The 144179-nt window shown below is 39.0% G+C and overlaps 2 protein-coding genes across 3 annotated transcripts; one reads left to right on the top strand and one right to left on the bottom strand.

Annotated features, from left to right (window-relative positions):
- Nucleotides 1-1696: 1696 nt before the first annotated feature.
- LOC132824970 (dynamin-1-like protein) lies at nt 1697-58155 on the top strand. Its single transcript, XM_060839899.1, has 19 exons — nt 1697-1910; nt 16371-16518; nt 25146-25192; nt 29463-29534; nt 30154-30240; nt 32660-32822; nt 33277-33397; nt 34574-34705; nt 35086-35292; nt 36328-36448; nt 36776-36931; nt 37957-38046; nt 39210-39302; nt 42611-42667; nt 45100-45177; nt 47048-47227; nt 48151-48260; nt 49433-49592; nt 55727-58155. Exons 1-19 carry the CDS (start codon nt 1809-1811, stop codon nt 55781-55783), a joined length of 2181 nt encoding a protein of 726 aa, XP_060695882.1. The 5' UTR covers nt 1697-1808; the 3' UTR covers nt 55784-58155.
- A 15459-nt stretch (nt 58156-73614) lies between these two features.
- On the bottom strand, nt 73615-143937 carry pparab (peroxisome proliferator-activated receptor alpha b). Of its 2 annotated transcripts, none has more exons than XM_060839897.1 (7): nt 143828-143937; nt 116107-116320; nt 99901-100061; nt 94517-94655; nt 90721-90920; nt 87001-87448; nt 73615-74141 (listed from the first exon to the last, which is right to left on the bottom strand). In XM_060839897.1, exons 2-7 carry the CDS (start codon nt 116285-116287, stop codon nt 73894-73896), a joined length of 1377 nt encoding a protein of 458 aa, XP_060695880.1. In that variant the 5' UTR covers nt 116288-116320; nt 143828-143937; the 3' UTR covers nt 73615-73893. The 2 variants fall into 2 exon arrangements, with proteins under 2 accessions (XP_060695880.1, XP_060695881.1); XM_060839898.1 differs by having other exon boundaries at nt 87328-87448.
- Nucleotides 143938-144179: the final 242 nt, after the last annotated feature.

The raw sequence follows: 144179 nt of genomic DNA, 5'->3' as shown, positions 1-144179 counted from the left end.
ACAGTGACCTTGCCTTTCTGACATGCCCTATCTATTTCCTGATTCTGGATTAGTGGTGCTGGAAGAGCACAGCAGTTCAGGCAGCATCTGAGGAGCAGTAAAATCGACGTTTTGGGCAAAAGCCCTTCATCAGGAATAAAGGCAGAGAGCCTGAAGCATGGAGAGATAAGCTAGAGGAGGGTGGGGGTGGGGAGAAATTTCCTGGTACATCTTACACCCCTGATCCTGATTACTACTGGGAGGTCTGTACATAACTCCCATTTTTTTTTGCCTTTGTGGTTCCTCAAATCCAACCACACAGACTCTACATCATCTGACCCGATGTCACTCAGTGCCATAGATTAATTTCATTCTTAACTAACAAGGCAACCCTGCCCCATCTGCCCACCTCCCTGTCTTTTCGGTAAGTTGTAAATGCATTGGATATTTAACTGCCAGTCCTGAATCCCCTGCAACCATGTCTCTGTAATGCCTACCACATCATAATCATACTGGTGAGATTAAGTAGTGATAGCATGGGATAGAAGCTTGTCTGTATCAAATACGTTGTAAATACTTCACTTGTCTGGTTCAGTCTTAGATGTTTGCTAAAATGAAGTCAAATTGCTAGCTGTGGAAAGGTGTTTGTGGATGGAAGTGAAGACTATATAACTGGAGGAAATTTCTGCTCATCCAGTACTCAATGTCAAACGTGTCAAGAGAACTGGTAGTGAAGCAGAGCTCTGCCTCACTAAGTTTATATGTGGAACCTGACATTGTTTTCAGATTATGTCACTTAGTGTCAGCATATGAAAGGGCACAGAGTAGACCATTGGATCGTTGATACCTAGGTATCAGTTTGAAAGTAAGAGAAGCCACTTCATATTAATTTATTGCTTTGGCTGGGTAGATAAGCTTGGAAATAGCCCAGTGTTGTTCCACCCAGCTCGATGACAGAGACATTAGTATAGTTAAAATGGTAAAAGCTACAAACAAGGATGAAGAAGGTAAGTTTACCATTGTCATTTCTTCTTGTCATTGTTCTATCTCTTTATCTCACAGTGGTTAACTGTTCCTCAATCTACATTCCCTAGCATTAACTTTTGCAATCATTTGTTCTCATTGTCATTTCATTGTCTATTTGGAGATCCTCCTGTCTCTTGAGGAGGAGTTATTTTCTCTCCCTTCTACCTCCCCCATAATAAAAGCAAAACAGCATTGAATCTTTACATTAGTTAGAAACAAAACCAAAATTTTGCAAACTAATTTCCTATGACACTTTAAATACCATATAATTTTCAAAGTTTGAGATTCAAATTTCATGAGCATAAAGCTCATTTTTGGTATGAAAGAATCTTCATTTTAAGTAGATTTTTCTTTAGAACCATTGACATATTACAGGAACACTTATAAATCAAGGTTTTGATTTTATTATATATGCAGTACGACACAGGTAAAAGGTGTTAATTGAAAGTGGCTTGACTTGGAATAAAATTCACAGATTGTTTACAAATTCAAGTGCCACACATGCAAAATAGCCTACCCCTCAGCAAGATTGAAGAGTTGCTGAAGGAGAGGATGGGAGTTGTAGTTTAAAGCTTTACCGCTTGGCGGATGTCGATGAACCAGGACATGAACTACAGTTCCCAGACAGCAGTGCGCGATCCCGCTCGGCGGCCCTGTGCGGCGGGGTTTTGCGCGTGCGCAGTGACTGGCGTTGGCGGCGAGCCCAGGAGGCGGCCGGTTCCTTCCCCTCCCGTGGCCGGCAATGGTGACAGTTTGAAGTGGGGCAACGGTCAGTCAGTGCGCTCTTCAATCACTCGGCTGCGATGGAGGCGCTGATTCCCGTCATTAACAAGCTGCAGGAGGTGTTTAACACGGTCGGGGCCGATATTATCCAGCTGCCTCAGATTGTGGTGGTGGGGACACAGGTATGGAGGCCGAGGATCGAAAGTTGGGGCCGTGGCTGTTGGTGGTTTGGGGACACACTGAGGGTATGAGAGACCAACAACTGTCACTCATTCACATAACCTACTCCATTGGGGAGTTAAAATCACAGGGGATTTATCTACATTCTCCATTTGGACTAGTTCACGTATTCCCCAACCATGGTTTTCTTTCAGTTTCAGATTTTGTTTTGTCTTCTATTTGAAATTGTTTGACGGTGTCTTTAATGCCTGAAGATGTTTTATGCACAGCAGGATTTGTGTGCAAAACATCCCAAGGCCTCCTGCAGAGGAAGTGAACAAACTGGAGGAACGGATACTGAAACCATGTTGCAGAGTTCAGGAGAGGTCATTGAAGGTTGTTTGAATTTTGAGGGGCTTTCTGAGCTAGGGGGTAAAAAGAGAGCATCAGAGGATGAAACTTCTGCAGTAGGAAAGTGGGTGAGATCAGGTCATAAGGTTGAATTGTACTGCAGACGTACAGAAGGGGAAATAAAATTAATGGAGGTATCTCTTTGGGGACTAGGAAGCCAGAATATGTAGTGAAGACAGGATGATTGATGGAGCAGTGTGGGTCAGAAAACTGGCAGCTGGGATTTCAACCAGTTGGAGTTTGTGGAATGCCAGTGGGTGATAGGAGAAAGGGCACTAGAACAATCATGTTTGGTGATAACAAAAATATGGATAAGGGAGTAAGTGGAGGAGGGCTGAAGTAATGCTTGAAATGGCCAGCATATGTAAGTGTGATGACTTTTAAACTTATGAAGTATGGTTGAAAATCAAATGGATAGCCCAACAAGGTTTCTGTCAGAGGGTTGTCACTCTGTAGAATTCTCTTGCCAGAAAGTAGTGAGCGCTGTCTTGTTGAAATTGGTGGAGAAAGAATTAGAATTTTGATAAGGGAGTCAAGGATTATGAACAGCAGACATGCAAGTGAGATTAGTCACGATGGTTTGAATCGTGGAACAGGCTCAGAGGTCCAAATGGCCTACTTCTGCATCTATGGCTCGTGTTCCCATATTCTGCTGGAGTGATGATCAAAGATGGGATTGGAATCAATGGGGAGGATGATGTTTATGACCGGAGCCAATTTGTTTTTTTTCTTCACTTGAATGATTTGATTCATTCAAGACTAGATTTCTATGAAAAGAGACGTAGCAGAGGTTATTGGCTCCATACACAAGTTGGACTATCAGATCATAACATCTGTAAGAGAGATGAGAGCTTGAAGGATAAGTCTTTTGGGAACTTGAAACGAGAGGAGAAACAATGTTTTTCTTACTTATTCCCTGGATATGAGTGATGCTGTCAAACACAGCATTTATTATCAATCCCTATTTGTATTACTACTTGTGTCTTAGGAGAAAGTGAGGACTGCAGATGCTGAAGATCAGAGTCGAAGAGTGTGGTGCTGGAAAAACACAACCAGTCAGGCAGCATCTGAGGAGCAGGAGAGTCGATGTTTCGGGTGTAAGCCCTTCATCCGGACCTTTCATCAAGTCCTGTTCACCCATTACCCCTACGCTTGCTGACTGACATTGCTGCCTATTAAATTATGACTTGATTTTAAAATTCTCATCCTTGCTTTCAAATCCTTCCTCCCTCTGCCTAAAACTCTACACGATCTGTGTTTCCTTAATTCTGGTCTGTTTCTCATCCATGATTTTAATTGATCCTATTTAAGCAGTTGGTACTAGGACATTTTAGAAAACCTAATTCACTCAGACAGAGACAATGTGCTTTTGACAAACTTATTAGAGTACATGGGCGATGTAACAAGCATGGTGCATAGAGAAAAACTGCGAGTCAGGATGAGTGGGTCACTTTCAGGTTGGCAAACTATTTGGATGAAGAAACCAAGTGTTGAAATCAGATTTGCTGATTTATATAAAGAAGGAAAGCAAGTCATGAGGAAGAGTCAAATAGTTGCAAAGGGATATATATAGATAGATAGATTAAAGACTATCAAAAAGTGGCAGATGGTGTATTCCATGAGAAAGTACAAGGTGAGGGGCATGGATAGGGTAAATAGGCAAAGTCTTTTCCCTGGGGTCGGGGAGTCCAGAACTAGAGGGCATAGGTTTGGGGTGAGAGGGCAGGATATAAAAGAGACCTACAGGGCAACGTTTTCACACAGAGGGTGGTACGTGTATGGAATGAGCTGCCAGAGGAAGTGGTGGAGGCTGGTACAATTGAAACATTTAAAAGGTATTTGGATGGGTATATGAATAGGAAGGATTTGGAGGGATGTGGGCTGGGTGCTGGTAGGTGGGACTAGATTGGCATGGACGAGTTGGACCGAACGGTCTGTTTCTATGCTGTGCATCTCTATGACTCTATGTTCACTTTGGCAGGAAGAATGGAAAAGCAGAATATTATTATAAATGGAGAGATTATAGAATGTTGCAGTACTGAGGGTTCTGGGTGCTCTTGTACATGAATAATAAAACATTAACATGCAGGGACAGCAGGAAATTAGGAAAGTAATTAGAATGTTGGCCTTTTGCAGGGCAAGTCTTCCTACAGTTGTACAGAGCATTATCAGATCATATCTGGAGTATTGTACAGTAAACAGTTTTGGTCTCCTTCTATCAGGATGGATAACCTTGCATTTGAAGTTGAGAGAAAATGTTCACAAGGATGATTCTGGGAATTAAGGATTTGTCTTCAAGACTGAAAATGTTGAGACAGTGAGCCTATACTCATTAGAGTTTAGAGGAATGATAATTGTATTAAAGCGTGTAAGATTCTGATGACTTAATCGGGTAGATTCTGGGTGGACATTTTCTCACCTGGAGCAACACTGATTTGGGGGTACAACTCAAAAATAAGGAGTTTCTTACTTAAGACTGAGGTTAGGGAGATTTTCTTCTCACGGCATTTGGTCTTTGGAATTCTCTTCCCTAGAGAGCAGTGAATGCTGGGTCATTGGATGAATTCAGAGCTTAGTTTTGGTTGACAAAGGCACCAAGGGACACACAGGGCAGGGAAGAAAGTGGGGTTAAGATGTAATCAGATCGGCCATGATTTTATTGAATGGCAGAACAGGCTTGATGGACCAAATGATCTGCACCTATTACTTATTATAAAGCTTTGTTTGATAACACTTAACTACATCAATAATGTTACATGAACATTATTCATGTTTACTTGCAATGTTAGTAATTGGTTTTCTACTTGAATTACTGCAGTCATTAAGATGATAGAGGTTTCAGGACAGGGCTGATTGTGGGAATCCTGGGATATTGACTGAGGCATAATAAATGCATTGAAGGAATGCAACTGTTAAGAGTGGAAATGTAAGATAACAATGTTCCTGCAGAAATTCTGACTGATAGAATTTAAGGGAGGATTGAACGGTGGGTGGCACAGTGGTTAGCACTGCTGCCTCACAGCGCCTGAGACCCGGGTTCAATTCCCGCCTCAGGCGACTGACTGTGTGGAGTTTGCACGTTCTCCCCGTGCCTGCGTGGGTTTCCTCCGGGTGCTCAGGTTTCCTCCCACAGTCCAAAGATGTGCGAGTTAGGTGAATTGGCCATGCTAAATAGCCCGTAGTGTTAGGTAAGGGGTGAATGTAGGGGTATGGGTGGGTTGCGCTTCGGCGGGTCGGTGTGGACTTGTTGGGCCGAAGGGCCTGTTTCCACACTGTAAGTAATCTAATCTAATCTATCGTTGAAGTAATCTTGCTCAATTGCTACAGCACTTCCTGTAGATAATATAAACAGTAGGCAAAATGTTTCTAGTGCAGTAATAGGATACCAATCAAGTAAAGTAACTAGTCCTGGTGATTGGCTTTGAGTTCCTCAAGTATGAATGTGGTTGGATGCTCCAGGCAAATGTTAGACATTGAATCATAATTGTGGTTTGAGCCTTGTACAAAATAGAAAGCCTATGTGGATTCAAGAATTGAGATACTTGTCACACTACACCTGTCTCTGCCTGGCTCGTGAGCAATAATGTTGACATAGGTGACCATTAGACTTCTGTTTGATAGTGACGTGGATGGTGAGGGACTTGCCAGTGGTGCTATTTAAGGTCATGGAGTTGGATGGACTTTCAATATAAAATCAAAAAATACTGGAGCATTTAACAAATCAAGGAGAATCTGTTAGTGCTTCAGAAGGTTTCAGTCATTGACTGGAGATGTTCCTATTACTCTGCACAGGCGCTGAGTGTTTCCAGTATTTTTTTCCTTTTTCATTTCAGGTTTCCATCATCTGTAATAATTTGTTTTTGGTTGGGACATTTTTTGTTTTCTGATATGTTGTTGCAAATGTTCCCTAACATTTGATGACCCAGATTTAGATATTGTTAATGTTTTGTTGTAGATCAGTTTGATTCCATTCATTCAAAAGTATTGGCTGTCATTAACAACAAAAACAGAAATTGTTAGGAAAACACAGCAGGTCTGGCAGCATCTATGGAGAGAAAGCAGAGTTAACATTTCAGATCCAGTGACCTTCTTCAGAACAGTTCTTTGTTTTTGTTTGACCCTCATTGGCTTTATCTGGCCCTGTGGTTCATTCAGTGCCATTCACCTTGCGAGAATCCAAGCTTTTGAAAGACCTTCTGAAACTGAAACAGAGCACGTTATGAAACCAAAGTATAATTAACATTGCCTTCCAACATTTTACTGATAGTTAGGGAGAGGCTGATGGGGATAGAAGTTAACTGAATTAAATTTACTGTTTTGTTTGATAACACGGTTGAGGGAAATCTTTCTTCTTATGAGACAGATGTCAGAGACACTGAAACAGTTTGATTGTAAATGTGGCTGGATCGGGTACTTAAGTCTTCCGTACCATAGCTGGAACATTTTCTGGGTGTGATTCATTAAGCAATTGTGCACACTTCACACATGTTCCTTGCTTTTATGATTGGGGACAAGATTATTCTTGGAAGTGCACTGGCTTCATCCAAATAGATAGAAATGAAAGCATCTAATGGTTGTCCCATTTTGCTGGATGATGAAGGACAGATGGATGAAAACAATTAGCTCATTGTTCAGATTAGCTGTAGAAAAACTTAGGGGGCAAGAAAAATATGGGCCACAATCAGATGTCCATTGTCTATGGAAAGAGAGTGGAGCATAATGGAAGGTATTCTTGAGTACAAGGCTGTAGCTATTTGCTCTTAAGCTGATCTACTTTGCAAAGTGAATCAACCTTTGCAAGCAATAAATAAACCCGTCAGTGCTCCACAGTTTTGTCTGCGATGCTAAGAATAACATCTGGACTAATCTTGCTCCAAGATTCATAGGGGTCACATTGTAATGACTTTCTTTGACTATCTTTTGGGGAAACAAGTGGGAATTTCTGCCTTGCTGCTACCTCTGGTGATTTGAGTTGGGGAAATCCCGTTGTTGTTACAGGGTCTGAGTTTAAGGATCACCCTTTCCTGGAAAACCCAATGTGCTCGAAGGACATTTAAGAAAAATACCTAAAATAATGGAGAAATTGTTGTTACTAATGACAGTGTCTCTCGTAATGCCTTTCAAGTTCATTAATAGTCACTCCATGAGGTAATTTTAGCCTTTTGAGAGGAACTTTCTGCAAGATGCCACGTTGGTAATTTGCATACAAATAGGAGAAACTGTAACTCTCGATGAAGATTTTTTTTAGCACTGTTGAATTTTAAAAACTGAGATAGGCTGTTGTCATAATAGGGCATGGAGCAAAGGACACTGTATGTAACTGGGGTACAGATGAGTTGTGATCCAAATGAATAATGAAACAGTCTGATGGGCTGACTGGTCTAATCTTATTGTTAAGTGGTCAGAAGTACTCCAATCCAAGTTGTCTCAGACCCTCATTCTCTGATCTCTTGTCAGTGTGACTGAATTGCCTTCACTCTTAGAATGTGTGAAATGAACACTACTGCACTGTTTCTAAAGCAATGATATCTTCTTTCAAATAATTAGACCAAAACTGAATGTAGTGGTCTCATCAATGCGTTGTGCAGCTACAGTGAAACTTCCCTACTTTTATTCCTCTTGCACTAAATACCAACATTACATTTACCTTCTTAATCACTAGGTGTAGCTGCATATTAACCAGGACATATACGTTCAGGGCACTTGGACTTCTTTGTACACCAAGTTCTATAGTCTCTCTCCATTAAATAGCTAACTGCTTTTTTATTATTCCTGCCAAAATGGACAAGTTTACATTTACCCACATTATACTCCATTTGTCAAATTTTATCCCACTAATTTAATGTATCCAGACTCTACTTAACATGCAAACTCTACCTTGCCTTGGCAACTTACTTTCCTACCTATTTTGGTGTCATTGGCAATTTTAACTACAATAGATTTGATCCACTCATCCCAATAACATAATGTAGATTTCATAGTTAATTTATAGTTTATAAATAGTTGAGGCCTCAGCATTGATTACTGTGGCACTCCATTAATAAAGCTTCCCAACTGAAAAAGATCCATTTATCCCTACTCTCTTTCCTATTAGCTGATTAGTCCTGTTATCTTTGCTAATGTGTTATCCCTAAATGTGCTGTTATTTTTTTCTGGCAGAATTTGAAGTGGAACCTTATCATATGGCTTTTGGAAATCCAACATCATCTAGTTCTTCTCAATCCATTGAGTATTGCTTAATTAGAAAACCTTAATAGATCAACTAAGCACAGTGTTCATTTCACAATGCCATGTAGTTTCTGCGTAGTCACGTTGTCATTTCTAAATATCCTGCCATAACTTTCTTAATGAGTCCAGCAGCTTATAACAGGTGTTAGATTAATTTGCCTTTAGTTTTCAGCTCTGCCTCTTTCAATTGCTATTTTCTACTCCTCTGGGACACTTTGACAAGCTGAGAAAGATTATAATCATTGCATATACTGTCTCTGTCCTCACCTCTTTAATACTCCAAGATGCTGGTGATACGGTTTTGTGAACTTAACTGCCTTAATATTATGCAAGCTCAAATTTCTAAATTTATGTTCTGATCTGGCTAGAGATCAATACATTTTTTGGAGCAGAGAAAATGTGAGGTTCCAGGTGCTTATTTTAATGGTAAAGATTCCACAGTTTCAAACAAACAGCAATAAAAATTACTATACACAGTTAAACAGTAATAAAATCTACAGTTTCTGTACAAGTTGGCTGTTTCTTTAAAAACAATGCAATTTGGCATTGCTTTTTCTCTTGCAATCATCAATACAATTCCCAAGAACACCAATTTGAAGGGAAACTAACTTTTATATTTTATTTTAAGAAAGGTGCTAATTGGTTGATATGTGGACTATGAACAGGACAAGAGCTAGCATAGAGAATACACCAGTCAATGATGATTGTCAGTTGACAAACTTTTTTTTCACCAAATTATATTTTGAAAAACAAAACATTATGTTCTAACATCCAGAATTAATATGAGGTAAATATGGATAACAAGCCAATTGTAGTTCAGCACCCAGTGGAGGACATTAAGTAGGAAATGTGGTCATGACAGACGCCATAGATTTCTCAGCAACTTTCTCTGACATTATTGGCTCTGAGCAACTTAGATTAAAACTTTACAAGCGATTCTAATTATCATATATACTTGTGTATAGGTTGACCTCAGGTATAAAGCGATCCCTTATTTTTGGCCAAAATGTTTTGTATTTTCCATATACCCCACGTATAAGTCAACCCTAGTCCTTCACAATTACAGGTCAACATTTAGGAGTCAGTGTGCCTGCCCATTGTGCTCCCCTCTGGATTTCCAGTCAGCTGATCATACTGCTCCATTACAGGTCTTCCTGTCCGTCAGTCATCATGATTCACTGCAGGTTTTCAGAATTACTGTAATCTGCGGAGTCAGTTTCTGCAGTTTCAGTTATCCACAGAGTACCGCCGTAAACATATTACAGGGAAGGTTCACAGACCAGGCCTAGAAGGTAAATTTCCCACTTTAAATGTAGTATTTAAAAACATATTACTACTCGAAGATGAAATGCAAATGAAAATCAGGACTTGAGTGCAAACTTCTTTCTTCCATCTGTCCTATATTCAACAAAGTCGATACTACCTATAAAGAATGAAAGTATTATAATTGTTTTCGCACTTTGTACAAGCTGGGTCCATTTTACTTTGTTTAACTTTGCTAATATTCAAGATATTATTATTTATTATTTTATATAGAGATCTGGCTCGAAAACAATATTTCATGTATAAGTCGATCCCCCTAATTTCAGCTCAAAAAAGGTCTTCAAAACATGACCTATACGCTAGTATATATGGTATTCATTCTAAAACTCCCTTTAAAAGTGCAATTTCATGGACTGTCTCAATTGTTGTTCATGTCCTGGTAGTTCATTTGCCTTCCCTGTATCTACTCTTTCCTGGATTCTGGAAGCTGCACTCATCTGCTCTCAGTCATATCTTTGGAGTTTTCACAGACACTTAAGGACTTGTAAAAACTCTTGCTATCTATTTTATATTGTTAGCTGTATTTCTCTCATATTCTGTTTTTTCTCCTTTTTTTTAGACATTCTTTGCTGGTTCTAAATTCTGTCTTCACCAAGCATTTTCCACCCCACTTTCTGCACTGAAATATTAATAACTTCTGAGTCATCGAGGGCTTTCCCTAAGCCCTAGCTGCAATACTTCATGAGGCTTCCAGTGCTTCCTTCAGTTTCTAATAGCTCTTGGGACTTTACCCTGAGCTTCAACTGAACTTGGTATTCAGTCACCTTCACACCATCAATAACTTGTTCATTAGGGTGTGCCTGATATTCGCCAGCGCTCGCTGGATGCAATCAGAGTTCAGTTAGCAGCACAGATAACAGCATGAAGCTTATTTCTTTACTCCACTGTCTCTGTGTATGTCTCTCTCTTTCTCTATCATACTTCACATATTCAAACCTACTTCATCCCTTTAACTGCTCTTTTGAGTGACCTATTAAAACCCTTTCAATAAGTCCTACCATAGTTGTCAGAGAAAAAGTGAATGTAACTAAGGTTGGAGCACCAAGTACTTTGAGGGCAACAATTTCATTTGCTTGTTGACTTGCACAGTATAAATGGACACATCAGTGTACTATCAATTGTTTTCCAAACACCTTTCCATGATTTTGTTTTTGCATCCCTCCCTGTCACCTCTTAATTTTTAATTATCTTTGAGATGTTTTCTAAATCTTCTACCCGTTCAACACCTCTGCCATTTCTTTGTTTTTCAATAACAATTCCCTAGACACTGCCTCTTTCTCTTGCCCTCTGGAGGATCAGCATTAGCTATAGTTACTCTTTTCCTGTTCAAATATTCGCTGATGCTTTCTGCATCTTTAATATCTTTTTAGCTATCTTTTACAGCTTCTAAAAATCTGTCCAGTCCTTTGATCTATCCATATCTTTGTAGATTTGTGATTTGGAGATGCTGGTGTTGGACTGGGGTGTACAAAGTTAAAAATCACACAACACCAGGTTATAGTCCAACAGGTTTAATTGGAAGCACACTAGCTTTCGGAGCGACGCTCCTTCATCAGGTTTGTAGATTTGCACGGTGTTTCTTTCAATATAATGCTACCCTTAACTTCCTTATTTAGCCAGTGATGATGTAATCTTCTTAAAGAGCCTTTCTTTCTCACTAGAATAAACTACTGCTGAGAGTTATTAAATATCTCTTTAACAGTCTGCCACTGCAACTTTACTGTTCTACTCTTGAATCAACTTCATGGTTCACTTCTGCCTTAAGACTCTCATAGTTACCTTTATTTAGGTTCAAGTCGCTAATCGTGGATCTGCACTTCTTCCTTGTTTTGACCACTGTCACCTGGGCATTCTTACCTGAGATTGTTGATTAATTCTGTTTTGTTACACATTACCAGGTCTAGTATAGTTTTACCTGTGTCATTGGAAATTTACATGGTCTATCACCAATGGATCCTGCCCATTTTCAGCCCAGAGCAAATGTTCTGAATCTTGGCAGTGAACAATCATCACAATCTTCTGGACTCTTTCACCTACCTTCTGATTCTAATCCTGCTCCTTGCTTCTTGCTACATTTCTGTATTTCTTTTCAAGTTTTCTTTTGTGCAAGCCTCTTGGTAATTAGGGATGAGCAATAGGTGCAGGCCTAGCCAGACATGCCCATATCCCATTAGTGAAAAAAAAGCTTATCACGTTTGAGTACTGTTAGGAGTGCGAGGTTGAATATTCCGTCGTAACTAGAGAAACTAATAACAAAGGCTACTGCCTTTGCTCACATACTAAGAATCACAGAATATGACAGTTGTGAGAAAAGAGGCTACAGACATAGCGCTCTGTTTTTTGCTCCGTTCCCTCATTGTTATAAAGTTTAAAAGGAATGTATTATCATTTCCTTTTTAAGAGATGTTGTGGATTTTTCTCCAAGAAGTATTTCTAATATGGCATTGAAATCATCTGTCTAAAAACATCTATTAATTTATCCTTCTCTTCTTGAATGCATTTTTGTTCCCTAGTTAGAAGTTCAATAACCAATTTTAAATTTTTTTTTCCTATTTAACTCTTTGTAAAATTTCCATCAGAACACTTTTGTTTTACATTATTTGTTCTATTAAAAAAAGCTGTTGTTTCTTCTGACTTGATTTGAGTTACTGTGTGGCCTGGTGGATAGCATCCTTGTTTCTGGATCTTGAATAAAGTCTTACTCCAGGATATGAGCAAGGCTGACAGTCAATCTAGTATTAACGGTTTGCTGCACCATCTGAGATGTTTTCTTTTGGGCTAGATATTAAAGCAACCTTTGGGGTTCATTGGTACATAGGTACTCATACCCTGGGTTATACGGTGTGACAGGGTCAGTGGGGAAAAAATTAAAGCTTGCTCAGGTAGGTATGTAAAATCTCATGGCACTGTTTCACTGAAGGATAGGGAAGTTAGAACTGGTTTTGGAGCCAGTATTAGTTTCACAAAAAACATTATCTGATCGTTCAAATGCTGTTTGTTGTTACTCTGTTTTTATTTCCCTTGCTTTCATCTTGGCTCCCTCCGCACCTTTGGGATTCAGTAGGTTTTGCTCATAGCACTTTTTTCACCTCCATTATGTTATTGTCACTAAACACATCTTCGTTTTCCCTTTTAATATTCTGAAGGAACCATTTCCTTGGCAACATGTCACCCCCCTCACAGTCATCCTTGCAAAATGCTGTCCTTTCACTGCTTTAAAAGCACTTACTTTTCTATCTTTCTTCATTTCTGATCAAATTCATTGACCTGAAACCACAGATGCTACCTAACATGAATATTTGTAGTGTTCTAATGTTTTTATTTTAGATTTCCTGCAGATGTAGTATCTTGCTTTTTTTCTAAGGTACTTAATTGGCTGTAAAGCACTTTTAAAAATCAGGTGATCTTGAAAAAAAGAATCTCTTTTAAGAACAGAAACCATGCTTGAAACAGAAATTTCAATGCTTTTAAATGTTATCTTACTCAAATGTAACATAATAAAATCTTACTATGTTAAAGGTAATATGTATGCAACATGAACTATAGTGTTTCACTGGAGTGAGATTAGACAAAACGTTCATCAGAAAGCATATTAGTACAAGGAAACAGAACTTAGCCAATGAGTAGTTTTTTGTGAAGAAGCTTAAGGAGCAGAGAAGCATAGAGAGCTTAGGAATTTCCGAACATGGCACTTAAACAACAGCTCTTTTTATCAGTTGGCTTTGAATCATTGAAAATCTGGCATGTGTATGAGTGCAGAATTGGGGCGGTACAGAGGTTTCAGAGAGTTGGGAAGCTAAAGGAAGTTATCAAGTTGGGGAAAGGTACAAGGACATGGATTTGAATGCAAGGATAAGATATTTACAATTGAGCATTGAAGATTAAGTATGGATGCCATATATCAGATGAGCTGATGAAGTATGAGCTACAAGCAATAGATCATATGATATAGGAACAGCCATTGTGACTACTTTGCAATTCAATGAGATTGTCACTCAGCTGATAATCTTCAACTCCACTGTCCTGCCTTTTCCCCATACCACTTGATTCCCTTATTGATTAAAAATCTGTTTATCTTGGTCTTGAATATTCTTAATGATCAATCCTCAGAAGCTTTCTACAGTAAAGAGTTCCCACAGATTCATTACATTCTGAGAGAAATTCCACCTCTTATATCTTAAATGGGTGACCCCTTCCTCTGAATTTATAAGACCATAAGAAATAGGAGTAGAAGTAAGGCCATTTGGTCCATCAAGTCCACTCCACCATTCAATCATGACTGATGGGCATTTCAATGCCACTTACTGCACTTTCCCTGTATTCATTAATTCCTTGTGAGATTAAGAATTTATTAATCTTTGCCTTGAAGACATTTAACGTCCCTGCCTCCACTGCGCTCTGTGGCAGTGAATTCCACAGGCCCACCACTCTCTAGCTGAAGAAATATACCCTCTGGTCCAAGCCTATCCCACAAGGTGAAAGAGCTTCTCTATATCTACCCTTTCAGGCTCTCTAAAAGTCTTGTTTGTTTCAGTAAGCTTGGATCTCATTTTTCTAAATTCCACTGAGTACAATTCCAACTTACACTGCCTCTCCTCAAAAGAAAATCCCTCCATACCTGGGATCAACCTAGTGAACCTTCCCTGGACTGCCTCCATTGCCCTTAGATAAAGGGGCTAAAATTGTTCGCAGTATTCGAGGTATAGTCTGACTAGTTCTTTGTATAGTTTTACAAAGACTTCCCTATTTTTAATACTTCATTTCTTCTGAAATGAGGATGGGCAATAAATAGTGGCCCGGCCCAACCCAACTACATCCACATCCCATGAATGAATGATGGTAATAATCTTGAAGAATTCCCCGGCCAGCTCAGAGAAGGAATTCCCTTCCACTTTGCAACTATCTGAGACATTTCCATGACTGTGGCCTCATTACATGCCTGCTTCCACATCAGCTTATCTCTCTTGCTCAAAAACGTGACCCGAGTTTTATTGTTCTTTAGGCTTCTATGAACATGTCACTAAGGTTGATTTATATGTCTATTGCATATTCAAACTGACAAGATAATTTCTTTAATGCAAGAGTATAATCCACATCAGTTTCATTTGTCACCTGCATCCATTCATGGATTTCAAGGCTCAGTGCAGTCATATTCTCAGTCATGTTTTAATATGATTGCAGAATCTCATTAATTTTAACACATTCCATGGAACATGGACAACACTGGTGAAATGCCATCTGAATTTTGACTCATGAGGAAAATATTTATTCATCGTCATCTTGCATTTTATTGAGGTTGAACCAAATAACCTCAAGAGGCATTGGATGATTACTTGGATAAAATAATGTGTAGGTGTATAGGGAAAAAGGAGGAGATTGGCGCTCATTTAATCAGCTGGTGCAGATCTGAGGGGAGGAATGGCTTCCTCCTGCACTGTTACACCTCTGCATTTCTGTGATAAAGACCAACATTCCATTTACCTTTCTATTACCTATAAAACTTGTATTCTAGTTTTCTGTGATTCATAAATGTGGAACCCAAATCCCTTTATGCTGCACTTTTCTGCAGTCATACTCAATTTAAATAATATTCAGCTCCTCTATTTTCCTGCCAACATACCTAACCTCAAGTTTTCCCACATTAAACTCCATCAAACAAGATTTTGTCCACTCGCTCACCCCACCTATATACTGTGGATTCTTTGTACCATCTTCGAACTTGGTTTCCCACTTAGTTTTGTGTCATCCCGAAAGTTGTCTTCCCAACTGTGTTTTGGGTCATTTGAAAACTTGGCATTAGTACATACACTTCCCTCATCATAGTCATTCCTATATATTTTAAATAATTGCAATCCTTGTGCTCTCTGCTTGTTACAGGTTGCTGTCCTGAGAAAGCTGTCTTTATCCAGATGCTATGCTTTTTATTAGTTAGCCAGTCCTCTATCTAAGATAACATGCTACTATCAACACCATTGGCTTTATTCTTATTAAGTAGCCTATGTGCAATAACTCATTAAATGTTTTTTGGAAATTCAAATAGATTACAACTAGTGATTTCTCTTCACCTATCCTGCTTGTTACCTTAAAGAATTCTAAAAATGGTTATGCATGGTCAGGTAAGTTCAGTTCCCAAAAAAAAATCCCGATTACTGATGGCGAGAGATCAGATGACCATATGCTTCACTGAAAACTTCAATTTTAAATGCTCGTTTAAAAACAATTTTCAAGTTGTTTTTACGCTTCTGTATTTATTTTCCTCAGTTTGTCACCTTACAACTCTGCTGAGAGCCAAAGTCATGATTTTACTGGCTTAAGTAAATAATTGAAAAATATGTCAGTTCTGTCACTGGAACTGGCCTCAAATTAGCAGAAATATTAGACGATGGTGGAATATGCCCTGCTACTCCAATATATGTTTTTTTGCAAAGGCCAGTAATGGGAATTGGAGCAAACTCTGTATATCACAACCTTATATGTTATCATTTTTTAACAGACTGTTTCTATTTTGTGATTCATGACAGAGCAGCGGAAAAAGCTCAGTACTGGAGAGTCTGGTAGGTAAGGACTTGCTCCCCAGAGGCACTGGTATTGTCACTCGAAGGCCGTTAATACTGCAGCTAGTGAATGTTTCCCCTGAGGACCAGCGGAAAGGAGCAGGCGATGATGATGGTATGTCTTTTAAAATTTACATTGTGATAATTTACATAAAGTTTGTTCAGTACCCTTGGACAGAAATTTGAGAATAATGATGCTGATTTCATCTGATTGTATTCTGTTGAGCTTCAAACTCTTAACAGTTCAAATCCTCATCTGATAGTTTGACTCCAATTTTCTCTCTATGACTGAGTTTGGAAACTAAACAGCTTAGTAGTTCAAAACGTATTCTAACATTGATACCCTACTATACTTGTACACCATAAACATCATGTCTCTTCCAATGTTAGTAATATCATTGAAAATTTGCAGGTTAATCCAAATTCTGTCAGTGGCCACATTTGTTTGAAACAGAATCCAATTCATTTAAGTTATTTATATTTTTAGAAGTTGCTAATTACAACTAAACTGTTTGGGCACATTATCAGTCACAAAACAAATCACTTTGAGAAATTCTGTGGTGAGCAGAACAGTCATACTAATGATTACTCTGGCTTCTGCACCTTCCTTCTATTGTGTTCAGAATGATATTGATTATCAAGCAGCCACACAAGAAACCCTGTTGTAGCTGCAATTACTTCATTGAGCAGAGACTGGAAGTTGAACTTGAGACAATTCAAAGATTGTCCGTTTGATGTAACCTTCATGCCTCACAAGTACCAAACAGCGATTATCTCCTGTAAAAGCCATTGCCCCGTTGATGTTCAATGAAATTATAATTGCTAAATTCTTCAGTATAAACACCTAAGGAAGAAGTTTTCATTGTCTATAAACTGAACTGAACCAGTCAAATAAATGTTGTAGCTACAAGCACAAATCAGAGGCTAGGAATTCTGGGATAAGTAAACTTACCACCTGTTTCCCCAGTGTTTGTCCATTACCTGCAAGATAGAAGTCATGGATATGATGGAATATTTTCCACTTGCCTGCATGGGTTGACGAAATACTCAAGAAGCTCATCACCTTAAACATTGACTTCCTTGCCATTGTTGAACAGTGGCAATGGTGTATGCCATCTATAAGATGCATTGCAGTAACATACCAAAGCTCCTTCAAATCTAATATAGGGAAGGACAATGGTAGCAGATGCATGGGAGCACCACGATCTGCAAATTCTCCTCCATGTCACACCCCTTCCCGACTGGACCCATTTCCTTCACTATTGCAGTATCAAAATCCAACCAGTCTCCCTAACAGCACTGTGGGTGCTATTATATCCCACAAACTGAAGTGGTTCAAAGGAAACTGCTTATCACCACATTCTCCAGGGCAATGGGATAGGCAATAAACACCATCCTAGTCAGCAATTCCCACATCCCATAAATGAATAAAAATAATCTAGGAATATGATCCAGACTTAACACAAAGAAATTAGGTAAATTAGAAAATAGTATGACAATTCTGTTTGCCATAGAATTTCTGAAGTGATTTATTTCTTGACTGATAATGTGAACTTTTGTAGATTTACATTATCTTTTGTTTTTCATTTTGTTTTTGCTGTGAAAGCCAAGAATTTGAGAAGCAGCATGCTATTTGCTTCAAAGGAGTGATAAATCAGGAAGGATTACTGTTGAGGTTTCAACCTATAAGTTATTGACAAGCTGTAGGATTTAGAAGATATCCTAATTTCACAAAATATAACATCTTAAATTTCTTTTACATTGTGAGTTGAACACATGATTTTATGGGATAGATTTTTGTTTTCATGACTTTAGTTCAAACACATAATTTATTATATTGAAAGCCTTATTAGATTCTCTACAGTGTGGAAACAGGCCCTTCGGCCCAACCAGTCCACATTGACCCTCTGAAGAGTAACCCACCCAGACCCATTTCCCTCTGACTAATGCACCTAACGCTATGGGCAATTTAGCTTGGCAATTCCCCTGGCCTGCATATCTTTGGAATGTGGGAGGAAACCAAAGCAACCGGAGGAAACCCACGTAGACACTGGGAGAATGTGCAAACTTCACACAGACAGTCGCCTGAGGCTGGAATCAAACCTGGGACCCTGGTGCTGTGAGGCAGCAATGCTAACCACTGGGCCACCATGCTTCTTTAACTCCCCTTTCTTATTCCCCTTACTTTCAACGATGATCATTGTTACTCCCTACCTATGACATCTCTCCTTTTATCCCACCCACCCCATGATTTAAAATTTCAGTTGTTGTGTAGTCCGCTGCTGATGCATAGAAATGAATTATTTATTTGGCAAACATAAATCCCTGGAGCCAAACATTGCTCCCTCATTTGATGCCTTTAAGGTAATTAGTCCATCACTTAGTCTGTAAAGGGGACACTCCTCAGTAATGTACAACAATGTTTGTGTCTCTCCACATGTGTCCAAGGAGCTCTATATAGAGACCCCAGTTATGGAAGTTGGCTGCAGAAAACCTCTGGCTTGTCTTGAACCTGCTTAATTTTCGCTGTGGTAATTTAAAGCCTGTAATCCGTTGTGACATGGGGTAAATCCTCCTGCTCAATTTAATCCAGAAACACAGAAAAGACTTATTCCTGTGCAGTAATCTATGAAAATTCTATAGGCCAAGAACGAGTTAAAGTAAAAATTAACAACTTTATTTCTTAGAAGTATAACAGAGTAATTAACAAACAACTATTTACACCTCCTTCCTGTAACCTATCTTTTCATTTCCTCTTCTACAATATTAGTCCCCTTAAAACTCCCAATTAAGATTTACAAAACAAAATTTCTTATCTCAAAACCAGGCATCTTTCGGTTCTTCTCTGTATTCCAGTCTTATTTTAATTCTTAGGGATTTTGCTTTACAGGTTACTGATCGATAAAGGTACCTTTTTAAGAGAGTTATTTTTCTGGGCAGTTTGCAGATGTCATTGGCTTTGGCGCTTCTCCTCCCAACTGTTCAATTTTCCCCAGTCTTCTATCCCCAAGGCATCAGATTGTGTCATTGGCTTTTATGATTGTCAATATCCTAAATTCAAACTTGATTGGAATTTGGTATTTTCAGGGTATAATTTAAACTGATTTGCCGAATTCAAATTTGATTTTGTCTCATAGCAACTCAGCCAGTGCTATCTAATCTGAACCGAATGTTACATTGTTTCTTATTAGAATACTTGGTGCTGTCACTGCTGGCTTTTAATCCTCTTAAAGATACAGTACACCAACATCTTCATAACATATTTGACAAATGGGGTTTGTCATAAGGAACATAAGGAAATGTACTTGGAGAGGGCTAACAGCACAAGGGATTTCACTTTGATTGGTAGAAGCCTGACAATCACAGGTTCTTTATAAATACAAGTTGTCATCATCAATTAGTGGATCCCATTTGGGTAGGATGCTCTTTAGAGGGTTGGTGCAGACTTGATAGTTCAAGTGGCCTGCTCCCACACTGTAGGAATTTTATGATTCTCTAAATATCCTTGACAAATAATGAATAAAAATGTCAGGTGGAACTTGGGCTATTTAATTCTTGATTTTCTCTTACAGGTAATGTATAAATAATATTTATTGTATCTCTTTTTCATTTTGCATGAGGGAGAAAGTATTTAATTTAAATCAGCATCTTGTAAGCAGACACCCATTTAACACTTATGCTGTTTCTCTAACTACAGACACAGCCATGTGGAAAAATTATGGCCAGCTTCACAAAGGTTTCCGCTTCCTTTGTTTACCTGTTTCTGTGCATCGTGTCTGTTCTTTTGCATGGCTTTGGATCATTTTTAGTTTTACACTTCTAGAGGATAACCATTTTGAATTTGAATTACATAAAACTCTGTGTTTTATTATGTTGATATTAAAAGTTTGAAGTGAGGCTTTTTCTAGATAAAATAGGATGCAGAAGAGTTTTGAAGCACAGGTCTTAGGCTGTAGTTTCCACATGAGAATTTATCCAACACTTTCTCCCACAACAGAGGTCTCCAGTGATCACTCGAAACTTTATCATAGAATGAGTAATTGGTGCAACTCGTAACAAAGCAGTTTTTGAGGAAGCCTGGAAATAAACTATGCTACATCTGTATAGGTATAAATCAAGTGATATTAAATAATTGATTAAACATTTTGTGCTTTTGAGCAGAGGAATGCCTTTTTTTAGGACTTTGAATATGTTAGTGACAGCCCTGGCCGGCTGTAACATTTACAGTAACAATGTTTTTCAGAAGTACTCAGAATTGTATAATAAAGAATTGTATATTGCAAGGATGATATGAGAACTACAAGAGAACAGCTGTTAGGAAAGGCAGAGCAGACTGGTCCCTTGAAAAGAGAACCCAAATAGGTGACAGGAGTGATAGTGAAGGGATTTGCAAGAAAAGATATTTCCATTTGTATAGAAATTCTAAACACAGGATTGTAAAGGTAATTGCTAATAATGCAGGAAAGATTTCTGTGTGGTTCAAGGTGGCAATTCTTATCACAGTGGCTGAGGTGAAAAACAGCAGTACATTTAAAGGAACGTTAAGTTAGCATACAAGTGAATAAGGAATGGAAGGATATGTTAATAAAGTGAGATGCATTAAGATGGGAGGAGAAATATGAAGTTCAGTGTAATTCAATGTGCTTGATTTCATTTGAATTATCTTAAAGTGATGGTTATGATCAATTTCCTGATGAAGGGCTTATGCTCGAAACGTCGAATTCTCTATTCCTGAGATGCTGCCTAACCTGCTGTGCTTTGACCAGCAACACATTTGCAGCTGTGATCTCCAGCATCTGCAGACCTCATTTTTTACTCTCATCAGTACAGTCAAGGATTCAGTCAGCACTTCACAATCAACCAATGGTGCTTAATGAACAGGAGATGCTATTCACTTAAATCCTTCATAAAGAGCATCACTGAAGATACTTTGGGTTTCTTAATCAGGAAATATCAAGACTGATTTAGTGAGAATGACCAGGACAAATAAATCACAATGCTGAGCTCCAGCATGAATCCCATGACTGAAGGAACAGATGGTGGATGGAACAAAATCCTTGCCAGCTATGACGTACGTGAAGTCTTTAGCACAGTCAAGACCACCAATGGCCCAAACATCGAAGGACCTACCCCTATTGTGAACTAACAACATGGTGACACTCAAGGGCAGAGAAACAGCCCTCAGTGGAAGGGATAATTTGAGGATTTCTTCAACGAAGACTCTGTCCTCAATATGAGTGCCCTTAACCAAATCCTACAGCAAGCCAGCTATCACCATCTCAGCACAACCTCAGCCTGATATGAAATTGGAATGGCCATCTGTCAACTAATAACAGTGCCAGCTGCAGGCTCAGTGGGCTGTGGAGCCTGCTGCTGCTCTTTTACAAACAAAATTCCTGCAGAAATGCTAAGATGTAGCAGAGAGGCACTCTTGGCAAGAATATATGGATTGATTGCATTTTGGCTGAAGAACTCCTATCTGAGCACACCACATTCTGTCCATCAACAGATACAAGTGGACATGATTTTCTGAGCAAGACAAGTCCAAGGAAAATGCAGAAAGCACCAATGACGTCTATATATGGCCTTCCTTGACCTCACCAGGATCTTCAACTTTCTAACCAGTCTCCTGTTGACGATCAAGGCTCAAAACAGTGGAGACATTATGAAAGATGAAGAAAGGAATGCTCACAGTTAATGTGGAAAAACAATGTCAGACATCACACAACACAAGGTTATAGTTCAACAGGTTTAATTGAAATCAAAATCTTTCAGATCATTGCTCCTTCATTAGGTAAAGTGAGGAGAAACACGCAGGCACAAAATTTATATGCATAGAGATCAAAAGATCATACAAATGGTGTGATTGGAGTGTTGACAGGCTGAATAACAAGTCTCCACAGGTGATCAAAAATGATCATATGCTTTTAATTTTTTGTAATTATCTCTCTGGCTCAATTACTTGGACCATGGATCAGCCCTTCACTTGCTATTCAGCTGTTGACACTTTACTCACACCGTCTGACATTTTTGATTGCCTGCAGAGACTTGTTATTTGGCCTGTCGATACTCCGCTCGCACCTTTTGTACGATCTTTTGATCTCTCTGCTTGTAAATTCTGTGCCTTTGTGCTTCTCTGCACTTCATCTGGCGATGGAGCATTGCTCCGAAAGCTTGCAATTTCAATTGCTGGGTTATAACCTGGTGTTATGTGATTTCTGACCTTATCCACCCCAGTTTAATACTGGCACCTCCACATTATGGAAAAACAATGATCTAAAGTTGTGTCTGCATGATCGTTGAAATGCAACTGAGGGTTGGTCTAGGAATGGTTATAGGCTTTTTGATTTGGAGATGCTGGTGTTGGACTGGGGTGTACAAAGTTAAAAATCACACAACACCAGGTTATAGTCCAACAGGTTTAATTGGAAGCACAGTAGCTTTCGGAGCGCCTCTCCTTCATTGGGTGGTTGTCCTTCAACCACCTGATGAAGGCATGGTACTCCGAAAGCTAGTGTGCTTCCAGTTAAACCTGTTGGACTATAACCTGGTGTTGTGTGATTTTTAACTTTTATAGGCTTTTTGTTACAGCTAGGTGCAATCCTCAGGAAGAGGTCATTTATCCTGGAGTGTAATTGATGTGGATTTGAGTGAATGATAAAATTCTTCTCCATGGAGTGTAGGGTCCACACGTTATTGGCCTGTCTCAAGACATCACATTGTCTTTGAGTTGTTTATTCCAGGTGCGTCATGTCTTGAGAGCCCATCCCTTTAAGGGGTCATGTATTACAGGTCTCATCATCACTGCCTGTCTTATATGTAAAAAAATATAAGGAATGCTGATGTGGAGCATTATTTTGAATGGAGAGGCTGTCCTCTCCAGAGATTCATGACGAAAAAGTGAAGGGCGATTTATTTTTCTTTAGTGTAGGTGGCTCCTGTTCTGGGCTAAGTATGAGGTTAGTATAATTTGTCAACCTAGTCTTTAAAGTTTAATTTTCTTTGAGGAGATGAAGCTTTTAAAGGACTGTTTCCATACTGCCTGTTGGTGTGCCAGATTTGTTTCCTGTTTAGTTGAATGATTGAATTCAAAGTAACATTATTTTGGGGAAAAAAAGAGATTATAACATGCTGAATTATTTTGCTGAGTAAATGTTGAACTTCAAATGTTCTTCAAATGAAGTGTTGAACTTATTTTCTGAAGACCATTTCTAACTTTTAGATGTTGGTTTTATGAAGGTCACTAATTGAAGTTTTTAGCTATAAATACATGAGTTATTGACAAAACTGAGACCAAGTTTCCATTAGTTTTCAGAACGTTCTGAAATTTATTTGCAGAGTTGGGTCTCAGAACAATATTGCTTTTGCCACATTATTATATCAGCAAAGAGGAGGAGAATTTGGTGAAGCACAGAGAAATTGAAACTGGCCCTTTCGTAGAACTTTTGGGCGTGACTTAAGCAAGTATGGCTGATCCCTACTGACATTGCTTCACTTCACTGAATTATAGCTGATGACTCTTTGATCTCTTGAACATCCATCAAGGCTTCAATCTGACCATTATCTTAGTGAGAATGATGAGAATTTTGAAGGTGTTGCATTGCTCCTGATTCCACTCTAGTATCTTATCTCAAGATGTTTTCTTCCATTAAGTAGCATGCTACATGACTTATCCTGTGATAACTCATTTGACTGAACAGTGATAGGTATCCTAGCTTGAAAAATCACTCAGGTGATCCAATTTTGAAGATGTTAACTATTCAGAATAACAGGTTTGTTGAAAAGCAACTAGTCTTGAAATTAGTACAGAATATTGGACTTATTACATGTTTTGCTTTATCTGTTTAGCTAAATGTGTTCAAAATAGTTTGGGATTGATTGCAAAGTTTTAGAAGGTTTGTTAGCAGTATGCACCATATTACAGTTTGGTTCTGCTAATACAGTTGCTAATTTTTGCATACAGGGCGGCTATATTCTATAACATTGATTTCTTGAATAAATTGCTAATCTTTATAAATGCATCAGAATCCAAGTTTTCAACTTTACTATGAGACTTGTATTGCCTTAGTCTACCATGATGTGAAGATACCAGTGTTGGACTGAGGGGGACAAAGCCAGAAGTCACATGACATCAGGTTATAGTACAACAGACATCACCTGATGAAGGAGTAGCACTCTGAAAGCTTGTGCTTTTAGGTAAATCTGTTGAACTAAAACCTGGTGCTGGGTGACATCTGACTTAGTTTAGAAGTAAGACAGAAAGAGACTGAATTAAGTTTGCGCAATGCTAGAAGATAATGTAGTTGCTACATATTACAACAATGGTTCAGTTAATACTGTTTAACTCATCGGTTGATTCTGTATGGTAGTGAAGGACTTGTAGGAATGAATTGGGAGAAAATATCGATACAAGTGGCAACTTAATCTCTCAACTTGTAATGGATGGAATAGAATCTAGCTCATTGGTAGCTCTAATAATAGTTCTGTTAGAGTATGTCTGTACCTCCTTTGATAATAGGGCTAATTTGTTAATTTGTGGAAAATGAGCTCTATCTCCCAGCTTTAAAACTTGTTTAGATTTCTTTTGGATCTATTTTGTCATTTTTAAAAAATAATTGTAGTTGCATTTTACCATTATAATTTGCTCACCTTTATTTCAATTTAATAATTTTTGTTAACTTAAAAAAGCATGTCTAGTTAATGTTTTTTTTATATTTTAACTTCTTTTAACTTTGTTTAAAGGAATTGATGCAGAAGAATGGGGAAAATTTCTTCATACAAAACACAAGGTATGCTCATTGTTTGCTGTTAGGTTATTTCATATCGGGAACGTTTTAAGGCATATGAGTATAAAAGGTAGACCCAAAATCTGAAACTAAGTAATATATGAATTAAGAATTGTAATCTTCCACTCTACCAATACCATCAAGCCAATGAATGAACGTTGGCTCAAAGAAGAGTGCAGGAGGGCATGGCATAAGCAGCACCAGGCATACGTAAAAATTAGGTGTTAACCTGGTGGAGCTACACCACAGATCTACTTGTATGCCAAACAGTATTAGCAGCAAATGATACACGGAGCTAAGCAAATTCACAACCAGCCAATCAGAGCTGCCACATCCAATTGTGAATAATAGTGGACAGTTCACCAACTCACCAGAGCAGGACCCTCCACAAATATCTCAATCTTCACTGATGAGGAAACCCAGAATATCAGTGCAAAAAATAAGACTGAAGCATTCTGTCTTCAGTTAGAAGTGCTGAGTAATGATCCGTCTTAACCTCCTCCAGAGGTCCTCAGCATCACAGATGCCAACCTTCAACCATTGAATTCATTCCATAAGATATCAAGAAGTTGAAGGCATTGGAAAATGCAACGGCTATGGGCCCTGCCAACGTTCCAGCAATATTACTGTTCTTGTGCTCCAGAATTTGTGGCACCCCTAATCAAACTCTTCCAGTTATACTACAACAATGGCATCTCCCCAACAGTGTGGACAATTAGCCAGATATGACTTGCACACAAAGAACAGGGCAAATCCAATCTAACCAATTACCCTCTCATCCGTCTGCTCTTGATTACGTACAAAGTGATGGAAGGTGTCACAACCAGTGCTGTCATTCTGCTTCTGACCTCACTACAGTTTTGGTTCAAACATGGACAGAAGAGCTGAATTCCATATGTGGGAGTGATAGGCCTTAACATAAGAAATTATTTGTCTAAATGTAGCATTAAGGGACCCTAACCAAACTGGACTCAGTGGGAATTGGGAAAATTCTCTGTTGCTTGGAATTATATGTCAGGCCTGAAGGAAGATTGTTGTAATTGTTGGGTATCAGATATGTCATCTCTCGGATATCTCTGCAGCGGTTCCTCTGGGTAGTGTCCTATGCCCAACCATCTTCAGCAGTTTCATCAATGACCTTCTCACGATCATTAGGTTAAAAAGTGGGAATTTTACTAATGATTGCTCAGTGTTCAGCACCAGTTGTGATGTAATCCATGTCCAAATGCAACAAGTTCTGACAAGTGGCAAGTAACATTCATCCTGTATCAAAGCAAGGATTATCTTCAAAAAGCCAGGGAACTATAGACCAGTGAGCCTTACGTCGGTGGTGGGCAAGTTGTTGGAGAGAATCCTGAGGGATAGGATGTACATGTATTTGGAAAGGCAAGGACTGATTCAGGATAGTCAACATGGCTTTGTGCATGGGAAATCCTGTCTCACAAACTTGATTGAGTGTTTTGAAGAAGTAACAAAGAAGATTTGATGAGGGCAGAGCAGTAGATGTGATCTATATGGACAACAGTAAGGCATTCGTCAAGGTTCCCCATAGGAGACTGATGAGTAAGGTTAGATCTCATGGAATACAGGGAGAACTAGCCATTTGGATACAGAACTGGCTCAAAAGTAGAAGACAGAGGGTGGTGGTGCAGGGTTGTTTTTCAGACTGGAGGCCTGTGACCAGTGGAGTGCCACAAGGATCGGTGCTGGGCCCTCTACTTTTTGTCATTTACATAAATGATTTGGATGCGAGCATAAGAGGTACAGTTAGTAAGTTTGCAGATGACACCAAAATTGGAGGTGTAGTAGCTCAGAGGGTTACCTCAGATTACAACAGGATCTGGACCAGATGGACCAATGGGCTGAGAAGTGGCAGATGGAGTTTAATTCAGATCAATGCGAGTTGCTGCATTTTGGGAAAGCAATCTTAGCAGGACTTATATACTTAATAGGAAGGTCCTAGGGAGTGTTGCTGAACAAAGAGACCTTGGAGTGCAGTTTCATAGCTCCTTGAAAGTGGAGTTGCAGGTGGATAGGATAGTGAAGAAGGCATTTGGTATGCTTTCCTTTATTGGTCAGAGTATTGAGTACAGGAGTTGGAAGGTCATGTTGCGGCTGTACAGGACATTGCTTAGGCCGCTGTTGGAATATTGCGTGCAATTCTGGTCTCCTTCCTATAGGAAAGATGTTGTGAAACTTGAAAGGGTTCAGAAAGGATTTACAAGGATGTTGCCAGGGTTGGAAGATCTAAGCTACAGGGAAAGGCTGAACTGGAGAGTCGGAGGCTGAGGGCTGACCTTATAGAGGTTTATAAAATTATGAGGGGCATGGATAGGGTAAGTAGACAAAGTCTTTTCCCTGGGGTGGGGGAGTCCAGAACCAGAGGGCATAGGTTTAGGGTGAGAGGGGAAAGATATAAAATAGACCTAAGGGGCAACTTTTTCACGCAGAGGGTGGTACTGTATGGAATGAGCTGCCAGAGAATGTGGTGGAGGCTGGTACAACTGCAACGTTTAAGAGGCATTTGGATGGGTATATGAATAGGAAGGGTTTGGAGGGATATGGGGCGGGTGCTGACAGGTGGGACTGGATTGGGTTGAGATATCTGGTCGGCATGGACGGATTGGACCGAAGGGTCTGTTTCCATGCTGTACATCTCTATGACTCTAAGAGAGAATCTAACTGTCATCTCTATTCAATGGCATTTCTTTCATCATCATCATCATCATCATTCACGTCCTGGAGGTTACTATTGAACAGAAACTGAACTGAGCTGACCATATAAATACAGTGGCTACAAGAGCAGGACAGAGGCTAGGAATTACTCAGTGAGTAACTTATTTCCTGACTCAAAGCCCTGTTCACCAACTTCAAAACAAGTTAGCAGTGTGATAGAATGCTCCCCACTTGACTAAATAAGTGTAGTTCAACAGCACTCAAGAGATTTGACACCATCCAGGACAAAGCAGCCCACTGGCACCATATCCACAAACATCCACTCTCTCCACCACTGATGCTCAGCGACAACAGTGTATACATCTACAAAATGCACTGCAGAAATTCACTAAGTCTCCATATACAGCAAGCCTTCCAAACCTGCAAACACTACCATCTGAAAGGACCAGGGCGGCAGATACATGGGAGCACCATAACCTGCAGGTTTGCCTCCAATACTCACGCTATCCTGACTTGAAAATCTCTTGCCATTCCTTTCGCAATTGGTGGGTTAAACTCCTGAAATTCTTTCCCAGTGGCATTGTGGGTCTACTTAAATTGTGTGAACTGCAGTAGTTGATAGAAGCTCAGCACCATCTCCTTAAGGCTTACTAGAAATGAAATTTAAATGCCATCCCAACTAGTGACACCTGCATCCCATGAGTGAATCAAAAACAAAACTGCACTTAGTGAAACTCTGGAGTGCACCACTATTAACTGCAGCAGAACCCAGATGAATCATGTGGTTGAATTATTTTGACTATCCTTGTTGACGATTTCCCTACTTTTCCTTTTCTCAGTTTACTGAAGGCTTGACTTGCCCAGTCTCCCTTCATCTATGATATAATTAATAAAATACTGCAAGGTATTCAGTGCATTGGCTAGGAAAAACAAAAGAAGGGAAACATTGCCCCTGAGCCAGCCCCATGTTCTCGTGGTGTTTACACATAACTTATTTTCACTAGGATGACTGAATAGTAGTCTCAAACAATAATTGCAGCTGATTCGTTTCTCCACTCTTATTGATACAAAAGTAGCATACACCAGATGCTGAAAATCAAAAATAAACTGAAAATGCTGGAAATACTCCCCACACTCCGCATATTTGTGGAGAGAAAATCAGTGTTATTATTTCAAATACATCAGTTATGCTGAAAGGTAAAATCTGAAATGTTTACTGTTTTCATCTCTCTGCAGTTACTGTCAGACTTGCTCACTACCTCCTGCATTTTCTGTTTTTGTTCTGATGCCTGTAAATCCACATTCTCAGTTGAGGGCACTGCATAATGATTTAAAGAAAGACCTAGGTTCTCTGACAGCGTAGGTTAGATAACATACTGATCTAATATGTCTCAGTATTTTTTAATATGAAAGACAGTAACTTTGATCATTTCTGTCCCCCCCCCCCCTCCCCCCAATTAACAAACTGAGGAAGCCTTGTTTAATGCAATATTTTTTTTATGGTGGATGATTTCTTGCTGCTTTGAATGGGGTGAGGAACAAACCAATCCATTACAATGTCAATGCCTTAACTATTTCATTATTTATCCCTTTACAGATCTACACTGACTTTGATGAAATAAGGCAAGAAATAGAAAATGAGACAGAAAGAGTTTCTGGTGGCAATAAGGTAAAGATTCAAATCAATTGGGACGAGGCATAAACTCCATAAACTAAATGCAAAAACCTGTACAGTTGGTTCTGTTTCCATGTAGCAGGAGTAGACTAGTGAGCCCATCAAGTCTGTTCTGCCATCCAGTGTGAACACAATTGATTGGATAATTCTCAATTCCACATTCCTGCTTTATTTACATTACTTTTGGTTCCCCTAATGATTAGAAATCTGTCTGTCTCGTCCATGAATTTATTTAACAATCCTTGACGGCCATCTGTGGCAAAGAATTCCACAGAATCACCACCCTCTGAGAGGAAATGAAATCCTCCTCATCTCTGTGTTGAATGGGTGCTTTCTTTCTCTGATGTTATATTATCTCATTGATGTTCAAAATGAATTTTGAACACAATTGTTTCAAGAGAAAATATATTTAATGTAGGCAGTCATTAAAACTGGGAATGCATAGCAGACTAAACACTTTGATCTAGAAAAGCATAATGAAATTAAAACACTGTGAAAGTGGCAAATATATCCTCCAAAACTGCTCTTAAAACTTGAATGAAGTCATGGTTTCCAAAGCCTATATTTAATAATGTGCATTCCTATTTCATTTATACCATTATTTCTGTTGCAGGGTATTAGTATTGAACCAATTCACCTCAGGATCTTCTCACCGCATGTGGTTAATTTAACACTTGTCGATCTTCCTGGAATGACAAAGGTATGACATGTTTCAACAGTCACAGTCATCCAGAGCTATTGGAATTTGCTGGTTATAGTTAATTAAGGTTCATCAAGGTACCATGCACAACTAATCCAATAATTACTGTGAAAGGTAACATGAATTGCATCCAATCTTTCATTAGCTATTTCTGTCTTATTTCATTTAACTTGCTTTTTCTACATATTTTGACAGCTTTCTTCTTTCCTGCCCTAAAATACTAAACACACAAGGTTATAATTCTAGGGATGAGGGGATAATATCCCTACTTCTGAGCCAGTGGGCTGGATTCAAGCTTTACCTTCTCCAGAGGTGTATTGGCACAGGTTGATTTAAAAAATTGTTTCCTTGGAAGTGCCCAAGTGACCATTTTTCTTAGAAGAGGTTGACATTGACAAGCTGTTCAACTGAGGCAGTTGTTTCACAGAATCCAATTTCTCACTTGCTTGACAGTAAAGAAGTTTACCTAAAATTACAAAGGGATCTTGATCTATTGGGCCAACGGCCTGAGGCGTGGCAGAAGGTAGTGTTGTCGAACAGAAACCTAGGGGTTCAGGTACATAGTTCTTTGAAAGTTGCGTCACAGGTAGACAGGGTGGTTAAGGTGTTTATCATGCTTGTTTTCATTGCTCAGACTATTGAGTATAGGAGTTGGGAAGTCATGTTGAGGTTGTACAGGATGTTGCTAAGGCCACTTTTTGGTGTACTGTGTACAGTTCTGGTTACTTTGCTATAGGAAGGATATTATTAAATTTGAAGAGAGTTCAGAAGAGATTTACAAGGATGTTGCCAGGACTGCAGGGTTTGACTTCTAATGGGAGACTGGATGCACTGGGACTTCGTTCACTGGAGCATCGTAGGTTGAGAAGTGACCTTGTGGAGGTTTTTAAAATCCTGAGGGGTATAGATAAGGTGAATAGCAGATGTCCTTTTTCCAAGGATAGGAGAGTTCAAACCTAGGAGGCATATTTTTAAGGTGAGAGCAAAAAGACTTAAAAAGGACCTGAGGGATAACATTTTCATACAGGGTGGTTTGTATGTGGAATGAACTGCCAGAGGAAATAGTAATTCAGGTACAGTTACAATATTTAAAAGATATTTGAATAGGAAAGGTTTAGAGGGATTTGGGCCAAACGGCAAGTGGGACTAGTTTAGTTTGGGAAATTTGGTTGCTATTACAAGTTAGATCAACAGGCATGTTTTCGTGCTGTATGACTCTATATATGTTCTGGAAAAGATATCAGGAATAGTAGACGGGGTGACTCCCTCTTGCTCTCTCCCTATCCAAAATATAAAAGCAAATTAAAACCACCTCTGGCACTACCTTTTTTGAGGTCAGTTAACTGAACATAAATCAGGAATTTTCCCTGATTATTCTGCTCAATCTAGTTCACTGTCACACTGTTGCATTTATAAACTACACAAAATGGAGAAAAAGCCAATTGATAAAAACTTGCCATCGGTATCAAAACAATTCATTGCTGAAATGTTCCAGAAAAGAAATGTGTAGTAACCAACTTATTTTCAGCACAACAAATCTTGCCTTGTTGTCATGCTTATTACGTTAATGCAAACAACAGTTATTTCAGTATTGTGCTTATAACTCTATGTAAGATGATCACAAAAAAAATCAGACTTTAGGAAAAAATCTGGAACTCAAAGGTAGTTTAATTGTGACCATTGCCAAGTGTCACAAAAACAAAATCTGTTCCCTCATGTCCATTTCAGGGAAAGAAATCTGTCATCCTTATACGATCTACATACGCGACCGACTGCAATGTGGTTGACTCTTAACTGTGCTTTTAAATAGCCCCAGTGTGTCACTAAGATCATAGAACAATTAGGCACAGTCAATAATACTGGCCCAGCCAGCGATGCCCACATTCAATAAATAAACCGAAAAAAGTTTGAAATTTGATGTTAATTTGAATTTATTTAATATCTCTAAAGGGAATATATATTACAATTAAACTTCATATATTTGATTATAATATTAGTTTAATCATTTTCTTCATCTGGCTATGGGTAGCCACCAATATATTTATTTGTTTGGCAATACTTTTCCTGGTTCTGACCTTGTGTTTGTAGATTAAAGTTCCAAGTCTAGAATTTAGATTACTTGGAACCAATGTATATTACAGTTGTCAGAGTTTCCAGGACAAGTGTTTTTGAAACTTTAAAACAGCATTTTAAAAAATAATTTCTATTCTGAATCCCATATTTTATGCATCACTTCTCTTGTTGAGGGTACAAAGAGGTGATTTGTTTCTGAACCATGTCAATGTTGATCATGTCCCAGCAGTGAAAAGTTATAATCTGGGGTTCTGAACGACATAATTTGTTTTTTTTTTGAGAAGATACAGATCCATATTCTGGTACTTCTTAAAAATTAATATTCAACATAACACTATCTCTTCAGGTACCTGTGGGTGATCAACCCCGAGACATAGAAGTGCAGATAAAAGACCTGATACTACGCTACATCAGCAATCCAAACTCAATCATCTTATCTGTCACTGCTGCCAATACTGACATGGCAACCTCTGAGTCACTTAAAATTGCCAGGGAAGCAGATCCAGAAGGTAAGATGGTAGAGGAGATTGTTGAAAAACAACATCTCTAGAGCACAGACCTCTAGTGACAGCTTCAGCGTTTAAACCTACAGACCTATTTTCGGATCACTCGTGGGCTTCCCATAACAGCATTATAATGAAAACCTCTAAACTTGAGCAATACGCTCAAAGGCATCAAAATGGATTAGCTTCCCCACTGATTGAGAGACTATTTTCACCAGTCCCAGATAGGCTTCTTGGCAAAGGAGATTGCCATCCACTGTACATTCTCTGTTAACATGTTTCTTCAGAAATATCCTGGAAATATAATGCATGCTTTACTAATGCTGTTATGAGATGTGAGAAAGAGAAACTGTGAGGGATGAGTGCAGGAGAAGGAGAATATGAATTTTTAATTAGTGTGTGTTTTACACTGCATTGAAACGCTTCATCAATTGCATTGCCTCAATCCATCTGAATACAGGACGGCGAACGCTTGCTGTTATCACGAAACTGGATCTTATGGATGCTGGCACTGATGCTATGGACGTGCTTATGGGAAGAGTTATTCCAGTCAAATTGGGTATCATTGGAATTGTCAGCAGGTATATAACAATTTCCAGTTATTATTGAATTTTAACTTCTACACTTCATGTTGAAGCATTACTAGCTGGCTAAAGAGCCACTTTTGGTCAAATGGCTACATCTTACAATATAAATTAAAATAACATTCCACTTGAAGAGTACCAAAAATCTGCACTTAGGATAGTGACAAAATAACTGCCCACATAATCAATTGCCACTTTTACAGGTGTGTACTTTGTCATTGATTGAAGTGTTCCCAGATCCAGACCAACCAATCATATTTTGCTTGTCTATAGACAACAATTTATCTCAGTATCTATTTGCTCAAGGAACACGATAAACTTCTGAGTAATGAAGGTATATAATTTGAAATCTCTTATTTGGAAGTTCATGGTATAATAATTGAACAGTAAAAGCTGAGGTAGGTGCAAAGGAAGATGAACAAATATTTTTAATATGAGAAATTTTAAGGGAGCAGGCCCACGCAGACAATAATTTCCTTCTCTGAAATCAAAGGAAAAGTCTAAGACTGGTCACGCCAGATAATAGTCAAAATTTTCAGCAGTGTTCATGGAGGTTATGAAGTAGGTCATTTGTCTGATCTCTCAATCATAAAAGGCCTCTATGTATTCGGTTAGGAACAAATTATGTTTAATTGAGGGTGGGAAGACGTGCCCTATTTATGTGTAGCAGTTTCTGATTCTGATTCTGAAGCAGATTCTGCTTCAGTCTTGAAAAGCTTCTGTGCTGAATTTCTCATGTTAGTTACATTCCTACATCTCTAAAGGTACGGAGCAACAAGAGAATCCTCCTGGGTCGTCTACTTTATAGTAATCATCTCATTTGGAAAGGCTTGGGCTGAGGCTGTCTTATCCTTTTCTAATCTGGAAAGGTTAATTCCTGTTCCACTGCTTCGCCGACAACATTGCTGTCACTGCAGTTAGAAAAGAAAGCATAATGTTTTACCCCCATGTCCTTGCAAACTTGTTGAGACCAAGATCTCAAACGTGTTGGAGCTGGAGAAAAGTTACAATGCATGCTTACTGTTGTTTTGAAATAAGCGAAACTGCATAGATGTGTTGCCTTTTCACTAGAATGTGTTGACATTAACGAAAATGCACCATTTTGCTTACTCCAGTTTCTTCAGGGATTGATTGCGTATTCCAATTTCAAACATATTTGTGTATATCCTTCAGGAGTCAGCTAGACATCAACAATAAGAAAACTGTAGCAGATGCTTTAAAGGATGAGCATGCTTTTTTACAGAAGAAATACCCTTCTCTTGCTAACAGAAATGGAACCAAGTACTTGGCCAAAACATTGAATAGGTAATATTTTGCTAAACTGATATATCTTTCTAAAGGAACCAAAGTGCAAAGTTTGTTTCTGTGAATGTCGTATTCCAGTGGTTGCTCCTTTGTCTAGTCACTGTAGCCCTCAGTGGCTTCTGTTAAATTCTGTGGCAGTGTCTCTGCCATCATAATTGCTATATTTCCTTCTTGTTTCCAACAGTTACCATTACTTAACATGGTTTAGCTGGTTTTCTTAAAAATGTTGATGGTCTTTACATTAAGATTTCATCAAGGAATAGGAGTTACCTGTACCATCTGTAAAACAGCGGGAATTGAGTGTTTAAATGTAATTTCATTTTCCCGAAAGCATTAGTCCTGGGAGAATTTTATTAAGATGTTTAATGTTATTTTTGCAGATTGCTAATGCACCACATCCGAGATTGCTTACCAGAACTTAAGACCAGAATAAATGTCCTTGCTGCTCAGTATCAGTCTTTACTGAACAGCTATGGTGAACCAGTGGGGGACAAGAGTGCAACATTGCTGCAGCTCATCACCAAGTTTGCAGCCGAGTATTGCCACACAATTGAGGGAACAGCAAAATATATTGAAACTTCAGAACTGTAAGCATGCTGATACTTTATTAACCTATTTATTTCAACTTATAAAGCTATCACTTATTAAGATTTAACTTTGCTAAGTATTTTTCTACAAAATGTTGCAAATATGGATTAAAACAAATATATGAACTCCATGGTTCATTTTGTTTTAGGATGACAAAACTATGATGCCTGATGATCTCATTGGTGGGCCAGAACATTGTAATGAGTCCCTTCCTGTTAATACGTGTGGTCTATGAGATAATTAAAAACTTTCCCGAGTGTTTAACTTATGACAGCTCTGTCTGTTAAGTGTTAAATAAGGCATGTAGCAACTCCTTAAACGGCTGCAACTGTCAACATTAATTTATAGAAATACAAAAAAGTGAACCAATCACTTACAATGTTTAGAGATATAAAGCCCGGCTACTGGATGGAAAGGTGCTCTCATTTAGCCATCCTTAGTAAAATATCAGTTGCATTAGGCATTGATTAAACCAAATCAGCACTGACATCCAAATGTTTGATTTCCAAATGCAAGAGAAATAAGTTAACTCCTGGCTGGAGGAGATTTAGTTGTGATATTCTCCTTTATACTACATAGTTTTGACACAATATAACCTACACTGTCATGGCAGGTGTTGTTGAAAGTATTGTATGCAGCTACCTCCCTTTTATTTGTGCCTGTTGGACTCAAATTAGATGTATTCAGTATATTATACATATAGGTGACATACATTATTTTCAGAAACCTAGCATAATGGAGAATCCAAGAAAACATTTTTTAAATTATTGATTGCTATTTTTCATTTCTGTCATTGTTTTAATTAGCAAATTTTATCTAGTTCTGTTGTTTTTTGCATTTTATTTTAGTGAATGTATAATTTCAACTAATTAAATGCCAATATGGCGTAAATGTGATACATGAGGAATCTGGATATGGGTACTGGTAATTGCACATAAAGTAAATGGAAAACAATTTCTGTGTAATGTGGTTTCACTAAAGGATTTCAGTGATTGTAGAACTGCCTTGCATTCTCAGTTTCATTTTCTTTCTAGTTGTGGTGGAGCACGAATATGCTACATTTTTCATGAAACTTTCGGACGTACTTTAGAATCAGTAGATGCGTTAGGTGGTCTCAACACTATTGACATTCTCACTGCAATTAGAAATGCCACTGTGAGTATTCAACATAACTGGGAAAATGTTGTCTTTCCATTGCAATTGCCTTTTGCTGGCCCAGTTTTGCAATGTGTACTTTATTTTCCTTCATCCTTACACATGCTTGATTTGCTTGCCTGCTTTCATCATGATGGCATTTTCTCTATTCATTATTACAAAATGCATAACATCCTCATTGATAATTGTACAAAATCCCCTATGGTTTTAATTGTACATCCTTTCCACATTGTGTGTCTTTACTGATCTGTCCAGCTCTTTTCTTTAAAAACAATGTTTTTTTTAATCTCTGGAAGAATGAATTGTTACCAGTTCTGTTTTGTTTAGGGTCCACGTCCAGCACTTTTTGTCCCTGAAATCTCTTTTGAGTTGTTAGTGAAACGACAGATCAAACGCTTGGAGGAGCCCAGTTTAAGATGTGTTGAATTGGTCCATGAGGAAATGCAGAGGATTATACAGCACTGCAGCACATACAGTACGCAGGTACATGGACCACTCAGTTGGTCTTTGGGGCTGTATCAATCATTTAAAATAGTGGTTGCCGAAGATATTCTTGTGGGGGGAATTGACTTGTGTTCTGGACCAGGTTAGACCCCTTCAAAACATTTTAAGAAAGTTGTCTGGATCCTAACTTTGCTAGTTGTTTTAAGCAGGTGTAACCCAGATATTCCAGGAGGGATGCAGTTGCCCCAACCACTTACTTTTAAGCAAAACAGAATTTATTTCCGGAATACCAAACGAATTGCAAACAAAAGAGAACAGAATACAGAATAACCTCACTTATCCAAAAATCCAACAGACTATCCTAACTTAATGATGCTGTTCCAAATTCCTGCAACAATCCCTATAAACACCTCTTGGCAAAAAATGAAAAATCAAACACTGTCTTACAGAAGAGAGATGGCAGAGAGATTCAACGTGGAACACCTTCCATGGAGATGTTTCTTTGACCAGCAGCCTCAAAAAAACTGACTACTTGCTAAAACCAAATCAAGCCAGATAAAAGCTGAGCTGAGAGAACTAACCACTCCCCTTTCATTGTACAAGTGTTTTTCTTAAAAACTTGAAACCTTTTCAAGTAGATAAATGCAGACATGTTGACAACTCTGCCTCATATAATGCTTTTGGGAAAAAAAACAGGGACAACACAACCTTGTTAAAGGAGCAGCATTGTCACACTTGAGTGACTCATTGCTACCTAGCTCAGGGCGTTTTGTGAGAAATAGTACCTATTATTAAAAAAATGGCAGAATCACTGTGAACATTTGAGCAGATACATTTATTGTCAATCTGGCAGTTTGTATTTACCTCAAACAAAGAACTCAAAATTTGTTAACTATGAGCAGTTTGAGTATTTGTACTGTCCTAGACCTGGTTTAAATGAAATTGTTCTGTTCAGCAGCACTGAAGTTATATTATTCTTTTACTTGCAGTAATAAAGTGTGTTTTATTTGAACTGAATTTTGAAATGGTGATGTTGTATCGTGTATTTTGTGTTCCCTATTTAGGAATTGCTCCGATTTCCAAAACTCCATGATGCCATAGTCGAGGTTGTGACATCGTTGTTGCGCAGGAGATTACCTGTTACTAATGATATGGTAAGTTTCTACAATAAACATGGTAATATTCTATCTGCATATTTTTATAGGAAGCACACCCGATATAAATTAAATCTCTGTTTTTGCTCCTTCATGACTGTGATCAATGTTTCATTAGTCTCATAGTTAGGATCGTTTTTTTTCTTCATTTTCACTTAATATCGCATTGATTATAATTTATTTGAAAATCTTTTAGTTTACAATAAAGCTTTGATCTCCAAGGGAAATTCCTCACAGATATGAGTCATCTATAGAAATTAACCAGTCACTAGTTAGAGGGTGGAGTTCAGTATGCTGTATCAGTACCATGGAATGCAAACAGGTAAATTCTCCCAGAAGGTTAATTATTAGTTGTAATCATTCCATTATAGGGAAATACTAACTGAATTTCAGACATTACCTGACAGCAAAGGAGGGAAAAATTAGAGAAAATCAGCATAGAATACTTGTCAAGGCCAGCATTTTCGGCTTGTACTGAATTGCTCTTAAATTGAATGGCTTGTCGTGCTATTGTCAAGTCAACCTCATTGCTGTGGGTATGGAGTCACATTTAGGCCAGACCAATTAAGGATAGCAGATTCCCTTTCTTAAAGGACATTAAATAAACCAGCTGGGTTATTTTTTACAATAATCAATAATAGTCTCATGATACTATTACTGATACCAGCTTTCACCTCCAGATTTATTAGATGATTTTAAATTCCACCAGTTGCCATTTCAGCACGTATCCTCAAAGCATTGCTTGATCCACTAGTGGCTCACCACTGTGTCACTTTCTCCCTATGCTTTTAGTGATCTAGGTTTGTCTCCCAGACAAGATTTACTATGTTGTCGCAACAATGAAGGACAAAAGTAAAGCTTTTCAAAGAGTTTTTTTTTGTTTAGTTTATTAGTTTGTATCCTGTGCTTGTCTATATATTTACATTGGTTACAGAGTGTTGCTGGCATGTAGTGTTGATGCAAATATGCTATCCCACTATGTATCAGGTAATTTGTGAAACTATATAAAATTGTAAAGCTCTTGTGGATTTGCTATACTTTTGTTATTTTTGTTTTTAAAGGTCGTTTAGCTCTAAAGATACAAAGAAATAGATCAGCTTAATCTATGGGTGGTTTATTAATCTGCACCTTTAAACATAGATTTTTTTTTTAATCACTTCTAGGTCCACAATCTAGTAGCCATTGAACTTGCGTACATCAATACAAAACACCCTGACTTTGCAGATGCCTGTGGTGTTTTGAACAGTAACATAGAGGTAAGATTCATGCATCAAGTTTGTAAAATTCTTCTTACTTAGTATGCATTCTTACTTTCTAATTCTGACAAAAATATTATATGGCCTTTATTCTGCAAATATCTCACATTTTTATTTAACATTCTGTTCAAATCCAAGGGATAACAGTAAGCACTGACAATAATTCTTCGTAATTTGTTATTGTCCAAGCATTTCAGTAATGATGATAAGGTTTAGGGTATTCATTAATATTGCACTGAAAGAAAGGTAACTTTTAAGCTTTCTGTGTATAAGAATACTTTGAAAATGTCACTCATTGCTGTGAATCTTTACATTTGTTTGAAAGTGCCTTCCATTTTCACTCTGTGAACAAATTTGAAGAAGAAGACTGATAGAGAAAATTTATGTCATGAAATCAAGAAATTCAGTGGAGTGGTCACTTGAACAACACCTTTAACATAATTTTTAAAATTAGAAATATAATCTTTTGGCATTAATTATTTTTCCCTCCGAGTAAGCTTTCTCTATTTTGCCGAATGATACGTACAGTTTTAATATTGGCATTAAATTAACATTCTCTGACACTGAGGACATGGATGTAATTGTCTGGTTTATAATGAGGTGCCTTTCTTAGACTTAATTATTTTTCAAGTAATGCTAATGGGCTGAATTTTCTTTGGTTTTTGACCTTGGAGTGCCTGATATTGGCAATTGGTGCCAATATGAAAGTACTGATTTCTGAACTTTTCACTACCAAATATTGGATTGCAAAAATGTTTTGTAATTCTATTAATGTTATCCATATACTTTGGCAATTACAGAAAATTGCAAAGTTGACTCATATGTAAGGCAACCTTTATTAAAGATGATGCTTTGCAACTAAAAAATATGTTACACCATAGAGTAGAATATGTCATGGTTGGGAACAATGATGAAAGAGACTTCAAGTATGAGGGTTATTTTGAACAAAAATATAAGGAGTTAGATTTTTAAAAAATATTGACTGAAAGCAAAAGACTCTCCTCTGATTTGGAGCTTTATAATAAGATGTCATCAAATTAATTTAAGAATGAAAAAAAAATTACTCTTAGAGCTGTTGAAGCATAAACTGCTTTGTCAAACTAAACTGTCAGATGTTTTGGGGAAAGCTGGCTAAGTATTTGAAGTATAACAAAATGCAGGGCAGTAGGACTAATTTTGTATTGATCTAGAAAAGAACTGGTGTTGACTTGTTGGATAGTGAAGAGCTATCTTTTTGTTATCAAATGATCTAGGGTTGTACAATTAACCTGCATCAATTTCAAAGTTTTCAGTTGCTTTCTGGTAGAAATTCCCATTGTAATACAAAACCCACCTATGGTGTCCCAGTGTCCTGTTATTTCTGAATGTTGATCAGCATGCTCACGTTTGACTCATGGTCTCTTCCATTCTCACCTTAAGCAGTCTTCCAATGCCCCTCTGCTTCCTTTGAGTTCTGTCGTCTTGCTTGTAGCGTTGCAACCAGACTTGCTAATGAGTATGAAAATCTTATTCAGTGCTCTCTATAGGGTTTTCAGTAGTTCAGCAAGGCTCCCCAGAGGAAAAAATTTCAAACAGACTTTCCACATATTGCTGCCACTTTTTGCTGATCCAATCATATAAAGAAAGATTAGGAGACAGGGATAATAATCAAAGGCTAAGATCCTCCAACTGGTGAGTCTAGAATGGACTGGAGTTCAGAGAACCATAACATTGCTATAGCTCAGAAGGAGGCTGTTCAGGTCACTGTGGCCTCCTTTGTGTAGGCACATCACGGGCAGAAAAGTCAACTAATGTACTGTTCATGGGTTCATTCTCACAGTTGCTGTCACTATATAAGTTTGTTAGATTTTCAATAATTTTTGAGCAATTTGGGTGTGTGTGTGGTTTTAGATAAATGCATTGGTATATAATGTTAATATAACAATGTAGCCTAATTTATTTACAGACTTCGCAATAATTAAGCTCAATCACTCATTAGACTGTGGATTTCTGATATGCTAAGAATTCTCACATTCAGAGCAAGAATGCTTCTTCATACTTTTCCAAATCCTGCAATACCCTCATCTCATAACTCATTATCTTACCATCTTAAAAAGAATTGTTTTCAAGGCATTATAATCTCCACCATCTCCATTTTACACACTTAATATTATTTGTTATATTCATCTGGAATGTGTCATTTTCTGGAAGTCCCTTATCACCGTAACTTGTTACCAAGCAAAATGTACCCTGTGTAAGCTTGAATAGAGGTGATAAACCAATGCTTCACAGGATACTTTAACTTGCTGTACCAAGGCACAGTGTGATGATAATGTTCTAACAAAGCCCATTTACTTCAATAACAAAAATATGATACCACTCTTTTCCCTTCCCCCCCCCCCAATCCAAAAACAGTGAAATTAATCTCAACCTTTTCTCTAACAATCATTTTAAAAAGTCACAGTCAAATAATTTGAATGAAAGTATGAATAGGATGAAAGAAACCAACTTAGGATTGTCATTCATGCTTGCAGTGCTGCAGACTTGTGTCTACTGGAGTTTACATATAGTCATGCACAGGGCTGTGTTCTTTGCAGACAGAAAGAACCTGAACCTGAACATGTACTGTGCTAGTTTCAACTCAACAAAATGGGTGACAGCCCTTTGCTGGTTAGTCATCTGGAGTGGTTCTAATTTTTAAAAAGCCTGGCTGTTAACTGTTCAGCAGTATGAATGGGGGCATTCTCCATGGAACACCCCTATCAATCAGTGTCTACTTGTCAACCACTCAGCATTCTCCTCTTTGTGCAGTATAAATGTTAGTTTTTCCCTTTATCGGTAATGGTTCTGATGAGTGAAATATGAAAAGCTTTGACTTAAAAAAGTCTTTTTTTTCCCAGCAATTTATTTGATATGTTGAATGGACAGTGTCTCCCTCTGAGATATAATTGTACCTGCCTGCTGATAACCTCATCTGGATTCCATTACAATTCTAGCTGCAGTAGTGTATTGAGCATCATTTCAGTGCAACAGAGTTCCTGATTTCAGGATAGGGGAGACACTGAAAGGGGCTCCCAATTGTTTATGCAATGGATAAGGGGACCTGGAGAGGTGCCAATTCTAAGCCACTATTATGCAATGGCTGGAAGTTGTTCCATCATAGCTCTGAAAGACATCTGGAAGAATATTGTTCACTAGTTTTTAAAGTTGGTGGGTTTTTCTTGTAAAAATTTAATAACTTCACCCATAAATGAAAAACACATCTGATTTTAATTTTTAAAAAATCTGACTTCTATGTTTACTGAATTTGACAGTTTCATTTTTTTCAGGAGCAAAGGCGTAACCGCTTAGCAAGGGAGCTAGGCTCTGGTCTGCCTCGAGACAAGGTGAGATTTGAGGGAAGGTAAAGTCAGTGGCATATTGTGTTGATATATAATGTCATACATTACGAGTTAATAAACCACAGGTTTAAATTCTACTGTACATGACAAATTGTTCATTTATGGTTGACAATTGGCAAATCGAATTGGAAAACTAAATGCTATTCATTCCCCCATTCTTGGCATCTGCTTAAATAATTGTTAGCAGTGACATAGTATCAATCTTAGCAAACAATTACATAGGCACCCAAAGCAACTGAAAAGGATATGACATTCAAAGTTTGGGAGAAGATTTGTAGCTCAGGTGCTCGTTGTTGTGGTTCCGTTCCCAGCTCGGCGAACAGAACCACAACAGGATATGGCGTTACTTAAAGAATAGCGTGGGAAGTGAGGGGAACTGTTTTCTTTTTTTATTATTATAGCTAACCCAAACCATGATTTTTACAAGGGGAGGTGGTGGTATACTGGTAAGGTCGCTGGAGTAGTGATGATGATGGTTTTGTCAAACAAAAACTACCAAACTTAAAAGACCCAGTACAACCCATGGACAAAACCAACGTCATCTACAAAATTCCATGGAAGGACTGTCACAAACACTACGTAGGACAAACAGGAAGAAAGTTAGCCACCAGGATACACGAACACCAGCTAGCCACAAAAAGACACGACCTTCTGTCCCTCGTAGCCCTACACACAGATGAAAAAAAGCCACCATTTCGACTGGGACAACACATCTATCCTGGGACAGGCTAAGCAAAAACATGCCAGAGAATTCCTAGAGGCCTGGCACTCCAACCATAACGTCATAAACAAACACACAGATCTAGATGCCATCTATCAACCCTTCAGAAAACGAACAGGAAATGACATCACCACAAACCCCAGGAACCCCATCCAGGAGAAAGATATAAATAGAAAGCAGGAGACAACAGCTCCGCTTCACTTGGAGGTCGCCACTGACGATGTTACCTAGCCAGGTAATGAAACGTCTGGATATCAAACCTACAGCTCAGCGAGCAAACCTCAACCTGAGCCACAAACCTTGCACATACAAACTGATATTCATGAGCTGGTAAATTGGGCAGAGCAATGACAGATGGAATTAATCCTGATAACTGTCAGGTGTTGCGTTTTGGAGATGTTTAAGGGAATGATATACACAATGGATAGTGGGTCGTGGGGATACTGAAAAACAAAAGAACCTTGGTGTACAAGTCCATAGATCCCTGAAGGTATTAGCACAGGTAGACAGGATGGTGAAGCAGGCACATCGGATGCTTGCCTGTATTGGTCAGGGTCTGGAATATAAGAGCAAGGAAGTCCTATTGCGAATTTATAAAATATTGGTTAGGCCACAGATGGGATACCTAATGCAGTCTGGTGGCCAGACTATCAGAAGGGCATGCTGACACTGGAAAGAGTGCAGAAGAGATTCATCAGGATGCCTCAGTTATGAGGAGAGGCTGGATAGCCTGGGTTTGCTTTTCCTGGAGGTGGGGTTGGGTGTGGGGGAAGATGCGGGAGGGATCTGATTGAGATATACAAAATTGAGAGGAATAAACAGGGTAGATCATGAGAATCTTATTCCCAAGATAGATGTGTCTAAGACTAGAGGCCATAGGTTTAAGGTGAGGAGGGAGAGTTTGAGAAGGTATCCGAGGAAACTTTTTTTTTCTCATCCAGAGAGGGTGGTAGAAATTCGGAACGTGCAGCTTGAGAGAGTAGTGCTTCTCTCAACATTTAAAAAACATCTGGGCAAGCACTTAAAATGCCAAGGCTTAGTCAGATATGGACCAAGTGCAGGTAAATGGGTTAATATAATTTGGTGTTTGTTAGATGTGGTGAGCCAAAGGGCCTGTCTCTATGCTGTGTGACTCCATGACACTCTGAGTCTAGTAATGCGAAGTGATCCCAATCACATGAGTTCAATTCCTGCATTGGCTGAGGTTACCATGAAGGATTCTCCTTCTCAGCCTTTCCTCTTGCCTGCGGCGTGGTGACTCTTGGGTTAAACCATTACCAGTTGTGTCTCTAATGAAAGAGCAGCACTATGGTCTGGTAGGACTATGGCAAACTTACCTTGGAAAATCTGCTATTTGCTATAGTCTACATGTGATCCCCTTGACCCATAATGTGTTCTCTGGGCAGTACTGATGAGCAACAAATGCAATGTCCTCACCTTATGAGTGAATATATAAAAAAAAATTAAGGCATACTTGTTAGGCTGAAAGTATTGAATTTCTTTCCAACTATCCACTAGATCAGTTAATTTGGCATCATTTACTCAATAAATTAGATCTGAAAAGAAGGAAGACTTATAACTTTGTGAATCTGTTAAGTATTTTCTTCACAGCTCTGCCTTTGTTTTAAAGAAATCTACAGTAGTTATTGTACTTGCCTTTCAACATTTTGTTTTTGCTTCTCTTTACTTGTTACAGCCTTCTAAAGCTCCCAGTACTGTGTCTGCCTCTTCCCAGGAGACGTCTGCTGTTGCTTCTGCTGATTTTGAAGGAAAGGTTGGTCACCTATCTGCAGCATACTTTGTTGTGGCTTTACATTTTAATGTAAATCAGAAGTGGCTCTAATGCATTCTTCTTGTGGAAAATACTTTCCAACTGCCATGGTACCGACATAAACTTTACTGTCTTGACAGTTTTGTGAAAGCAAGTTATTGTTAGTATCCTTATGCAAATGAACATTAGCGAACAATTTAGGAAATAGCTAACGCTGAGTACTACTACAAATGAAATCATGAAATATAAATTCAATGTAGTGAAAGGAACACATCACTGATATCAAAATTTTTTGTTCACATACAGACAAATCAGCGCTGGTATTGGTAGATTATGGAAGACAAATCTCATTAGAAAACATTTGATATCTGTGATGAATGGCCACCTTCATCTGTGCTTTTGGATGAAAAAAAAATGAAGCTTTAACTGACAGATCGAAGATAGGCAGCTGCAGCACAAACAAATTTGGCTTATGCTGATTGAGAATGTTTTCATCTGAATGCTTTAAAGACAGGTTTAAGTTTTAGATTCACAAGACATTTACTGATCTTAATGCCTGTATTTTCTAACTCTCATCTCGCACCATGAGTTCATTCATCATAGTATCTTGTCAAATTTGCTGTCAGCAATGATTTTGTTTTATTCATTCACAGGATATGGGTATCATTGGCTGGGCCAACATTTATTGCCCATCCTCCTAATTGCCCAGAGAGTTGTTAGGGGCCGACCAAGTTGCTGAAGTCACTTGTAGGCCAGATCAGGTAACGACATTAGTGAACCAGATGGGTCTTTTTGGAAAATCTATAATGACTTTATGATCATTGTTAAATTCTTAATTCCAGATTTTTCTTGAATTTAATGACTGGATTCAAACCCTTGTCCCTAGAACATTACCTCAGTATCTGAATTCACAGTCTAGCAATAATACGAATAGACTATTATCTTCCCATAAGATAGAAACAGGGGAGGAGATGGCCTAATAGTCAGATTGCTAGTCTATTAATTCACAGACCCAGGTCATGTTCTGAGAATCTGGGTTCACGTTCTGCCATGGCAGATAGTGGAATTTCAATTCAATACAAAAATAAACTTGAATTGTTGATTGTTGGAAAACCCTGTCTGGTTTACTAATGACCTTTAGGGAAGGAAACTGCCGTCCTTCCTTAGTCTGGCTTACATGTGATTTCATATCCACAGCAATGTGGTTGACTCTTAATTGCCCTCTGGATACTTAGGGATGGGCAATAAATGTTGACCTAGCCAGTGGCAACCACATCCTGTGAATGAAAAAAAATTATAGCTTCTCCTTAAGGGCAGCATTATCAAACAAAAGTCTCAATAGGGAGATTAGAAGAACAATGTTTTGTTGTTGTTACATGTCACACTGATATGTAATGACCCCCCTTTTATAATGCATTTCATCACCACCTATAGAAATGATGGGCAAATTTACAGCACTACACTTCTGCAATAATAGTGAGAACAGTGAAATGCATTGGCAAAAGAAAACTTGAATGGAATTTAGTACAAAATACAGTGCACACTGACTGAAAGCCAACTGGTTTGGTTCGAAACAGAGTCCTGGCAAACGATATTGAAACTTGACAACAAAGTATGTTGTGTTGGAGGAACTGCTTTGTTTCACAAAAATTTCTGTATGTTTCATAGGTTCTGCTGTCTGGTAATAGGTTCAGGTGTCACAGTTCTCACTTAATGATTGTGTATGTGCAACTATCCTACTTCTCCACAATGCAGAATACTCCTGTAAACTTCCAGAAATACTTCAATCCTCTAATTACCTATAAGATAAAGAGCCTGAATGCATTGAGTGATAACTTTGTTATAGTGTTGATACCTCTCTTACCCTCTCCAGGTTTCAGGGAAAGAAGTTCAAATACAAAATGGAAATCCAGATAATGTATCAACTGGCAACTGGAGAGGAATGTTGAAACCATCTACTGCAAAGCCAGAAGAAGGATCTTCTGAAGAAAAACCTAAACATCCAGGTCCTGGGAGTCCGCATAGGGGACTATCAGTAAATTTCCTTGATGTGGTAGGATGTAGTTCCTTTTCCTATCACTCTCTGTTCCTTGGAACTGATCATGAGCCTGCAGCTAGTAGGTATAGCTTGAGGGGCCCCATTTCACATCAATCATAGCTAACTAGGGGTGTCCCCTGCTCTTTCTGCCATCCATACAAAGCTGAACAGATTTGTAGGTTGATAATCAACCTATTTGGGGTTGCATCGAAAATGCACCTTCTGCTGCCAACAAAGCCCTGGAATGGGACCTGGCTGGGGTACTATCAATGGAGCCACACGACCTCCCTTTGATAAGTTGACCATGTGTACTCATTTTTAAAATACAAATGTTTCTCTATTAAATTATTTTACTTTTGTCAACTTTCATTTGTCATTTCATCTTAGTCAGATCTCTGTGCAACATCTCTTGTCTATGTAGGGGCAGAATACAATTTTGATGATTGATTGTTTGGTTTTGGTAAAAGTATACTTCTTTAGAAACACAATTGACAGGAGGCTTAAAAATTATCAGTGGAAATTGATATTGATTATAAGTTTTAAACATTAAAAGCAGCTGTATTAATTCCAACACTTTATTGGAAAACAATTATCTCAGCCATCACTAATTTGTTTCCATGTGCCAATGGATGGTACACACAGAAAGTTAATTTGCTTTACTGTGCTCCAGTGGTGTATGGGGATTCCCGATTTACAAATGCTCGTACTTATAAACGCAATCCTGCGCATACAAATACTTCCTGCACTTATGAAGAGCCACTTTACATTGTCCTGCATTGTGTTCTGACTTGTGTGCAAATTAACTTGCAAATGGATTTCATATTGAAACCCATTTGCCATCCAGGGACTAGTATACAATGGAAGCAAATATTTCCATTCTTATTTAACATCTGAAACATTGTTTAAAGCAGTAATTGAAAAGGATGTCATTTTTACAGCGTGTTCCTGTCTCACGTAAACTTTCAGCACGGGAGCAACGAGATTGTGAAGTTATTGAACGACTCATCAAATCCTACTTCCTTATTGTGAGAAAAAATATCCAGGACAGGTACGTTTCTAATAAGACAGTGTTCTTGCGGACAGTTCATGATGTACAGCACAAAGCAGTTCATGACGTACAGTACAAAGGTTCTTTACAGTAGTTCATTAATGTATGGAATGACTTTAGATCATCTTTTTACCTGTTTCTGTAAATTTCTGGCAATTGCTTATATTTTCAGCAACAGTACACTTCACATTAATGTTCTCTACAGGAAGGCTTTTATTCCTTGATTTGGATATAATATAACCTCCAGTCCCTTCATTTGGTGGCCATTCTGTATGTGTAATCTTAGGTCTAGTCGGGCTGATATATTGGAGGGGTCATAACATCCAAATATATGTACCTTCAGGATTTTCGTAATAATGATCTGGAATAAGAATCCAGAGGTGCTAAGAATCTTTGGAATGCTGTACCCAAGTTCAATCATTGAACATGTTGAAGACGGAAATCGCTGTATTTCTGGAGACTGATGACATTAAGGATACGGAAGTAATGTGGGACGGTGCCATTGAGTCGGATGACCAGCCATAGTAGAAAGGCAGAGATGGCTCAATGGACTGACGGACCCACTCCGTTGCCTGTGTTCCAAGACAGTGCCCATCTGTTAATCTGAACGCACACAGGTGATTGAACAAGGACCATCTACAACTATCCCACAAATTACTTCCAATGTTAGGCTTTTTAATGAAATATTTGTATGTATATTTATTGTTCATTTATTCCTTCCTAATTAGTTTTTGGTCCAGGATAACTTATTTCATAAACCATCTTGTTTTTAATTTTGTATAGATTAAGTTTGGTTAAGCTGTAAAGTTGATGGCCCGATAAATCCCTTTTGAAGTGTCTGCATCCTATTCCTATATTCCTGTGTTCATTCATTATTGCATGGAAATAGATTGAAGTCAGTTTTTCATTACTCCTGTGGAATTTTTATCACAGCATAGCATTATTAAAGACTTGGAAGTTACTATGTTGTAAACATTTTGAATACTAGCTCCTTCTGATTTCCAGATATGTATTGAGAGTAGTGATCATCTCTCACTTTACTAGAGAATTGAACATTTTTCAACAGAGTTAAAAGAAGTGGTACTATTTAGTTCTATATTTCCATGTAACTTGTCAACAAATATATGCTATCAAGGGAAACATATCAATTAAGTTCTTCTGCCATTATTTAGTGTGCCAAAGGCTGTGATGAATTTCCTAGTCAATTATGTGAAGGATAATCTTCAAAGTGAATTGGTTGGTCAACTCTACAAATCAATGCTGCTGGAAGATCTTCTTACAGAATCAGAGGATATGGCCCAACGCAGGAAGGAGGCTGCAGACATGCTAAAGGTACTGTTTGTGTAATTTATAAATATCAGAAAATGGAGTATTTCATAAGTGAACTTTATTGAATTGTTCTCATCATTTCTTACTTGGAGATATGGAGAACTGCGGATGCTGGAGGTCAGAGTAGATAAAGAGTGGAGCTGGAAAAAGCACAGCAGGTCAAACAGCATTAGGGGAGGAGGGGAGTCGACATTTTAGCTTGAAAGCTTTTGTGCTTTTTCAAGCTCCATTCTTTATCCACTTTTTTGTCATTTGCTAACCCTGTTATCCTTGGCAAGAACAGGAACTATGTCGCTTTATGTGCAAGTTGTATTTCCTTCAACTTAAGACAAATAAACTGCTCTGTGGTGCCTTCCTATATAACAGGCTGAAATTGGAGACTCATTCAAGGGAGCCATGTATGTGTATCAATGTTTACCACCTAGAATAACAAATCTTACCTTTTATGCACTGCATAACTGTACAGTTCTATAATTGTCATTATAATTTCATAGACTCTGTCTTAGTTATAACATTTGTGTGATTGTATTTGGTCGAATTGCATCAATGCTGGCTTCCTACAAGAACTACTCACCTGGCTCCATACCCTCAACTTTCCCCAAGCTGTGCATTTTTTTTCTCGGGTAATTTTTCAATTCTTTTTTGAAGATTTTGACTGAATTGGCCTCCGCCACACGTACAAACTGTGCATTCCAAATTCTAACCTCTCATTAAAGTTCTCCTCATGTTGCTATTACTTCTTTTACCAGTCACCTTAAATTACTGAACTTTGGTTCTGTATCTTGCCTGTGTCCAACTCCCAATGATTTAGATTTGCTCTATCAAATCTCCTCCAAATTTCTCCTCCAATTTCTCCAATCTGTCTAGATAACTGCAATTCCTTATTTCCTGGATTTGTTCTTGTAAATCTTTGGGCTTTGTTCCTTATTGCAAATGTATTGGAATATAAGAGAAGGGAAGTCTTACTGCAACTGTACAAGGTGCTGCTGAGACCACATCTGGAGTATTGTCAGCAGTTTTGGTCCATTTGTTTAAACAAATTTCACGAGAGGCAGCTCAGAGAAAACTCACTATGATCCCTGGTATAGAGGGATTGTCTTATGAGCAAAGATTAAGCAGGTTGGGACTCTACTCATTGGAGTTTAGAAGAATAAGAGGTGATCTCATTGAAACATAATTCTTAACAGGGTTGACAGGGTAAATACTGAGAGGATATATCCCCTCATGGAGAGTCGAGGACCAGAGGACATTGTCTCAGAATAAAGGAGCACCAATTTAAGACTGAAATGAAGAGGGATTTATTCTGAGTTCCGAGTCTTTGGAACTCATTGCCAGAGCCCTTGCGTATATTTAAGGCTGAGATAGATTTTTGATCAGTAGTTGAATCAAGGATTGCACAGGCAAGTGGACGTGAAGAACGTTAGAGCAATCATGATCCTATTGAATGACGAAGCAGGCCCAAAAGGCTAAACAACTTACTTCTGACGTAGTTTTTATGGTCATATGGTTTTATGACTTTTTTTATTGTATTCTTTCTTATGCCTTCATACCTTGCCTAAATGCATTTGTGTGCACTATATTTAGGTCCCTCTGTACTTGCACCCCCCTCCCCTTAAAATAATAGCCTTTATTTTATATTACCCTTCCTCATTCTGTTGACCAAAATGAAGCACTTTTCACTTCTCTAAATTATGTGTTAACTGGTATTTCCACCAGCTTATCTGTGTCCTTTGGCATTGATTTCCTTACAGTTCCAAATGATTCCAAGTTTGATCATCTGCAAACTTTGAAATTGTGCCCTATAAATCCAAGTCTATCTGATTCATCTATGTTGGGAAAAGCAGGTATGCTACACTGTAACCTGGGAAACCCCACTCAATATATCACCAGCCCAAAAATCAACCATTCGATATGTTGTCTGTTCCCTGTCACTGAGCCAAATTTCTATCCATGCTGCTATGTCTTTTTTATAAGCTGGAAAATATTTTATGTCACAGTTTATCAAGTGCCTTTTGGAAGTCTGTGTACACATCAATTGTTTTGCCCTCATCAACCCTCTGTATAATCATCAAAAAGCTCAAGCAAATTAAATCAGTCTCACTAAATCTGTGCTGACTGTCCTTAATGAAACCATATTTTCCTCAGTAACAGTGACGTTATCATTTCTAAAAGCGTCTCCAAGATCAAACTGACCTGTGGTTGCTGGGTTATCCTGGAACTCTCCTTGACCGAGGATATAAGATTTGCAGTTCTCCAGTCCTCTGGCACCACTCTGCTCAGGCATTGGCCGTAATAAAATTTTCACTGACAGTTCCTTGGATGCATCTTTCTGGTTTGGTGACATTTTATCTATTGTGTACTGCCAGCCTGTCTAATATCAGAAATCATTTTATCAACAAATTCTTTGCTGCTATCTTTAATCCTCTTTTAAGTCCATTATAAGACCCACTGATTCTTCACCATTTTAAAATATCGATGATTAAACACTGTTGGATTTACTTTTATAGTAGCTGTCAGTTTATTCCAGTCTATTCTCTTTTCTTTGCACAGTTCACACATCTAGGTAGATGCACGTTAACACTAAAGTAGACCTTATTGCATTTCCTCTTACTCTGATCTCAACAAATGTCTTTTAATTTGTCATTGTAATGGTATCTATTTCTTCCAGCTCTGTGGTCGTCTTGTATTTTCTTTTTACTGCCTCATTAGGTCCACACCAACCAACCCACTCTCCACTCCCAGCATGTTCCCTTGATGCCACAAGAGGTGTAAAATCTGCACCCTCACCTCTGTCCAAGGCCTCAAAGGAACTTTTCACATCCGGTAGAGATTTTCCTACACATCCAAACACCTCATCTCAACTGTGTTAGTTGGTCTCGATGTGGTCTCCTCTACATCGAGGAAGTAGGATGCCAACTCAAGGAACATTTCAGGGAGCATCTCTGGGACACGTGCACCAAACAACCCCACCGCCCAATGGCCGACCACTTAAACCCCCCCTCCCACTCTGCCAGTGACATGCAAGTCCTGGGCCGCAGCCTCCACCAAATCCTGTCCACTTGATGACTGGAGGAAGAACGTTTCATCTTCCAACTTGGGACCCTTCAACCACATGGCATCAACGTCGACTTCACTAGTTCTAAATCTCCCCTCCCCCACCTCATCCCAGATTTAACCCTCCAACTCAGCACCACCCTCTTGAACCGTCCTACCTGTCCATCTTCCTTCACAGATATCTACTCCACCCTCCACTCTGACCTATTACTATCGCCCCTCCATCTGTGTCTACCTATTGCCTTCCTAGTTACCCCCACCCTCACCTTCCTATTTATCTCTCTCTCTCACTCCCTCCCCCAGATCCCCGGCTCTCTAACATTCCTGATGAAGGGCCTATGCCGAAACATTGACTCTCCTGCTCCTCAGATGCTGTCTGACCTGCAGTGCCTTTCCAGCGCAATACTTTTCGACTTTTGTCCCCATAACCCTGTCGAGGAGAGGGATGGGACTACGGTCATATCCACTGTGCTAGAAATCCAGACACCAGGAATGATGTTATGAGAATATGGATTTGAAATCCTCCGACTGCAGAAGGGGAATTTAAAATTTTCATTTAATAAATCTGGTATTAAGAGTATCTCAGTAATAGGGCCATAAAATTACCCTTTAGGGAATGAAATCTGCCATCCTTACCAAGTCTTCCTGCATGTAATTCCAGACCCACCAGAAGCGTGGTTGATCTGTTGTCTGAAATGGCTTGCAAGCAACTTAGTTTGAGGGCATTTAAGGATAGGGAACAAATGCTGGCTTTACCAACAACATCCACATCCCATGAAAGAACTGTTATAAAATCCTCCCCAGCATTGTAGGCAGTGAAGAAGGTTTTCTAAGATTACAGAGGGATCTTGATCAAATGGGTCAATGGGCTGAAAAATGGCAGATGGAGTTCGAGCTGGATAAATGAGAGTTACTGCATTGTGGTGCAACAAACAAGTGTAAGGCTTACACAATTAATGGTAGGGCCTTGGGTAGTGTTGTAGAACAGAGACACCTAGGGGTGCAGGTACACAATCCGTTGAAGTTTGCATCACGTATAGATAGGGTGGTTAAAAAGGCATTTGGCACGATTGCCTCCATTGCTCAGTAGGGAAATCATGTTGAGGTTGTAGGGGACATTAGTGAGACCTCTTCTGGAATACTGTGTCCAGTTCTGGTCACCAGTTATAGGCATGAAATCATTGAGCTCGAGAGAGTTCAGAAGTAATTTACCAGGATGTTGGAAATGAAAGGTTTCAGTTATAAAGAATGGCTGGATAGGCTGGGATTACTTTCATTGGTGTGTAGAAGGTTGAGAGACAACCTGACAGAAGTTTAAAAAATAATTAGAGGTAGAGACAGAGTTAATGGTAGTTGTCTTTTACCTGGGATGGGGGATTTTAAGACTAAGGGGCACATTTTTAAGGTGAGAGGAGAGAGAGATTTAGAAAGATGAGGTAAGAGTAGTTCATGTGTGGAATGAACTTCCTGAGAAAATGGTGGATGTGGATGCAATTACACCATTTAAAAGACATTTGGATAGAAACACGAATAGAAAAGGTTTGGAGGGATATGGGCCAGAAGCAGGCAGGCTGGACTAGTTTAGTTTGGGATGATGTTCGGCATAGATTGGTTGGACCAAAGGATCTCTTTCCGTGCTATATGACTCCCTGTAATAGCACTGACACATTTCTCTGTAGGGATATAAATCCCTGTTATGATCAGGTGCAGTGTGCCATGTCTATATAAGTCTTGCTACAATGTCCATGAGTCTACTGCCCTCTTTCCTGGATAGTCTCTCCAACCATGTTTTCATTGCCTCTGTCTTATTTTTGTGAGACCAGAAATGATCTTGCAATTACTATCTTAATTGCCAGTTTCCTCCCCAGTTTTCTAAACTCTGCCTGCAAGATCACATCTCATTCAACTTATGTAACTAGTGCTTGTGTGGACCATGATCACTGGCAGTTCACACATCCTTAGTGTGCTTTGCAGCCATATGGTGATATCCTTAATGCTCGCACCAGGGAGGTAAAATACCATGCTGGATTCACATCTCCACAGAAATGCCTGTTTGTTGCCCTGTTATTGAATCTGTGGTACTGTTGCTTTTTCAGTCTTCCAATTGCCATTACCTTGTAGCACTGAGCCAGCCATGTTGTCATGGATTTTGCTTCTGCTATACTTCCTGGAAAACCCTGCAGTTCATCAGTATTCAGAGTGAAATACAAACAGGAATTGCAGGAGATATTCAGCTGGTCTGGCAGTATCTGTAGTGAGAACAGTTAATGTTTCAAAACCAATATGATTCTACTGGAACCACTTCAGATCCACAGATGTTGCCAGACTTACTGAGTTTCTCCAGCACTTTTTGTTTGTATTTCAGAACTTCAATATCCACAGTGCTTTTGCTTTTGTTCAGAATGCTATACCGGTTGGAAAGTAAGATGCAATTTAGAGATTCCTGCTTTATTTATCTGGTCCACCATGATTGCCTGGCAAACATGTATTTTGTTTCTGCCTGCATACACTTATATTTGAGATGACCACATCTTGAAATGTGTTCCCTACAAAATTCTTAGCTTTGTGGATGCTCTACAGTGATGCCAACTACTGCTCAAGTTCAGAGACCCAAGGTTTGAGCTGCTGTGGCTACCTACACTGCTGCAAGTTTGGGAGTCCAAGACATGAGGAACATCTTGACATTCCCATCTGGAGACGATGTACACTCCAGCTCATTGGAAATTCCATGAGCTGCACTGTCTTCTGTTTATACTTGTTGAATGGGTTAATCTAGTAATAAAACTACTTATTGGCATTTTTACTGTTTATTTGTTAATGTGTGTTTATCAGATAATAGTTGAGTTGATTGGTTATATAATTACAGCCTCAATCTGTTTGATACTCTTCAAGCTATTTATCTGAGATGTGCACTTTTATTGCTGGGAGAGAATTTAAGCCAAAAGGGAAATAAAGTTGTTACAATAATCAGCTCACAGGCTTCCTGTGTTGCACTGAGATTTTTTTTTGTAATAATTAGGCTCGCTCCAAATCCATTCTCTGCTTTACATAAACTGACCTTAAATGATTTTCTTCCCAAACAGGCCTTACAACGAGCTAGTCAGGTTATTGCAGAAATACGGGAAACACACCTGTGGTGAACCTTTTGGCAACACATCCTAGCGTTACCTTGGATGGATGCATCAACTACTTGAATGCTGCTGAATTGAAAAGTGCACTGTTCATTTGCTTACTGTGTAAAAATGTATTTATGAACTTTCAGCTGTGGTACTGTGAAGAAAACTACAGAAATTCAACATCGTAAATGTCAAGCCCTTAATGTAGTATTTCTTACTGAGCTTGTGTAATATTTGCTTCATAGTTCTGTGTGGTAGAAAGCACAATGTAAGTTTAAATTGGAAATAGAAATCTTTGGAATCACAAAATCCACTGATCTTGCCTCCATTCCAGCTTTTTGATCTCTCTGCAATGTTTGCTCATTACGTTGGCATTTAAGGTTATACAGTACATAAGAGTTTAAAAGAAATAATATTTTGCATTAGCCATTTTTGCCTATAAATCACATGAAGTCCCCACGTAATCTGCAGAAATGTTCCATAAGGTGTATGAGAGATCTTTTTACTGATTTCTAGGTGTCCATTTGTCAAGAGCTCATGGCCAAGGACCAAATATTTACATGTGAAGATTTCTTTCTGGTCTGCATAAGTTGCCAATTTTTGGATTTAGTAAATTCTAGTATAATTCTACCAGGTAGTTCATGAAGCAGGCCAAATTATAACAAAAATGAAGACTTATGAATGAGTGAGAACTGTGCTGAGACAGTGAGCAGCACACTAAGGCTTGTCTGAGCAGGAGATGTTGAAAGCAAGTTAGCATGATGACTGATTCTGAGAGGAAAAAGTAGTAAGTGACAGAAAACCCTTCAGACCTAATGCAAGTGAATTAAGGCTGTTATATCCCTACTGGGCTGGGTTTGGATGTTGAAGCGGGGAACTTCTGTGACAATCATTTCTGATTGAATATGGTCATGATGTAAGAATTTATGCTCATAACTACATGAAAAGAAAAATTTGCTGTTCTATCTATCAGTGAAGGTATCACAGGAGAACAAGAATTAGCTATACCCTTTTCCCAACTCAAACCAGAAATAATTACTCATACATTATTTCTTTTATGGCTGGCTTCCAGACTTCAGCTCCCATTCTTAGATAATGCAATACACTTGGTAGAAATGGCTATTTCATCTCTCAATGCATTAGGCCTTCACTTACCACTGAGTGCTAAATGCATTTACATTACTAAGTGATAAATTTCTATTTGATATTTTGCAATTTGATTTAGGACTTTTGAGAAAAACTCTTTTGTTACAATTTTTTCCCAATTTCTTTCATTCTTGCTTCATCTTTTGAAAAAGAAATTGTAGTAAATGTTAGGAGTCAAGAAATGACCAATTCCGTTCCAAGCACGAATAATGCTGGGATAGTTCCAGTTTCTACTGGTTGTTAGAAAAACATAACTATTTGTGCTGTGTGCTGGACATGAGCACTTGCAGCAGTGTCAATTTGTTTAGGAGTACCCACTGGCTTATTTGATCTCTTCTGTAGATAATCATTCTAAAAGAAACAACAAAAATGATGCAGAATGCTGACTAACATAATAAAAAAGGGAGAAACATGTATCAGCTCATCATGTTCCAGAATTGGATATAGCTGATTTCAATGGAATGACATGGAGACTGCCCATAGTAAATGGGGAAAATCTGTTAATTAGTAAATGATCAAAGGTGTTCAAAAAAGAATTAAATGTGATATGGTTTATATCGCTAAAGGGCAAAGGCTGTATTTACTATGAATGCCACAAAGTGGTAGGGGAACCACATAAAAATGCAAAACAGCTTCTGGTGCAGAGGACATTCATAAAGAACAGCAAAGGGTGCCAAGATTAAGAGAGCTGCAAGCAGGAAATATAAAAAGAAACTTGCAATAGGATTTCAAAATTCGAGCAGAAAATTTCAATTTAGGTTCCTTAATTTGTGATATTGTAAGTTAAAATTTTAAAACGGCAGGTATGTTTGAAAAATTACTTTTCATTGGTATTTACAGTAAGGAAAGAGAAGAATACGTCTCATAACCCAAAGCAACTAACCTGAAATGGGGATGCAGAATAATTGACATTTGCAAATAAATATAATGAAGAAGATAAAGCTTCAAAGAGGGACAGACTTGCAAGACCAAATAGCTTCCATACTAGGATTTCAAAGCAAGGTGAGAATTTGCAGATGCCTTATTTATAGTCTCCCAAAATACTCTTGAGGAACCATGACTTTAATTTGGGAAGATCATGCATGTCACTCTCCGATAGGAGGTGAGAGGCAAATGTAAGGAATTCTAGGACAGTTCACTTGATATCTAACAGCATCACATTTAACACCAGGAAATGACTAGGGTCTATAGTTTCGGATAGGGTGACTGCTTTGAAATTTTCAGCTGATCAGAGAGAGCGGGAACATAGATTTTTAAAGGATAGATCGTATCCAATGAGCCACTTGGAACTGTTGGAAGAAGTGAAGAATTTGATAAAAGTTTCTCATAAGAGTCCTTGAGGTAAAATTAAAGCTTATGAAATAGAAATTATTAACCTGATTGGGAAAGATGTTGAAATGTAGAAAATAGTGAATAAGAATAAAATGCAGATACTTTTTAATTGTTTCACCAGCAACTGTTAGAGCCTCAACTATTCACTATTTATTAATGTCCTAGATGCTAGAATAAAAAACTACACACCCAAATTTGCTGATTACACAACACCAGGCCGAATTCTACATAGTGAGGATGAAACCATAAAGTTAGAAAAATATATTAATAGATTACATGAATGGATAAAACTGTGGCAAATAGATTTCAATATAAGTAAATATGAGGTCATTCACTGTGGGTCTAAAAAGCAATATAACAGGGTATTTTCGAGATGGTGAATGTTAACAGTGAAGCTTCAAGGAGTTCCATACATAAAATTAATCAAAATGTGCTAAACAGTTTCAGGTAACAGGTAAAGAAAATATTTAAAAGAGCTATTATAATGCTGACCTCTATAATCTACAAAACTGAAATATAACATTATTACTATTGGACTTGGAGTTTGGTGTAGATTTACTGGAATGAAATCCAAATTCCAAAGGTTAAATGCTGAAGAGAGATTACACAAAGTAAGGTTTATTCCCTGAAATTCTGAAGTTCAAAAGTTGGTTTGATAATGTTTTCAGGATATTAAGGGGAACTGATACAGTATATAGAGACTTTTTTGCTGGCTTGGAGGTAGCCAATAATATTAAAATATAGAACTATGTCTGTCAGGAGAGATGTTAGACAATACTTGTTCACTCAGAAGTGTTAGAAATTTAGAACACTTCTAGCCAACGTTTGATGCTGGATTGATTGTTAATTTTAAATCTGAGAATTTTGTTAACCAAAGATATTTAGGTGGGTGTGTGGGATTAGATCACAGATCAGCCATGATCTCATTGAGTGACATAAAAAGAGCTAACTTGTTTACACAATTCTATCTTCCTATGGTGAGGCTTTGCCTTGTTTGTATTATTGGTTTGAGCTGGGGGACCAGGCCAAGAGAATGGATAATCCAATACTTAACTTCATAATGTATCGACTGAAACTATTTGTAAGGAGCAGATAGTTACAGAGAAACAAAAAAATCTGGTTAGTGCAGAAGAAACTGGTTAACTAAATACTTTCAAGAAGTAACAGTGGGGATGACATCTCATCTTAGAACAACAAGCAACAGAATGTCATACTTAAACCTGATATTTTTATGAGGAAGAGGGCCAGAGAAATTTGACTGAGAGTCAACAGTTTTTATATTGCAAGGAGGAACTAAGACAGAGCTCAACAATGCCTTTAAACAAGATTCAAACCTGAAACAAAGCAAGATTTAAAAATTAGAAATAAGATCCACTTGCTGGTAAAATTGTCTCTATCTGAATTATGGGTCAAAAGTTTAACCTGGATGATCAGTTAAGCTTAGTGGCATGATTCATAGTTTCCTTTTTCTTGTGATTTACAGTTTGTATGTTTGATTCAGTTAATGGTGTTTGAATTAATGTGTAGTAGTCTGAAGCAAAGTTTCAGGTTGGTGAATAAATGTCTTATAATTCTGGTAAACATAATGTCAAAGATACAGGAAAATGAAATAGCAATTTGAAGTAACAAGCTGAACTTGAGACTAGAAAACTCTTAATTCATGTATTTCTAGAAATAAATATTGTTTGCAATTCAGTAGAGTTGATCTCTGACAGACTACTCCTATGTTTTACAAACAATTATAAGATTGTGATATACTTAAGTTGTGATGTGCCATTTTTATAATTCAGGAAAGTGCTGACTCAAAACATCCAGTGATGAGAATTACGTTATATTCTTCTGGAAACACTCACCTTTTCTAACTGGAAATATGTTCTTCATCAAATGGCTGTGAGACACAACCAGGCTTATTGTGTAATGGTTTTCTGAATGTCGTTATTTACTATGAGAGATGACTTGAAGCCAAATGGATGAAAATGAGAGTGTAAAACAATTTTTTTCTCGTTTTGCTGTTTTTCTCTGTAGTAGCATTATTTTCAAGACCGTTGCTTTTCACAGAACAAGTGAACAGAATCCTATATTTCAGTACCTAAAACCATGCCACAAAATAATTTGACTTATTGGACTACCATTGTGAAGTATACAGTTTTGCCAAGATTGCAGCTGACTGAGCGTCGATACCTACACTAACAACAGTCAGTCAGCTTTGTTGGACAGTAGTCAGCAGTCCTGGGTTTAGATGATGATTGTAAGCAATTAAGTCAGCACAGGTCAGGGATTGAAGCTCTCATCTGTCTGCCTGGACAAATGACTTAATTATTTCAACGGTTGCAATTATATTTTAACACGTAGACTTAGAGGAACCAAAGAGTCTACTAACTTGGCCACAATATGAATATTACTTTCTTGAGTTAAAAATCTCACAACACCAGGTTATAGTCCAACAAGTTTATTTGGAAGTATAAGCTTTTGGAGTGCTGCTCCATCACTTATCTCAGTTACTCCATCGTCAGGCACCTCCACATCATTATTTACTTATCTCAGTTTTTGGCCACTGAATAAAATAATTGCATGAATTATTGCCTTTTTTTATTGGTTCACTGTAGCATTTTCATCACTTCCATTTGTGAATGTAGTGTTTCCTTTTGCTTTTGATTTGAATATATATTGGATGAAAAGTTTTTGTTCACTCATGTCAAGCATATATAATTTCATTCACTAAGGTGTGTGTGCAGTAAATTGTATATCCCCCTTAGAGTGGGCTATTTACTATTGGATAGCCTTATATCTCATGGTTAACTATAAGTTTGTAGTATAAATCCTGCATCCTGTATGTTTGAATCATGTACGGATCCCTTGCATTTGAAACATACTAATGTGCAGTTTGTTTTTTGTATGTCACCTGCACCCAACTACCTCTACAGTCTTTGTCCATTTCTGATAATTTCACTTGATTTTCATCTTTTAAGACACACAAACTCAATAAAATTGAATTAGCATTGGTAAAGATTACTATTGAGTATGACATCTTGGACTTGTAAAGCTGTTGTTGAGTAAATTGTTGCTCATCAGGTTTTAATTCACTTGCACTATTTTCATAACATCCGGATTTGAAAAGTCCAAACTATACACGTTATTAAGAAAAGTCTTGTATTGAAATGAGTATAATATACTCTTTGCCGAGGTAACTTAATGATAATTCAAACTTTACAATTACTAAATTAATTATTGTTCTACTAATTGTATTGGTTAATTCAATGTAAACAAATTTAAATTATCAGGTGTAGACTTAGTACTAAAATAGAATATGTGCTTTAATAGCTTAATATAGTTGGCTTCTTAATGCTAATTTGTTTAACAGATTCACTAATTATATGATGATTAGAAATCCTACTCAAATCACAAATTTAAATGCACAACTTGCTGAACAATTACTTGCCAACCACAATCATTCAATAACTAAACAAAATTTGCTTTTTATATATTCTAGTCTGTGTATTTACATATATATACATATGTGTATTATCAAGTATGTAATACAACATATAATGCAGAGTTGTGCTAGGAGGGCAGAGGTTGGTGAAGACAAAATTGTGTGACTCCAATAAATGAATTGGTGATGGGAATTTGGAGTGTGAATTCATTGGTCAGTAGTGGGCGAATAGTGTGTTATCTGAATTTTTAGTTTTCCTACTTTTCAAAACAAAAGGCATGTGGTTTCTGTGGTTTCAAGGCTTGTATATTTTTTGAGATGGAGCTGCATGGAAACCTAAAAGGGAAACTGAGACTGAAATTGAAATTGGAAACCATATAAAAGGACAGTTCCATCAGAACACAAATGATTACAGTCACAGTGATGCAGTACAGATAGGCTGGAGAAGCCAGAGGCTAGCTTCAGAAGTTGTTTATAGGCAAATGTGGAGATATTGCAATTATTTCTATTACTTGAAAATAATATTAGTTGATCTATAGCATTCAAACCATCATAAGGCGAATAATTCTTGGTAAAGAGTGCTTTTGAAACGTAGAATTTTAGAAATCACTACAGTGTGGAAGCAGACCATTTTGTCCATCAGGTCCACACTGACCCTCTGAAAAGTCTCCTATCCTGGTAACCCTGCATTTCCAATTGCCAACCCACCTAACCTGTTCATCCTTGGACTGTGGTTGGAAACCCATGCAGACACGGAGAATGTGCGAACTCCAGATGGCCACTTGAGGGTGGAATGTGCTATGAGGCAGCAATGCTTACTACTGAGTCGCCATGTTGCCCTTGGTTCAGCATTATCAGTTGGGAAGATGATAAATGTAGAAGAGTTGAAATTCTTTGTGAGAAAGGCTGAGTTTTGAAGGGATTCATTACGGAGGTTGATGATATGCTGAGTGAACTACTGGCCAAATTTGAAAGATTAATTGTATCTGCTATTTAATTTGTAACATTGATTTTCTAATATTGGCTTGTTGATTCTTGTTTAATTTATGTTGATAGTCTAAGATAGTGGTTATTATTTGCTTTATTTGACTCCAGTAAAAATGTGTTGGTTTTAAACCATGGAATTTTGTGGCTTCATTTTTTTCAGTAAACAACTGGAAGTTTTGAATGCTTACTTTTAAAATTGTACTGATTTCCATCCAGATTATCTTAAAAGAAAAAAATAAGGTTATGTCAAAATGGCTTATTATATAGTTATTAACTAGACTTAAAGGATAAAATTTCAAATTTAGGTTGACATAGAACATACACCACAGAAACAGGCCTTTTGGCCTGACCAGCCCATGCTAGTATTTCTCCACCCATTTTTCTATCTATAATTATAATTCTGTTTCCCATTAAGTGAAGCACTTATTTGTTTCACATTCTCATCATTCTGGATAACATATTGGATGCCACCATTCAAGGATCCAAAATTGCATGAAAGAAACATTTGATATATGTAAGTAACCAAATAACTAATAGAAATAAGGGAATGCTAAATTTAAAAAAAAAACATAAAAGCAGTTTTAAGTAAAACAGGCAGTTGAGACCTATTGCTGATAAATTCCTGTATCATTGTAATTATATACCTTTCAAAATTGGATGCTAATAGATGTAGTTGTGCAAAAGGTAAGTGTAAGATGTTATTATTAGATCTTCAAATGTTGGTGTTAGATGCTGCATTGTAATGTGTATATGTTTTTAAAGTAGCGCTAATGAAAAATCTGTCTTTTAAATGTAAGTTGACCACCATAATTAAGCAAACAGAATGTGGTAGAAACTTCACATGTCTGGCAGTATTTGTGACGAGAAATAGAGTTAATATTTCAAGTCTGATATCTTTCCTTTGAGACAACAAGAGGAATTTGGAGTGGGAAATGAAGTTTTCATGGTCCACATAGGTACCAACAATAGGTAGGATCTCTGAAGAGGTGCTATTGAGATTATAAGCAGTTTAGAGCTAAACTTACAAAAACAACCACAAAGGTGGTAATCTCAGAATTTCCATGTGACCCACATGCAAATTGGCAAAAGGTCGATAGGAGGGGCAGCATGGTGGCTCACTGATTAGCACTGCTGCCTCAGTGCCAGGGACTCTGGTTTGATTCCAGCCTCGGACAACTGTGTGGAGTTTCTGTGTCTGCGTGGCTTTCCTCTGTGTGCTCCGGCTTCCTCCCACAGTCCAAAAGATGTGCGGGTTAGGTGAATTGGCCATGCAAAATGGCTCATAATGTTCAGGGATTTGTAGGTTAGATGCATTAGTCATGGGAAATGTAGAGTAGTAGGGTTAGGAGAATGGGTCTGGGCGAAATACTCTTCGGAGGGTCGGTGTAGACTTGTTGGGCCAAATGGCTTGTTTCCACACTGTAGGGATTCTAAGATTAGAACAGTGAATGTGTGACTTACAGATTGGTGTCAGAGAAAGTGGTTCCAATTTGTCGGGATCTGTTGCCACTGCTTGGCAAAGAGGGAGCTGTATCATTTTAAACTATGCTGAGACCAAAGATCTAATGAATCATAGATTTGGGCCCTATCTGCAATTAGTGAGGATTAGGTTCAATTGAAGGGAAGTTTAAAAATCAAAAAGAGAGCAGAGATGTAGGATAGTAAAGAGATCAATGGTAAAGTGAGAGGAACGTGCAGAAACTAAGCATAAGACTGCAGCAGACTTAACAATGGTAAAAAGACAAAGCTTAAGGCTCTATCTGAAAGCACACGTGTAACAAGATAGATAAAGTGAGGACAAAGCAAAATTGATATGACTCAATAGCTACACCAGAAACATGGAAGATGGATTTGTAGAGTGCATCAGAATTGTTTCTTACAAACCACCTAGAATCAGGCCATTTCAGATCAAGTAATGTGTATTGTAAAATTACTAAGATAACAGTTAAAGATCACCTGGGCAGTAGTGATCACAACTTGGTAGAATTTCAAATCTAGTTTGGCACAAATAAAAATACTACTTCTACACTAATATGAGCCTTTGTAAGATTGTGCTCCATTAGACATTAGTAAAATTGAAGCCTATGTAATTAAAGGGAGCTGCTCCTGTGCTGATGGTTCATAGCCTCCCTGGTTACCACTACTTCATGTTTGGTATCATAGACAAACTTTATTCCAAGATCCAAGTCACTTACATATAACAAAAAAAGGTCATCCTTGTAACTGATCCTTGGGAGATACCACTGTCTACCTCTGCAGAGCCCAATAAGTAGCCCTCTATCATGATATTCTGCTTTTTGTTCTTAATAAAAGTGGAGTCACAGGTAGATAGATTAGTGAAAAAGGTGTTGGTATGCTTTCCGTTATTGGTCAGAGTATTGAGTATAGGAGTTGGGAGATCATGTTGTGGCTGCATAGGACATTGGTTAGGCCATTTTTGGAATATTCCTTGCAATTCTGGTCTTCCTATCGGAAGGATGTTGTGAAACTTGAAAGGGTTCAAAAAAGATTTACAAGGATGTTGCCAGGATTGGAGGATTTGAGCTATAGGGGCTGTTACCTTGGAGCATCAGAGACTGAGTGGTGACCTTATGAAGGTTTATAAAATCATGAGGGGCATGGGTAGGATAAGTAGACAAAGTTTTTTCCCTGGGGTGGGGGAGTCCAGAGGGCATAGGTTTAGGGTGAGAGATATAAAAAGATACCTAAGGGGCAACTTGTTCATGTAGAGGGTGGTAAGTGTATGGAATGAGCTGCCAGAGGAAGTGGTGGAGGCTAGTACGATTGCAATATTTAAAAGGCATCTGGAATGGTTCATGAATAGGAAGGGTTTAGAGGGATATGGGTCAGGTGGTGGTAACTGGGACTAGATTGGGTTGGGATATCTGGTCAGCACGGATGAGTTGGACTGAAGGATCTGTTTCCATACAGTACATCTCTATGACTGTAAAATTGTTTCTATTCCACAAGCCTCAATTTTGTTAATCAGCCTCTTATGTAGTAATTTGTCAAACTTAATTCTTAAAATTCCACGAGCAAATCCACCTGATTGATTTAATTGAATGTTTTGATTCAAAGACAGTTAATTAGATTAGTACAATCGGTCTGTCACAGTTGGCTTTCCTGAATTAACTAATATCTTCATGTGCCTGTTGATTTTTTCTATGATTATGGGTTCCAACTAAATTTAAACTAACAGGCTTGTAGTTGCTTGACCTGTTCTTCGGGCTATCACATTTGCTACATAATCTTTCAAGCTTCCTCAGATTAAGGCAAATATGTTTTACAGACTTTATACATATTATAGACGTATGCATATACTTCTGTGCATAAACACAAAGATATGCTACATTGTTTATGGAGAGAGAAATAGCTTTGTATACAATTTTTAAATATTCATCCGGAAAGATATGTGGATACATATTTGCTTGTGTGCATTAGAGTGCACATATCACATTGTTGGCAAGTACCCATTTGAGTATCATGGCAGGTCTAATAGCTCAAATATTCAAACTTGACAAATAAATCAGAAGGTAATTAAATTTGTTTTTTTAAATAAACTGGATTTTTAGACTGGAAGCAGACGATAAAATATTAGTCTGAGTCTATACTTAGTGCGAACTGTAACAAATTAGTTTGAAATCTAGCTTTAGGAATCTGCAGCTCCCCTGGAAATCAAAATTCTCAACAGGGTCAACTTGAAGCATTTCAAATTTATATGTTGGAGCAAAACTTTCAGTGATTTCCTGAGTCAAATCTTGAAAGGCCATATCCTAGGTTGGTGTTTCTAATGTTACAAATCTTTTTCAGTTCTGGTAGTAGTAGGAATACTTGGTATGTATGCTGGATGTCTATAGCAATATTGTGATGGTAATTTTCCATAAACCTAACCTTAACGTATAGCATATGGTTTATTTTAAATGGGAACTTCTATAAATAAATATCAACCATTCAATTTGTTCTTGAGCATCTGTTTATTGTTTTAAAAAGATACAAGAGGATAAAAGTTTCTTAACTTCAAAGATACGTTCAGTATAAGTTTTACAGCAAAAGGCTGTTGTGTATATACAATACATCCCAAACAATTACAGCTCAAAAGGGTTGAAATCTAGTTTGGTTGTTAGACCACTATCCCTTAAGTTACAGAGAACATCCCAATACAAATCTTAGTGAAAACAAAATCAATTTCACTATTGATTATTTCTACGATACATGTTAATTTTCTTAAAACTAACATTTCCCATGCAAATTCTATGCTACACAAAATGTTGTTATGGTTCTCTGCACAAGTTTCGATGGATTTTTGAATACATTTCATGATAAAGTGCAAAGTTAGCTTACATTTTTCTCTAAAATTTTCAAGCCACTGCTTGGCTTTCAATGTGTTTCTCAGAAACAGCATCTAATTTATATTTACACCTGTTCAGGAAAAAAAGTATTTCATTTAACCTGAGGAAAGAAAACTCTTAAACCCAGAATATATACATTTTAATTAAACTTAAACATTTTACTGGTCTCAGTTTATAAAGGGCTTTGATGCTCTCTGCCCAGGAGGTATGGAAATAAATCTCTTTCATCTGTTTTATGTGCAGAATTCTCACATTTCAGCATCATATTGGCTAGAATCTCAAACAGAATGCAAATAATCGCTATGACAGAGACTAATAACTGCATTTTAAAAAAATTAAATGCAATTACATCTATACATGATTTATTGTTTTTGCATCACTTACCAAGAATGATTTCTGTTCTATTTCAATACATCACCAAAGACTATGAAGTGGATAATTCATCTATATTCTGGTGTGAAGGAAACAAAGCATCCTGATCTAAATACCACAAATGCACACAACTTTTAAGTCATGATAGCTGGCAATATTCAGTCACCAGCATTATGTTTTTCTCCAATAGCAGAGATTTTACCTAAAATGTACTTTTAAGAAAGATATAAGCCAAGTGATGGAATATATTTCATCATGTTTCAAAAGAATCTTATAACTCAAATCTTTTTCTGGTGCTTGTAAAATGCTGTGAAATCTTCAGCAATTTTTAGGCTGTCAGTCTCCTTTTGTTATGATATAACATACAAGGTAAATTCAACAACTGATTGGAAGAGGGAGAGAAGTAACAAAACTAGTAAATAAAAAAAAATAACTAGAACATGTGACAACCTACATACTTTGAGAATATAGTAATGATGTCTCAAGTATTCCCAAAGAAAAGCTTAAACTCTCATTGGCTAAGATTCCACAAATACAATTTACATTAAGGCTTGTTGGACATTTCTGGTTATCTGTATTATACAAACATTTCAAGTATAAGTGGCAATTGAAAAATTAAATTCAGGAAAATAAGCATATTTAAAAGCAGACACTGCTTAATTTGTAACATAATGAAATCAGCCTAATTAATTTTATTGCTGTAAATAGGACACTATTGGACTATATGGGAGTGTTTTCACAATTAAATAATTACCATAATGGTATGTAATGGAAGCACATTCTGATTTTACTATCTCTTCATAATTTCTCCAATCATTTTTGACATTTTCCACATCAGTGGTATACTATGAAAAGACAATTTTAGGGTTAACAGTCTCATCCAAAAGGTGCTTCATGAATTGGGCATAATATTATATTGAAAGCAGCATAAAAGAGAAAGAAAGGCATTCAGGGCTCAGTACATTACAAAAGTCTCAAGTAAACTTTTAAAGCTCCAAAAATCAAAGTCTTATCAATAGAATTGGTAAGTTAGTGTTCAGTGCTATCAAACCTGCGCAGAACATACTTAACCACACTGTAACCAAATCTCAAGTATAACTATATCCCTCATTTCATGAAGGGCATAATTTTCAGACTCTTTCCTTGTGATGGTTCTCAATTGGAATCCTACAATTAATTGGATACACTTTGGCACAGTGAGCTTTAATTTGTCAATACTCCATCATCTTAGATTACAAAGCATTTATTTATGCCTCTTTTATTGCGCCAGGATTATTGAAACTGAAATAGTAAATGGTAACTAGAAAAATGTGGATACCATTATTAGGAATTCTCATTAAGAAACAACAAAGAATGCCGTTGGAGAACAAATTTGTGATTGCACAATGTTTCAAACAAGTACCACATTTGCATTGATTGAGTTGCACTTCAGGATCATTTGACTTACTCTTCAATTTCCACAGAGCTGTGAAACATAAATGAATTGTGTAATACATTTTGGCAACTAACAAATTCGATCTTCATATAATGCAGACTAAATACATTCCTATTAAAAATAGAGGATAATGGGTTTATCTGCAAAAATGAAAATGCATAGTAAGCACAATGAAAATGCAAAGACATGAAAGATAAACATTTATTTTTAATTGACCTTGCTGCAATATATATCTATTAGCAAAGGACAAATAATTCTATTAATTTTGGGATCATAGAAAGAAATTGACAGGAAAATTAAAGTGTTGACTCACGTTCTTTTGGGTTCAATATGTCATTTATAGTTGTATATAAATTCCTGTCATTACTGAATTTAAATTCTAGAATATTATATTATAAATTCTATTTGAAAGACACATTTGTTGCATTAAATGCAAATATTACAGAATTGAAAAGGGATAATGGAAAACGATAGCTATTTTGAAAAATTAACCCACTCATTCTTTCAGGAATCAAAAAGTGAAGACTATGTATTTTAAACTAACTTAATTCACAAAATTTTCTCAGAAACAAGAGTATGTTGAATAAACAAAATAGGGATGCCATATTGCTATACTGTATTAATCTTTTTGACTTATTTCACAAACATAATGTTTATTGATATTTTGAATTCTACACACAATTTCACATTATATTTCCTATATTGAGTTCCTTGGTTGAACAAAGGAATGTCCTTGTACAAATCTCTAAAGGACACTTAAAAAAATTCATGTATTTGACAAAAAAATACACCATGTACAATGTCATTTTTTTTTAGTAGAAAAATACAATTTTATGCAACTGAAGCAGTTACAGGGTACAGAAGTTAAGATAATGCTCAAGGCTCAATTGTGAAGGCAGATTAATATTATTTTGAGAGAGAAGGCAATATGGCAGTACCATTCAAATTCTACATATAAGTAGAAACATATAACTGCTTAATTTGCACAGTTCTGTTATGGTTATTGCTGGTTAATAATAAGTTGATCTTGGCCACACTGAGTAAAATAATCATTAGTTTTTCCAGTTATTTACATCTTAACATTGGCAGGGGGAAATATCCAGCAGTTCGAAGTAAATACTAAGCAAGTTAATTTAGGTATTTCATTATATCACAGACTGTTTTAATAATGGGTCCCGAAAGAGAGAAGAATCTGGCCTAAAGATCTTCATTTAAATAAAAGTTTTATGATCAGGCATAAGCATTTTAACTCTTGAACACCCATTCTACAAATATTGGTGATATTTTGAACTGTTACATGAAATTAAAAAGTTTGCAGTCAGTCAGTCATTCACAATATTACTTTTAATAAATTACTCACTGGAACAGTTGACTGCCCTTAGAAATAAGGATGAATTGGGTACTATCATCGCTCCCTTAAAAGGAGGAAAGAAGGGAAACTAAAGCCAGAATATTCGGCATGATTATCGAGATAAAGTACAAAAAATTGTTAAAAAGAGTCCATTTGACATGTCAGGTTGATGATTCAAATAAGCAAGTTGAAGATAAAAATTTCAAATAAGTGAAAAAAGGAACAGGAGACAAGAAGAGAATAGGAGTCAGATAACTAACACAAAGGAGAATCCAAAAGTCTCCAATGGATCATTGAATAGTTTGCAGGAGAGGGGTGGAGTAAATGAGGAACAGAAAGATCATAACGTGTCTTAATTAGATAAAAGAAAGGCTGGCTGTAATTAAAATGATTAAAATCAACATAAGCAATTGGGATACATCTGAGGATGCAGAGGTACTGGTACTGGTCATAATCTTCCAAATCACCTGGGATCTGGTAGTATAGGCAAAGAATAGGAAAATTGTGAACCTTTGTTCAAAATAAAAAAGGTGCAAGAATAAATGTAAAAAGTACAGGTGAGTCAGTTTAACCTCCATGGTAGGGATTTTCCAGAAACACTTTTCCAGGATATAGTTAATAGTTACATGGCCAAATGTGGATTAAATCCATGCTGGCTTCCTTTAATTTATGAGAGATGAATTGTGTTTAACCAATTTGCCTGAGTTTTTTGGTGAGGGAGCGGAAAGTGCAGAGGCGAGTAATGCAGTTAAATGTGATGTATATGGACTTGCAAAGGAAATTACAAAAATGTCACATAACCAGCTTGTCAGGAAAGTTGAGGTCCATGCTTTAAGAATCAGAGTACAGATGTAAAATTGGCTGAGTAACAATAAGCAGTGTAGTGGTAAATGATTATTTTTCAAACTGGTTGGGAAAATAGAGCTTCTCGGAGGTCATTATTATGGCATTTATTTTGAGTGTACTTGAATAAGGAAGCAGGATGTACTTCAGAGGCTCTGTAAGGCCTTGGTCAGGCCACATTTGGAGTATTGTGTGCAGATTTGGGCCCCATATCTCAGGAAGGGTGGACTGGCCCTGAAGCATGTTCAGAGAAGGTTCATGAGAATGGAGCCAGGAATGGAAAGCTTACCATATAAGGACTCTGGGTCTATACTCAATGGGGTTTAGAAGGATGAGGTGGGGAATCTAATAGAAACTTACAGAATACTGAATGGCCTGGACAGAGTAGATGTTGGAAGATGTTTCCATTGGTAAGAGACACTAGGACTCGAGGGCACAACCTTAGATTTGAAGTAAGGAGAAACTTCTTCAGCCAGAGAATGGTGAATCTATGGAATTCAGTGCCACAGAAGGCTGTGTAGGCCAGGTCATTGAGTGTATTTAAGGCTGAGATAGATAGGTTCTTGAATATCAAAGGGATGCGAAGAAAGCAGGAGAATGGAGTTGAGAAACTTATCAGCCATGATTGAATGGTGGAGCAGACCCAATGGACTAAATGGTGCAATTTCTGCTCCTATGCCTTATGGTATATTAGAACTCCTACTTTTCTTGATATATATTAATCATGTTTAGTTGGTGTACAGAACATATTTTCAAAATTTTCAGATAACATCAAATTGGAAGTATTGTGAAGAACAAGGAGGATCTTAAAGACTTCAGGAGTACAGTTTAGAATATGTGAACATGTGGCAGATGAAATTTAATGCAAAAAGAAGTGGTACTATACATTGGATAGGAAGATTAAGGAAAGGCAATAAACTAAAGCGAACAATTTAAAAGGGAAGTAGATCAAGCCAGTGCTTTAAAAGACACTAATTTATTAGGGCCCTTGGTAAATAAAATGATATAATGTGAGAAGTAACAAAGTTATGATGAACCTTTAGAAAATACTGGTTCAGTATCAACTGGATTTTTTACTTTGCAAAAGTATGAAAGGTTTAGAACAGGTACAGAAAAGATTTGAAGAAAATAATCAAATGCAACATAAGATTACCTTACATTTAATGCACCAAATAATTAGAATCTAGACTATTCTGTTCAAGAAGGTTGTAAATTCAATTGTTGCTTTAAAAAAGGAAATGAATAACCACTTTAAGATAAAATAATTTGTAGGTCGGTGGGGTCGGGGCAGGAGAGTGGGATTAGCAGAATTCCTCATACAGCAAATTAGCAATAGCTAGGCAAGGCAAGTGGCCTCCTCCTGAGTTGTAATCATTCAATGATTTCAATGGTTAATCACCTTAAAAGGGAATTCCTATTGTTCTTCCTTGAATGCAAAGAGTTAACATTTGCTTCAAAAACATTGAAAAAGTAGCTTCATATCAGAGTATTTAAATATCTAAGAGGAACATAATAACTTTCAAATTTTATTCATGTTTCCTTTGATTAAACGTAATTTTTTAAAAATTAGGACATAGATTTTCTTCAAATTGCTTTTTGCCATTGATGAAAAGTCTGCAATCAGTATTTTTTAAAAAAATCCCACAGGGTTTGACAAGTTTGTAATTTGTAAGTGCAGTAAACAGAAGATTGCCAGGAAAGACATCTTTTGAAAAGATATTTTGGGTTACATTCTCAAAAGAAGAGATTACAGATTAGTGTGCTGTGTCTTCTAGACAATATTGATAATCAATAAAGAACAAGGATTCATTATAAATATTTTTTCGTACTTCATAGTACATATTTCTGTTTATAATTTCAATTAAGATTTAAATTCCTCCATTCCTTTTATTCTATTTGAAATAGTAGCGACCTGACGGAATGGGTCCCTCCCCACTCTTCAAAATTATATTTCAAATCAGCACCTCACTCAAGGTAAAAGCATTCTGACATTGATATTTCCTGCTGGTTTTTTACATATTGTAATTACGATGATTTTATGCCATGAATTAAATATGTATTTTCAAAATAGTGGAAAAATAAAATGATTCTTTTTTGGAGATAGTGGGATGAAGAAATGCTGAAGTGTCATTATTATAACTTCATTTAACCATACCTGTAGTTGACTGTTGTGGATCAGCTAGTCAGGCTATTTGTTTTTCTTTAATTGGTTGCTAGTCAGTCTGGACTTCTAAAATATTCCGCATGGATATTTCACCCATTTTAGAGTAGTGGTTTTTCCCTTTTACTGTGAAAGTATATAATGATACATAGATTATATTAATTATTTAAAACTGTGCATGCTTAAAATTTGTTGATGAAGTTATGGCTACGAACATAATCAGCTGCATAATTTGAATTATTGTATTGCATTTATTGCATACAATGATCAAATTGCTGACAGCAAGAGGATTTATAAAATACCAACAGAATGTCTCACTTTGGACTAATGATTAATAGTCATGGATTAATTTACTCATAAGAAATGTATCCTTTCATAGTTTAATTTTGCAATAAACTATTAGAGTCTCATCTTATATTAGAAAGTAATTGAATAGTTTGGTTACTTGAAGCCATGAAATTGTCAAATGAGGAAATGGAATAACTGAACTTAAATTACAAAGCACATTCGACTTAATAAACCCAAGTTATTTCAAACGTGCTCGAAATTTGAGCAAGTAAGATGCACTATGTTGTGGCATGATATACAACATTCAGCATATCATATAAAGCAAACCTGAGAGCATTGTGTAACTATTGAATAAAAAGTAATCTTTGCACTCTTAATTATTCTTACTGGACCTCTACAATGGACAATTATTGATATTGATAAAGTATGTCATTATGTTAGTACATGTCCCTGTAAATTTCCTGTAGAAGTGGATGCAAAAAAGTGTCTGCTTCAGTCTTTTTAATCTTCTGAACAAGTTGAGCATGCTCTGTAACCAACTGGCGGAGGTCAGCCATCTTTTGGAGAAGTTTGGGAAATAGGTAGGCAGCATCAGGATGATTGCTATGTAGATGGAGGCGAAGGGCTTGAACAATACTTTCTTGCATCTGTTCAATCTGTGATATATTGACCAAACCTGGCCGATCTATTAAAAAAAAAGTTTTAAAAACCTGAATATTCTTGATTTTTTTAAATAAATAATTAATAAACCTATTTTTAAAAGATATATTGAGAAGATCAACATAATAGTCATCAACCACTGTCAGAAGATCCATATGCTTTCTAATTGTTATATTTTCTATCCAGTCACTGTCTCATGTCAAACCAGAGAATTTATAATCTCCTCCAGTCTGAAAACCTCTCAGATTTCTTAACTCCTCTAATTTTTGTTTATTTGTCTCCATATTTTAATCACTTCACCATTAGCAGCCATCCTGTTCAGTTGTCTAGATCTTAAATTTTAGAATTCCCTCCAGAAACCTTTCCATCTCTTTACACACTTTTATCCAGTAAGATGCTCTTTAAATCTACATCTTCTACTCAGTTTTTAGTTATCTGTTTGAAAATATCCGTCAATGGCTTGGTATTAAATTTTGCCACTACCAATCCTGTACAAGATGAACATGCTATAAAGTTGCATATAGTATTATTCGGTGCCCTAGTTCACTCTGAACTGAAATTCTAACCCTAAAACCGATACTGTACTTTCTCCTTTGACTTTCAAAGCATTACCTATTTTACTCCAGCTTTAACCCATCTGTTCTTGAAATCACATTTCTGTTATTTATGTCATCCCCAGACTCAGTGCTTGACTGGCCAGCTTCCAATTCACCGTAAACTCCAGCTCATCCAAAAGATCACCTGCCCACACACACACCCACACACACAAAATCAAAAACAATAAATCAATCAATCAATCAATATAAATTAGGAAGCATGCGAAGTTCATCAGCAAAAACATTCCATGCTATTACTTATCTCTAGAGTTGATTCAAAGCATAAATGTGGCAGTGTTTTTGCAAACTAATGTCTATTGTCCTGTACAGGAACAGTGCATATTGTACAAAAGCACTTAAGATTTTGGGAATTTTTATTTTGAAAACTCAGAGGCTGACTCATAACAAGGCTAAGATATCTGATGGGGAAATGTCAGTCATGGCCAGCCATTTAAAGAAATACTGGCATCAGTTTGCTGGCAAACAGAGGAAAGATTCACTTGTGCTGATAAAACATCACAGCAAGATCTTTAGAAAGGATCCATTAAAATATTGTACGAGCACCAGATCTTTTGTTTTGGTGACTTTTGTGGCAGGAGTGTCTCATTCAGGACATTTGCAAGGGAGGATGGAACATCTGAGCACACTTGTCCCATGCCTTCTGAATTAAAGGTGTTCAGAACAAGAGTCTACCCTTTAACACTTAGGTCTCTTCACAAAAGGCGTAAATCAAGCTGCCTCTTTCCAAAATCTTTCATCTATCAGGCATAGAGACAGTACAAATTGACAGACTAAGGATGGCACTACAGTTCAACAATGATTCCCTGTCAGCCTTCCTTCAGGGTGAGCATGATTGGTATCCTTTGGTAAAAAGGAACCCCACCAAATATCTTCTGACCAGACCGGAAAAGAAGCCCGTATGGAGGTCAATAACCACAAATCATGCAAAGGATATGGTCGCAGTATCATTACTTGGGGTGGTCTTTCACATTTGGCAAGGGCTAGTGTACAAATTTTTGCAGATGGTTTCATGTCATGTGCGGAAGTGTCTACTGCCTACGCCACATGAAGAAGGTGTCACAAAGCAAATATGCGCTACAGCACAAAGGGATTCTGCAGGCAGCATCTGTTAGGTTACAAGGATCATTGTAACATGGTGCCAACCAATAAAAAGACATGTTGGGCACACAGATGAACACATGATCTTCATTAGAAGATTCTTTACACTGTCCATTTTTCTTTGTACAAGAGGGTACATAATACCCATAAGAGGTCATGTGCTGCAGAAAAGCAGCGCTGGTCATTTTCACACCTCAGGAAGAAGACCTCTAGCAGTTAGCTGCCATCTAACAGTACCATGCAAAGGTTGATGAGATTCCAAGGGAACACGACACTCTCCTTGAAAGGTTATGTGACAAGTGTAGAAATATAGAAAATAGGAGCAGATGATCATTCAGGACACTGAGTCCTTGCTCCACCATTCAACACAATAATGATTAATCCTCTACCTAAACATCCTCTCCCATATCCCTTGGCATGTTTTGCCTCTAGAAATCTCTTTCTTTCTTAAATATACGTAGTATTTGGCCTCCACTGCCTGGGGTAGAGAATTCCACAGGATCACCCCACTGAGTAAAGAAATTCATCCTCCTCTCAGTCTGAAATAGCCTACAGGTATTCTAAGACCATGAACCTTGTACTGGACACTCCACCAGGGAAACATTATCCTTCATCAAGTCTGTCTAGCCCCACCATAAACTTTATATTTCAATGAGATGCCCTCTCATTCTTCTAAACTCCACCAAGCTGAGTTGACCTAATCTCTCATATGTCAAGTCTACCATCCTTAACATCAATTCTGTGAATAATTGTTGCACTCCCTCTATATTTGGTATATTTTTTTTTAAATATAAAAAGACCAACACTGCATGTAATACTCCAGCTGTAGTCTCCCTAAGACTTCCTTCCTAAGATTCGAAACTTTTTCCAACATACCATTTACCTTCCTAACTACTTGCTATCAGTGACTAATGTACATGGACACCTAGGTTTCTTTGTAAACCAGTGTTTCCCACTCTATTATCATTTAACCAATAATCTGCCTTTCTGACATTAATAAAACTTCACTAGACTAAGTGAATGGGAAACAAGAACCATGGCAAATCAATTTCAGTGTCTGCATGTGAAACCATCCAATTAGAAACTAAAATAGTTTTAGATCAAAATAAAAAACTAGAAACAGTGAAAGTTCAAAAGAGACCTGATGTCTTGGTACACAAATCATTGAAATGTTGTGAGCAGGTACCGAAAATAATCAAAAAAAGACAATGCAATGCTGGGTTTTATAGCCAGACAACTGAAATACAAGGGAATAGACTTAGTCCCAGAGCTGTACACAGACCCAGTTAGATAATAGAGTATTAGAGTCATAGAGATGTACAGCATGGAAACAGACCCTTCGGTCCAACCCGTCCATACCGATCAGATATCCCAACCCAATCTAGTTCTACCTGCCAGCACCCGGCCCATATCCCTCAAAACCCTTCCTATTCATATACCCATCCAAATGCCTCTTAAATGTTGTAATTGTACCATCCTCCACCACTTCCTCTGGCAGCTCATTCCATAGCACTGATCTCCGTGATAGTTCACCTATCAGTCATCTACTCCGAAAATAACCCATCTATTCCTTCTGTTTCCTGTTTGCTAACCAGTTCCCAATGCATGTCAGTATATTACCATCTATGTACTTTGATTCTGCACACTAACCTCTAATGCAACATTTTAGTAAAAGCTTTCTGAAAATTGTTTCTGCTTCTACCACGTTCTCTGGCAACACATTCCAGCATTTACCACCCTGCGTATCGTCATGTCATGGTCACTTGTTCAAAATACAGGAACTCCCTTTCTGGTAATACTGTAGGTGCAACTGAAAGATATGGCTTGCAGCAGTTCAAGAAGGTGGTGAGCCACAAGTTTCTCAAGTACAATCAGGGATGGGCAACAAATACTGGCTAAGCCAATTGTGTTGAATCCCATAAACAAGTAAAGTGTAAAGTCCTGTGAATTAAAACCAGCTAAGCAAACATGTTTTAAAAAAATTCTTAGTTATCTTATTGAACACCTTGAAACAACAGAACAGTTCATGACAGCAGCCAAAGACACCAAATGTAATTACATGTTAATGTAATGTGTAAGAAAGTATACAATTACAGTGCTACATATGACGGTGTAATAAAGTTGAATTTTAAGGTGTTATGACACGGAGATAGACATCCAGATCAAATCAGCCTTTTTACCTCTGTATTCCCAGCACAGTAAAATTAAAACCTTTGAGACCCTGAACAGTCACTCCAGGGTTCCCAACCAGACTTGAGAATAATTAATTCCAGACACCAGTTTTGTATCTTAATCAAAAAACTTAATTTATTAATATACAATAATTTCAGCACAGTAAATTAATTAGATTAGCCTGTTTTTAAATTTATGTCAATGCTTTAAAGCAAAAATGCATTTTCAGCCCAATTAACACAAAACCAACATTAAAAAAGTTAAGGGCTAAATAAAAGAAAATAACAAAACTGCCCAGATTACTTAAATGGTTATCGTGATGCATTGTTTCACAAGCTTTGATGTGTGACCCTTGGTGTTTTTCTGGAGATACTAATCAGAGGTCACCTTTTCAGTTCATTCAGGTAAAGGCAGCAATACTTCTTACTCAGCTTTCAACACTCTTGCTTCCAGAAGCAGGTACAGCAGCTTAGGCTAAATAAAGCTTTCAAATCTTCACGCTGTGTCATCAGCCCACAAAACTCTTCTTCACAGAAAACACAGTCCAAAAAAGAGCTCCAACTCTGATCCCACCCTGACAGCCCAACCACCTTTATCCAAGGCCACAACTGCCATTCAACATCTGCCATCTCCTTGAATGTAAACTTGCCAGACATTGGGCAGCAGTAGACGTCTGGTTCATGGCCACTGCCATTTGATGCCTTAAAACGGCGGTGCTCGAACCCGACATCGTCCTCCAACTGGTGCACTTTCAGGTGTGCGGTGGAACCCAGTCTGTGCTCACCCCTGCCTGGATGGAATTTCACATTGGCCTCAAGGTCCCATACTTCCCACGAGAACCTGTGCCCCACAACCTGAGCTGCCTCTGGAACTTTAAGTTTTGTCCCCTTCAGGGACGTATCACGAACAGCCCTGTACAGACTGCTGCTGCACAGTCCACCTCTTTTCCCTCATCCACCGCCCAGACACGCCTTGGCATGCCCATTTGCCACCAGGCGGTGGAGATCCCCAATGGAGGGTTCTTTACACTGGAGTCCACCCCCTTTTGCTCGGTGGAGGGTGCTGCATGCGGCAGTGCCCTGCAACCACAGATTGCGGTGGTTCATGGACTCCCAGCCCAACTGCTTGTTCTGTGGTGCTGTGGAGAACATGGACCATGTATGTATTGGGTGTGGGCTTTTGCACTCACTCTTTGATTTTCTTAAAATCCTTCTTCCGTTTCTGGTTGCACTTCAGTCCTATGCTCCTGATCTTTGGGCACTCCGTGCGTAGGGGGGAGGGTAAGTCAGTGGGTCTGCTCCTGTGCTTAGCCAAACTGGCCATAAACAGCTCCAGGCAGCAGGTTGTGGAAGGGGTAGTTATAGCCGAGTGCCTGCCCCTCTTCTGCGACTACATCCGAGGCTGGGTCTCCCTGGAGCAGGAGCATGTGGTGTCTACCAACTCCCTCGAGCTGTTCAGGGATAGGTGGGCACCGCAGCGAGTGGAGTGCTTTATTTCCCCCTCCAACTCTATTTTGATTTAAACCCTGCCCTTCCCTTAATGTTTTTTGATCATGCAGCATTGCCCTTTGATGAGAAGGGCATTGCTTGTCACTGGCCACCTTGGTGTTTCCTTGCTTCCTAGTGGTGGAAATTGAATAAAGATTTGTACACCTTGGGAATTTCACTGTGTCTCTCACCTGCATACACACAACATGGATGCTTGGGAAAATATAAACACTACTGCAGTTAGGCGGTAATGTGGAGTGGGGGACGAAAGGAGAGAAAAAATATATAAACTTGCCAGAACCAGTTCCCAATCAACTTCTGCCGTTTAAATACAATGCTCTTCATAGTGACGCTGTGTCTAGAACCCCTTTTAATCAAGCATCACCCTACAATTAACCTCCAGGCCTCAAACAAAATGAACCTAATTTGGTCTATTCTTTTCCTTTAATCACAAACTGTTTCCCAAAGTTCGAATGTCATCTTCTCAGCTCCAAATTAAAACAGATAAGAATAGAAATAAAAATAAAGAAAAATCAGCGAAGGTTTGAACAAAAGGATCAAATCTTCCTCAGGGCTCAGAAAAACTCTGCACTTTCGCAGCTCGCAAACTGCACATCTGATGCAGGAGTCTTGACATGCATTTTAAAATTTACTTCAGAGTTGGTTTTGCAAGTTATGCAGAGTGAGTAAGAAGTGTAGATTTGGACATGGACTAGATAGAATGCATCCTTCAATTCTCCATAGTATTCCACTTCCAAAGTGTTCAAAGCACCCAAAACCATATCCCAACACACCCACACACTATATCTTCCATGCCCTCTTAGATTATGCAAGCCATTTTTTGTGCCTCCCACTCTGAAAATTCATATACCAGATAAGTGGCCTAATATAGTTAACATGTTTCATGCAATATCAAATAAAACTATGTTTCTTGGGGGGAATGTAACTAATAAAAGTTAATATTATTGATATTAAAAGTAAATGTGAAATGAACACTTGTAGTCCTATCAACTTGTGGCCACAGACCATAAATCATATGAAAAGACTATGGTATAATTACAACTTCTTAAAACTGTCATTAATTGTCAGATGAATGCAATAGCTACTGTGCTGGAACCATTCACACTTGAAACTCAACCAAGGATTCAGAATGATAATAGTTGTTTAACCAATAGACTGCTGTGAAAGAAGGAACAGAAGATATTCATTTCTGTAGGTCATTCTTCAAGATTGGAAATGTAATCATGACTTATTTGCCACCAAGTATGTTTTTGATACATTCCATGTAAAGGAAGCAATATTGATATTCAGAATCGACTACCTGGCTGCACTATTTCTCAACCTCAACAAGGCAACAGATAGTGAGAATGAGCATAACTGTGACATCCTCAAAGGCATCAATATCTCTGGTTCGAAGAAGCAAGTCATGTCATTATATCTAAATGCTATGTGACGAAGAGTGTGGCATCAGTGACCAGGGAGAATATCATTATGATGTTCCTGAGGTTTACAGCAAACTCATTTCTTTGATGACAGAAGCTAGCTTTTATGCTTTGGATGTGGCTGACATGGTAGAATTGCTTACAACTAACGAACAGAAACTATTCAATGAAGACTTAATGCACATACAGAATCAATAAACCGCAGACTGTGCTAGAACAGTACTCTAATGACTGTCAATGAAATAACTGACAAGAGTCACAGAAAAGACAATAGGTAATGACCCAAACAGAAATAGGTAATGACCCAAACAGTGTCAAAGTGAATAGGGTGATCAAGGATGTCATTAGCTGCTCCTGAGACATCATGAAAGCAAAAGAAAACCATCTAATAGTCTAAATTTTCAAGTTTGATCCCTTTATCCCAGTGAATGGGTCCTGGCTGTTGCACACTGCCTCCAATTCAAAACTAAACTCCACAAGACTATAACATATCGATTCAGAAGTAGGTCATTTAGCCCATTGAGCTGTTCCATCATCAGTGGGATCATGGTTGATCTTGATAATAGAACAAAGAACAGTACAACACAGGAACAAGTCCTTCAGCCCTCCAAGCATGTGCTGACACATTTTGACCTTACATATTAAAAATGTCTTCATGTGCAGGATCCATATCCCTCTATTCCCTTCCTATTCATTGTCCAGATGCTTCTTGAATGCTGCTGTTGTGTCTGCTTCTGCCACCTCCTTTGGCAGCGTGTTCCAGGCACTCACACCTTTTGAGTGAAAAAACCTGCCTCGCACATCTCTTTTAAACTTAACCCCCTCACCCCTCCTTTCACCTTGAACCTGTGTCCCCTAGTAATTGACCCCTCCACCCTGGGAAAAAGCCTCATTCTTTTCACTCAATCCATGACATTCACAATCTTATAAACTTCTATCAGGTTATCACTTCCTGTGTCCACTGAAAACAAGCCCAATCTATCCTATCTTTCTTCCTAGCTAAAATCGCGCATAACAGGCAACATCCTGGTAATCTTCCATCCACTTTCCTGCCTTTTCCCATAACCGTCAATCCCTCATTTGATTAAAAAAAAACTTTCTCCACCATTGTCTACAGCCCTCTGTGGTAAAGAATTCCACAGATTCACTATCCTCTGAAGAAATTCCTCGTGTGTGTGACCCCTTATTCTGAAATTATGCCCTTAAGTAAGATAAAATAATCTTTCTGCATTTACCCAGTCAAATCTGTGAGATACCAAATGTTTCAATAAAGTTGCCTCTCACTTTTCTAAATTCCAATGAGTAATGACCCAAACTCTTCAATTTCTCCTGGTATCAGTTGAGTGAACCTTCTCTGGACTATTCACAGAATTCCAGTTGTGGTCTGGCTAGTGGTTTATACAGTTTTAGCAAACCTCCCCACTATTTGCTGCATTCCCTTTGAAATAAATGCTAACATTCTTTGAGAAGGTGACCAAGGAAGTGGACAAGGGTAAAGCAGTAGATGTGGTGTATATGGATTTTAGCAAGGCGTTCGATAAGGTACCCCATGGTAGGCTACTGCAAAAGTTACAGAGGTATGGCATTGAGGGTGCATTAGAGGTTTGGGTTAGGAATTGGCTGGCTGGAAGGAGACAGAGGGTAGCAGTTGATGGTAAAGGTTCATTTTGGAGTGCAGTTACTAGCGGTGTTCCACAAGGATCTGTTTTGGGACCATTGCTGTTTGTCATTTTTATAAATGACCTGGAGGAGGGGCTTGAAGGCTGGGTGAGCAAGTTTGCGGATGATACGAAAGTCGGTGGAGTTGTGGACAGCAAAGAAGGATGTGGCAGGTTACAGCGGGATATAGATAATTTGCAGAGCTGGGCAGAAAGGTGGCAAATGGAGTTCAATGTAGCTAAGTGTGAAGTCATTCACTTTGGTAGGAGTAACAAGAAGATGGATTACTGGGCTAATGGTAGGCTACTTGGTAGTGTGGATGAGCAGAGGGATCTTGGTGTCCATGTACATAGATCTCTGAAAGTTGCCACCCAGGTAATTAGTGCTGTGAAGAAGGCATATGGCGTACTGGGCTTTATTGGTAGAGGAAAAAATGAGGTCTGCAGATGCTGGAGATCACAGCTGCAAATGTGTTGCTGGTCAAAGCACAGCAGGCCAGGCAGCATCTCAGGAATAGAGAATTCGACGTTTCGAGCATAAGCCCTTCATCAGGAATAAGAGAGACAACCAAGCAGGCTAAGATAAAAGGTAGGGAGGAGGGACTAGGGGGAGGGGCGATGGAGGTGGGATAGGTGGAAGGAGGTCAAGGTGAGGGTGATAGGCTGGAGTGGGGTGGGGGCGGAGAGGTCAGGAAGAGGATTGCAGGTTAGGAGGGCGGTGCTGAGTTGAGGGAACCGACTGAGACAAGGTGGGGGGAGGGGAAATGAGGAAACTGGAGAAATCTGAATTCATACCTTGTGGTTGGAGGGTTCCCAGGCGGAAGATGAGGCGCTCCTCCTCCAGCCGTCGTGTTGTTGTGTTCTGCCGGTGGAGGAGTCCAAGGACCTGCATGTCCTCGGTGGAGTGGGAGGGAGAGTTAAAGTATTGAGCCACGGGGTGATTGGGTTGGTTGGTCGGGCGGCCCGGAGGTGTTCTCTGAAGCGTTCCGCAAGTAAGCGGCCCGTCTCCCCAATATAGAGGAGGCCACATCGGGTGCAGCGGATGCAATAGATGATGTGTGTGGAGGTACAGGTGAACTGTACCCTTCCATATCCGCCACAAGTTCACCTGTACCTCCACACACATCATCTATTGCATCCGCTGCACCCGATGTGGCCTCCTCTATATTGGGGAGACGGGCCGCTTACTTGTGGAACGCTTCAGAGAACACCTTCGGGCCGCCCGAACCAACCAACCCAATCACCCCGTGGCTCAACACTTTAACTCTCCCTCCCACTCCACCGAGGACATGCAGGTCCTTGGACTCCTCCACCGGCAGAACACAACAACACGACGGCTGGAGGAGGAGCGCCTCATCTTCCGCCTGGGAACCCTCCAACCACAAGGTATGAATTCAGATTTCTCCAGTTTCCTCATTTCCCCTCCCCCCACCTTGTCTCAGTCGGTTCCCTCAACTCAGCACCGCCCTCCTAACCTGCAATCCTCTTCCTGACCTCTCCGCCCCCACCCCACTCCTTTATTGGTAGAGGAATTGAGTTCCGGAGTCCTGAGGTCATGTTGCAGTTGTATAAGACTCTGGTGCAGCCTTATCTGGAGTATTGTGTGCAGTTTTGGTCGCCATACTATAGGAATGATGTGGAGGCACTGGAACGGGTGCAGAGGAAGTTTACCAAGATGTTCCCTGGCATCGTATGAGGAAAGGCTGAGGCACTTGGGGCTGTTCTCATTGGAGAAAAGAAGGTTTAGGGGAGATTTGATAGAGGTGTACAAGATGATTAGGGGTTTAGAAAGGGTTGACAGTGAGAACCTTTTTCCGCGTATGGAGTCAGCTGTTACTAGGGGACACAGCTTTAAATTAAGGGGAGGTTGGTATAGGACAGATATTAGGGGTAGATTCTTTACTCAGCGGGTTGTGAGTTCATGGAATGCCCTGCCAGTATCAGTGGTGGACTCTCTCTCTTTATGGTCATTTAAGCGGGCATTGGATAAGCATATGGAGGTTATAGGGCTAGTGTAGATTAGGTAGGCTTCGGTCGGTGCAACATCGAGGGCCGAAGGGCCTGTACTGCGCTGTATTTTTTTTTATGTTCTATGTTCTATTTGTCTTCCAAATTACCCAGTGAATTTGTTATGCTAGCATTTTTGTAACTCATGAGCAAGGACTACCAAATTGCTCAGTCTTTCTCTGTATAATTAATACTCAGCTTGTGCATTCTTCCTGCCAAATTGCATAACGTCACATTTTCCCACATTAAAATTCCAAGTTTTTGTCCCCTCACTATTGTGACGATGCTACCCTTTTAACAAGGTTACGTTGTCCTTGTTTTTTCCCAAGAGGGGCTGTAAAGTCAGTGGTGCTGAAATGACTAACAGAAACTGCCTACATCAACAATCAGAAATGGCCTTTAGGGATTTAAAAAAAAAAGTTGTACAATGAAAGGAGAGAGTGGCTAGTTCTCCCAGTTCAGGCTTTTTTTTTCCCCAGTTTGGTTTAGTTTTAGCAAACAGTCAGAGAACTGTTGATAGGAAGGAAGCATCTACAGTGAAAAGAAGTTCCATGCTTCAAGAAAGTGCTACCTGAATTTTCTCTCTGAAATCTCTCCTGCCTGTAAGAACCTTGTTTGAATTTACCATTTGCCAAGGGGTAGGTTTGCGGGAATTGGAACAGATTTGTTATGTTGCAACTTCAAGTCAGTTGGGTTTTCAATTAGGTCATTTTAAATTCTGCTTTCTATTGTTCATGTTTCAACTGTAGTGTGTAAATAACTTCTGTTTTGCATGAAGCCTAGTGGTTTGATAAACTGCATCACTCCTAGAATATCGACTTTACATCTGTTTTTAATAAAAATTAGGATATTGGTTACCTTCTTAAAATATTTTGAGGGAGTCTTGCCTGGTTCACGATACTATGTTTCTCCGAGACCCATCAAAAGCACAGGTTTCACAACTGCACACTTTACAACCTCTGCTTTGCCAAATATTTATGGACAACTTGACAATTTGTAATATCCAATCAGCTCTGTTTCTTTGCAGTTGCACAATATAATATCTGGACAGCAACATCCAAATTACACTTTGCACTGAACGCTGAAATTATTTTTTCTGTCTTAAATGGAAATGAGCTGCACTTGCAAATGCCCAGCAAGGAAGATGAAGAAAGAATGTAAAGTAATACTGATTGTGGAAACATGAAATATAGGCCAAAACTGCTGGAAATACTCAGCAGGCCATATAGCATCTTTGGAGTGAGCAAGAGAAGCAATGCTTTAGGTCCATAATCTGCACCAGTTCTGAAGGAAGGTCTTTCTGTATCTGTTTCTCACTAAACAGGTGCCATTAGGTATACTGAGCATTTTGTACAATTCCCAGTGCTACTGGATTAAAAGTAACGTATTTTGCTCGCCCTCAAAAAAGCAATCAAGATTTCTTCAGAGCTTCTTACTCTCCTTCAGCAAGCAACACAACAGCAGTTGTACTAGATCTAGTTGATGAACATTAAACATGAACGTGAAAAAAGTTAAAAGTATAAAGAAAACAACCTTAATTTCATAAAAAAGTGAATTACTAATAAAAAAAAGCAATGGTATATGTTTGTATATGTTAATATATCTTTCTCTCTCTGTCTGCCAGCTCACACTCACTCAGTCTCACCTATTCCACATACCACATGGAATCTTCCAGTCCCAAGGAAGGCAACCTAGAGGTGGTAAACCAACTCTTTGGTGGTCAGCTCAGCTCCTTACCTCCAGGTTTGCTGTTTTCCCTTTCAACATCAGTAGGACTGAGGACCAAGAGGAATTGTAAAGTGGAAGAGATGCCAGGGAACCAGTTTTTATTGGTACAAGTCTTTCATTTGTGGTAGTGAATCTTGAGGAAGAATTGGGATTTTATTGCTGAAATTTTCCTCAATACTATACCGCCTAACATATTATCATCCCTAAAATAAGCAAAGCCATCCAAGTTTTAAATTTATTGCCCTTCTTTGCTGACTTATTCCTGCAATTAAATTGGTTCAAATTGTGGGCAAACTTGCAATATTCTCACACTGTTGGCCCCTGCCATTTTAAGCATTAGAATAAGGGGAATAGAAGCATGCATTCCTCTGGAGTTGAGAAAGATGCATCACAATTGATGGGTTTCGGCTCAAATGACTTCCCAGAAGATATGGTACCATTGTTATCGAGAGCTCTAGAGAGTTTATCATTATTGAGAAAAGTAAGTCTGGGTCAATGTCAATGACAAAACAAATCCTTAGCTGCATCTTAGATATTGCTATTGTAATTAGTGTATTAATTTTTCCAGTAATGTGAAAAATTGAGCTCTTAAAACAACGATTAATTAGAATAGTGAAAATACCGTCTGGTTGAAATGCTGTTTAACTTTTAGTTTTATCAGTCACTTATTCTTACCTCCAGAAAGAATGATGGCGGCCACAAAGAGAGCCAAATCACTATCGTCCAACTCTAGTGCATTGAACTTCATGGCAAACTCAAACTTGGGTTCCATTATCTCATTAAAAGGTTTCCGCAGGCTTTTTAAGAACTCTCGGGTCATAAAGCCGTTCCCATAAGCTACCAGCAGTCCATCTTTGTTCATAATGGATGCCAACATGGCAAATATGGCTTCATAAACTCCATATTTTAACAGGGTCACTTGATCATTGAGGTCAAGGTTTACAAATTCAGGGATACATTTGGCAAATTCTGTCAGTTCTCTTACTGTTTCCACAGACGTACATTGGCAGCGTTGAAAGATTCTAACTTCAGCTTCTTTGTTCTGGATGCCGTTTACTGCTTGTTTTGATACTAGGTTCTCTTCTGCTAGGCGTAATGTCTCCATGTCATGAATGACAAATGGCTGTAAATTTTATATTCACTAATTAGTAAACATCAAAACATTCTTCTATACAACATATTCAGAACAAAATTAAGACTTCATTTCAGTACTTTTTATTTCATTTTTCCAAAGTTGGCCCAAATCCTTTTTACCAATTAACTCTGTTCTTGTCAAATAATATTTTAGTTAAGCATCATCTCAATTTCAAAATGTGCATTTTTGTTTTAGTTCCAAGACCTCACCCCTGCCCATTTCTGTGCAGATATCTGCACTGTTCCAAATCAGATCTCCTAAGCTTGCCTGATCTTAATACCAGGTGAGCACTAGCAGCCACATTTCAGCTTTCCAGATCCCTAGTTTTGAAATTTCAGTTCTCACCCACACTACCTCACTAATTTTCTTCTTTAATGTACTGTATCCCTTAAAAACTACTTTGTCGACCACATTGTTTGGTAATTTGTCCTAAAAACTTACCTTATGTGGTATAATATTTAAAAGAAGTTAGTAAAATAGCTTTTATAGGATGTTATTGATGGGTCAGTGGTTAGCACTGCTGCTTCACAGCACCAGGGTCTCAGGTTCAATTCCAACCTCAGGTGACTGTGTGGAGTTTGCACATTCTCCCCGTGTCTGCGTGGGTTTCCTCCGGGTGCTCTGATTTCCTCCCACAGTCGAAAGATGTGCAGGTCAGGTGAATTGGCCATGTTAAATTGCCTGTCGTGTTAGATGCATTAGTCAGAGGGAAATTAGTCTGACTGGGTTACTCTTTGGAGGGTCGGTGTGGACTGGTTGGGCTGAAGGGCCTGTTTCCACCCTGTAGCGAATCTAATCTAAATATAATAAATAGAAAGAATAGACCACATGGTCCATTGTATTGAATGGCAAAGCAAGCTCAAATCATACATAAGACCACAAGATGTAGGAGCAGAAGGAGCTCATTCAGCCCATTGGGTCAGCCCTGCCATTCAATTAGATCATGGCTGATCTGATAATCCTCAACTCCACTTTCCTGCCTTGTTTTTAAACAGGATCATCTTCAGTTTTTACATAAAGCAAATAAATGTATTATTAAATTGAATAACAAAATTCTGCAAAATAAGGGTGTGCTTTCTTCACACTTTGAATACATTTTCTGGAAGGAGTGGCTTTTACAGAACTAAAGAAGTTACAAGTACATGTAGAACAAGACACAAGTGGAAAACACAATCAAGGTCACTACATGGTAAGTTGGGTGATATTACCAATTTGCAAAAGTCATGAAGAGTCTGGACAAGGAAATAAAAAGACAAATGTTGATTTTAAAAAAAAATGTTTAACCGTTATCCTTCAATTCTTTCGATCCATCAGCAACAAGCATAATGACTGTTACCAGTTTAATAAATGCAAACATTATCATGGATTTTAGCATCGATGCTTTAATTAGAACAAGAATAAATCTTCCATAGTGAGGCGATAATTTAAAATACGTTAAGTTATCACACTCTCAGTTTGTTGAAAATGTGGTGTGAAATCAGATGTATTTTGTTTGTAGAATTTCCATGTTACAGGACTTTAAAGAACCAAATTACTATGAACCTTCAAATTTTGTGCATCACTTCTTGCCTCATTTTCATTTCATCATATATCAGCACAGCAGGTATGGCAGGCAAAACAGAAGGAAGATGGACGTGAGAAACAGAATAAAGTATCAAGCATTTCTGGAGGATAATAATAATGATGATGATGATGGTGATGGTGATGACGACTATCTCACCCAAAACAAATACTATTACTAACTGCACCTTCCTCCATTTCATCCCATGTCTTCTCCCTTCTGCATCCCCATAAACAAAATTCAAACTGAGTACAGTGCTATATAAACAATTGGGTGGACTGATTATCTCAGTTGCATTCAAGAGAAAATTTTACAATATAATTAAATATAATAAAACATTAAATTTAATGTGGTGATTCATTTTGACAGGGAGAAATAGGCAAGGCAATATAAAAGGCATGATTCTTTAGGACAGAGGGATCTTAGGATATGTACATGAGTTGTTAAGGTGATAGAGGAGATTGAGAACATAATAAAATATACAGGAGCCTATGATTTATAAATAAGGCTGTAAAGTACAAAAGAAAACTAGAAAGTAATAGTGAACCCGTAGGAACACGAAATAAAAGCCAAAAGAACTGTGGATGCTGTAAAACAGAAACAAAAACAGAAGTTACTAGAAAAGCTCAGCAGGTCTGGCAGTATCTGTGAAGAGAAATCAAAATTAACATTTTGGGTCCAGTGACTCTTCCTCAAACTGATGGCAGCTAGGAAAATGTTGGTTTATAATCAAAGGATTGGGGGTGGGGCAGTAAGAAGTAAACAACAGGTAGGAATATAGAGTCCAAAGAGACAGAAGAACAGTTGGACAGACAATTTGATAATTATCTGGCAAGAGAAAGGTGAATAGCTGTTAATGGAGACTGTTAGTGGCTAACAATAGGTAGTGTCTAATGGCAGACAATGTGATAACAAGGCCTGTGTGTGTGGTAGGGGGCTAGGACAAGGGGGAGTTCAGGCCCTAAAACTATTGAACTTGATATTGAGTCCAGAGGGCTTCAGGGTCCCCAAAGAGAAAATGAGGTGTTGTTCATCCAACTTGTGTTGAACTTCACTGAAACACTGCAGCAAACCTGAGACAAAGGTGTTGGACAGCAAACAGGGTAGTGTGTTAAAGCGACAGACAACTGGAAGCTCAGGGTCTTTTTTGTGAGCATAAATGTAGATTCAATCAAGTCTTCAAAACAAAATTGGATAATCTGAAAATTAAAAAATATTGTAGGAAAAATAGAGATAGAGTGGAACTAGATGCATTGATCTTGAAGAGGGCTTAGAACTCAGTGACCTTGTATTCTATAATCATTTTATTACTCTATGATTATATAATGGTAATTTACAAATGCAAAAAATTTAACATTAATGATGACAGACATTGTGAAAGTTTATTGATATCAGTAAAGATGATAAACCATCTAATAATGAAATACAGGATGAATGAATATTGAATTCAAAGACTGTCAAACGTTTTGCAAAATTTGATATTATATATATATATATATATAAAAACTACAGCTGACAAAAATTAAAAAAAAAATCAAATCTCAATCAATCTGAGATCTTATTCTCATTGGAGGATATTGGAGAAAGAATAGGAAAACATGCTCATATAGCTGCATTGAAACACCAAATTCTTCATCTCCACTTTAATATGTATTGAATAAAGAAATCAAATTAATGGGGAGGAAATAGAGTTACTTACCGGGATATTAGCTTTTCCTGTCAAAATGGCTCTAGCTTTGGACTTGTTCATGTTAAAATTCTTCAGGTAAGACTCATACATGTGTTTTGCAAGACATTTTAGGTCCGCCATCTGTGAATTCTGTACATCTTGCTCTAGAGTTAGAATCTCTGCCTTTAATTTTTCCTTTTCAGACTGAGGCATTCTACCAAAACGGATAGCTGTGCAGGTAGGAAAGAAAATTCCATTTTTTATCCTTCACTTTGGGTTGACGCTCTTATCCTACTCACCTCACTTCAATTTAAACTGAGACTACCTCAGTTTTTTCTAAGTTCACAGTGGTCCTTTTCTTCTTTTTCTCTTTCAGTCACTTTTCTCAAGGTCTCCTTCTAGCCCCATTCACTTTGCCTTATTATCCTTCAGCTTTACACTAGTTCATCCACTTTCTGAGCAGCATCTCCACACTTCTCCCCTCCACTGTCCTCTGCAAAATAACATCAATCATCATTCCTGGTCTTTCCCAACACTGCTTCTGGATCTCCCAGTATAGTCAATACCATTTCTTGAGTTCTGTCTCTTATTAATCTCGAAGCAATAGAATGTGACGGAGTGAAATCACTACAATTTGTACCTACAGTACATGGTAGATTTTCAGGGCTCAGAAACACATAAGCAGGTTTCAATGTTCACTTTCATTCACAAACATGAACAAACACTAAGTACCTTAACATTAACTTTGATTGAAAATGCAGTAAAAACTGAATGTGCTGGGGAAACTCAATAGGTCTGGCAGCTTATGGAGAAAGAGAGAAAAAGAGAGTTGAGTGCAATATGATTCTTCTTTGGAACTGAAGGGGACAAGAAAATAATGGTTTCCATGTTGCTGACAAAAAGGGAATAAGACACAAAGGGAGCAGATGGTGAGTGGGCCCAGACCAAAAGGCAAAGGCAGTGCTCATTGTAGTGGCGATTCCAGGATGGAACAGAAAGTGATTGAGGTCAAAATATTGAGAGGGAGTAAAAAATAGTTCTTAGGGCTAAAGGGATCAAAAGTTATGGGGAAGAAAGCAGAAACAGAGTACGGACTTAGATGATCAGCCACCATCATTTTGAATAGCCATGGAGGCTCAAGGGCTGAATGCCCCACTTCTGCTCCTCTTTTCTATTTTCTATAAAAGATATTGACGAAGAATGGGTGTTAAGACTACATCTTAATAGTACAAGCTACATGCGCCTGATGAAGAGCTTACACTCAAACATCAACTCTCCTACTCTTCAGATGGTGCCTGACCAGCTGTGCTTTTCCAGCATCACATTCTTCAATTCTGATCTCCAGCATCTGCTATCTTCACTGTCTCCATGGCATGAAGATGACAGGCAAATCTTGTGGTATAAGTTGGAGAGAGGTGCTTTGAAGCCACCATATAGGAAGGCAAGAGGTAAATACTGAGGCATTATGGCTGGGCATCAGTCAAAGTAACAAAGAAGGGTCACATTTGGCAGAATATTTGCTTGAAGAGCTGGGATGAGCATTTCTGTTCCTCTCAACTCACAAAGAGTGTTATGAAATATGTTTACCTGATTACCTGGCTGCCTTCAAATCCCATTAGTTTCCAGTTTTCCTGACTTTGGAAATTCTAGTTGGCTAATAGGAAATTTAAAATGTTTTTTACTATACTGTAAGAACTTGTTTTAAGTATTATAAGTTGATGTCCTACTTCTCACATGGGAAACCTGTCCTTGTGGATCTTAATATTGACTTTACAAAGACTTATAAAATTGAAATTTTTGAGCAGTATTACTTTTTCATGTGAAAAGATAATTCAAGTTGCAGATAGTATAAGCACACTCATATGACCTCTTTTTCCCTAAAAAATAGTGTGCATTTTTCATTTCAGGTACCCAAGATCTGGAAACTTTCTCAATACTGGAGGAAGAGGAATATGATGGTATGGATGAAGAGGCACTGTCACTCAATCTGACACCAGCAATCACCAGCTACATTTCAGACATTGTGCATAATTCAGACGCCAGTAAAGGGAAGGGATCTGTACATGTTGAAGTACCTGGCATAAGGGAGTGGGAGCAAAGGATACCACATGGTCCAGCTCTTGAGAGGGTAAGGTTGGATGCTAGTTCTACTGTAAAGACCTCAAACAATGAACTTTGATGACCAAGCTAAAGTGTGCACACGTAAATAAATGGTTGATGCACCGAAAATACTGGGAAAAGGCCTGATCACAATGTCTCAAAGAAACATTTAGGTGCCAATTAATTTGGGGTAGGACTTCACTTGGGCTCATCCTTTCCAATCAACAATGCTGTGGAACTAATCATGATTCAGTGGCTAATGCAGAAAAGGAATATGTCACTTAGCTCCTTAAGCCTGCTCCATTATTTCATGAGATCACAGCTGATGTGTGACCCAACTCCATTTACTACCTTTGTTCCACACCTCTCATACATTCAATGGAAAATAATGTTCTGTAGTGGATTTAGCATCAATTGCCTTCATGAAATAGCATCCCAAACTTCTATACCCATTTGCACAAACAATATATTTTATATTTACAGGAATAATGTCAGGAGTGAGAAACCTCAGTTGTGTTGATAGATTGAAAAAGTTGGGTCTGCTTCCTTGGAGAGAAGAAGGTTAAGTTAAGATCTGATAGAGGTTTTCAAAATCATGACTGGTCTAAAATCTAAACAGAGTAGATAGGGAGAAATTGTTCTTAACCATAAGAGCACGAGAGTGTAAATTTAAAGTGACATGCAAATGAAGCAAGGAAGATGAAAGAGAGAGAGAAAAAAATTCACACAGCGATTAGTTAGGGATGGAATGCATTGTCTGGAACTGTGGTGGAGGCAGGTTCAATTAAGATATTCAAGACAGCATTGGATGATTATTTGTCTAAAATTCCATAGAATCCCTATTGTGTGTAGGCAGGACATGCAGCCCAACAAGTCCATGACTCTCCAAACAGCATCCCACCCAGATTCACTCCACTACCCTATCCCTGTAACTCTTTATTTCCCATGGATAATCCACCTAACGTAAACATCTTTGCACTGTGGGAGGAAACCGGAACACCCAGAGGGAGACACAGGGAGAATGTGCAAACTCCACACAGTACCTGAGACTGAAATTGAATCCAGGTCTCTGGTGCTATGAGGCAGCAGTGCTAACCACCGAGACACCATGCCACCCCAATAAGAAATGGCATGTCAGGATTTGCAGAAAAGGCAGGAGATGAGCACTAGGTAGTCGAACCAGTGCAGGCCTTCTCAGAATTGTCATGGTTCATGACATTCATAAATGGTACTAAATTAGCTCTTGATGTTTCCTTTCTTTTTCCTTTCATCCCCTCTAATATTAACACTATTTTCTTCCATACTTCCTTTCCTGCAAGTAGCTTTTGTGTTTCTTTGGTCTTGCCCCAAACTGCACCTTTCAGCATCTTGCAGACTGATGTCAAAGATGAACTAGCAAGTATATAAAACTACAGGATTTGATGTCAAACAGCAATCATATAGGCAGTCAAGGAATTATAACCACGTAATGCAGCTACTGAACCAGATCAACCAAGTAAATACTACATGCACATATTGGCCATACAAAAAATAAGACCAAAATGTAACTAATGCAGCTAAATTAGGATGCACTGTGTACAATATGGTACATAATGCGAATACATGTATAGGAAAAAAAATTGTACATCAACCTGTGAACAATCTATGCACCTGCTAATCAAAATCAGACTCAATATTTATGCTTTTGATTAGAAATCTAAAGTAAAGTCATATAGTCTTCTTGTACCATTGTGTGACATTCCCACAGCAAGGCACTTCTGAAAACGACAGCACTGGCACTTGTTGCGATTCTTCTTTTGAATCTTACAGTTGCGTTCACACTGATCATAGTCCAGTTTCAATCGTATAGTCCTCCTAAAAAAGCCCTGCAAAATAAAAACCCCTGTGGCAATTATAGAGCAACTTGATTCTAGTGGAATACAAGATTTTGGTTTTTCAATAATACAATAACACAGGAATAGGACATCTATTGGAAATTATTATTGAAGCATGACACATTAGGTTATGGCAGACTTGAAATTTCTTTTACAAGATTCTATTTCAAATGTACAGAAGGAGCAAAACTATTTCATCAAGGATTGAATTACAAGAATACAATTGTGCTAAAAACTAAAATGCCCAGCCAATGCACTTCCCAATCCCATGTTATCTCTGGTGTCCACTTCCTATTTCTCAATATGTTGGTCCTTGATGTCTTTGACTAAATGCATTTGAGTTTCCATGTGTAAAGTGATGGGACCCAAGTCCAACTCACCCGCACCTCTCTCAACCCTTCCACGGTCTCTAAACTATTAAACTGCTTATGTGATGATATGCAATTTGGAGGAGTACTTGCAGATGTCGGCACTCCCAGATATCAGTTACCTTCATCCTTTTAGGTAGTCGAGGTCATGAAACTAGAAGGTGTTAATAAAGAAGCCTTGGTGAGTTGTTGCAGTTCATCTTAGAAATGTCAAAATGCACTAATTAAGGACAGAATGAAGGTGATGGATAGCATGCCTGTCGAACAGGCTAATTTGCCCTCAATAGTGACAAATTTGAGTACTGTTGGAGCTGTATGCATCCAGACAAGTGGAGATTATTTCTTCAGATTCCTGAATTGTGCTTTGTAGATGATGTACAAGCTTTAGAGTGTCTGGAGGTGAGTTATACATGACGGAATTCCTAGCCTCTAGCATGCTCTTAGGTTGATTCCCTGGCTTCATGGTAATGGTAGCATGGAGGGCTATGCCAATACGAGGTTACAGATTGTGGTTGAATATAATTCTGCTGCTGTCTTATAGTGTCTCATGGATGCCCAGTTTGGAGATGCGGCATCTGTTCAAAATCTATCCCACTCAGCATGGTGACAGGGTCACATAACACGATGGAGAGTATCCTCGATTTGCATGCGGGACTTTGTCCCCACAAGACTATGCAGTTACCATTACCCCGATACTATCATGGACAAGTGCAATTGCTGCAACTAGACTGGTGAAAATAAAGGTCCAGCACATTGTTTTCCCTCTTGTTGTTTTCTTCACCATCTGTTGGTCCAGTCAAGCAGCAATATCCTTTAGGATTTAACTAACAGTAGTGGTGCTACTGAACCATTCTTGGTGATGGATATTAAAGTACTCCATCCAGAGTGTAATGCCACCCCTTGTGCTTTTGGAAGAGAACGAATTCATAAAATTCAAGCAGTTGCGCATCTGCCCTAATAACTTCTGATGCATCTCAGTGTTATATTTGTTTTTATACATTTACTGTGGAGTGCAATAGTGCAGTTTATTGCATTAAATTATTTATCTAGCACATTTAATTTGTTGTTTTGGACTTTCAGTTACTACATGGGAGGTGACATGTATTATTATTGGACTGTTAATCCACATACCAGGTAATGTTCTGGATTCAAACCTGGGTTCAAATCCTGCCACGGCAGATGGTTGAATTTGAACTAAATAAAAACAAAATCTGGAATTAAGAGTCTAATGATGATCATGAATCCATTGTTGATTGTCAGGAAAATTCCACTTCTCACCTGGCTCACCAATGTCCTTTAGGGAAGGAAACTGCCTTCTTTACCTGGTCTGGCCTACATGTGACTCCAGACCCACAGCTATATGGTTGACTCTTAATGCCGGCCTAGACCTTATCCCATAAATGAATTTTAAAAATGGCAGTTAGTCTAGTCCTCCTGATACAGTTCTTTCTCCCTGGGAAAGAATACAATACCCTGGATATTCCAGACACGACAAGAAATGGAAACATACATTCTCGACCAAGCCTAAATGTGCATTGTTCTCATTTTACATATCAGGAGCCAAAGATTTCCTCTCCTGTCCACAGCACAAAGCAGGCAAAAGGAGCTCGGAATGTGAATGCAAGCTACAAACGGAGTGAATCCAAGCCTTATTTGAGGTCACTGCAGAAAAGCAAACCCCTGACATCCATCTCTAGTATTCTGAGAACTGCTGTGTTTATGTGCCAACAGGTCTACACAGGTGTTGTTAAGGCTTTCTTTATTCAACTTTTAATTCTCACGAGTTACCACCTGACAAACACTGCTCGCTCAAGTTCACCACCCCCACTTTCACTCTGCCCACTTGCTCTTCCTCCCTGGCTCTGCTCATCTCAAAATCTGTCTCAGCCTTGTTCATAACCAACCATATTACCCCTCTTCTCTGTAAATCTGGCTCCTCAATTGTGGATGTAGAAAAGTCTCTCCTATATAGATCCACCTCCTCAGTTCTGCTGAATGGAGAAGAACAAAAGCTGCTGTGGGTGTAGAGTGGGGCTGGTGAGTAGAATCAGAAGAAAAGGCATGAGGCATAAGTAAAGCTGGGACACAGGATGTGAAGCGTGCTTCAGTACCCCAAGTGTTTTAAGAGAAGGTTTCACCTGGATATTCTCCGAACAGGTTAATTACAAATGGCATTCAATGTTTCCTTATGGCTACCTAACTAAATTAGGTAAATAGCTTGTCAAGCACAGGGTAAACAGCCCAAGTTTACATGTTGGCGATGACACCAAGGCCATCAGAGTGGTCACAGAGCCATTTCTGGAAAACTACAGGTCCCTTGCTTTAGTGCAAGTATTTTCCCCAGAACTTGTGGTGATATTCCAGTCCTGAGCAATAGTGAACATCTCAGAATTCTCTGCTTTTGGAACTAGAAGACCTAAGCCACAGTCTGCACCAAAAAAAATCAAAGAAGTGAAGAGGTCGTCTTGATTTATGAAATTGACTTTACCAGTGTAGATAGTTAAACTTAATCATTAACCTTTCACATATTACTGAAGTCTGATTCAGGTTGAGTTCAAAATTGGTTGATTTTATAAAGCTCTGGTTAGGCCCCATTTGGAGTACTGTGTTACTGTGTCCAGTTTTGGTCCCCACACCTCAGGAAGGACATACTGGCACTGGAACGTGTCCAGCGGAGATTCATACAGATGATCCCTGGAATGGTTGGTCTAATATATGAGGAACGGCTGAGGATCCTAGGATTATATTCATTGGAGTTTAGAAGATTAAGGGGAGACTTAATAGAAGCTTACAAGATAATACATGGCTTGGAAAGGGTGGACGCTAGGAAAATTTTTCCTGAAGGCGAGGAGACTAGGACCCGTGGACACAGCCTTAAAATTAGAGGGGGTCAATTCAGAACAGAAATGTGGAGACATTTCTTCAGCCAGAGAGTGGTTGGCCTGTGCAATTCATTGCCGCAGAGTGCAGTGGAGGCCGGGACGCTAAATGTCTTCAAGGCAGAGATTGATAGATTCTTGATGTCTCGAGGAATTAAGGGCTACGGGGAGAATGCAGGTAAGTGGAGTTGAAATGCCCATCAGCCATGATTGAATAGCGGAATGGACTCGATGGGCCGAATGGCCTTACTTCCACTCCTATGTCTTATGGTCTTATGGTAGCCATTTCAGTCTGGACAAAAAAAAAAATTTCCACAGTAGATCTACAAACAAAGGTTAGCAAATGAGTCAATTTGCCCATCTTTATTTTCAAGTAGAAGATTCAATTGTGTCCAGGCAATGGGGCACCAAGAAAGTTGCTTAGTCATACATAGGCCAAGTTTTAATCAAATAAACTGAAATTATTTTACTAATACTCACACAGATCTTGAGCTCAAATAAAACGGAGAGAATAAATTTAAAAAATTAAGTTTTCTGCTGCAAAATAAATGCTGAAACCTATTCAGACACTGTTTTGAGAAACCAAAGAGAGGCATGATTTGATTAACTTAGCAAAAGGCAATGATGCAGGAGTTTTATAGATCAGAGGTCAGGCCATTTCTTGAATAAAGAGATCTATTCAGATTACCTGGATATAAGGAAAACTCAAAGCCTTTAAAGCAACAAGAAAGTAAAGAAACTGCTATCCTCATTGATCAGTGCATGATACTAGTGAAAGTTAGCAGAATAGGGAAACTTGACCATTGAAAGAATATAGAGAGTGGACTTTATAACAGTGCACAAGATAATAAGTGAAACTTAAAAAAATTAACCTAAATCGCTATTTCAAAACAGAGGGACAAAGATATAAGATTAACAACTATTTTTATAACACCATTCCATGTTGTCTTCATCACACAAGATGTTCCTCTTTGAACCCAATCAGTAATTTCTTAAGCAGCATTTATCCTTGTAGGACAAGATGACAATTCATATCTGGCATCAATCCAATTTATTTCAGAAATCTCTTTACTTTTCAACATTTCTTTCACATTTTCTTTGCAACATCCTTCGTCAAATGAATATTGTCAGAAAGAGAACATGATATTCTACGGACAGATTTTGTGTGATTGTTCATTTCTAAGATTTCCTTCACTATATTAGATAAATACAGTCCTAAAACTATTACTTTCATTAGTGCCAATGTTTCAGCAATTAAAGTGTTTGGAACTAATTTGTTAATAATATTGGACTTCAAGACCAATGGACAATATTACTCTTTTCCAGCAAGAATGTAATAAGCCCTGTCATATTAATATACCTAGTCTGAAGATTGACTTGCGTAGCATCACTAAAAATTACTAACTTTACATCTTTTGGATTACAAGGCTGGAAACATGAGAGCACATTTCTCTGAATTTAATTTCTTCAATGTTTTCACAACATTTACGTCCTCCTCAACCATAAAACATGCTAAAACATGATACACACAGTTCCAATAGGATATAACTAGCATCGGTTCTCGCCTGAATGCACAACAAGATCAACTGACCAATCAAACTTCTTAATAAGTCGCTTTCTGCCTTGCGTTGGTTGGAGGTTGAGAATAGAATAGGATGGAAGAGACTCAACTCCACCTAATATCACCAACATGCACAATACATGAATGACATTAGCTGATGTCATAAAGATCTTCAAGACTGCATTTAACCAAATATCTGATGTCCTAAGCATCTGAAATCAAGTATTAAAATGTCAGGCAACACAAAGACGGAACCCTTCTGACGTTGTACGTTTAGTAAAATGGTCAGAATTGAACACAAGTCAACACAGCTCTCACCTTTAACCATCACTAGAAGAGCCATCGATAAAATCATTGTAACATTACACTGTTGATTTTTGTTGTCAAAACCAACAAAATCTTTCAGTTAAAAAAAGACTTGCACATACCTTACAGCCCTCACAGGCATGTACACCATAATGAAAGCCCGAGGCCTTGTCCCCACACACTCGGCACTCTATGCTGAATCCAGAGGTGGAAGCTTCATCTTGGTTTAATGGTGTAACAGGAAAGATGGTTGATGATGGACTAGAGGCTGGTGTAAGAGTATCTGAAAGTTGATGAGGAGGAGACAAAACAAACCTTATGATATTAAAGTAATCCAAGTAAAATGGAGATAATATTAAATATTCTAAAAATAATCCATGAGGCAGGGACAATAATTCATTTCATTCAAAAAGTCAAAACTAAATTTAAAGCAATACAATTCAATTCAAGGTCAAAAATAAGAATAACTTATAACTTATTACCAGTCACTGGGTAATTCTTCCCAACAACTAGCTACATCACATGTAACTAGATAGTTTGAAAAAGAAAGCAATATTGCTCTTTCAGAAAATAATTGATTTTATAATGGATCTGTAGTTCTCTCCACTGTTGTCTGTCTTTTAATGGTAAAAATTCCACTATTACATCATAATTTTTTTAATAAAATAACAATGCAGGCCTAAAGTATCAGAGCATGCATCAGCTATTATAACTAAAGATGACCTAACCTCCAATTTGCTTTCACCATTTAGTATGGTATCCTGATACATTTTACTAAAAGCAAATCAGGTACTACATTATATCTTTCATCTGGCACGCAACAAGAACATCAACTCATGGCGAAACAAACTAAATTTCATATCAGAACTAACATAGAATGTAGAACAATACAGCACAGAACAGGCCCTTCGGCCCACGATGTTGTGCCGACATCTATCCTAGATTAAGCACCCATCCATGTACCTATCCAATTGCCGCTTAAAGATCGCCAATGATTCTGACTCTACCACTCCCACGGGCAGCGCATTCCATGCCCCCACCACTCTCTGGGTAAAGAACCCACCCCTGACATCTCCCCGATACCTTCCACCCTTCACCTTAAATTTATGTCCCCTTGTAACACTCTGTTGTACCTGGGGAAAAAGTTTCTGACTGTCTACTCTATCTATTCCTCTGATCATCTTATAAACCTCTATCAAGTCACCCCTCATCCTTCGCCGTTCCAACGAGAAAAGGCCGAGAACTCTCAACCTATCCTCGTACGACCTATTCTCCATTCCAGGCAACATCCTGGTAAATCTTCTCTGCACCCTCTCCAAAGCTTCCACATCTTTCCTAAAGTGAGGCGACCAGAACTGCACACAGTACTCCAAATGTGGCCTAACCAAAGTCCTGTACAGCTGCAACATCACTTCACGACTCTTGAATTCAATCCCTCTGCTAATGAACGCTAATACACCATAGGCCTTCTTACAAGCTCTATCCACCTGAGTGGCAACTTTCAAAGATCTATGTACATAGACCCCAAGACCCCTCTGTTCCTCCACCTGACTAAGAACCCTACCGTTAACCCTGTATTCCGCATTCTTATTTGTTCTTCCAAAATGGACAACCTCACACTTGGCAGGGTTGAACTCCATCTGCCACTCCTCAGCCCAGCACTGCATCATATCTAAGTCCCTTTGCAGCCGACAACAGCCCTCCTCACTGTCCACAACTCCACCAATCTTCGTATCATCTGCAAATTTACTGACCCACCCTTCGACTCCCTCATCCAAGTCATTAATAAAAATTACAAACAGCAGAGGACCCAGAACTGATCCCTGCGGAACTCCACTTGTAACTGGGCTCCAGGCTGAATATTTACCATCTACCACCACTCTCTGACTTCGACCGGTTAGCCAGTTTTCTATCCAATTGGCCAAATTTCCCTCTATCCCATGCCTCCTGACTTTCCGCTTAAGCCTACCATGGGGAACCTTATCAAATGCCTTACTAAAATCCATGTACACTACATCTACTGCTCTACCCTCATCCACATGCTTGGTCACCTCCTCAAAGAATTCAATAAGACTTGTAAGGCAAGACCTACCCTTCACAAATCCGTGCTGGCTGTCCCTAATCAAGCACTGTCTTTCCAGATACTCATAAATCCTATCCCTCAGTACCCTTTCCATTACTTTGCCTACCACAGAAGTAAGACTAACTGGCCTGTAATTCCCGGGGTTATACCTATTCCCTTTTTTGAACAGGGGCACAACATTCGCTACTCTCCAGTCCCCTGGTACCACCCCCGTTGACAGTGAAGACGAAAAGATCATTGCCAACGGTACTACAATTTCCTCTCTTGCTTCCCACATAATCCTAGGATATATCCCGTCAGGGCCGGGGGACTTGTCTATCCTCAAGTTGTTCAAAATGTCCAACACATCTTCCTTCCTAACAAGTATCTCTTCTAGCTTACCAGTCTGTTTCACACTCTCCTCTTCAACAATACGGTCCCTCTCGTTCGTAAATACTGAAGAAAAGTACTCGTTCAAGACCTCTCCTATCTCTTCTGACTCAATACACAATCTCCCACTACTGTCCTTGATCGGACCTACCCTCATTCTCGTCATTCTCATGTTTCTCACATACGCATAAAATGCCTTGGGGTTATCCTTGATCCTATCCGCCAAGGATTTTTCATGCCCTCTCTTAGCTCTCCTAATCCCTTTCTTCAGGTCCCTTCTGGCTATCCTGTATCCCTCCACTGCTCTGTCTGAAATCTGTTTCCTCAACCTTATGTAAGCCTCCTTCTTCCTCTTTACTAGACATTCAACCTCCCTCTTCAACCAAGGCTCCCTCACACGACCATTTCTTTCCTGCCTGATAGGTACATACATATCATGGACACGTCGTATCTGTTCCTTGAAAAAGTTCCACATTTCAATGACATCCTTCCCTGACAGCCTATGCTCCCAATTTATGCTCCTCAAATCCTGTCTTACAGCATCGTAATTTCCCTTCCCCCAATTGTAAAATCTACCCTGTTGTGCGCATCTATCTCTCTCCATAACCAAGGTGAAAGTCACAGAATTGTGGTTACCATCACCAAAATGTTCACCCACTAACAAGCCCATCACTTGTCCCGGTTCATTACCGAGTACCAAATCCAATATGGCCTCCCCTCTGGTTGTACAATCTACATACTGAGTTAGAAAAGCTCCCTGGACACACTGCACAAAAACCGCCCCATCCAATTTACTTGATCTAAAGAGCTTCCAATCAAACTAATTCAGCTTTTTCCAAATTATTGACTGTCTAGATTCAATTATAGCCAAGACTGCGCTGGGGGAAGAAAAACAGATTGAAACAAAAGAAAATATTATTCACACAATCAAAAACGTTGCTAACAATGTTTCATCACTTCATTGTGAAACAGAGATATTGATGACACAATATTGCGCATAATGCATCACTTCAAACTTAAACCAGGAACAATCAGCAAAATCTGATTTATAGATTACCAAGCAGCCTTCTCAAAAGATCTAAAATATATTCTGCATATGAATCTGCCTAGCTACTCATAAATTTTAATCTTATAAAGAATTATGCAATGCATAAACAAGCTGGTCAGCCTAAACACACCCATTTAATCTTGTTGTGTTTCCTCCAGTTTGTCCCCTTGTTCGAGAGTGGGAAATAACTATTACTTGAAAGGAATTCAGGTCAGTGTGATCAACACGAATCAACAAGCCATTAAGTTGAATTGTAGACCTTGGGCTGAATTTAACCTGGCCCTTGGGAATAGTGAGTCAAGGACTGGGGCAGAAGCAAGTGTACAACTGGGAGACAATGTCTGTTGCCTTCTGGATCACCCAGTTCACTTGCAGCTTTCCTAAGAGAGGCTAACTGAGGCCCTTGTACAACCATCAAACTATCAAACACGTGCAGTACAAGTTGGCAGATTCAAGGGAAGGACACTCCTAGTTGAGTAACCTGTGGCTCCCTGATGGTGCTGCTGTGCATAGGAGCTGCCTCATAGAAAAATCAAATACACGCTCTCCTTTTCTGACTAGCCTTGAGCGCGATTGCGCAACTACCTGGCAGCTTTTGGAGGGAGGGGACGGATTGGAAGATACGGAAAAGATTCTAGCCTTAAAAGGGCAGGAGCCCCAGTGCCAAGCAGTTAATTGCCTAACTGGCACAGAACCAGATTAAGGTTGATCAAGCCAGCCATTGCTGGCATTATATTCAACCGTTTGTCTGGACATGAGATAAAGCAATCAAGATCTTATGGGATAAACGGTTGAAACATTCTGTTAGACGTTCCAACACACAATTATGAAAACTACAGTTGAACAGTTTCACCAACCTTAGCAATAAGAACAAGTAGTAGATGAAAGATAGCATAAACGGTATTTTGAGGAATAATCAGCATTTCTTTCCACACTGTAATAAAGCAGAATCTTGGAAATGAGACACATGCTGACTGGGTCTGATGCCATCAGCATTGAATATCTAAAAGTAATTTCTTGAAAAATAACAAATCAGCTTTTTCAAGCTAACTATAAAAGAATACCACCTCTAAAGAGGGAGTCATTCCATGAATAACAAATCTTACGCAGAAGACATAGGGTTCAATATACTCTATGCTTTACAGTTTGCTCTGAATGATCAAATAGTGAAAAGATTATTACATATTATATGAACAAGAGAGAATCTGTCAAGAATAGAAAGGTACAACAGAAGATCACTATTAAATAAATAATTCAAGAACGAACTTAGATAAGTTGCTCACAAGTATTAGCAATAAAAAAGTATTTAACTTAGAGTCATAGAGATGTTCTGCACAGAAACAGACCCTTCGGTCTAACTTCCCGATGCTGACCAGATATCCGAACCTAATCTAATCCCCCTTGCCAGCACTTGGCCCATATCCCTCCAAACCCTTCCTATTCATGTACCCATCCAGATGCCTTTTAAATATTGCAATTGTACCAGCCTCGACTACTTCCTCTGGCAGCTCATTCCATACACGCCAACACCTGGCTTGAAATATTTGCCCCTTAGGTCCCCTTTAATATTTTCCCCCCTTAAACCTATGCCCTCTAGTTCTGACTCCCTCGCCCCAGGGAAAATACCTTGTCTATTTACCCTATCCATGAGTCTCATAATTTTATAAGCCACTATAAGGTCACCCCTCAGCCTTTGATGGTCCAGGGAAAACAGCCTCAGCCTATTCAGCTTCTCACTATAGCCCAAAATCTCCAACCCTGGCAACATTCTTGTAAATCTTTTCTGAACCCTCTCAAGTTTCACAACATCATTCCGATAGAAGGGAGACCTACACACAATACTCTCCAAAAGTGGCCTAACCAATGTCCTGTGCAGCTGCAACATAAACTCCCAATTCCTATACTTGCAAGAAACCATACCAAATGCCTTCTTCACTATCCTATCTACCCTGTGACTCCACTTTCAAGGAACTATGAACCTGCACTCCAAGGTCCCTTTGTTCTGCAACACTAACTTTTTAGTTAGTGAGTGGAAACACCCTATGACCACAGAAAGACTGTTGTCACCAGTTACAATTTTTGAAGTGACTAAAGTCATGGAAAAGCAGAAAAACATACAAGCAGCAGCAGCACTTAATCGCCTTTCATAGTTCATACATCTCAAGCAGGCTATGAAGCAGTTGTAATCACAGAGTCAGAGAGTTATACAGTATTGAAACAGACCTTTCATCCTAACTATCTCGTGACAACATAAACCCATAGTCCCACCTACCTGCTCCTGGCCCATATCCATCCAAATCTTTCCTATTCATGTAGCTATCCAAATAACTTTTAAATGTTGTAATTGTAGCCACATTCACATATGCATACTTTACTCTGACTGATTTTCAATACATTGAAACATAACTTTGTTTTTTTTTAAAAAAAAATTTCTAAATTACAAAAGGTACATGGGACCAGAATTGGTGTAAAAGCAGTAGCGAAAGGATTTGTACATTTCTCATTGCACAAAATTAGACAAGGACTTAAATGAAGTGAAACTAGTATTTGTAGTCGTGCAAAATGGGTAATACCAAATCAGCAACTGATTTTAAAGTAGACCACTGATTCACTATTGCTTTTTTAATGTATTTACCAAAACATCAGTTTTGTAGAGTATAAGCCACAACCACCTGATGAAGGAACAGCGCTCTGAAAGCTAGTGCTTCCAAATAAACCTGTTGAACTATAACCTGGTGTTGTGTGATTTTTAACCTTGTACACCCCAGTCCAACACCAGCACCTCCAAATCGTGACTAATTTTGTCACCCAGTACTGAAATGAACAACTGACAATGCATAATATGTACACACGTTCATAACAGGATAAATAAATTGATAGCACAGATTAAAACCAAATGGATACAATATGATAGCCATTTCCGAGAGCCTTGATTGTAAGCTGACCAAGGCAGGAAAGTGAATATTCACAGATAACTTAATATTTCTGACAGGGTAAAAAGGAAAAGGAGGTGGGGCAACTCTGTTAATAAGTAAAATAAAGAACTGCAGATGCTGAAGATCTGAAACAAAAACAGAAATTGCAAGAGAAATTCAGCAGGTCTGGCAGCATCTGTGAAGAGAGACAGAGTTAAAGTTTCAATTCCAGTGACTCTTCTTCAGAATAATAAACCATGAGATCAGTACTGTAGTGAGAAATTACCTTGGCTTGGAAGGTTAAAATGTAAATCAGTCTGTGTGGAGATAAGAAATAGCGTGGGGAAAAACATCAGAAATAAAAACATGAAGCAATGGAAATACTGAACTGGTCTGGCTGTATCTGTGGAGAGGACAGTAGAGCTAATGGTAAAGAGTTTATGGGTGGCAAAGTGGCTCAGTGGTTAGCACTGCTGCTTCGCAGTGCCAGTGACCCAGGTTCAATTCCAGCCTTGGGCTACTGTCTGTGTGGAGTTTGCATGTTCTACCAGTGCCTGTATGGGTTTCCTCTGGTGCTTCAGTTTTCACCCACAATCCAAAGATGTGCAAGTTAGGTGAATTGGCCATGCTAAATTACCCATAGTGTTCAGAGATGTGTAGGTTTAATGCTCAGTCAGGGGAGATTTAGAGTATTGGGGAATGGGTCTAGGTGGGTTACTCTTCATAAGATCAGTCTTGAATTGTTGGGAGAAATGGCTTGTTCACACACTGTGAGTTGAATATGGCTGTTCTTGGGAACAGGAAAGTAAATAGGATGGAAAATAATTCACTGCTGGGAATAATATCCTAATAGGAAGGTAGAGTACAAATCAAGAAATAATAGGTGCTTGCAAGGAAGACATTCCATCAATAGCAGGTGATTTTAATAGTCTCAGACTGAACGAAACAAATTGGCTAAGGTAGGCTTGAGGACGAGTTAATAGTAGGTCATTCATTTCTTCAAGGCTGCTCTGCCATTCAATAGGACGATGACTGGTTATCCAACTCAGTACCTTGTTCCTCCTTTCTCCATTATATGAAAAATATATATATATATTTCTCATCATCTCAGTCCTAAATAGCCGATCCTGTAGCCTTAGATTGTGACCCCTGGTTCTGAATTTCCCAGTCATCAGGAACAGCTTTCCTGCATTTACCCTGCCTAGCCCTGTTAGAAATTTATGGGTTTCCATGAGATCCGACCACGCATTTTTCTAAACTCCAGAGAATATAGCCCTCTCCAGTCTCTCTTCATACATCAATCCTGTCAGCCCAGCAATCAGTCTGGTAAGCCTTTGTTGTATTCCATCCATAGCCAGAATATCCTTCCTCAGATAAGGCCAAACTGCACACAATACTTCAGGAATGTTCTCATCAGGCTCTAAAATTACAACAACACATCCTACTCCAATACTCGAACCTCTCACTATGAAGGTCAACACATCACTTGACCTCTTCATCATCTGTTGTAGGCGTATACTTATGTTCAACAATTGGTGTACTAGGACACCTAGGTCTCATTACACCTTCCCCTTGCTTAATCTATTGCCATTCAGAAAGCAATCTGCACTTCATGATTTTGCTACCAAAGTGAGTAAAGGTGAAATTATCTACATCATATTTACTATGGATGCTCTTGGGAGCAAGAAAGAAAACAGGTTGGAAAATAATTCACTGGTGGGAATAATATCATAACGTGAGGGGAGAGTACAAATCAAGAAATAACAGGTGCTTGCAAGAAAGGCCCACTCACTCTGTGTGTCCGAATCACATTGAAGCATCTCTGTATCCTCGTCACAGTTCACACTCCCACTCATCTTTGTATCATCTGTAAACTTGGAGATATACATTTACTTCACTAATCTAAATTATCATGAAAACAGGAATCCAGACACTGATTCCTGTGTTACCCACTAGTCACTGCCTACCACTGGGTAAAAGATCAGTTTAATCCTACCCTTTGTTTCATGCCTGCCAACAAGTTCTTTACCCATGTTAGTACTCTATACCAAAACCATGGGGTTTAGTTTTACATGCTAATCCACTATGTCAATCCTTATCAAAAGCCTTTTACTAGCTCACCTTATTAACTCTACTGCTTACATTCTGTCACTGTTTTCCAAATATACTGCTATTAAATATTTTGTTCTCAACTCTAGCATTTTCCCTATTACCAATATCAGTCTAACTGGTCTACAATTCCCTATTTGCTTTCTCTGCTTCGTTTACCAAATAGTGGTTACATTAACTTTCCTTCAAATCATAGGAACTGTTCCAGGGTTTACAGAACCTTGAAAGATAACCACTATTTCTAAGGCCACTTTCTAGGGAGACTTGGATATCACAGGAGCAGGAATGGTTGTTGGATGTTCCAGGGTTTAGACGTTTCAAAAGGAATTTTTTTTGGGGGGGGGTAGGTGGGGAAGGAGTAGTATTGCTTATCAGGGATAGCATCACAGCTACAGAAAAGGAGGTCGTCAAGGAGGGTTTGTCTACATAGTCCGTATGGGTGCAAGTCAGAAACAGGAAAGGAGCAGTCACTTTATTGGGAGTGTTCTACAGGCCCCCAACAGCAAAAGAGATACGGACGAGCAGATTGGGAGGCAGATATTGGAAACGTGCAGAAGTAACAGGGTTGTTGTCATGGGTGACTTTAACTTCCCTAATATCGATTGGAGTCTACTTAGTTCAAATAGTTTGGATGGAACAGTTTTTGTCAGGTGTGTCCAAGAAGGGTTCCTGACACAATTTGTAGATAGGCCGGATAGGGGGAGGCCACATTGGATTTGGTGCCTGGCAATGAACTATGCCAGGTGTCAGATCTCTCGGTGGGAGAGCATTTCGGTGGTAGTGATCACAACTCCCTGATCTTTACTATACTCATGGAGAGGGATAGGTGCAGATGGTATGGGAAAGTATTTAATTGAGGGAGGTGGAATTACAATGCTATTAGGCGGGAACCATGGCGCTTAAATTGGGAACAAATGTTCTCAGTGAATTGCTTGACAGAAATGTAGAGGTTGTTTAGGAAACAAGCTAATAGTGCTGGACAGGTTAGTCCCACTGAGGCGAGGAAGGGATGGTACCTTCAAAGAACGTTGGGTGACAAGGGATGTGGAACATCTCATCAAGAGGAAGAAGGAAGCTTACTTAAGGTTGAGAAGACAATGATCAGACAGGGTTTTAGAGGGTTACAAGGTAGCCAGGAAGGAACTGAAGAATGGACTTAGAGGGCATGAGAAAGTTTTAGCTGGTAGGATTAAGGAAAACCCTAAGGCATTCTACACTGATGTGAGGAACAAGAGGATGGAGAGAGTGAGGGTAGGGCCAATCAGGGATAGTGGAGGGAACTTGCACTTGGAGTCAGAGGAAGTAGGGGAGGTCCTTAATGAATACTTTGTTTCAATATTCACTACTGAGAGGGACCTTGACATTTCTGAGGCTAGATTGAATTAGACTGATGTGCTAGAACAGGTTGATGTTAGGGAGGAGAAGGTGCTGAAAACTTTGAAAAAATAAGGATAGATAATATGACACCATATATTCTAGGTTACCACAGGAAGTGAAGGAAGAGAGATTGCCGCACCTTTGGCGATGATCTTTGTGTCTTCACTGTCCACTGGAGTACTGCCAGATGATTGAAAGGTGGCAAATATTATTCCCTTGTTCAAGAAGAGAAATCAGGATAACCCTGGGAATTACAGACCTAACACAGGCTTATGTCCAAGATGGGCTAAGTATTGGAGAGGATTCGGAGAGACAGGATTTATGATTGCTTGGAAAAACACAATTTCATTAGAGATAGTCAGGATGATAGGGGCAGGTCATGCCTCACAACTTTATTGAATCTTTGAGGATGCGACAAAACATATTGATGATGAAGGTAGAGCAGTGAACTTTAGCAAGGTGTTTAATAAGGTTCCCATGGTAGGCTCATTCAGAAAGTAGGGAGGTATGGGATACAGAGGAATCTGGCCATCTGGATACAGAATTGGGTGGCCCATGGAAGACAGAGGGTGGTGGTAGATGGAAAGTATTCAGCTTGGAGCTCGGTGTCCAGTGATGTTTGCAAGGATCGGTTCTTGGACCTCTGCTCTTTGTAATTTTATAAATAACTTGGTTGAGGAAATGGAAGGGTGGGCTAGTAAGTTTTCCAATGACACAAACGTTGGAAGAGTTGTGGATAGTGTGAAGGGTTGTTGTAGATTACAACTGGACACTAACAGGATGCAGAACTGGGCTGGTAAGTGGCAGATGGAGTTCAACCTGGGAAAGTGTGAAGTGATTCATTTTGGAAGGTCAAATATGAATGCATAATACAGGGTTAAAGGAGGATTCTTGGCAGTGTGGAGGAACAGAGGGCTGTTAGGTTCCATGTCCATAGATCACTCAAAGTTGCACCCTAATTGATAGAGCTGTTAAGGTGTGTTGGCTTTCATTAGCTGGGGGATTGAGTTTAAGAGCTGCAGGCTTACGATGCAGCTCTATAGCGTCCAGGTCAGACCACACTTAGAATATTGTATTCAGTTCTGGTCACCTCATTATAGGAAAGATGTGGAAGCTTTAGAGAGGGTGCAGAGGAGATTTACTAGAATGTTGCCTCGACTGGAAGGCATGTCTTATGAAGGAAGGTTGAGGGAGCTAGGGCTTTTCTCATTGGAGCAAAGAAGGATGAGAGGCGACTTGATAAAGACGTACAAGATGTTCAGAGGCATAGATAGAGTGGATACCCAGAGACTTTTTCCCATGACAGAAATGTCTATCATGAGGGGGCATAATTTTAAGGTAACTGGAGGAAGGTTTAAGGGAGATGTCAGAGGTAGATTCTTTACACAGGAAAATGATGGATGCGTGGAATGCACTGCTGGCAGTCGTAGCTGAGTCAGATACATGTAAGCAACTCTTGGATAGGCACTTAAGTACAATGAGTGCAATGAAGGGTATGTAGGTTAGTTGGATCTTAGTGGAGGATAAAGGGTCGGCATAACATCAAGGGCTGAAGGGCCTGTACTGTTCTATGTCCTTAAGCACTCTAAGATGTAATTATTGGGTCCTGGAATTATCACTCTATAATTCCATCAATTTCGCTATTATTACAGATTTCCTTCAATTCCTCTCTCTCACTAGACTCCATGTTCACCAACATTTTTGCGACATTATGTGTGTCCTCCTTTGTGAAGACAGAATCAAAATATAGATTTAATTGGACGGCTGTCTCTTTGTTGCTCTGTTAAATCTGGTAATATATAATGAGGTAGAAATTAAAAATGATATCATAAAAGATATCATAACATGAATGCATTTATTTTTAGTTTGAAAACAAGAAATATAGGCCTGAAACAACAGCCACTAAGTTAGGGTCAGAGATATACAAGTAGGCTATTCATCCCATTTAGCCTGCCCTCTCTAGGTCTTTCTAGGCCATGCTTGGTCATCTCGAGAAATCTATCAATTTTTAATTTTAAATATGCTTATTGATTGACCTTCTACAGCCCTCTGCAGTAAACAACTCTCAAGATTCACTACCCTCTCAGTGAAAATAAATATGTTCCTCATCTAAGTCTTAAAAGACATGTCCCTTAACCTGAGATTAATGTTTTCTAATTCTAGAGTTATAGGTGAATTCACTCTGTCACATCCCATAAGAGTTTATAAGTCTTAAATGGATCACCTCATTCTTCAAAATGCTAGGAAATGCAGATCCAATTTCCTTAATCTCTCCCTCATATGTTTATCCAGGGTCACTAAATTTAAAATGTTAAATCTGCTGAACTTCTCCAACAATTGCTGTTAATGTGTATTTCAGATTTTTAGTATCTACAGTTCTTAATTTTATTTTAATAAAAATATTCTCCCTGCAGATACTCTTAAAACCTTACACATTTTGAAGGACGGTCTTCAACATATTCCTTCCAATAGAAGAGATTTGTCTATTCCTCCTTTCTTTCATGTCGTAACCTGTTAATACTACACTAATAAATTATCTCTACTGACTTATCTGAATGTTGCTTGAGATGAAGGAGGAGATAATATTACCAACGCTACAATAATAGATCCTAGACAAACAAAGTTCCACCCAAAATATTCCACTGAAAGCAAACACCTGGAGAAAGGCAGGACTCATTACATCATCATTTACACACTTTAATCAACAGATCAGCTAGCATGACCTTGTTAAAGCATGCAAAGATATTAAAGGTAGTTTGGCAGTGAGTGAGATTGTTTACAAAGCTACTATTCTTTAACTTTGTTTGCTTCCCAGTTGTTAGAAAATTTTGACCCAAAGTAATTTTGCTATGTAGGGAAGGGCTGAATAGGCTGTGGCTGTTTTCCTTGGAGTGTCAGAAACTAAGGGGTGACCTTATAAAGGTTTATAAAATCATGAGGTTGGGGAGTCCAGAACTAGAGACCATAAGTTTAGGGTGAGAGGTAAAAAATTTAAAAGGGACTTAAGCGGCAACCTTTTCAAGCAAAGGGTGGTGCGTGTATGGAATGAGCTACCAGAGGAAGTGGTGGAAGATGGGACAATTACAATATTTAAAAGGCACCTGAATGGGTATATGAATAGGAAGGGTTCAGAGGGATATGGCCAAGTGCTGGCAAATGGGACTAGATTAATTCAGGATATCTGGTTGGCATGGATGAGTTGGACAGAAGGGTCTGTTTATCTCTATGACTCTGTTGATCATAACTCTTATTTCTTTATTACTTCATGGGATCTAGGTATCACCAACAAGGCCAGCATTTGTTGCCCATCCCTAATGGTCTTGGAACTGAGTGATTTGCTAAGCTGTCAGGAGTCAAGTGATAGTCAATGTTGATGTGGATCTGGAATCATAGGTTGGCCAGACACAAAGAAGGTGGCTTTTACAACAATTGATGATATAGTTTCATGATCATCATTACTAGTACAAGTTTTCAAATCCAAATTCATTAAGTGAATTTAAATTCCACCATATGCCATAATGGGATTTGAACCCATTAACCCAGAGCATTTGTCTGGGTCTCTAAAGTGACATCACAATCTCTCACGTCTTCACTGCTTTCCTTTATCTCTGAACCACATAAACAACAGCTAATGAGAAAGCGAGGACTGCAGATAATGGAAATCAGAGTCAAGACTGTGATGCTGAAAACGCAAAGCAGGTCAGACATTCGGGAAGCAGGAGAAGAATTGATGTTTCAGGCATAAGCCCTTCATCAGGAATGAGGCATGTGGGCTGGGGGGGAGAAGAGGGGGTGTGGGGTGCTGAGAGATAAATGGGAGGAGGTAGGGTGTGGGGGGGTGAAGAGAAGGTAGCTGAGAAAGTGATAGAGGAAGCTGAGGGAGGTAATAGGTCAAAGAGGAGAGTGGAGCAGAGAGATGGGAAAGGTGATGAACAAGTCAAGAGGGCAGTGCCGAGTTGGTGGCTTGGGACTGGGATAATGTGGGAGAGGGGAAATAAGGAAATTGTTGATATTCACTTTGATCCCATGTGGTTGCAGGGCCCCAAGGCAGAATGTGAGGTGTTCTTCCTCCAGGTGTCGGGTGGTAAGTGTTTGGCAATGAACACTTACCACCTGATGCCTGGAGAAAGAACGCCTCATATTCCACCTTGGGGCCCTGCAGCCACACGAGATCACAGTGGATTTCAACAGTTTCCTTATTTCCCCTGCACCCACATTATCCCAGTGCCAAGCCACCGACTCGGCACTGCCCTCCTGACCTGTCCATCACCTTTCCCATCTATCCACTCCAACCATCTCTCCAACCCATTACCTTCTCCCTCACATTCATCAACCTATCGCTTTCTCAGCTACCTTCCCCCCACTCCACCACCGTCCCATTTATCTCTCAGCACCTCCCCCCCCCACCCACCCACCCACAAGCCTCAATCCTGATGAAGAGCTTATGCCCAAAACATCAAATCTCCTGCTCCCCGGATGGTGCCTGACCTGCTGTGCTTCTCCAGCACCACACTCTCGAAACAACAGTTAATACCTGAAAACAACACCATTCTCCATAAATAACAACACTTTTAGCTGAAAAATGTGTTTCTCTTTGTGTCTGTCACAAAGCTTGGATATTTTAAAAAAACATACACATTAGAAAAAGTATCCAAGGTCAAATTTCTTTTTAAACACCAGTTTTTATAACTTTTTCTCTAAACTGGCCCAACAAAAGTATTATACCCAACTCTCTGCACCACAAGTTTTTAAAAGGACATAAACACTTTGGAAAAAGGTACACAGAAGGATAGAACAATCATAAGGTACATTATCCATTATCATTGTATTCATCAAGGATACATTAATCAGAATGGTTCCATGATGAGGTATTACAAGTTCATGGATGTACTGGAATATTTGGGTATATTTTCCTTATAGCGGATAAGACTGAGATTGATAGAGTTATTTAAAATCATGAAGATTTTTGAAAGAGTAAATAATGAGAAACTTCCCAATCGTTCATAACTAAAAGTGATTTGCAAAGAGCCAGAAAGTATGACATAAGGATTTCTTTAAAAAGATGCGTACTTAGATTTGAAATGCATTATCTTACAGGACTGTGGGTACGAAAATAAACAAAATTGCTGTGATGTGAGGAAAGGGTGGGTAAGTGGTACTAAATGGGTTGAATGTGCTGGTAATGGTTTTAATTTCCACCTTCTGGGCTGAGTTCTTTGTTACTACATTAAATGTATATATTGATAGGACCAACATACAAATTGAGATACCAGGCTGGTTAGGAGCTGTGGCCTATGGACTCAACTCTTACACTAGTCAATGTATCTCTTTCCATGGATTATGATGAAATCTTTTATTTGTATCAAAGCTTTGCGCTGAGAAAGCCAACAATGTATGAGTGGTTATATGTATGGAATAAATAGTTCCAAAAGTTGCTAGATGGCAACATTCAAATCTGCCTAGCAATTGGGTAAGTACTCATTGCAAGGTTTTATAGGTCACTCAGGACAGTTCTGGGGCTATTGAAGAAGAGTTCAATAGTTATAGCAGTGAGTGGGTTGGTTGTCATTGGAGACAAAAGGAAACTCCACGTAGGAGTGCTGCAGTTTGTTATACTGTTGGCAAGGCAGCTGACTCACACATCCTCCGTGCAGGAGGTTCAGTGAGGAGTCATAAGCAGTTAAATGGCTCTGTATTGTTAGAACAAACACAGGAAGAAATTCTGGAATTAACAGGGAGTTAAGTGTTACAAAGAGAAACACACACCCAGGATAGGAAAGTAGTACTGGAACAGTCATTGAGGCTGTTCATGACAGGGCAGCTCAAGAGGGGTTTCAAGACCAGATTGGTAAAAGTAAAGAATTAAGATCACTTATGACATTTAATGACTCAATGTATCATTGATGTCTAGGGTGAATTGCTAAGAAATCTTCATGATTATATTTGCTATTTGATATGTACTATAGGCTATTCAATCATAGTCTGTTGTTGTATTTGTAATTCTGAGTGTTAGAAATAACTTATACACATATTGTACTGTAAGAGTTTATTGTTTGTTTGTTCAAAATAACAATCTGTGGCTTTATTGTCTTAGCAAGTACCTTGGATTTCACACTTTATCTCTTTAAAAGTAAAAGGTACTGATTCCAAACCAGGTCGCAACAAATTAATTCTGATCCAGGATTGTAACAGGATCAATACCAATACGGATCAGAAAACTAGTTTAGCTAGCGTTTATCTAATTTGTCTAACAGCAATTCTCCAGTTTTGAAGAGATGACTTGCCATTGCCAATAAATGGCTTTGTTCTTCCATAGGGTAGAATATTTGATTAGTAACAGAACAATAATTAAGGCTAATGGGTCAAATACTGAAATCATATTCACACAAATATTTGGAAAACGTATTGTCTGATTAAAGGGAATTACCTGGCACAGTCTCATTTGATCCAGGACTATTTTCTGCAGTCTGTTTCTCATCAATGGTGAATGATTCTGAACTGCTGTCCTCTACATTCGCCATTTCCTGTACCAATTCTTCAACCAATGGGGTTCCAGAGTCATTTTCTAGTGTTGTTATTGCATTAGACTGGATCTGTGTGTCTACCATTCCAATGGACACTGTTTAGCAATACTCATTAGTCTAGAAAAAGTAGCAAATTCAACAGTATAAATTTTTAATAAAAATCTAATTCTCCAACAAAACTTCCTATCTCATAGAATAATGCATAAACAGTACTATATATTGGTAAACATCAAGTTGTGTATTATCTAGATTTTCCAATATTGACAATTTGTACAACAGTGTTTAGAAAGAAAAACCTTTGCACCAAGTTGTGTAAAACAAAAATTATACAACTGCACAGTCTTGTTATTCAACTAAAAATAATACCTTTTCCAGCGAAAATATATTTGAACTTAACTATAATGTTAGTTTGATAACAAAGTCACAAGAAATAAATTCAACTGCAGGCAATGTAACAGTTTTCATGTCTGATTTTAAATGATCATTGCTTTGGAATAGTGAGACATTTTATTTTGTCTAACGTGATGTGGCTAGTGGTAATTTGAAAGTTATTTCCTGAAAACTATTACTTACAAAAAGGTATAGGGTAGAGGTTTGTTGCCAAGGGACAGAATTATTGCTTTCAAGGAGCAATACCAACAGGAAAAACATGTGAATGTTACTCTACGTGTTCTTGCACACAAGAATTCTAAAAGTACAGAAAGATCAGACACCTGTATTGCAAGATCTTATTTTCTTGAATGAACAGGATTACAATTCAGATGCTCGGCAGGCAGAGTCAGGATTTATTTTCTTTTCAATACACAAAAGCTGGAACCCATCAAGGCTAACATCAGATGTTGAATATTGGGATTGTTGATGTCAATCAACAAAGGAAGGGTTGCTTTTTAAGCAGTACAAATTTATTGAGGCCTTGTGAGTAACCATTCACAATAGAATGGACAAAACCTACACCTGTTCAATGGTGTGACCACTTTATAGAACTGCAGACTATTCTGGATTGCATGACACTTCCAGTGACAGCCTGAAGAGCATCTGCATGCTTTGAGGAATATCATAACTAAGGTCTTTGTATGCCATCTATCTTCAGCATGAAACGCTGAGCTGATGATCCATGTTGGCCTCCTTCAGAGGTCCCCAGACACAGATGCCAGGCTTCAGCTAATTTGATTCACTCCACAAGATATCAAGAAATGGTTGGTGGCATTGAACATTGCAAAGGCTACAACATTTCAGCAATATTAGAGATCTACAAACACGGAAAAAAGGCCCTTCAACTGATTGAATCTGGACTGCACCACCTAACTATCTAATCCCATTTTCCGACACTTGGCCTATTGTCTTGTATGCCTAAGCATCACAACTGTACACCTAAATACTATAAAGATTTCTGACTCTGCCACCCATGCAAGCAGTGTGTTCCAGATTCCCACCACTTTCTGGAAAAAAAAGGATTTTCCTCACATCCTCTTTAAATCTCCTACACCTTACCATAAATCTATGCCTCATGGGTACTGATCCCTCCACCACTGGGAAAGGTTTCTTTCCATCTATTCTGTCTATGTCCCTCACAATTTTATACATTTCCACCATGTGCCCACCTCAGTCTCCACTGCTCCAAGGAAAACAATTCCAGTTTGTCCATTCTCTCATCATAACTAAAGTAATATCTAGCACAAAGGGAGATAGTTGTAGTTATTCAAGATCGAGTAAAAAGTGAGGTCTGCAGATGCTGGAGATCAGAGCTGAAAATGTGTTGCTGGTTAAAGCACAGCAGGTCAGCAGCATCCAAGGAACAGGAAATTCGATGTTTCGGGCCAGAGCCCTTCATCAGGAATGAGGAGAGGGTGCCAGGCAGGCTAAGACTGCCTGGCACCCTCCCCTCATTCCTGATGAAGGGCTCTGGCCCGAAACGTCGAATTTCCTGTTCCTTGGATGCTGCCTGACCTGCTGTGCTTTAACCAGCAACACATTTTCATCGTTATTCAAGATCGATCATTTCAGCTCCAGGACATTGCTGCAAGAACTCTTCAGGGTAACCAGTTGCTGCATCAATGACTTGCCCTCCATCAGAAGCCCCAGTGCAGAGCTGTTCAATGCTGTTCACAGTTCCTCAGATACTTGAAATAACTCCACAGAGGCTGCCATTCTGTCACCAAGTCAACCTTTATTTACACATGGGAAGTCCTCGACACTGAACCAGCTCCTTCAAAGTCAGCTCTTGACAGGATGCTTGACACACCTGTTTTTAGCAGCTCCCTGACTAGACAAGATTAACAGCCCCCAATCAAGGAATTCATATTCTATGAGGTCCACCTGGCTGACCTTGTTACAATCACTACAATATTGAAGCGGTCTTTGTCTACATGCAGCAAGACCTGGACAGAATGCACTAATGAGAAGTAACTAACATTTACGGCTACACAAATCTACAATGCACGAGTGCACGAGTCAGGAGTATGATAGAATACTCTCCATTCTTTTGGGTGACTGCAGTACCAACAAAACAAGAAACTCAACACCAACCAGCCAGGACAAAGGAGCCTGCTTTTTGGGACCCCTTCCACCCACTTTCACCTCTGACAGATGGTGATAGCAGTGTGTGTACCATCTTCAAGATGCATTGCAGCTATGTTTCAGACAAGCATGACATCTATGTTGAACAAGGAGTATATTTCCATGTGGCAGGTGGAGGACATTTGAAGGGAAATCCTTGCCAGATACAAATGGAAGACCCACGAAATCTCAACCTTTATACTTTGGGTAGTGTTGTACAATGGAGAGATCCAGTTCAAGTGCATAATTCTTTGAAGTTTGCATCACATTATAGATAGGATAGTTAAGAAGGCATAAACATACTTGCCTTCATTGCTCAGACCTTTCAGTATAGGAGTTGGGATGTTATATTGAGGTTGTACAGGATGTTGGTGAGGCCTCCTCTGGACACTGTGTCCAGTTCAGGTGACCCTGTTGTAGGAAGGATATTAATAAGCTGGAGAGTGTTCAGAAAAGATTTACCAGGATGTTGCCAAGAATGGAGGGCTTGAGTTTTGGGAGAGGCTCGATAGGCTGAGGCTTTCTTTTTACTGGAACACAAGAAGTTGAGGGGTGACCTTCTAGGAGTTGATAAAATCACAAGGGGTATAGATAAGCTGAATAGCAGTTGTCTTTTCCCAGGGGTGGGGGATTTCAAGACTATGGGACATATTTTTTAAGGTGAGAGGAGAACGGTTTAAAAAAAAAGACACGAGTGACAATTTCTTTTTACACATAGATTGTAGTTAGTGTGTGGAATGGACTTCCAGAGGAAGTGGTGGGTGCAGGTGCAACATTTAAAGGGCATTTAGATAAGTATGTGATAAGAAATGTTTGGAGGGTTATGGGTCAAGTGCAGGCAGAAGGGGCCAGTTTAGTTTGGGATTATGGTCAGCATAGACTGGTTGGATCAAATGGTCTTTTTTGTGCGAACCCTGAAAGGAGTTCCTGGGCCAAGTGGTCAATTTTCCAATTTTATTTATGTATTTGACTTGGGTTTTTGGTATGTCAGTCAGACAAGTGTAGAGAAAATTCTGAGTTAAGACGTTCAGTTCACAATCTAAACAACTGAGTGCATTGTACTTTTGTATCTTTAACTTATAATAGTAATTAATTTATTTGATCTTTGTTAAAAGATGGCAAAATCCTTTGATTTTAAAACACAGACCTTCTGGCTTCATTCTTTCAGTAAGTACCTCAGTTTTTGGATTTCCAAAGAGAAAAACAAAGTGTTTCTGGTCTCTAACAAGATCATAACACAATGCTACTATAACCTCACAGCATTGTCGACAAATGATCACACAGAACGGATGCATCAGTATCAGGGAAAACTGAGACAACGTACTGGTCTTTCAGAAGTCAACCTCTGTGCACCTAACTAACCCCCTCAAAATATTCATAAAGCCTGGAATAGAGTAGATGCTAACAGCCCATATAGAAACATGTGCCTCCTTGAGAAAGTTCAGAAAATGCAATGAGTTATCCTGGCTCAGCACACATTTACAAAATGCAATATGCAGCTCAATTGGTAGTCCTCTTGTTCAAGCCAGAAACTTCTGGATTCAAGTTCCATTAGAGACCTGAACGAAAAAAGTCTAGACTGATATGTCACCTTAATACCCAGGGAGGGGTACACCATCCAGGGTGCCACATTACAGATAGTGCACAGTATAATTAATAGTCTTAGAGTGGAGGGAGAATATTTTTAAGATGGCATATGGGTGCTAATCAAACAACTTTGGCCCTGATGGAGGTCTCCAGCTTAGAGTGATCTTGGAGATAACTCATCCAGGTAAGGGCAAGTAAGTCATCAAACACTTGAATTGTTCCTTGGAGAAAGTTATGGGGAGTTTGGAGGTGAGATACTTATAGAATTCCAAACGTTTGACTATATCTGGTAAGCATTATATTTGTGGGACTGGTTCACAGTTTTCCAGTTAATGGTAACCCCCAAGATAATGGGGCAATTAAGATTTGGTAATACTGTTGAATGTTAAGGAAAAAGATGTTTAGCTTTTCTTTTGTCAAATATGGTCATTGCTTGGCACTTGAGGCACAAATATTTGTTGTCACTAAGCAGTTCAAACTGAATGTTGGCCAGGTTTTAACATCTGCAGACATGGACAACTTCATTGTGAGGAGTTGCAAATGGAACTGAGTAGTGCAATTGTTAGTGAACATTCCTATTAATAAGATAATTGATGAAGCAGCTGAACATGACTGAACTTAAGACACTGCTTCAGGACACTCCTCAAAGCAATGTCTTGAAATTGTGAAAAGTCCTACAGTTTCTTTGAACAACACTTAGAAAAAGCATTGGGAAATTGCAACAACTTATAGCAACCTTTAGACCTGGGCTAGTAATCCAGAGACTCAGGTTAACACTCTAGGGTAATAAAAGCAAAATACTATCGATGCTGGAGATTTGTAATAACATAACACTCAGGGACATGGGTTCAAATCCTGGCAATAGTGGCTGGTAGAATTTAAATGTAATTAACAAATGTGTATTATAAAACTAGTCGTATTATTTATGGCAATGACAATTATCAATTGTTGAAAAGGTCCATCTAGTTCACTAATGTCCTTTAGGGCAAGAAATCTGTCATCCTTACTTGGTCTGACCAAGTGATCATGTGACTGCAGACCCCCTAAATTACGGTTGACTCTTAACTGTCCTCTGAAGTGGTCCATCAAGACAATTTGGAATGGGCAACAAATGCTCATTTTGCATCTTCAGGATCTTCACATCATCCATGAACTTGCTATTCAATCCTCCTACTTTCAAATCTATATCATATACATACATCAAGGGTGCTACACGGAATCCTGCAGAACTCCACTGGGCCCAGGCTTTAAGTCACAAAAACATCCCTTAAATCATCATCCTCTTCTTCATGCAACTCACCAAATTCCGCAATCAATTTGCCAAATTTCCTTGAATCCCATGAGCTGTTAACTTTATTCTCAGTTTCCATGCAGGACTTTATCAAAAGCCTTGAAGTCCAAGTAGACTATGTCAAATGCATTATCCTCATCTATACACCTGGTCAGCTCTTTGAAAAATTCAATCAAGTTTGCCAGACATTGCCTCCCTTCATCAACCAAGCTACTGTTATGGATTAATTCCTGCCTCTCCAAGTTCAGGTTAATTCTGTCCCTCCTAATTGCTTCCAATAGTTCCCTCACCAGAATTTAGGTTGACTGGTTGATAATTTCCTGGTATATCTCTTGCTCCATTTTTGAAATAACTGGACCCCACTGGTATCCTTTAGTCCAGTTATTTCTCCAATGGGGAAAGAAAAATTGAAAATTATTACCTGCTCCTTTCTCACTTGCTTCACTTAACATCCTGAGTTACATTTCATCCTGTCCTGGAGAATTATGTACTTTTAAGCCCATCAGACCACTCAGAACCTTCTCTCTATCTGTGCTACTTTCTTTAACTATAATCATAATACTTCTCCTTGATTTTTATACTAATATCATCCCTCTCACCAGTGAGCACTGACCCAAAATACTCCTTTAGAACCAGACCGACATCCTCCTGCTTCACGCACAAATTACCACTGTGATCCTTAATAGGCCCTAGTCTTTCCCTCGTCATCCTTTTACCCTTATTGTACTTGTAAAATAACCTAGAATGTTCCTTTATTTTACTTGCCAATTATCCTTTCATGCCCTTTTTTGCTCTCAATTTCCTTTTTAAAGCTCTCCTTGCATATCCTGTACTCATCTCGGACGTCTGTTTCGCTGTATCTGCCATAAGTCTCCCTTTTTGTCTTCATCCAATCCTCCATATGTCTTTCGATATGTATTTGTTGGTTCTACCCTTTAATCGTTATTGAACGTGCTGATCCTGTAGTCTACCTATTTCCTTGTTGAATCAGTCTGACCTCTGACATCGATTTGCCAAAAAGCATCTGCTCCCAGTCCACTCTGGCCAAATTATATTTGATCTTATTGAAATAGATTTATCCTTAGTTTAGAACTCTAATTTTAGGTCCATCCTTATCCGAAATAATTTTGAAACTCAACGAGTTATGATTACTCTCTGATAAATGCTCCCCATTGACACTTTCAAATAATAAAGCTGGGTAAGTGGTTGGAGTCAGTCCAGGACTGCCCCTCTCTTGTACAGCCTTTTCGGTACTGCCATTTAAAGAATACTGCTTCCTCTAAACCTTTCCCATTATGACTACCCCAGTTACATTTGGCGATTCTAAGTTGAAACCCCCCCCTAACACAACTATTATTTTTAGGGTGCCACGAAGGACTCTCCTTCTCACTTTCTCCTGGTCAGGTAAATTGGCCATGCTAAAAATTGCCCATACACGCACCACCCTTTGCATGAAAATGTTGCCTCTTAGGTCCCTTTTAAATCTTTCCCCTCTCACCTTAAACTTATGCCCTCTAGTTCTGGAATACCCATCCCAGGGAAAAGACCACGCCCCTCATGATTTTATAAACCTCTATAAAGGTCACCCCTCAGCCGCCTACCCGCCAAGGAAAATACCCATTTCAACATCTTCCTATAGCTCAAATCCTCCAACCCTGGCAACATCCTTGTAAATCTTTTCTGAACCCTTTCAGGTTTCAAAACATCCTTCCTATAGCAGAGAGCCCAGAATTGCACACTGTATTCCAAAAGTGGCCTAACCAATGTCCTATAGAGACGCAATATGACCCCTCAACTCTTACACTCAGTGCGCTTACCAATAAAGGAAAGCATATCAAATGCCTTCTTCATTAACCTATCTATCTGTGACTCCACTCTGAAGGAACTATGAACCTGCACTCCAAGATCTCTTTGTTTCGCCCCACTCCCCTGGACCTTATCATGAAACATACAAGTCCTGCCCTGATTTCTCTTTTCAAATGCCGCACTTCATATTTTGTTGGGTTATCGTTACATAATTTTTAAACAAAGATATTGCAGAGAAATCCAACATTATAGAGATTATTTTATTAATTCACAGGATGAAGGCATTTCTGGCTAGGTAGACATCCACTGCCCATCCCTAATTATGTACAGGGCCAACCATATTCCTGTGGATCTAGAAGCACATGTGGGCCAGAGAAGACAAGAACAGCAGATTTTCTTACCTAAAAGGACAACAGTGAACCAGATTGGTATTTCCTGACAATTCACAATTCCAGATTTTTATTGAATTCAAATTCCACATCTGCCATGCTAGGTTTCAAACGTAGGTCTCCAGAACATTACCTGCATCTCTGGATTAATAGTCTAGCAATAATACCACTAGACAATCAACTCCCCCAATATACAATGATGATATCTATCAGTACCATATGATTATAGATCTGGAAAGGGGCATAGTTCTATCAGAATCTAAGTAAATATAGCTACTCTATTGTAAATAAAGTTTTAAGGAAGGCATCTTGGAGTAAAGAGGCAATACTCAAGACACTAAAGCTAATTAAATACTTTACACACAGATGCATCAATTGCAATTTTCCAGTCCTCTGACCAGTCCCTCAAATTTACATTCTTTATTCCTTTAGCATCCTTGGATGCCATTCAGTCCTCATGACATAAAATTTAAGCACAGCTCTATCAATCTTCAGCTTATCAAGGATCTCAACAATGTATCTCCTCTTTCTCTAAAGTATGGGCAGCATCTTCCTTGCTAAAGACAGACAAAAATTACTCATTTACACCTAGGTCATGTCCCTGCTCTATGAGTAAATCCCCTTACAAGTCCAGAATTAGCCCTGCTGCTTCTTTATCACATTTTTACTACTTATATACCTTGTTAAGCATTTGGATTCCATCTTCATCTTAACTGCCAGTTTCTTCGCATGTTCTCAAATTATTTTTATCGTTGCTCATCTTCTTCAGTAGCCAAACTAAACTTTATGACTATAATCTCCGTGATCCCCTATCTCCCCCACACCCCCCAAATTTTCACTCACTGAAACTTGATGCATTTCATTCCCAAGAATTAGTTTCAGCAATGCCACCATCTGTTGGACTGTAGGCATATTGCTGAAATCTGATTGAAGATTTGTAGCTCGGGTATCCGTTGTTGTGGTTCTGCTCGCCGAGCTGGAAGTTTTTGCTGCAAACGTTTCGTTCCCTGGCTAGGGAACATCATCAGTGCTGTTGGAGCCTCGTGTGAAGCGCTGCTTTGATGTTTCTTCCGGTATTTATATTGGTTTGTTCTTGCCGCTTCCAGGTGTCAGTTTCAGCTGCAGTGATTTGTATGTGGGGTCCAGGTCGATGTGTCTGTTGATGGAGTTTGGGGATGAATGCCATGCTTCTAGGAATTCTCTGGCTGTTCTCTGTCTGGCTTGTCCTATGATAGTGGTGTTTTCCCAGTCAAATTCATGTTGCTGGTTGTCCGAGTGTATGGCTACTAGAGATAGCTGGTCGTGTCGTTTTGTGGCTAGCTGATGTTCATGGATGCGGATTGTTAGCTGTCTTCCTGTTTGTCCTATATAGTGTTTTGTGCAGTCCTTGCATGGTATTTTGTAAACTACGTTAGTTTGGCTCATGCTGGGTATTGGGTCCTTTGTTCTAGTGAGTTGTTGTCTGAGCGTGGATGTTGGCTTGTGTGCTGTTATGAGTCCTAAGGGTCGCAGTAGTCTGGCTGTTAGTTCTGAGACGCTCCTGACGTATGGTACAGTGGCTAGTCCTTTTGGTTGTGGCATGTCCTCGTTCCTCGGTCTATCTCTTAGGCATCTGGTGATAAAGTTGCGTGGGTATCCGTTTTTGGCGAATACCTTGTATAGATGTTCCTCTTCCTCTTTTCGCAGTTCTGGTGTACTGCAGTGTGTTGTGGCCCTTTTGAATAGAGTCCTGATGCAGCTTCGTTTGTGTGTGTTGGGGTGGTTACTTTCATAGTTTAAGACTTGGTCTGTGTGTGTCGGTTTCCTGTGTACCCTTGTGGTGAATTCTCCGTTGGGTGTTCTCTCTACTAACACGTCTAGGAATGGGAGTTGGCTATCCTTTTCCTCTTCTCGTGTGAATCGGATTCCTGTGAGTGTGGCGTTGATGATTCAGTGTGTTTTTTCTATATCTGTGTTTTTGATGATTACAAAGGTGTCATCAACATATCTGATCCAGAGTTTGGGTTGGATTTGTGGTATGGCTGTATGTTCTAACCTTTGCATAACTGCCTCTGCTATGAGTCCCGAGATTGGTGATCCCATGGGTGTTCCGTTGATTTGTTCGTATATCTGATTGTTGAATGTAAAGTGTGTGGTGAGGCACAGGTCCAGTAGTTTAAGTATGCCGTCCTTGTTGATAGGTTCGGCCTCCTGTGTTCTGTTTTGTATGTCCAGTAGGTTGGCTATTGTTTCTCTGGCTAGGGTTTTGTCAATTGAAGTGAACAGTGCCGTCACGTCGAATGATACCATGGTTTCTTCTTTGTCTATGTGTGTATTCCTGATGACGTCCAAGAATTCCTATGTTGATTGTATGGAGTGTTTGGATCCGCTGACTAGGTGTTTCAGTTTTTGTTGTAGTTCTTTGGCCAGTTTGTATGCTGGTGTCCCTGGTAGTGATACTATGGGTCTGAGTGGGATGTCTAGTTTGTGTACTTTGGGTAGTCCATAGAATCTGGGGGTGTTGTTGCTTTCAGGTTTCATTCTTTGCTGGTCCGCTTTGGTTATTTGTCCGTTTTTTTTGTAGATTCCTTAGTGTGTTGTTTATTCTATTGGTGAGTTGTGGTGTGGGGTCGGAATCCTTCATTTGGTAGGTGTTGGTGTCTGCGAGTAGTTGTTGTGCTTTACTGATGTAGTCTGATTTATCTAGGATGACCGTCATTCTGCCTTTATCTGCCGTTGATGAAAACACTATATAGGACAAACAGGAAGACAGCTACCAATCCGCATCCATGAACATCAGCTAGCCACAAAACAACACGACCAGCTATCTCTAGTAGCCATACACTCAGACAACCAGCAACATGAATTTGACTGGGAAAACACCACTATCATAGGACAAGCCAGACAGAGAACAGCCAGAGAATTCCTAGAAGCATGGCATTCATCCCCAAACTCCATCAACAGACACATTGACCTGGACACCATATACAAACCACTACAGCTGAAACTGACACCCGGAAACAGCAAGAACATCCATCAACAGACACATCGACCTGGACCCCACATACAAATCACTGCAGCTGAAACTGACACCTGGAAGCGGCAAGAACAAACCAATATAAATACCGGAAGAAACATCAAAGCAGCGCTTCACACGAGGCTCCAACAGCACTGATGATGTTCCCTAGCCAGGGAACGAAACGTTTGCAGCAAAAACTTCCAGCTCGGCGAGCAGAACCACAACAGCATATTGCTGACTTAGAAAATTCTGCTGAAAACATAGTCTTGAAATTCTAACCTCTTACAAAATAATTATCCCACAGATGGTAAAGACCCAGTTATAATTATTCCATAATTCTTTCACCGCTATGAAATTTCCTTTCACATTTGTTTCTCTTCATCTTTGTCATTAGGTGACCTGTAAACTAAAGACTGCATTTGCTGGCGGGTTCGACCACACAGCCACTCAGTGTCACCTCTCAAAACATTAAAACAGAGTGAGAAATAAATAACAAGTAATTAAACATGAATAAAGAATATCATGAAGAAAAAGTTGTGTTTTACAAAGTAGGCATTTTATTTTAGTTTTTTTAAAAAAGATAGTTTAATATTGCACATGTGTAGGTGGAAGTAATTGGTGGTGAACATGTAGGGTTGTCAGATATTTGAGGTCAGAAAACATATCGTAAAGTAAATCCAGCAAGCTAATGATATCTCTGTTGATTCTTACCACAGAAAGCAGTTGGGGCCAGTTCGTCAGATATGTTCAAAAGGAAGTGGACGTTGCCCTTGTGGCTAGATGGATCAAGAGGTATGGACAGAAAACGGGAGTGAAGTACTGAAATTGCATGATCATACTGAATGGTGGTGCCGGCTTGAAGGGCCGAATGGCCTATTCATTCACCTACTTTCTATATTTTTCTTTTAACTACCTGTTGTCTCACATTTCCCAAATGCATATATACACTTGTCTTTTGTTTTGGACTATAGTTAAGCACATCAATTCTCGTTCCAAAACCCCTCTGGAAAAGCTTAAAAAAAAACAAACACCTAACCATATAGTCCAACTTCTTAAATTACATTTTGGAAAGCAAAGATATAAAACACATTTGGGAAATAGCAGTACCAATGTGACTCAAGGAAAGTTGTTTCTCTTTTTAAAAAAATGAATAGAATGTTTTCATGACTTGTATCACAGTATTTTTAAAGTGAAAAAAACATCATACATAATTACTATTTAGTTTTCTACTATACTACACGTCCCCAACCCCCAATGTACATAATTACTTTAGCTGGGATTTCTAATTTCTGAAAAAGTAAATCTTTTTCAATTTACTTTGAAACGTCTGCAGTAATAGAATTTACTTGCTAATAACAAGCATCAGCAGGGAAAACTTGCTGCATCATATTGTTCTAAGTCCATAATTAAATATGAAGGCACAAATTTTTGATTTCTAGAAATAAATTTGATTCATGGCCAAAAACTGAAATTTAGCTCGGATTTAAAATGGGTTATCATTACCTTAAATATAAAGGCATTTTTGTTTCTACTGAGGCACATGAGAATTAACAACACATAAAAAATATAATTCCCTGGCCAAAGCAACAATAAAGGAGAAACTGTAAATGTGTGGAATTTTGAAAAGAAAACTGTAAAACATTACAATTTTCCAAAAGGACTTTTACCAAAGAGCAAGCATTAAAAGATGAATCTATGATCACACTTAACACAATTATTTTTATCTATGTAGCACTGCATCATGAATTTCTGCATAAGACACACCCAACACTGGATTCTTTTGCAAACTTAAAGTAATGGCAGAAAATACTGCCAACTTTCTAGGCATAATGGTAAATCCTTCATCTGATGAATTAGGATCCCCACAGTGCAGGTAGAAGCCATTCAGCACATCAAGTCTGCATCAACCCTCTGAAGAGCATCCTACATAGATCCACTCTTCCACACCATCTCCATAATCTCGCATTAACCATGATTAATCTGCCTAGCCGACACATCCCTAGACATCATGAGGCAATTCAGCATAGCCAATCCACTAACATGCACATCTTTGGACTGCAGAAACCAGAGCATCCGGCAGAAACCCACACAGACACAGGAAGAATGTGCAAACTCCATACAGTCAGCCAACTAAGGCTGGAATGGAACCCAGGCGTCTGGTATTGTGAAGCTGCAGGGCTAACCACTACGCTACCGTGTTGTTTCATGGTGGCGCACATTCAAAATTTGTACATTCAATGCAAAAGATAATGGAGTGTGTAAACTTAAAATGTTACTCAACAGATTACTTACTATTTCTAGTAGGTACATTTTATATGTGTATCACAGACTTAAGTTTCAATGTGATGGTTAAAAGGACTAAAATAAATATTCTCCATATAATATTAAACTATACTGTTATAATTTCATGAAAGAAACTGTCAACACTATCCTGCTTTAGGACATTTTCCTCACTTGCTTTGGTACACAAAGTGTAGCAGAGGCTAACACAGGAAAATTAACTGAAGATACAACACAGACAGCATCAAAGAGTGCAGGGTGAAAAGACAACCAAATGTCCTGTATCCTCCTTTCCCTGTTTTCAGCATTTAAATTTCTGGCTTTGAACTTATTGAAAGGGCAGGGAAGTAAAGAATTTCAAGTAATGAATATCAAATAAAAAGTAACAGCCAATTTAGGATACTCTGATAGCTGAAGAAGTTAATCAGAGAATTTAATTACACTGCTTGATTTAAACCATCATTTACATCTAAAACTGTTCTCAAATAAAAGGTCTTGTTTTGGATCCCGGAAGTAGCACTGCTATGCACTTCTGAAGGCTTAGAGAACTGGCTGAATAAATCCAAACCCAAAAACGAACATTACTCAAACCCTGACTAACTCTGATAATCTCCATGGAAATGTTTACAGCTGGAAGAAATACAAAACGGACATTGCACCATCAAATTGCTTGGTGGTAGTCTCCACATGGTAGTTGTGTTATGCTCACACTAATATTTTGAATAAAACTGTATCGAACTACCTAATGTTTTGTTGTAGATTTTAAATATCACAATGGTAGTTAATAAATTGCAGTACTCAAAATAATCACAAGTAAGATGGGGCAAGTCAGGGTGAATGGGTTTATTCAAATTGATAAGACTGAACAGGTTCATTCAGATAAACAAGTGGGGGTTGGTAAGCAGCAGGTCAAAATTCAGCAATGATACTGAATGTCAAAGAACTGCAGCATGGGAACAGTGCTTTCAGTTCATTGAGGACATGCTCTAATTTAGGAAGCTTACAGTGTACATTTTGTTAATGGTTGACTGCTTTAATACAACACCATTTGAACTCTTTGCCTCAACAATCTGTTGGGTTCTGAAATCAGTTAAATGTCAGACTAAGAACAGCATCTATGTGGAGTAAAGCTGTATGTTTCTATTGATTACCATTCCATAAATGTTTACATTTTTAATTTCATTTTGTATATATACTGTAGCTAGGACTGAAAAAGTACATTCTAAGAAGTGATTAGGAAACACTGACAACGTCATAGGGCTGTAACGTGGGGTTGGGTGGCCAGGAACACAAAGCAATAGCTAGAGAAAAATTGATAGATTATTTTATACCAATAATATACTGGTTTGCATTAGGAACACAAAAAAGGACTATACCCCTAAATATGCAGCATAAGTATTTTGGCTATAGTATTTGTAACATCAAATATAAAAGTTAGATTTCAGCTAAATTTGGGGTGAATTTGATCTATTATTAACATGACGAAATACAATGTCTACTATACAGTCTGATTGAATTTGGATCTGATCATAAGAAATAGGAACAGGAGTAGGCTATTTCGCCCACGGGCCTGCTTCACTATTCAATAGTATGATCCGATATTCCTGATGTCCACTTGCATTTTCTCCTTAACCCTTGATTTCCCTACTGATCAAGAAACCAACTGTACATAAGGACTGCCCACAGCAAGGGGTTCCAAGACTTTCAACTCTCACAGAAGACATTACTCCTCATGAGTCTTAAACTGGCAACTGTTTATTCTGAGGTTATGTTCTCTGGTCCTAGACTGTCCCATGAGAAGTAACATCCTCTCAGCATTTAACCTGTCATTCCCCTTAAAAATCCTGTACCTTTCAATGAGATCACCTCTCACTCTTCTAAATTCCATTAAGTAGTGTGCCAACCTGTTTAACTTTTGCATGGAAGTCAATCTCTCTCTACCGAAGACCACCCTAGTGAACCTTCTCTGAACTGCTGCCGTTAAAATGATATCTTTGATTAAATAAGGGGACCAAAACTGTTCACAGTACTTCAGAAGTAGTCTCACCAACACCTTGTAGAATTGCAGTTAGACTTCCCTACCCATATACTCAAATTCCCTTGGAATAAGGATCAACAGTACATTAGCCTTCTTGATTACCTGCTGCATTTGTGTACTAGCTTTCTGTGTTTTGTGCACAAGTACTATTTTGTAATGCAACTTTCCGCAGTTTTTTTCCTGTTTAAATAATATTTGCTCCACTACTCTCCTTTCTACAATGAACTTCATATTTTCCCAGATTACACTCCATTTGCCAACTTATTGTCCAATTACTTAACCTTTCAATATCCTTCTGTAAACTGTTTGTATCCCTCTCATACACTGCTTTTCCACCTACTTTTGCATGGTCTACAAATATGGCTTACCTCAAAGTGACACTTTACCTCTAGCACCCCTCAAAATTTCCTAGTCAAATGTCTGAATAAATATCAATAACCTAAGCATACAAGGTCCCATCAGTTATTGTGGCTCAGAAAGAAAATTTGTGGTGAATGTATCTTGCTTACTCTACTTTGTACAACTACTGTGCACAAAAATAGAACAGAAGTCTGGGATCCTGTGAAAAAAGCACTGAAATGCAAAAAGCAGGTCTGGAAGGTCCAAAATATAGAGTGGAATCAGACCAGCTGCATAAATGTAGAAACCGATGCTTAAAAAAAATGTAAATCCATCTCCTTGGACATATTATGACACCGCGCTGCACAGGTGGGACTTGAATCCTGACACTAACGTAATGGATAACAATCTTCATGGATTAAATTTTTTAATACTAAATATGAAGATATCCTCCATTTGTGTGGTTTGAAACACAAGTAGTCATTGTTACAGAAACACCTTGAATCACTGTTACTGTTCTGCACACCTGTGGTATCAGCCCATACCACACCCTAGAATTGTTAAAGAAGCAGGGGATTGGGCTGTTCTCTTATCATTCAACACCACTGTTCGTGATGACTCATTCCAGTCGGTTTCAAGTATCGACATTAGGATTTGCTACAGCGTCATGTATCACGTCACGTCATTTGTGGAAGAGCTCCCATTTGGCGTAACTCTGGGGGCCATTCTCAATGTCATGGTATAAAGAGTAGGGTACTCATGCAGATTGCTAATGTCAACGGTAAAGATACTTATCTCCAACTAAGAACACCCATTGATGCCCTTAAACCTGCCATTGTCGAGGACAGTGGACCAACTGGAGGAGGCCTCCTTAAGCTCAATTCAAAGATGGACACTGGTGAACTGGAGGACACCTACAGGGCAAGCTTGTTTCCACTCTCATCAAGTACGGCAACTTTCAATAAAGAGGATGATGACAATATTGGGTATTGTGAAGTGGTAAGTCACAAGGAAATCACCAGGTGGAAATCTGGGACTACCTTTGGAGCAAGGTATTATCAAAGAGTTGTCAAGTCTGTATACCTTTTCTCATAGTCCTCAGGAGGAAGAAAGATGGAAAACTGAGAATCTCTGCCAATTGCTGGGCACATAAAATAAATACTCACAAGGATGATGCTTACCCTCAATCCAGGATTGAGGAAGCATTATAAGTTCCCAAAACTGAACAAAGTATTTCTGCAGTCTCCACTGATTCTCTGCTTATAACCATCTACCATAATTGAAGAATAGAATGAAAAGATTTGAATAGGTACTAGAAATATAGGCAAATGCCATTTGGTAAATGTGGTGTTACCTGGTTAGGGTAAGGGGTTAGTCTGGGTCAGATGCTCTTTGGAGGATCAGTGTGGGCTCGATGGGCTAAATGGCCTGCTTCCACACTGTAGCGATTCTATGATTCAATTGTGATGGTACCTTGGGCACGTTGCTACCAATGAAGTTATCAACTTTGTCATCATCTCTGACATGAGAAAATCCAAGCACTATAAGGAATGACCTCAGTTAGAGATATAGAGAGAATGGCCTTGATTTTTTTATCTTTGGTTAAGACGGTACGTTTGTGCAAGGCTATGCACAGTTGGCCACCTCACTCCACAATTTGCTGAGGAAATTAGAGAAAGATGTCCAAGAAAGATTAGAGAAACTACAGTATTGCAGGGAATTGGATCTGCACACTTAAACTGAAGCTTTTCTCATCACCTGTCCTTGGCTATTTAATGTTCCATCTCCCTTTCATCTGAAAACCAATGCCAGTTTTCTTAGAGCAGAATTGTCACAGCCTAAAGGGCAAAAAGAGAGTGGTTGCTGTTAATGCCAGTCTGTGTTTCAAATCAAATGAGAGGAATTTAAGGAGAATCACTGCAGTATGAAATTCAATTGGATGATGTCTGAAGCCATGACTGTATCAAATACAACACTTTATTCTAGAAATCATGCAAATTCAATTGTTAGGGTGCCAACCAGGTGCTAAGTTTGGTTGTTTGGAGAATCTAATCCTTCTGCCAGTGGGAAAAATTGATATCTCCTGCGATATTCTTTATTCAACTACTGAGTGATGACAACTGTAGTTTCTAATGCAAATATAGAGTTACAGAAATACTTTGCCTTCTTCTATCCTGACCATTTGAGGGCCCTAGGATGATAGGAAATGTTCACAGAAAAATGTGCTTTTCAGCAAATGACAAGTCAGACTTTAGATTAGTTGCTCTTCAGTTAGATGATAGTCAAATGGGCACAGATCTTCTGATGGGAAGACAGGCGCTGCAATAAAATTACTGAATCCCTACAGTGTGGAAACAGGCCACCTCATCCTGCTAATACCAAACCCCCCTCCCCCCATGGTTAGTCTACCCAACCTACACATCTCTAGACAATATGGGCAATTTAACATGTCCAATCCACCTGATCTGCACATTTTTGGACTGTGGGAAGAAACCAGAGCACCTGGTGGAAACCCACACAGACGTGGGGCAAATGTACAAACAGTTGCCCAAGGGTGAATTTGAACCCAGGTCCCTGGCGCTGTGAGGCAGTAGTGCTAGCCACTGAGCCACCATACCGCCATATAGCATAAACAGGATTTACACAGCAGAATTATGCAATAACCTCGGCACAACTAAGTCCCCAAAAGTAATTCTGAAACTTGAAAAGTCCAGCTGGCAATGTCCTGGCTTCTGATACCCTCCAAAATACCACCAACTCGGAGTTACATTGGAAAACTCTAAAGTTCCAACTGACTTAGCTAATAGTCACCCAGGAAAAGTTAAAAAAAATTAAAATCTGCCCTAAATATTGAACAACTATTAGTCTGATCACCACACCCACACTTGACAACCTCTCCACCTTAGGATGCTCAAGGACAGCTGACAATCATACCCTCTGAGACCCAGATTGCCAACAGACTTACCACCCCAATTCTGACATTCCCCCGCCATGATGCCCAAGAATATGCCCCATCCCAGTCTGACCATTTTTACCTACTTACCTAGCAATATACCCCTCAACAAACACTTTGCCAACTTCACACCAACCCAATTCCCAATACCTTCATCCCCATACACACTTATCAGTAGCTATGAAAGGAGCTTTAGGACCTTAAACTGGAATGCTGTAGAATGGCCATGAAAAAGAATCATGTTTTCAATGTCAATTTACTATATTGAACTGCTTCAATCAAGAGGGCATCTGTTCCGGATGTTTGCATGGAGAACTGCCCTAAAAAGAGAAGCGTGTATTATTTTGAGGTTTCTAATCCTGATTGGATTACTTGGGTTATGAAGTGTTGAGAATGTTGCCCTGCAATTTAGCAATTATATGTACCAATTGGATTCTGGTTGTCATGTTTCAATATATTCTGAACTTAAAAGCTAGTTTAATGTTTAAAAATTGAATTGATTATTTCAAATGTAATGATGTCTTAAACATTTGAGGTGTGAAATCTACAACACAGGGTGTATGACTGATCTAACCAACCACCTTGTTTGGAAAAAGGATTGTGATACGTCACGTTATGGGAGTCATTTTCTTCCACCTAGAATCACAGAATCCCTACAATGGTAAGCAGTCCATTCAGCCCATAGTGCACACTGACCCTCCAAAGAACATTTCACCCAGACCTAATGAGTGTCTTAACCTCATTACTTCACATTTAGCATACCGAAACCATTCAGCCTGTACATCCCTGTTCATCATGGTCAATATAGCATGGCTAATCCACCTAACCTGCACATCTTTGGACTGCTCTTACAACAATAAGAAATTATTCTGCAGAGAGAAAATTCTATCAGAAAGCCAATAAGGATGCCACGATGCATGGTATACTGGTGAGACAATGCAGACTCTATGGCAACAGATGAATGGACACCCACACAACAATTGCCAGACAGAATGTTCCCTCTCAGATGGGGAGCACTTCAGCAGTCAAGGACATTCAGCCTCCGATCTTCAGGCAAGTGTCCTCCAAGGTGGCCTTTGAGATAGTCCACTACACAGAATTGCTGAGCAGAAACCGATAGCCACTTTCCATTCCTGTGAAGACAGCCTCAATCACAAGCTTGGGTTCATGTCATACAACTTGAATCCCACTATACTGTTCTGCATCTGTAAAACTTTCTTAACTGTCCTGTTTTGACACCATCACCTTGATAACTTGTTATGCTCTCTCTACCTTAATTAGTTTGTGCAGTTTTGGATTACTTGTTACTTTGATTAGATCCTTGGCATGCAACTCTTCAACCTATCATGATATTCCAGCCATTTGGTTTGTTTCCAGCGTCAAATTGCTAATTTTTCGTAATTATCTCTCTGCCTCAGTTAATCGGATTATAGGTGATCCCTTCACTTGCTGTTCAGCTGCTGACATGTTACTCACATAGTCTTGACACTTTTGATCACCAGCAAAGACTTATTATTCAACTTGATGGCACTCTATTCACATCATTTGTATGATCTTTTAATCTCTCGGTCTATAATTTCTGTGTCTGTGTTCTCTTCACTCCACCTGACAAAGGAGCAGTGCTCTGAAAGCTTGTGATTTCAAATAAACCTGTTAAACTATAACCTGGTGTCATATGATTGTGGCTGAAAATGTGTTGCTGGTTAAAGCGCAGCAGGTCAGGCAGCATCCAAGGAACAGGAAATTCGACGTTTCGGGCATAAGCCCTTCATCAGGAATGAGGAAAGTGTGTCCAGCAGACTAAGATAAAAGGTAGGGAGGAGGGACTTGGGGGAGGGGCGATGGAGATGTGATAGGTGAAAGGAGGTCAGGGTGAGGGTGATAGGCCGGAGTGGGGTGGGGGCGGAGAGGTCAGGAAGAAAATTGCAGGTTAGGAGGGCAGTGCTGAGTTCGAGGGAATCGACTGAGACAAGGTGGGGGGAGGGGAAATGAGGAAACTGGAGAAATCTGAGTTCATCCCTTGTGGTTGGAGAGTTCCCATGCGGAAGATGAGGCGCTCTTCCTCCAATCGTCGTGTTGTTATGTTCAATCTCGTCATATGATTGTAACCTTGTCCACCCCAGTCCAATACCGGCACTTCCACATCTCAATTGTATGGCAGTGATAAAATTCCAGTTTGCACAATCTTAACTTATCAATGTTTCAAAAGAGAAGGGGGCTGGTATTCTTTTTAAATTGAACTTTACAGATGTTAACTTCCAGCATGTTAAACTGCTTTAGGAATTCATTTGAAGATTTTTTTTTCAAAACCTTTTATCATTGTTAATATGTGAAAGAAAACTTCTGAAACTTTTCTGGAAGATAGCCAATTACAACATAAATTTTGATGGTGGCAGTTCTATTATTATTCATTCATGAGATGTGGGTGTCACTGATTTGCTGTCTAACTGCATTGAACCAAGATATGTTTGTGGCCTCAATTTTGGATATATCAAATGCATTATTTCATAATAAATTTCCATCATTGCTTCAATGATCACAAATTACTAATTTTAGTGAGATAAACTTATTGTTGATATTCTATCATGACAAAATATTGCTTTTTAAAAACTTAAATATGAGCATTTGTAGCTCATCCCTCAATGCCTTTGAATTGGTGGTGAGCTATCATTGAACCACTGAAGTTCATCTGGTGTAGGTATGCCTATATACTGTAATTAAAAAGGGAGTTCCAGGATCTTGACCCCTCAAACAGTAAAGGAACATCAATATACTTCCAATTCTGGATAACGTGTGGCAAGAATGAGAACTTATATGTGGCTGTGTTCTGATGTGCCTCTTGCCTTTCTCCTTTTAGGGCTTGCAAATTTAGAAGGAATCTTAACAAAGTGCATCTGTATATGTTACACACTTGTTATTATGCATCAGCAAAGAGTGAATGGATAAGATGGCAGATTGGGCGCTAATCAAATGGATTCTTTGTGCTGATGGTATCTTGGCACAGCACTCATCCAGACAATGGGGAGTATTAGCAGGATTTGAGAAGATTTGTAGCTCAGGTTGAGGCTCTGGATGTAAGTTTGTTCACTGAGCTGGAAGATTTGTTTTCAAGCATTTCATCACCATACTAGATAACATCATCAGTGAGTCTCCGGTGAAGTACTGGTGGTATGGCCTGCTTTTTATTTATGTGTTTAGGTTTCCTTGGGCTGATTATGTCATGTCCTGTTCTTTTTCTCAGGGGGTGGTAAGTGGGATCCAAGTCAATGTGTTTGTTGATCGAGTTACAGGTTAGACTGTCACGCTTGTAGGAATTCTCACACGTGTCTCTGTTTAGCTTGTCCTAGGATGATGTGTTGTCCTAGTCGAAGTGTCCTTCATCATCTGTATATAAAGATACTAGTGAAAGTGCGTCATGTCTTTTTGTGGCTAGTTGATGTTCATGCATCCTGGTGGCTAGTTTTCTGCAAGTAAGGCATCCGACAAGATTCCTCATGGTAGACTGGTTAACAAGGTTAGTTCACATGGAATACAGGGAGAACCAGCCTTTTGGATTTGGAGGAGCCGGTAATGGACTGGGGCAGACAAAGTTAAAAATCACTAATGCTTCCAAGTAAACCTGTTGGACTATAATCTGGTGTTGTGTGATTTTCAACTTTAGCCTTCTGGATACAGAACTGGCTCGAAGGCAGGAGACAGAGGGTGTTGGTGGAGGGTTGTTTTTCAGACTGGAGGCCTGTGACTAGCAGTCTGCCACAAGATTTGGTGTTGGGTCCACTGCTTTCTATCATTTATATAAGTGATTTGGATGTGAACATAGGAGGTATAGTTAGTCAGCTTGCAGCTATCACCAAAATTGGAGATGTAGCGGACAGCAAAGAAGGTTACCTCAGAGTACAATGGGACCTTGATCAGTTGGGCCAATGGGCTGAGGAGTGGCAGATAGAGTTTAATTTAAATAAATGTGAGGTGCTGCAATTTGGAAAGGCAAATCAGGGCAGAACTTATACACTTAATGGTAAAGTCCTGGGGATTGTTGCTAAACAAAGAGACCTTGGTGTGCAGATTCACAGTTCTTGAAAATGAAGTCACAGGTAGATAGGCTAGTGAGGGCAGCATTTGGTAAGCTTGGCTTTCAATGCATTGAGTGTAGGAGTTGGGAGGTCGTGTTGCTGCTGTACAGGACATTTGTTAGGCCACTTTTGGAATACTACATGAGATTTTGATCTCCCTGCTACCGGAAGGATGTCGAGAAGCTTGAAAGGGTTCAGAAAAGATTTATAAAGGATGTTGCCAGGGTGGAGGGTTTCAGCTGTAGGGACAGATTGATTAGGTTGAGGCTATTTTCCCTGGAGTGTTGGAGGCTGAGGGGTGACTCATAGAGACTTATAAAATCAAGAGGAGCATGGGTAGGATAAATAGATAAAGTCTTTTTCCTGAGGTAGGGAATCCAAAATTAGAGGGCACAGATTTAAGCTGAGAGGGAGATTTAAAAGGGATCTAAGGGGACAACATTTTCACACAGAGGGTGTCGCATGAATGGAATGAGCTGCCACGAGAAGCGTTGAAAGCTGATTACAATTACAACAAAGGCTTGGTATAGCAGGGTGTTTCTCTAAAAAGGGGTCTGTAACAGGTAATGTCAGGAAATAAGATGAGAATTTGTTTTGTGTTAAAATATGGCAAACTATATTCTACATGTAAATAGCTTTTTACCTTTATCAGTTGTGTAAATTTCTATTCCACTGCAAAAAACTGCAGTCTCCTGTGACTACATTTTAATGACAACCAACTCATTAACTCAAACAAAAAGCATATGATCATGAAGCCAAATTTCATACTGGGATCCCACTTGCCCAGTAGTACAATCAGCTGGGATCATAATGGGAAAAAAAAGTGAAATTATCAACTTATTGTTGATTTCCATTGAATGATTAAAGCATTTCAACATCAATATCCGTAATATTGATGTTATAACCTGAGGTTTATTTTATTGAGAATCTACTTAATTTTCCAATTATTTAGTCATTTGTTGAAATCATTGCATCAACACTTATCAGAAGGTCAACATATGAAGATTTCCTAATAACAGTAAAATCATACCATGACAAAAAAAACGACAAAGCCATAAACTGGAGTAATACAAAGGAGAAATTCTTTTAAATGTCAACCAAAGCAGAGTTGGTAATACTCTTGTTTCAAAAGCAAGAGGATTATAAGTTCAAGTTTCACAACTTGAGTAATAATAAAGGAGAAAGTGAGGACTACAGATGCTGGAGATCAGAGCTGAAAATGTGTTGCTGGAAACGCGCAGCAGTCAGGCAGCATCCAAGCAGCAGGAGAGTCGACGTTTCGGGCATGAGCCCTTCTTCAGGAATGAGGAAAGTGTGTCCAGCAAGCTAAGATAAAAGGTAGGGAGGAGGGACTTGGGGGAGGGGCCATCACCAAATGGAACCCACCACCAGAGATATATTTCCCTCCCCTCCCCATCAGCATTTTGAAAAGACCACTTCCTCCGTGACTCCCTCGTCAGGTCCACACCCCCCCACCAACCCAACCTCCACTCCTGGCACCTTCCCCTGCAACCGCAAGAAATGCAAAACTTGCGCCCACACCTCGCCCCCACTTCCCTCCAACGCCCCAAGGGATCCTTCCATATCCACCATAAGTTCACCTGCACCTCCACACACATCATTTACTGCGATAGGTAGAAGGATGTCAAGGTGAGGGTGATAGGCCGGAGTGGGGGTGGGGGCGGAGAGGTCAGGAAGAAGACTGCAGGTTAGGAAGGCGGTGCTGAGTTCGAGAGATTGGACTGAGACAAGGTGGGGAGAGGGGAAATGACGAAACTAGAGAAATCTGAGTTTTTCCCTTGTGGTTGGAGGGTTCCTAGGCAGAAGATGAGGTACTCTTCCTCCAGCCGTCGTGTTGCTATGGTCTGGCAATGGAGGAGTCCAAGGACCTGTATGTCCTTGGTGGAGTGGGAGGGGAGTTGAAGTAGTTGAGCCACTTCAACACTGGGATGGTTGGGTTGGTTGGTGCGGGTGTCCCAGAGGTGTTCTCTGAAACGTTCCGCAAGTAGGCGGCCTGTCTTCCCAATATAGAGGAGGGCACATCGGGTGCAGCGGATGCAGTAAATGATGTGTGTGGAGGTGCAGGTGAATTTATGGTGGATATGGAAGGATCCCTTGGGGTATTGGAGGGAAGTGGAGGGGAGGTGTGGACGCAAGTTTTGCATTTCTTGCGGTTGCAGGGGAAGGTGTCAGGAGTGGAGGTTGGGTTGGTGGGGGGGGTGTGGACCTGACGAGGGAGTCACGGAGGGAGTGGTCTTTTCAGAACGCTGATGGGGAGGGGAGGGAAATACATCTCTGGTGGTGGGGTCCATTCGGAGGTGGCGGAAATGATGATGGACGATACGATGTATATGGAGGTTGGTGGGGTGGTAGTTGAGGACCAGTAGGGTTCTGTCCTGGTGGCAATTGGAGGGGTGGGGCTCAAGATCGGAGGAGCGGGAAGTGGAAGAGATGCGGTGGAGGGCATCGTCGATCACGTCTGGGGGGAAATTGCAGTCTTTGAAGAAGGAGGCCATCTGGGTTGTACGGTATTGGAACTGGTCCTCCTGGGAGCAGATGCGGCGGAGACGAAGGAATTGGGAATATGGGATGGCGTTTTTACAGGGGGCGGAGTGGGAGGAGGTATAGCCTAGGTAGCTGTGGGAGTCGGTCGGTTTATAGTAAACGTCCGTGTTGATTCAGTCGCCCGAAATAGAAATGGAAAGGTTTAGGAAGGGGAGGGAAGAGTCTGAGACGGTCCAGGTAAATTTGGGGTCGGGGTGGAAGGTGTTGGTAAAGTGGATGAACTGTTCAACCTCCTCGTGGGAACACGAGACAGCGCCGATACAGTAAAGGCTGACACTCCAATGCAGTACTGAGGAAATGTTGCAATGATAGAGGTGGTGATTTTGATTTTTCAAACAAACATTAAAACAAACATCTCATCTGGCTTTTCAGGTGGACTTAATATATCCCACAGCACTTTATTGATGATGATCAGGAGTTATCCCTGCTGTTCTGATCAATATTTATCCCTTAATCACCATTGGAAACAGATTTTCTAGTAATTTAGTACATTGCTGCCACTTAAAAAATGACTGCTTCATTTCCTCCATTACAACAGTGGCTACTTCAAGAATACTTAATTGGTTGATGTATTTTGGGACATTGAGTGGTCGCGAAGGACTATTTTTCCCCATTAGGCATTTTATTATCCCAATAATTATAAGAGTCATAGAGATGTACAACACGGAAACCGAACATTTGGTCCAATTTGTCCATGCTGGCCAGATATCCCAACCCAATCTAGTCCCACCTGCCAGCAGCAGGCCCATATTCATCCAAACCATCCAGATGCCTTTTAAATGTTGCAATTGTACCAGCCTCCACCACTTCCTCTGGCAGCTCATTCCATACACGTACCACCCTCTGTGTGAAAACGTTGCCCCTTATGTCTCTTTTATATCTTTCCCCTCTCACTCTAAACCTATGCCCTCTAGTCCTGGACTCCCCAACCCCATGGAAAAGACTTTGTCTATTTATCCTATCCATGCCCCACATGATTTTATAAACCTCTCTAAGGTCACCCCTCAGCTTCCGATGCTCCAGGGAAAACAGCCATAGCCTATTCAACCTCTCCCTATAGCTCAAATCCTCCAACCCTGGCAACATGCTTGTAAATCTTTTTTGAACCCTTTCAAGTTTCGCAACATCTTTCCGATAGGAAGGAGAGCAGAATTGCACGCAGTATTCCAACAGTGGCCTAACCAATGTCCTGCACAGCCGCAACATGATCTCCCATCTCCTGTACTCAATACTCTGATCAATAAAGGAAATCCTACCAAACTCCTTCGTCACTATCCTACCTACCTGAGACTTTACTTTCAAGGAGCAATGAACTGCACTCCAAGGTTTCTTTGTTAAGCAACACTTAATAGGACCTTACCATCAAGTGTATAAGTCCTGGTAAGAATTGCTTTCCCAAAATGCAGCATCTCATATTTATCTAAATTAATCTCCATGTACCACGTCTCAGCCCATTAAACACCAATATCTGAGGCCTTCTCTAGTGCATAACTAAAGGAGTGTACACATCCATAATTATATTTTCCAAGATTAATATTTAAGTGTGCCTAATAATTTAGTGATATTGATAATATCCAATATTAATCAAATATTATTTTAATTCAAAATTGAAGCTTTTATATTTTAGTCTTATTTATGATTTAGGTGAAATTTAATTCTAGTTTTAATCCATTATTTCATTAAAATATCAAAATAGAGCATTGTAGTCTTGCAAGTAATTGCAGTAAAAAAATTTTGATAAATATGTTTTATTCTAGTTTTTCAGAATTTAGATCAGGTTTCTCACAAAACTCAAAAGGCCAATTCAAATTTAATTCACTCATTTTAATTTCCAAAAGTTGCAGAGGACTGATACATAGTGCTAAATAACTTGCCCACGTATTTAAAAAATATTGTTTGTCTTTGAAAGAAACTTAACATAAATTTAATATTGCTATTAAAAATAACTGCAATTGATAATTGTTTTCATCCTGATTTTAAACCTTCCAAAATACTGATCAGAAACATTTTAACAAGAACTTTGCAAATGAAGTTTACTCCATTTGGGTTATCTCTCTATTCAAACAAAATATCGCCAGAATAATGACACATCTAAAAAGTTATCATAAGATATGCCTGAATATATTTTAATTGTCCTTACCCTTTTTAAACTAAAAAAAAAGTCTTTTAAAGACTAATAAGATTGAAAACTATAACATTCCGAACAGGCTCAAGGAATTTAAATAAGAGGAAAATAGAATATTGGAAAACCATTTAAGTTACTGTATTTGTCCATTTAAAGAAGGGGAATGAACGCGGGACGATCCAAGAGTGGAGGCGCCATAGGGTCTCCAGAATGACATCAGTCTGGAAGCAGCAAATGTTTTCACTGATTTCCAAAAACGGGCAGCACAAGTGGAGTAAAACCTACCATGGCATAGACTGCACCTGCCAAAAGCAACCTGAACCCCCAATGTCACCCGACGAGTTGTGCCAGCATTTAACCGGAAGTTGGGTTCGAAGTCCAGTCCCCTGTCACCTTGGCACATCAAGTGGCGAGGACCCGCCGAGTAGTTGACACTCAGCTGTTGACAACGGGAGGAAAGGAAACGAGAACCACTACAACTGGTTAACTTCTGCCACAATCACCTGCTGCCGTCAACACCGCATGTACTCATCGACTTTGCTGGGGGACATGTGTGCCTGCAGTGAGGAGGAAGGCAGCAATGCTGGCACCCTCATCAACATAAGCCTACTCGGCGTGGCTCACCTCCGATCGGCGGTTGTCCTCGGAGTGCTCCGGGGAGGTTCCAGAACACGCTCGCGGCCGCCTCGCGCCGCTCACCGAACCTCCATCAACAACCGACAGTTTCAGGGCTGACAGGCGGAAGTGACGCGCTGTGTGTTTGGGGGCGGGGGGGGTGGAATCGGGCCAATCGCTGCTCGTTTGGAGTGAGTGTGTACACGAGGTGAGGTCGTGTCCGCCAGCAAGAAAAAACATTCGGTATACGCGCGAGAGCAAAACTTGTGTCAGCGCACAGGGAAATCAGCAAATATATTGCTTCGTTAACACTTCCTTGGGTACCACAGTTGTCTCAGATCAACTGTCAGGATATGGAGTC

The sequence above is a fragment of the Hemiscyllium ocellatum genome, chromosome 19 (genome assembly GCF_020745735.1).
Source record: "Hemiscyllium ocellatum isolate sHemOce1 chromosome 19, sHemOce1.pat.X.cur, whole genome shotgun sequence".
NCBI lineage: Eukaryota > Metazoa > Chordata > Chondrichthyes > Orectolobiformes > Hemiscylliidae > Hemiscyllium > Hemiscyllium ocellatum.
This window is presented reverse-complemented; position numbering and strand designations above follow the sequence as displayed.

Excerpts from the sequence above, each read along its gene's own strand:
- LOC132824970 (XM_060839899.1), top strand. The coding sequence starts at position 1,809 with ATGGAGGCGCTGATTCCCGTCATTAACAAGCTGCAGGAGGTGTTTAAC. Across the intron at positions 32,823-33,276 it reads CAGGGAAGCAGATCCAGAAG|GACGGCGAACGCTTGCTGTT; the intron begins GTAAGATGGTAG and ends ATCTGAATACAG. Across the intron at positions 42,668-45,099 it reads CTGGTCTGCCTCGAGACAAG|CCTTCTAAAGCTCCCAGTAC; the intron begins GTGAGATTTGAG and ends TACTTGTTACAG.
- pparab (XM_060839897.1), bottom strand. The coding sequence starts at position 116,287 with ATGGTAGACACACAGATCCAGTCTAATGCAATAACAACACTAGAAAAT. Across the intron at positions 90,921-94,516 it reads TGTGGGAATGTCACACAATG|CTATCCGTTTTGGTAGAATG; the intron begins GTACAAGAAGAC and ends CTACCTGCACAG. Across the intron at positions 87,449-90,720 it reads CAGGAAAAGCTAATATCCCG|CCATTTGTCATTCATGACAT; the intron begins GTAAGTAACTCT and ends TAAAATTTACAG.